We start from the raw sequence: 111,031 nt of genomic DNA, 5'->3' as shown, positions 1-111,031 counted from the left end.
ACCTAGAATCTCATAGCAAACAATTTTCACCATGAAAATGATGTAGTTAGCGGTTCTTCTTTCCTATTAAACCATTTATTTTTTGGATAACCAATGATAGTTCTATCAAAACACCGCATATCGCAACTCACTGAGAAGCCTACAAAAACATTTGCCCTTCTCTTTTAATTCATATCCTACGTCATAAAATGCCTTCTAACGCCATGAAGCCAGTACGTACGTGAAACTTGTATTGCTTTCCTCGACAAGTACATTCGATTTCCAGTGAAAAAGGCGCCGGCGCGAGCATTGTCAAAATATCCATAGACAACCACGGAAAGTATATAAATCCAGTCTTAAAATGGTGGATTTAACAACGATCCGTGCTTGTTGAAGGATAAATCTGACAAAAAATTCAGCTTGGGCAAAGTGATTTTTTAAAAAAATGCAATGTCATATAAACCAAAAAAATTCATGATATTTGGGGGAAAAACAATGGAAAAAACAAATAGGAATAAAGAACAAAAATAACAAAAGAAATAATAGAAAGCGTCAAAAGATTATAACGTAGAATAGATATACACGTATACAAGTATAATCACGTCGCATCAGCATTATAATCATCAAAAAAATAGACGCAAGAAAATAAAAGAATTGAATAATTTTTCTCTTTCAGATAAATCTTGTGAATAATAATAATATCAAGAATAAGAAGAGTAAGAACAAAAAAGGGGAGTGAGTGCCCGAAAACTCTCGAAGGTCGTGTTTACATAATTTTTCATGTTTTGTTCGCTACTGTATTCGCTTGTGATCATAAACCCAAAAGGTTAAGAATACTACAATGTCCAGCGATAGGTATTTTACCACAAGTTTTTGGTACTCCCGTAGTATGTGAACCAAGATGCCGGACACCGGAACGTAGTATGTGTACCAGGTTAGGGTTAGGCTATAATCTCCTAACTCGTAATAGAACTAAAATAAGGAAAATTGGAATAAAATTATGGCCTAACCCTAACCTGGTACACATACTATGTTCCGTTGTCCGCCATCTTGGTGCACATACTTGGAGCGCCAGTTTTTGTGCTGCTAAATTAGGATATTGTTTAAGAATGATATCGAATGCCCAAATACGATTTTGTCAGGCGCAAGTTCAATGCGTTTTCAATATAATCGTGTTGAACAGTTGCATAAAAAAACATTATAATCGCTATCTACCGGTTGAGGTAGACAGGTTGTATTGTACATACATTGATAATATTAACTATTTAACTGAACATAACAGAGACCGGTAAAACAACTTTTTGGGTTATCAAATATTTTTGTTATCTGGCTGGTATACGTAGATACATAAAGATAAACAAGGAAATAATAATGCTGTTGAGAGGCATGGGAAATATCAGGAAACTTGATATTATTGTAACATTGGATTAGAAAAGTTTTTCCCAAAAAAGAATGCATTTTTCTATCTATCCATTTATCTTAATATGAACGAGAGCAGAGAATGATTTCAAAATATATAAACAAGATGTTCGTGCCTAATATTAATTGAAATTACGGTACTCCCGTAGTGTGTGTACCAGGTTGGGATTGGGCCATAATTTTATTCCGATTTTCCTTATTATTTTAGTTCTATTACGAGTTCGGGAACGATAGCCAAGTGAATATACATACCCCTTGCCCACAGGTTTCAGTCTCTGTACACAACTTGACAAAAAGTAGGAGAACAAAATTAGACACCTCCATTTTAGTACACACACTTCAGGAGCACCAAAATTACAATCAGAAATTGGACAAAATAGGATTTCATTCTAAATCAATTCAATTTGCGACAGCAGTAGTTAGTAGTGGGTTTGTGGGACAGGATTGTGTGAGTAGATTATGGCTAGATTATTAAGAATTTGTTCGACTGCAGTATTTGATTATATTTGAAACATGCCAAAAAGATATGCAGCCATAACGAATCAAATGATAGTGAACAAAAAACTATATACCAATGGTATGGTGCAAAAGATTTTCAGTTAAAAGAATCCATTTCATATATAGTACGTAAAACAATACTCTTGACGCCACAAGCATTTCATATATTAAACGTGCACAGAGACAATAAATGGGAAACTGTCATTGGAAATCAGATTGCATTTGGTATTTTCAATTACACAGGAAAATGGATTCAACGTTTTTGTTTCTAGTAATGCAATCTTCATCCCCAATGGCAGTTTCCAATAAATTACTCCACCTCTCGTTCGAAAAATATAACGTAAAAAGTGAAAAATTATTGCAACCATCCATTTTCAAGATTTCAGAACATTATTCTACTGATACCATTTTGACTAAGGATAAGACAAGACATTTGATTTTGATTAAGAAAGACTGTTGTTATTTTCAAACTCACTGGATCGTGGTTGATTCATTTCATTATTTATGAAATTTAAAGTACCTTGGAACATATGAATACCTTTATTAATAGCCTACATCGAAAAATATATCACACTATAAAAAATGTATGATCGTGTGTGGTCTGATGCTAATGTAAACGTTTTATGGAATCAGAGAGAAAACAAGTTCCCTGTAATGTGAGTTAAGACATTCCATAACTTTCTAATCTATAATCTTATGTAAATGTACTTTATCTTGACCTTACCTTCATAAGTAATTTTACTGAGAATTGAAGTAAAATTCGTTTTCATTGTACTGCAAATATGAAAATTGAATTGTGTTATACAAATTTGAATCAAAACTTTTTTAATCTATTCCAAAGACTTTCCAAATAGCTGTTAAATTTAAATACTCCAAATGATTCGAGTGTGAATTAAAAATAAAAGCAATGGCCAACCTCAGAACATCGATCTTTCTAAAGTTCCGAATGGTGTAACTAGTCTCAACATTAAAATAGATCCATGAAATGATCGTTCAAAATCATCATATATCCCTTATTAAGAAAAAAATAGAATACCCAATATTTAAAAAAAAAATATCATCTATCATCTCATAGTGTTTCTATTGCATGGCAAAACATAAAATTAACATTTCATTTGAAAATCAACAAGAAAATTTAAACAATTAAATGGATGATCCATTGTCGCTTGGGAACACCCACAACCCCACCCCACGCCATGTAATATAATGATTCATCATCATGCCTCCCTCAACAACAAGACAGAATCTGTATGAAAAACGACATGTATCACAGGTAATGGGAAATTTTGAGGAAAAAGAGATCTCATTATTAGTATAAAAGTTGTTTTGTGATTTGAGAACATGAAACGCAGTACCCCAGTATTTCAGAAAATAAATAGAAAAAATAATGATTATCTTTGCAACTCAAATCTGCATTTACTAGCTCTGTAATGGAACAGTAGTAACTGATGGGTTATCTTTTTGTTTTGCTTTACTGTTCGCTATCAAGTCTTGTGCTTGGTTGTTGAAGAAATGTGGGGAGGAGTTCGAACGACAAGCGTTTGTTTCACCAACTGAAGATGTCGTATCTATGGACTGAGGAGACACACCAGGAGCAGTTTGTGGACTATTAAAACAGTTTAAAGGGTGCGCTTCCCGCATATGATTGCTGGCACCGTGAGATAGCAACGAGTTTGGTGTCATAGTCTGTCGTTGGGATGTAGATTGTAATTGCTTTTGTAAACGATTTGAATCGCCATAATTAGTGGGATTATTTTGGCTATGTGACTCTGTATGGTTAGGAACAGTGTGGCCCCATGGGGACTTGGGCGGGACATCACTCGGCCCAAATGTTTTCGTTTCAAAGTTTTGCTGGGATGCGGGAGAAAAAGGATGATCCCTAGGATATGCTGGAGGAGCACCAACATATCCTTGGTTGTGACCCTGAGGAAATGGTGATGTATCACCAGTACCTTGAGGGCCAAGAAAACCAGGGTTAGGAAACGGGTATGGATAACTCGTAGTGGGAGTCGTGCTTTGTTGCTGACCTGCATCAAGTTTTCCTGGCGGCCTATTTAAAATACTGGGACCGTTCATTGCGATTGAAGTTGGATTGCCTTGATGTATTCCATGATGTTGTCCACTGGGAAACGAGCCTTGATGTCTCTCAACTGACGTCCGCCTGTTTGAGCCTGAATTTGCTACCGGTGTCTCACTTCTGCTTCTAGGCGTCGTACATCCGCTCTTTGGTCTTGGAGTTGTGCTCCTGCTACTCGAATGGGACTGCATTGCTGTCGGAGACCCAAGGGGGTCAAGATGTAATGGAGTGGTTGGGTTAGAATATGAGATGCTTCTTTTGACACTGGCAGGAGAGGGAGTGTGTGAAGGATTCGAACCTGGACTGCTTGAATGACCATCTGTCACAGATCCAGGAGATTTCTTTGACTGACGTGAAATTTTCCGAGTAGTCGCTTCATTTAATGATGGAACAATAGGAAAAGGCTTCAGTGCACTATTGCTAGCAGGTGAGTTACACGGACCCTTGAGAATAACCGACATTTCTCCAGAATCTAGAACACCCATTTTAGGTCTTGAACTCATCGGATAATGTGTGACTGTGGCTTCTGTCATGTTGCCTCCATCAGATTTTGGACAGTGTGGAATATTGCTAGCTGTTGACGAGGGAAGGGTTGGTAAAGACAAGATATTCCCACCACCTGGAGCCTGTGAATGCATATCAGAACCCATATTGTTGCTGTTATTGAAGTTGTTAGGACCAGCCACAGCCATTTGAGCTGTAGAGTTGTAATACATAGCAGGATTGCTAGGATTCTTCATCAATCCATGGCTTGGACTATTGTTTGCTTGAGAATGAAAAAAGCTGCTTGGACTTTGCATGTTGCCACTATCATTCTGTATACTTGCGTCACTGGGTACAACACGTTTTTGATACCCAGAAACTTGCTGTCTCTGTGAAGCGATGGCCTGTTGCAACGCATCTGATCCGTTGATGACAACATTCGGTGGAGGCGTGTCCTGCATAAATTCACTGGATATTGAAGGCGAAGGTGAGGTCATGATATTTGGCTGATTTTGTTTCATTCCCGGTTGATTGTACATCGCTGCTGAATTTGCATGCATGTTAGGAGGTGGGGACTGGAATTGTGGATTATGCTGTTGAAACGGCTGCTGTTGTTGTGACGGAAACTGTTGCGACATTGGGCTTGTTTGCATCCCAGGTGACGGTCCACCCAGCCTCATATTAGGTCCACCTATTCCTCGCTGTTGCATCCCAGGGGGTGACATCAACATACGACCTTGATGATGTTGCATTCCATTCATGCCGCCCGTCATCCGAGGACCATGGTGAACAGTCCCAGATCCGGCGCCCATGAATGCATTTGTACCGCCAGATGACTGAGGCATATGATTGGGTGTGATGTGACCGTGACCCGAAGGACTCTGGCCGGGAGTTGGAGCCCTTGAGTGAGCCATATGAGTTGGAGTTCCAGATGATAGCCTTGAGCCAACATCACTCCTGTTTATAGTTTCGATGTAAGAAGTTTTTTGATCTGGACTGAATACATGGCCAGGTGATGCCTTGTTACCCATAGGATGAAGGCCAGGTGATGGTAAATTGGTTCCATTGGAAAAGTGACCATACATGTTATTAGAAATTTCCGGCATTCCAGCATGCATTTGAGGCACTGATGGTTGGCCATGAGGATGAAAATACTGTCCTGGTCCAGGTGAGTTAACCTGTGGCATCCCGAATTGACCTCCAAACTGTGACTGGGACAACCGTACACCTCCATGTTGAGGTGACATGTGTGGTTGCATCGGTCCTGGAATCATCATGGAATCTGCTGCAGGTGGTGTATAGCTGTTTTTCGAAGTCTTTTTCCGCCTCGGTGGTTTCTTCCTTTTAGGTTTAGGTTGTTCTCCAACGGCAAGATGTGTTGGAGTCGCCACACCGGCGATGGTACTCGTCCCTGTAGTGGTAACACCAGATGTTGTTTGCAATAAATTAACGAGAAGAGGACTTGTCATTGACATGCCTTTGCTGTCGACAGGTCCTGGTGGCTGACCTTGCATGCCAGGATAATACTGCGGTGCACCAGATGAACCGGGATAACCTCTCTTGATAGCTCCAGAGGGCTGATTAAACCCACCAGTGGACGATATTTGTATATTCATGCCAGGTTTCGGAGAGGTCATACCCGGAGAGTGGTGCATAGTGGTGTGCTGTGGGTGCTGAGATGAAATTGATCCAGGCGGAATCTTCCAGTTACTAACAGGCTGTTGCATCATTGGTTGAATGGGCTGCCTGTTTTGCAGGCCGATCATTCCAGGATTCCCCGTTCGCATGTTTGGAGCGAATCCCATGAAACTCTGCATGGTATCTTTTTCCATTACTTGATTTGGGAACATTTTACCTGAAAAACAAAATGGAATATTAAATTTTACTTGCATTTACAAAAAATTTAATAAAGAACGAATAGAATAAATGTGACATCAATCCTTCCATAGAAAAGGATCCCAAAAGTGTTTTTTGTGTGATCTTTTGTCACACAAGAATGAATAACTTTTTGAACCAAAAAATTTCTTGCGTCGGTTAAAAGCAACCTGGATTACTGGAGAAATATTAAAATGACATAAAAATATAAATACTTGTTGTTTAACAAAGCTGTTTCATTTTGTAATGACTGCATTTTTTTTATTCATTGCACTTAAATATGCTAAAATTAGCCCCAGCATGAACTTTATACTGCCTTGTACGATAGCATTTTGTTAGCATTGGAGTTAAAATTATTGTCAAGAAGTCTTGTATGGTTCAGAGTCAAGTAAAGGATAAACTCCACGGGCCTTATTTTTTAACAAGAAAACTGGTAATCCAATTATAATAAGACAAAATATTGCTCTTCCACAGAAATTCGATTTAGATTCTATAATTCTAAAAAAGGTTGCCAAAAATCTAAGCATGTTCGCTTCCAGTAATATTACAGAATTGGATAAGAATTGGAATCTAATTTAATTTTCAATGGATTTATTTTTCCTACAAAAAGTCCAATAAAATTTACCATAATATATTAATATTTGATATATTATATCAAAAGTTCTTATATATGATTAATAGAGTATGAAAATTGTATATTACATGAAGAAAATACATCTCTTTATATGGAATTGATTGACCATTAGAGTCTATTTATAACACCTAAAAACTAAATATACTAAACCGTGATAAAAATAAATCAGAAAAAATCGTCACTCCTATAAAAAATGGTTTTCAATAGACTGAATGATGTGAATAAGTATTATCACATTCAGATATAATGGCATCAAAAAATAAGTCCTTTTTATTCTACAAACATGGCCATGATGAGAGGCACCTAAAAATATTTTATTTCCAAAGAAAAATGCAATGGCTAGATAAATAAGTTTAAATTTTTCAATTGGTTTATAATATCTTTTGAATAAAAATTTTCCTTCAGCCACGAGTGATACAATGCTTAAATAAACTGTACTTTAATTTGGATGAATTAAAAAATATGCATTCAGAGGTATCAAATTCAGCTGTTATGAAACGTCTATTTTTACATTCGATAGATTAGATGAATTTATGTATTTTATCATGTTATATCATATTTTCAATTGTTATAAAAACATAACGGTACTGTAAAGGTAAATATAAATAAGTTTACAGTGCATGATTACTGCTACAATATTTTTTCAAATCAAATCTTCCACAACATGATTCTTAAAACTATTTTGCGACATAAGAAACATAAAAAACAATTTTTTTTAGAAAATAAAAGTAAGTAATACAGTAACACTATTACGCATCTATTTAATTCAAGAGTCTTGCTGCAAAACTGACACAAATGTATTTCTGAAACGTTTCGTCTGACCGAGGTCAGACTTCTTCAGACAAGCATTTTACAACTGTGGCAAAAAAACGCAATGGCATGCACATAAATAATAGTATCAAATGTTGGGTCTGTAATTAAATAGAATAGTCATTTTCACTCTTGCTACAGCATCCTTGCGGTACACGCATACGGATCCACCTGCTCATAGGCATAGAGCAAGGAAAGGTAGTTAGTTTCATGTGACCCCAAGTCCCAACTGTTAGTTACTATTACGCATGATTATTATCTCTCACCTACATAAATATTGAATACTATAATTGAAATATTCAAATCCCAAACTAGTATACAAAGTTATTTCTAATCCGAAAACGGGTTACTAAATTAAAATCATATGAACCAATATTTAATATATATTACTCAAAATCTAATTATGCCGGTTTGAATTCTTTATTTTTCTCATTTGAAATTCCAAAAAGGAAATGAGTTGCCGGTACTCAGCAATGTACTTTGCCCCAATATGCTCTTGTCTATATTATATTGAACAAGCAATCAAGCTCATTAAATTTTGGAGCAGTGCTACCCAATCCATAGAATACTTATGGCAATAATATTACATGTTTTGTGTTGATCATAAAAAGTAGGGAACATGTAAACGGAAACTTATGGTAATTACACACTACAAGAATATGCATGCATATTGACCAGTTATTTAAACTGGATTATGTGCTTGTTTAGCAATGGCTGTACTTCAAATGATATTAGCAAAAATATGGTTTAATAAACTTTATTATAAATTGATACAATATTCAATTATGTCAAACAAAATTTTATTTTTATCCAATCTCTTTACCTCTTCAAGTATTCAGTCTCGAATTTATTGAAAATAAAACAATTTTATATCGTTTATAAGGTAGTCAATCCAATCCTCACTATGACAAGGGGACAACATTTGATCACATAAGACCAATTTATATACTTTATACACTATAACACATCACTGCTATGGATGAAGCTGAAGCGTTTGACTGCTGGCTACACAATGAGGCATAATGTATACTTTATTATAATATTATTGTCACCATTGTATAAAGAAAACCTCATCAATGCCACAAGCCATGATCTTGATGTACCGGTAACTTCATATTTTTTACATAAAAACCAGAGAAATATTCAAAATAACATTACTGATGGTATTCAGTCAGAGGTCGAAGTTTCAAGATCCATAGTAGGCTATATATAAACACACTTTTAGACTGTTGTGAAACTATTGTCAATACGGGAAATTTCAGGTTTCCAAGAATTTTCATTTTGAAGGATGTTAGCTGGCAGAGGTGAGACTCAAAATAAATTTGTGTACTTTTTAATAATGATAACAAAATGGAATAGGCCCCAATGAATGAATGAAAATTTAAATTTGTGAGAAAAAAAAAGGCTAAATAGGTATGCACAATGCAACTTCAATACATATCAAAAGCATTAGCATTAACAATCCAACATCTATGAACATAAAGTATTATAACCGCAATCATAAAAGTAAATAATTTTCGAATATCGCATCCAATACATCTTGGTATCATTATGAAGACTTTTTTATATAGTTAAATATTCCACTTTAGAAGAAAGGTTTGAAATGCCATGAAAAAGTACGTCATCATACGTGACATGAAATGTAGATATTCACTAATCAATGATTTGGCATTAACACAATACAAAAGGATTATGGACAAAGTTAGACATCCTTTACATTTCGTACAACCATTATTTTGGCTGTAGCGTCAGACTGCACCCATAATTAATCAAGTTTTAATCTTCGAATTTGGCAGATAAATGTGATGTCGACACAAATTTTAAAGAAACTTAATTTGTAAGCTTGCTTTTTATTGATCGCTCGGGAACATTCTAATAAAAGTGACCAATATTCTGCCAAGATTTGAGTGAGGTCAGGTAACAATTATATATAGAAGAAATAAGTTATTAATTAAAAAGTGAAATCATAGGCCGGAACAGCCAGAATCCTAAACTTCCAATATCCATCAGAGTAACAAATTCATTAAAATTCCTTATTTCTATATTCTGCATGCAATCTATTTTTCCAAGAATTTTTTTTTTTCACTTTTTTCACTGATAGTTTCTGCCATACTTTTCCGCAACAATTTCCATAAATTTTTTTTTAATATGAATTATTGAATATATTATAAATTGGGCCATGTTCTGTAGAGGTCGATGATTATTCAATGAATTTGAAAATACAGGAAAGTTGAAATAAACACCAATTTGATGGGCCCCCATCCATAGTACAAATTAAATAAAGAGCTTTTTCTCCATACTGGAAGACTTCAATTACTTAAAATGATAATTTTTCAAATAGAACTATTCCGAAAACAAGAATTTAAAATATCAGATATAATAAAATCCAAATCAATTTGTTTTGGACATTCCTGAATTCATTTTAAACAAACATGTCCAATTTTGAAATTTTATTAAAGACAATAAAAACAGAGCATGATGCGAAACGCATACTATTTAGAAGGTAAGTAGTTTCCTATAAGTTGTCGCATGGTGATTACATTATACAGGAAACTTGACTAAGCGAGTGTGTGTAGGTGGAAGCATCATTATTCCACTTTATACCATGATGTATGATTTCATACCTGCTTGAAATTGAAATCTAATGCAATCCGTTAGCTAAGACCAGATATAATACGGATGTTTAGAGCATTGAGTTGAAATTGAATACAAAAACTGCATTTGTTATTAATAATATAGATGCAACATGCAAGTGCTTATTAATTGAAATCTTTTTTCTGTAAAAAATTTTCACAGCCAACAAATCATTTAGAGCTCTTAATTTTGTTGAAACTGATACCTTTAGAATATTTAGAATAAAAAATCATGATACTAAGAAAATATTTAAACATCTAGCCATATGCTTATGGACGTCGAGTGCTAATATACTCAAAACTTTGATTCATTAATTGAATTAATATCTATGTCAAAAATGATAGCGGATTCCTGAAAACTCTCATTTTGGAGCACTTGTTGTAATATATCTATATAAATTTCAGATTAAATTCATATTAATAAATGTTATCAAAAAGTTTGACTATAGGCAACAGTTTATTACTTATGCTATATATATGTATATAGTTAGATGCATCCCCTGTCAATCTTAGATGGAATTTGAAACTGATGTTTTTATTTTTATTTTTGAAATGCAACAAATATTATTTGAACTTGAACATAGTGCCTAGCAAACATCGGTGGAGAACCTTGAAGGCACACTATTACAACGGAACAAAGTGTTTCCATGAAATAAAATAATAAATGATAAAATTTTGGGTGAAATATTGGGTCCCAAAGAGATTTTAAAAAATAAAAATAATAGCCTTATAGCATCTTCAAACCACCTCGAGTTGAAATACTGAAAACTCAATATTGATTGGTTGGTTCATTGGTAGCTGAGAAAAACCTTTCTCCTAACAACACCAACAAGAAAAACCCCAACAAGGAACAAGCAAAGTGAACCCTAGGTCCATCTCATTTGATGTTTCTTTGTTCACAAAATTAATAAATGAAATTCATTCAAACCTGTCATGTCAGGTTGGTGACCAATCATATTTCCTTTTTGGTTTCCTGGGTGCATCATCCCCGGCACTTGTGAATTCGAGTCTGCACCCACACCTGGGTTTTGCATGATATGCTGGGTATGGTGTGGAGAAGAAAGTCCCGTGTTGATCGGCCCAACACTCTGCCTCCCAGTTGCAGCAGTGAACATACCCTGAGTAAACACAGAGACGAGATAAAACTATAATTTGCATAACGGTAACAAATAGTGGTAATAGTATATGTACCAGGTTAGGGTTAGGCCATGATTTTAGTCTGATTTTCCTTATTTTAGATCTATTACGAGTTCGGGGAATGTCTGAGTTAGCCAAGTGAATATACCCCCTGCCCATAGGTTTCAGTCTCTTCACACAACTTGATGTAAAATAGGTGAACAAAATTAGTTACCTCCATATTGGTACACATACTATAAAGCCAAGAAATGGCATTTTAATTTCGAATAGATTATATTTTCATCAAGACTATCAATATTCATACTCAGAAGATGTTGACTCAAAATACTGAGAGCAAGCCATGAAAATAAATCAATTGATAAACACCAATACCAAAGTGCAATTCTGCTTTATTAAGAGTGAAACTATTTTCATTTTTTCTCAGATTTTCTGACAAATTTGACAGATAAACCGGCATTAGAATTACTGTAGTTCAGTGTTCTTCAAACTTTTTCATCACGACCCACTTGGCACTGCCAAATTTTTTGTGAAAAAGATTTTTCACAGAGATAAGGCAAAGTCAAAAAGAGTAAGTATGGCTAGTTCTGACAATAATTGGAACCCCCCCCCCCCCCTCCGAGGGTCGGTAACCCCAGTATGAGCCCTGATGTAGGTAATACAAAGTTTCATATTATTATTAAAAACTTAATACACATAACTGATGTTTAAAAAAAAATCAGATGAACTATATCGATACTATACCTGTGAATTATGTCCCGGCATTGAGCCTTGTTTTGAAGAATACTGCGGGAAACTCATTTGCCTTTGTATTGCATGGGAAGTGATAGGAGAGGGTCCACTAACATTTGTGAAACTGTGATCTTGGCTGTACGATGACAAATCTGAAATCAATGAGTATAATAAGTAAGTATTGATCAACGATGTCAAAAACAAGACAGACATTTTGACAACTTTCACTAATGGAAAAACAGGTACGCTAAATAAAACAGATATTTATATATCTCAGTGCAGTACGATTTCTATAGCACTAAAATATTAAAATCAAATTGATTACAAAATTGAACAAATCACTCTAAAAATCTATCAGAAATGATAATTACCTCCTATGCTTGGAGTTAAGTGACTGGTCGACTGATCATCTTCCGTTTCAAAGCTGTGGAGTTGGAGATTAAATAAATCATCTACTTCATTTGCGTTTTGATCTGAGGTATTCGTAAGAGAATGGGGTGTGCTATTCATACCAGGTCCCTCCAAATGAGATTGAACTTGACTAGAGTTAAGAGAAGACGGCGACATGCCCAGCGTTGGATTTTGTGGTTGGGGCATACTGTCCATGTGTAATAAATCATTTACCATCTCGAGATCTAATGGTGCCGAAGTACCATCTGCCCCTATTAAGTCATGGAAATCGAGATTCGGCATGTCGCTCAAACCTAGAGTGTCTGTAGCAGCTTGTTCACTGGACATTCCCATCCTGCCAGCCAGTATGTCGTGGGTGTTCGTGTTTAAATTTGCTGGTCCGTTAGACGTCACACTTATAAGAGCATTGACATTAGTTTTCGATGGATTCTTTTCCTTAGGCTTTCGAGTGGTTCTCTTTTTTGTTGTTGGTTGAGGCACTACGAAGACATTCTGGTCTGGGTTACCATATCCTGATGTACTAGATTGTATGTGGCTGGCTGTTAACTGGTTCAAAATATTATCAAATTCGTGTGGCCCATTTCCTGTTATGAAGAAAACAAAACATGAATATAATCAATGAGGCATTCTATTAATAACTATCAGTAACGTATTCCACAATTTAGTCACAGATAATGCATTGAGACTCATATTTATTACATATTGAAATAATAAAAAATATGCCTTTACCTGAGCAATCACACCATCTTGGTATCAAAACAGATTATGTTACATTTTTCGCCAAAGACTATTTCTGATCCTTTATAATACATAAGCATTGTGGCTATTTTAAGTTACAAACCAAATATATCAAAGACCAATTATATAGTTTTGCATTAATCAATCAGTTGTTATAAACAATCACTTACCATGTGTAATCTCATTAGGATTGTGAGCTAAGGCACTCGTATTAACAGCCGAAGGTAGAGATTGTTGATGAACTACAACTTGTTGTATATTTCCTTCTCTACTTGTGATTGATAATCTAACGATATCATCTCCTACAGAAGAATAAATATAAATTATAAATGGGATGAGAACGCTCGCAAATAGAAAACAAATTCATTTGTACAGCAACGGTTTGCGTTCTCCTTCTGAGCAAGGCTGTAAACAAGCAAGTATTAGCGTCTACTAGATTCTTGATTGGGATTATCCTACAGAGTGAGGTTTGATTATTTGGTGCATGGACAGGTCATTGGATTGGAAAAGTGTGTAAAAAAGGGGGACTTTTAACTTAGGGCACTTCAAACTGGGGTCCAGGCCCCCAGGTTGGGTGAGAAAGGTCTAAATGGGGGCTTACAGTAATCTTTACTTTACTTATTCTTTGTATAATCAAATTTTACTTCATTTTTATTTTAGTTCTTGTAGGTCGCGAAAAATTTGGCTCTGCCGAGTGGGTTGTGATGGAAAAAGTTTGAACAACACTGCTCTAATATATGCTAAGACACCCAACACAGAAACAACGTCAAATTTATGTTCTTATGATTATTCACAATAATTTGTGGTCAACCAGTTTCTATGGTTCGCATGTAGTAAATGGATCAAATTAAAATTGACCAATTTAACATTTATTTGAGACTAAATATTAACCGTACAAACCACTGACAACAATCTATTAATACCAATATGAATTAAGATGACTGTAATTTATTATTTTGAAAGTACTTGAACCCCACTAGGTGACTTTACTGTAAAATTACTGATTAAGAAATAACACAAAAACATAAAGTAACATGATCCCTTGCATAGCGTCACCCTATATACAAGAACTTTAGTGATAATTCATGTTAATGTTTTACATTGCTATCATTTTCCACGTTTGCAAACATTTCTTAATTAAACTTGATGTGATAAGACCAATACTACCCTGAATGTTCAGAAACGCGCTAATCGTACAGGTTCCTTTCTAACCACGGAGGTGAAGGCTATGAAGTGTATTACCATTGTTCGAGTCTATGTGGACATAGGTATTTATTTTCAACTTGAACTTCACAATTAAAATCCTATCAAAACGTAAAGGTAGCTGTCAACTGACTAAAATAGAGCATAAAGCACTATTGTTTACACTGTAAACACCTCAAATCACCACCGATCAATTGAGTACTGCAAAGACATAATACCAGTCTGATAAATTAACTGACAAGGACTTACTTGAATTAGTCTCTATCAAACCGCATAATATGCTTCTCAAAGCAAACGTAACACGTACTTTTGCAGTTCGATTAATCACATAGTGAAAAGGCAAAGCAATCTAATCAATAACTTTGACGCGAACTACGAGAGAGAGTAAGTATATCATCGTCAGTCGGTGCGCGGTTGACCGTTTACAAACTAAAGAACATAGAGACAATTCATCATATGGCAATACTGTGACTCCCGTGTTTATTGCACTATTGATTTGATCGTTCCAAATATATATTGACCTAGGATTTGTATAGTTACCAATTGTTAGGTAACAAATATACGTATTATACGCAAAAAGTATCAACTTGTTGCAGTTTCGCGAGAGTAAAAAGGGTTTCGTGACTAAAAACAGCATATGACATTAAACGCTTTTCAGATTTCTTTTTTCTTAAAACATACTTGAAAACGGTTTATTTTAAAATGATGTTCTCGTAAATTTCTGGTGCGCTGACCCGATGATCAATATTAAAACCTTTTCTAACCGTATCCCAAACTGTACAGGACGCACAATGCTTTCCTGTCTAATACAGAAGAGCTACGAACAAATTAAAATCATCATTATCATCCTCTTTTTATGTGGTCACACATGCTACTTCGTCGCTACTCATTTTAAGCGTTGTGTATGTGCGAGCGTGATTTAAAATCGTCATCATAATACAAATGTTTTGGCGAGAACGCAATCCCGCGTGGCCCGGCCTGCAATTCGAGAAAATAATAGACATAGGAGAGCAAGAATGGAGAAAAAGGCAATCGAGAGCGCGAATTATAACAGTGACAATCCTACATAAAAAGATGGCCCAGACCGTGCAAAACGAAAGAACAATTTAGCCAATGCATAGGCCTACACACAAATCTATAACCTTTACATTCGACTAAGTCAAAATTACCACCGCAATATGTGTGTTTAACTAATGACCATTGATGGCGAAGCGTAATTCAACGCTTGTTCAGAAGATCAATACAAACTTCCTGCGCGCACAATATCACGAGGAAACACTTGCGCGTGACGTCATTTCCGTTGTCAGCCCTTATACGGAGAGCGGCCAGGACAGAATTCGTGACGCTTTTCTTTAAATTAGGTGAATAAAACGTTAAAAATAATTGTCCTGTTATGAAACATGACGAACAGGAAAAGTGACGTGAAGTATCCGAATAAAAGTAAAATATTCTTCCAAGCCTTAGAAATTACACGGATTTAACGTTATCAAAATATGAGATGATCTATTTGGCATACAACAACGAAACACATACCTACACAATGAAGCTATAGCCTATAATAAAAAAGTAATTTTCAAATTTAGAATATAATCCGAATTACCGAATCATTATCATCTGATCAATTCAAATTTCGTTTCAATAAAAAATAAAATTGTGGCTATAATGAAATCGAATTCAAATTCAGCGTAACAAATGGTATACAATATTATTCCCGTATGCCCAATCATCTACCTATTGTACTAATTTAAATTAATTCAGTTGTACAGTAAATGATTAAACGTAGAATATTATGACGTGTAACGGACGACACTTCATCTTCTTGACGTGACGCATACTTGCGCGAAAATGGCGTAATCAAGGAGCTACGATGTTTCGATCACGTTATAACTCAGCATATAACTTTATTCGTCCGCCGCATTAGAAAAGCCCAAGTCATTGTTTGTCAGACGATGCGGGCGTGAGGTGAAAATCAAGTGTGTGGCCACGAGAAAAATAACCTAACATTGTACGTCATTGCTGCATGCTTCTAGGCAAAAATAACATGCAGGGCACAAACCGACTTAATTTAAATTAAATTTAGGATTTGTGGCAAATCGCCAGTAAATTAAAGCTCATACATTTTTCATTATAAGAAAAGGATCTGATCGCGTAAAAAGGAAAAAACAAAATATTTTAGGGTAATAGTGGAATAAACAATTTCTGGCTGCTTTCGCGACACAAAAGCACTTTCAAGGTACCGATAACAATGAACGCGATTTACCATTATTTACAAGGTCAGATGGTGTCAGAAATTGACTGTATATACTCCAACAGAACTTAAAGTATCGACTAAATATAAACAATTCTCAACAGGTAGCCTACTTTCGATAAAATGTGGTAAAAAACTGAAATATCCAATAATAAGCGCGGATTAATTCGTATTTACACATGTTTCTATGTATAGAACGGAATGTAAAGAATGGTCTGCACGAGCGCGGTTTCCATTACAAGAGTTCAATCTGGCGGCGTTCTATGACGTAAAATTATGTTTCGATGTGAACAAAGGTATTTGTCTACTCGTGCGCGTCCGCCGCCTGTGTTTACAAACGTACAGAGTGCAATCTAGCGCCACCTAGGAATTAGTATTTTGATTTTTGTCGCAAACTTGAACAATCCTATCCTCATCAAAACATAATGCTAAACGGGGTCAAAGCCGCGTAACTCAGATAACAACCTCCTGGCACAAGAACTACACTGCCTCAGGCAAAATATCTCTAATCCTGATCCCATTTACTTGCTTACTCACTGATGCCATCTGGCGTCTGGTATTGCCACAAGGTTAAATATTGTCGAAACGCGCGTTTTCTCTGCGAGTGTGAAGAATTGAACCTCTTATAAGGCATATTGCAAAGTTATAAATGAAAACATTTCTATTGATAACAAAATATAAGAGTGGATGATACGCATATCAAAAATAAAAATGAAAGGTGACGTGCACCGGAAAAGGCGTTTCTTGTTTTTCAGTTTGCGGCGGATGTGATGTCATCGTAAACGCCATATCCGCGTAATTTGACCCAAGTGTGCTGTGCCACAACAACCGATATCGCATTCGTGCATCGGGTAGGCGAACCGAAGGATCGGAAATTATGTGGAAACTTGAGTGGGTGGGTCATCTCACAGATTTCATAAAACTCGTTGTTTTTGCAACTTTATCATATGTGTGCTGCATTTATCAATGTACAGGTTTCACAATATTCCCAAACTGGTGAATGTAGTGGTACAGTGGGTGCCTAACTAACATTGCACATCCTGTCATTATCTGGGTATTAGAGATTCTAAAAAATCTTGATTGAACCAGTAGTACGTCATTTGCAAAATTTGTCGAAGAATGATAAAAATATTGTCAATATTTTGCTAAAAGTGATAATTACTGTTTCAACAAATTTTACCTCACTAAGAATATTATTTTACAAATTTACAAAAAAGTTTTTTTTCATTTTGGGGCCAAAGAGTGAGGAAAGCCGTTAGGACAGCTTAGTCTTATGACAAACCACGGTCTCACATATCTAGTTAGTAATTACTGGTCCAATTCCATCCAATTAAATATTTCAGATACATTCTCAGTGATGGAGCCGAAAGCCATAATTGATCATTTAATTGGCCAATACATGCTTCATGTATGCATTATGCAAAATGAGAAAAACAATTTAAAGATTGTGTACTTAAATAATAACATCTAAACATATTTTAACCAGCATAATTGTCATACAAAAATGACAAAAATACATACGTTTTCACCTAAAAGCAACTTCAACTAGTTGATCTAAGAGTAAGACCTTCCGCAATGTTTGTGACTTACAGTCACAATTACTATTTAAAAATCTTCATATCTTCAAAAACTTCATATCTGTTGAATATATTTGCTAATTGAATTGCCTTCATTGAAGTCACCTATCAGCTACTGGACTTTCCCATTTGGGATCCACTAGTGGTTTTCAACCTTTTTGGTGGAGTGGAAAGAACCTCAATGAAACATTCCGAAGAGGAACCCATATGCAATAGATTGATTGGCTTTTATCGTCTAAATTATATAAACTATAAATATATATATTAAAGAGTGTAGCAAGATTAATAATAATGGCAAACTTGAGGTATTTGAATATATTTAATTTATGAGCGATATATGACTCTCAGATTCGAATAAAAACCTGCAGAAACCCCCTGTACTGGCGTAATCTTTGGGTTCTGCGGGACCCCGGTTGAAGACCACTAGGTTAGACTATTATGAACCACTATTATGTTCATGAGATAGAGATGTAAGTTTCAGAATTTTGAAAATAAAATAGAATATCCGAAGCCTGCAACTCAACAACATGAACTTGCTGTCTGAACTAAAAGCCTGTCTTCAAAATAACAGTATTTTATATTTCAGTTTTAGATTAAAGATTCTTTATGATGGATAAAATAAGGAATGTTTGGTTTTTAGAGAATAAGGTGGCTGATGATTTTCTGCTGGAAAAATGTTGTGAAATTAAAAAAAATCAATCCAAAATGTTGCTTCAAAACCAAATCATTTGAGGTAATTTTGACTCCGCTGGAGAATCGATATGGACCATACTGGTTTACTTAGATACAAAAGTGTGACACGAAATCCCTGTGAAATACATTATACGTGCGATCATAAAATAACTAAAATTGTTCGAAGGCACAATTACAGCTACAATTATACACAAGTTTTGGAGACTAACAAAAAATCACACCAAATTAAAATCAACACATGCTTGAAATTCTGTAGGCAAAAAATAGACTGGTGAAATTTTGAATGTTGTGTCACAGAGAACTGTATTCTCATTTTCCAGCAAGTGAATTTCTGCTCAAGAAACATTCATTTTAAGGAAATTTTGTAAGTATTGTGGGACTTTTTGTGAGATATTGTAGCAACAAACAACTAGAAACATGCTATAGCACATCAACATAATTACCGGTGAGTGAAATGACAGATTTGTGGAACTGTAGAAAAGTGGCATTTCAACAATATATAGCTGGCCAAAGTTTCAGTAAATACTGCACATACTTTAACATGATGAACACCGAATACTGGTATTTTTCTTGATCTCAACATGACCAATGGAACTCTCACAGGACTTGAGCCGGGCAACTTTCTCTGGCATAAGTTTGCAATTAAACATGAGCCTCAGGAATAGTAAAGCTTTTTGAAATAGACAACAGTTATTGATAAATCCCAGACAAAAAAATAAATGAAATTTTAAAAGGACAATTCACAAAAAAAAGATTGAAGACCAATGATTCCAGAAGACAAGTGAAGACAGATGCACAAACAGCATTTTCCTAAAAGCACGAGTTTTTGCCATTCTTTGAATTGGAGCACTTGGAATGATATATTTAAAATTTTCCAACCCTGGCTATAGAAGTCTCGTTTGCTTGGGAGTTGAAGTGATCGTAAATTGTAACCCAAGGTCTTGACTAAAACGATGTATATTTTGATATAACTCAGGGTGGTTCAAACTGCGGCCAGCGGAACAATTTTAGCGTACACTACTTTAACCACTGGCAAATATTTGTTTTTATCAGCAAAACAATTTTCATTTATTTTTATTAAACTATTCCAACTGGAAATAGTCCTTTTCTTAATCCCGATGTCGGGATAAATGTTTGTTAAAATCCTCATTGCTGTATCTATAAACGTCAAGACGGTCCCTATATAGGAATGATGTCCTGTGATCGGTGAAAGGAGAATGAATCGTCTTGTGCAGACAGGACCAAGCCGATAAGATGATCTAGTGTAAAGTAACTCCTCATTTGAAGAGACGTTTTATTCCTTTATTTTAGTCAAAACACTCCTCTATTTTTAATCGATGGCCATGTGACAGCAGTGACGAACCGCAGAGTTGCGCCGCGCAATCAACTTTTTTTTTTATCTGGGTCCGAGGTCACTAGGCCTGCTCACGCCACAAGTAACAAATTCATCACACAATGAGTGTATGAAATATGTGACCAAAGTTAACTGAGAGTAAAAGTATTTCCTTACCCACAACAACGTTAAACCACAGTGTCTGGTGTTTTCAAGTAATATCTGTCACGAAAGAATATAATTCTAAGCAACATTACAAATCCAAACGAGAAGAGATACCCAAAATACCACGATATTCCTCGGGAAGCAATTTTGAAATAAATAAAGTTTTTTTTATATGATTTCATTAAAAAACTGATTAGAACAATAAACTCTCATTTCTAAGTGAAGTAAATAAACTCGCCATTCACTTTGGGGTTTCTCCGACTGCGGCCAGCGAGACCTCCTCAAAAGTTCTTGCGGCCTTTCAACCTCGCAACCTTGGATCACCCTGATATAACTTGTTCTTGGTTTAAGTTAGAAGATACTTTTTCTGCAGTGTATTTTGCACAAGCAAGGTACACTAGCAGCTGTGCGAAGATATCTCACACTTTCAATGCATTAAATATTGCCTCTCAATAACAACAGAAATGATAATAATTAGTCTGGTTTAGAGAAGCAACCTAATGCAGTATACACTTTCTTTCTTGATTTCCACTACAATGTATAATAGCTGTCTTCAAGATCGCATTAGCCTAAATTGCTTCAAGTCTCATTACTATCGGTATTTAGCAACGTGCAAAACGACGCTATAATTTTTTATAGTCATAGTAGCTATATGCTTGCTATATGCAAATTTTCTCGTATAAAATCTCATGGTAAATTAAAATGTTTGTTTTCCTAAACTTTAGAATACATAATCACTTACAAACGCGTTGTTAATCTTGCTATGCTATTTATTCACTACATAGACAGTTAGGGTATAGAAAATGTAAAAAATTATAGTAAGAAACCAGACTTGAAGATGGCAATACAAAACCTAATTCACTCCCCTATTAAATCTTGATGTCAGCATGCTGAATGACATCACAGACCATTCTAAAATGATCAGTGAAATTAGATGTATTCTGGCTCATCTAGATAGCATATTTCTCTTGGCCAATTGCCAATTCAATTATTTTATTAATACAGCTAAATAAAAAGCATCTCCACAAGTTAGATGAGGTCAGCAATATTTTAAAAAACTTTACTACTGAAAACACAGGTAACAGATAAAAGAGTCTCATACCAGACTAACACAATTATATATCACTCCTCAGCTGAGACAATATCTTAATTTAGAACCGCAAAGTATTGTGATGATACTGGATGACCACATTTTATCAAATGATTAGACTGTTTTTTTTGGCTGCAGTCTGCAGATCTAACTGAAACCAGTGTATATCAACCAGCTATTGAAGAGAGAGTCAGGATATCTCTCATCTCTTCCTGATTTCTACACATGTAATTATTTTTGAAATTCTTCCTATGGGATTCTCTACTATCCACTGCTTTCATCTGGGAAATCAAATTCCAGTTCACAAAACTTAATTAATGTCATATTCTCACTGATTACTCTTTTACTGTACAATCTACAATCCCAACACTCTCAATGAAATTAAATGTGAGTTGCACTCATATAAACTCATTTTTCTTCAACCAATTAGGGGTATGTAATAAATACCAACAGCATAGAATTTATTTCTGTGAATTCAGCACCTATACACTGCAGCATCCTGGCAAATTGAGAAAACTTTCCATACTCCAATACAGTGGTTTTCAAACTTTTTGATGGAGCGGCACACCAATGAAACACTCCAGAGGCTCTAGGAACCTCTGTGCAATAGTGTAGCTGTGTTTCATTGTCAGAACTGTATAATAAACTATGATTATATATAATAACAAACATAATTCTGGCAAAACTAAATGATTTTGAAAGCGAGGCAAGTTTAATAATAATGGCAAACGTAGTGGGTATTTGATCATAATTGAACAGTATACATACGGTATATTAATAATATGGTCTTTCGGATTTGTATAGTAACTTGTGGAACCCCTGCTAAAAACCACTGCCTCAAATCAACAACTGACTCTGCTAAAAGATACTGGTAAAATAATTTAACTACAAATTCTGATATTGTATTATTTGTATACTTGATCAGAAACATTTTCTCGTTTATTTTTCATCGTTCTTAATCACTATACTTGTCCCCTTGAATTAAAAATTAAATTGGCATTTGATACAGTGAAGCTGGATAATGGATTGTCCTCCTCAGGTGCAAGAAACCTCTTAGAATGCTTTATTTATATGATTCTAATCAACACTATCTATTTCTCAAAGAGAGTCAACTATAGGTATAGCTGAAAGTAATAAATAAAAAACTTGAAAAATTGGTGAATCTTTACTTAACTGGAACACAATAGAACACGATGCCACTGCTAAATAAATAATAATATTTTTTTAACTAATAATGTGGCAGAAATGAACTACTGACAAATGCATATTTTCTAATAGCATCAAACTTGGAAGGCCGACTGTCCCACACCATCTGTCTTGCGCTTTTCACCTTTACTTCAATTTGGGTCGTATTTTAATTCCTATACTTTTAATAATACCACCACGACTAACTTGGCTGTTTTCAGAATTTTAATAACAAAACATAACACAGATGTTGGCACATCTATCAAACTTTTTCATCAATTCAGATACGTTCGAAATCATTCAACGAACGAGTCATTACCTAAAGCATTGAACTAGATTGCCCTAAATTCAAAGTTACTGCCTATATGAAGCCATTCCACCACCAGCATTGTGTTAGGCATAGATGTGCTGTCACTCCCTCTCATTACCCTGCGCAGGTTTGAATCCTGTGGAAGATAATTATGTATGAAAGGTATATGCTGGACTCTTCACAGTCCTATGGTGTTTAATTAACCTACGGCTTCCGCTGTCATCAAGTCCATGCATCTAAAACCAATACCTGATTAAATTTCCCGGTGTTTGCCATAATTATGATTGAGCTGTTCTTTCAGCGTTCCTAATCCTTGGAATAAATATCAAAATCCTATTCTATATATCCAACCCTATTCCAACCAAATATTGAAAAACTTCATAACAAAACCATCTAACGACATGTAATGGAAGAAGCTTTGTGCTGAATTTATTCTGTTCTACAAATACCTGTTTCATTCATAAATTTTATTCACTACCGGTATACCATTCTATGTAGCACAACGTTGATCTTGGTGTCATATCCTGCACTATGCTTGCCACAATATCCCTCTCTGTTTTTTTGTTAATAGATCGGTACAGGCCTAGGTTTTAAAAAATATCTAAAATGTACCTAAGTAGACTATTAAATAGAATTTTTACTCGTAGCAGGAAAGGTAAAGTAATTCTTGTCTGTTTCAAACATTCAAATCTTTTTTTGAAAAAACAAATCATAATTGAAATCAAACATATTATTCATGTGATTGAATTTGATAATCAAAAAAGTTATATAATCATCGTTTTGACTGATTTTCTATATTCTGCGGTCAAATGAAGAATCTATTAGTCAAACTGTCAGATGTGAATGATAATCTTTGAGATGAAAATATTCGAAAATAAAATATTTTGCCAATTTAGTTTAAACAAACTTTTTTAAATATCTGTTTTTTCCAGCTCTTTATATTAAATCATGATAAACAGAAAACTCAGAATATCAGAAAACTCACATTAATATAGAAAGAGATTTTACTGTGAATATGCAAATGCTATACATAAGCATACATAATGTCCCTCTGGTTGGCAAGTTTGAGTTTGCTATGTTGGTGTGGGACGTAATAGCTTAGGTTGAAACCCCATGCCAAAATAACTTTAAAATTGACTTAAAATTTAGCAAAAATAATTTCTCAAGGAACGGTCTTGTGACTATGAATCTGTGTTACTTGTTTCATAAATATAAACCTTGCAACAACTTGTGTGTTGGAATATTAATTTCACCATTATAAAAATTCAATAGGCCTATCTTCATAAGCTAGTAAGGCAATTAAAAATGAACTCACAAAACACAGAACTAAATAATATTTACTTTAAATTCCCATAGAAACATCAATGCAACAGTTAATTTTGGTTTTCACAGCAATGTTACCATAATCATAATCAGTCTTTCTGAAACAGTTTCTCATAAGAATTTCCCCATCATTAAATTATTTTCTGAAATATCCCATAAGCAGACTTTAATGCATTCTCCCCTTTTCTAACTTACATCTACAATATGCTGGTTTAAAACATGATATCTAAACTAACCTCCAGCTGCTCCACAAATTTTCCACAGGCACCATTAAGGCTAAGGCTTTCTAATTGAGCGACATTCTAATTTCATTTGAATGCAGTTAATTCAGTTATGTGCAATGCAAAACACTATCAAAATAATGCATTTTCAATCACAATGCCATTCATTGAGTCAGAAGGTTGTAAGAGTAAAGCTGACAAACTATTGCTACGAAACCCTAAAAGACTAAACAAACATCTTAGCTATTTTAGTCAACAGAATATTCATGATATTGCATCAAAAACTACATCAGAAAACTAACTGTACAACACAAGGATATGATACCTTATACTTGAAGATGAAGTATTATTTTCACAACCATTTTCTGTTGTGACCTCTACAATGAGTTCATACATTTTCCAGCAAAATTCACAAATAATAAACATGTTATGGATGTTTTGACAATAAAAAGTAATAGCATTCACAATACAGACATTAAATTTGGATCAAAACAGTTCACAACCAAGCAGTTAGGATTGGCCACATAGTACCTAATTACCCGGTATGCAGTTCTGAGTTTCGAAAAAAAATGACAGCCCTAACTAATCTACGATTACTGCAACGTGCATTTGTGGGACAGCTAGTATATGACATAAACATTGAAATAAATTTTGAAACACTGTACAAAAATACCCTGCCCTTATAAACACACCAATCGAAGTCCATACAATCACAATGCAGCATAAATTTTTGGGGAGTCAAATGATCGCCTGGAAATAATATAAGGAGCCTTCATGCAAAGGGAGTCAACTCCACAATAACAATATTAGTTCGATTGTGCTTATTAATTGTGCTGTTACAAACATGATCTGTATGATATTCGAGAAACAATATAACAATTTTTCTGTTGTAAAATGAAGATTTTACCTTCTACTTGAACTGAGAGTATACCCAATCGTTTCAGTTGATCACTGTTTTGCTGAGCTAATTGTTTCAGTCTGTTCGCTGCCTCCTTCGGTATGCTGAAGGTGACACGAACGCTGTTCCAAGGCTCAACTTTTTTCATGATACATTCTGCCAAAAATAATACAATGGGTTAATCAATGACTATCTGAAGCGAAAACAATGCATAAATGGCAATCGACACTTCAATTCACTTGGTATTTGAGGGAATTTAGAGCAACAGTACCTCTTCTTTTTTAGAATTGAAAAAGTTTAAACAACAACCCATAGACAAACTGCTTAACATTGGAAAAACATGAATGTGTGTGTCAACATTTTCATAACAAACCAAATATCATCAGACCAAGATTCTACATGACAGACAATCATTATAGTGATGTCTTCCACACCCCAATGGCTTATGTTTTGAGGCATACTAAAGCTTACAAGTCCGAATAATGAAAAGGTTTAAATGATATACCTACATAAGACTATACAAAATATAAAATTCAATTCCGGCATTATATCCTATAAAAAACGTCAAACACTGCTAGAGCACATAAGGCTGCCAAAATTCTTGCCATCAAGAAAACTATCCATTCTTCATGTTTAGAAAAAGCTGGAACATATTTTGACAATTTAACCTCTGCATACTATTCAATATGCAAAAAATTCACAAAGTAAACAACAGGCTATATCAAAATTCAGTAGCTATATGATTATCAGCATTATAAATGAAATTTAGTCCTATTTTGCAAATATCATTTCCTAGTGCAAAGAATGCATTCATGTTTACCGGTACCGGTACCTAAAATATGAAAATAAAACAATATTTCCGACCTATTTTTCAGAAAACAAACAAATTGAATACATAGTTGTACAAAGTTTTATTACATAAATTCGTGATTTCCCACAACTTGTACATTCGTGAGATTATTTCATTTCAAGATACAATTCTCAAAACAATTCCTTAGCGTTAATAAAAAAAAGTGTCTAAAAAGTCATTTTCATCTAAACAACACAAGTTGAAAGGCATATTACCTTTCCTCATAACTAAAAGTTATGATAATACCACATTTAAAGTACCATGAATTAGGGAATTACAAAATATAACAGTGATGTTTTAATAAATATCCAAATTATTATTCAAAAATTATTTTCATATTCAACAAAAACAAACCACTGGGAATTTTTAATAACTTTGAATATTATTTGAATAATTTTAAAAAAACAAGTCATATTTTTGAATACTTGATGATAAATAGCAAACAAAAATAAAAAGTAGGATGACACATTCTACCATAATATTGATAACATAAGAAGGGTATGAGACTGACCATTTCATGTAGAGTGTTTTGAAGGAAAAATCCGTCTGTATTAAGAAATGAACAGTTAGGTTCCTTCTTATTCAAAAAACTATGTAAGTCCTTTCTCCGTTACTGGATCCGCTTGTCATAACAAGAAGATTCATTAATTCCCGTACAAATTGATAAGTTTAAACATAATCCTTTTGAATATTCCTGCAGAGCTGATACACAGCCAAAATTCCTATTTTCTATTTTTAAAAAGCTGTGCATAAACATAAATGTAAATAAAAAATTGTTAGAGCACAATGACAACAGAAATATGAAATTATTCAACACTGAAGACTTATGAACTCTTTTATATCCAGGATTGTAAAAAAATTGTCAATCAGGACACAAGAAGTTATAAATCTTTGATTCAAAGAGGTGGAATATTCAGTATTAAAGTTTAGAAGTCGGTTGCGAAAAGTTCATAGTATTATTTAGCTTCCTGAATTCCTAATAAATTTTACACAATAGGCAAATCACATTTTGCCTTACAACTGGCTTATCTGGTCTAATGTAAGAAGATTTGATTCCATCCAAATTCAGTGAAATCTAATTACAAATTTTGCCATTTTTGTTACAATAGCTAATTTTACCTCTAACATTCTGCATAAACTATGCACTAATGAATAATGTCCCTCTTATACAAGGCAATGTCTCTAGTTTTAGTTTAGCGATAACATATTTTCAGATAGATATTCAGATTTTAACAATACTACATTGCAAGTGATATACTGACATTCTAGCTTAACGACACCATATTTTTACAAATAAAAAATGAAATCGAAATCTGATTCTGAAAAGTTTCATGCCCACTTTCGTTAATTTCACATAAATATGTTACTTCTAGTACTCTACCTGGAAATTCACTGTTTTATTAAACCATAACTATTTATGACTGTATTTTTTTCATATTTAGGTGAAACACAACTATAGATACGCAGAAAGGTAATTGAATCTGAAGATTTTTTTCTGTGTCTTGTTTCATATTATATGTGCAATTGACGAACACCCCCGTAAAATGTGACAGAATTGCTGATATCTGCCTATTCAAGATGATAAATTTTTTCCTACAAAAGTATGAATCTGTTTTTATGCAATGAACATGATTATTATGCTCATGCACTTCTATGTACGTTTTGTAGAATTTTCACATCAGGTTTAAGATGCAACACACCCTTTATGTGGATTGATAAGAAAAAAAAATTGACTACCAACTATAGAATTATAAACAAGTACAAATAAGCTTGCTTATATAAAAATATAACATTTCAAAGATAAAAGTAGTCTACGTTAAAACCCAGAAACCAATGGAATAAATAGGTTCTAAACTCTGAAAACCCCATTAACTCAATAAAACATTTGAAAATAATAATACACATTGAAAATTGATAAGATTTTCAAAAAATCTTGATTCAAAAGTTTGCAATTTTCCTGTTAAATGTATATTCAGCTAATTTCTCAATATCTATTCGAAGAAAAAGAATGAAAAAAATAAAAATAGCTTCGATACATTGCTTCACCATTTTCAGAATAATTACAAACATTTATTTGATTCAGTGTATTGTTTTGTGAGATTTATAAAGTTAAGCATAGTGCGGTAGTCATTAGTTACCATTAATAAAAAACATGATCAGAGAATCCCTTTATAAGTTATTTTGACCAATAACTGAATATTTGAAATAATCATCATTCAATATCACATTCAGACATTGTACAATTTTAACAGGTTTCTTTTCGAAATTAATACCTTTAGGACTTTGTGTAATGCGTAAGTGAATTTATCAACATCAATAGCCTATCTGCTGATCTGAAAAATGTTGGGCTGTTGAAAAGGCATTTTCAGATTTTTAACCTGTTCGATGATGCTTTGCAAACAAACAATATCATAATTGTTTATATTCTATGCACATCTGTACACTCCAGCATTTAGAATTTATTGACATACAATCTACAAGTAAAATAGAACTAGGCTAGATAGTCAGATAGCAGGATAGTCTACATCTTTGTCACGCCTTTAGTACAGAAAATTGCAACAAATGAAAGTGCTTGCGAGAATTGTGGGTGAAAGAATTTTTACGTTAACTAAATTTCTAGACTAAATGCAGAAATGTGTTTAGATTCTCTCAAATCAAAGACATTCTTCTCTTGGGCACGGTACCGGTACAATAAATTGGCAATATTAGGCTATAAAATAAGTTGATAGTGTTGTTCCTGCAGTAACTGATATCTAAAAACCTGAAACATACAGTAACAAGTGAAGCTTTTGCGACTGACAGAAAACTCCGAAACTGATGCATCGCCGAAACTTTTGAACTCACCGTACCTCCCACTGGTATTGTAGCCCACTAAGCTCGGACTTGATTAAAAAAAACTCTGCTCAGTGAACATCATAATAAAAATAATAAGGAATAGAGATAGTGAGAACGCCCAATAGAGCAATGGCGACCGGCTGGGAACCCGCTCATAAAAGTTGGCGTAGGGCAGCGTAAAAGTCAACATAAAGAGTAAAGAAAGTAAAACGCCTGGCGCCATTGTCGACCAAAGTAGGTGAAAACGGCCATCTAGTGGGCAGCGAGTAACCACAATCGTGGCAGAATCAGGCCCTACGAAAAGCCAATGAGCATGTATTTATGCTCATTAGAAAAGCGCATGCACTATATTTATTCTATCTCTGTTAATTTATACATTACTTTTTTGGAGTTTGTTATTTCATGTTTGACTGTTGAATATGGGCCAAATTCTAATTTGACACATAAAGCAATTTTAATAGCAGTGGGACAAAGACGAGGTATCAACTGTGTATTGTGAGTTGCAAAATTTTTTATTCCCAAATGTAAATATATATTATGGGTGACATGATAAAAATAGTGATCTATTGTGAAAAAATTATAGTGGCTAAAAAGTACAAACTACCAGCTCAGATGATGAGGTATCTAAGACTCGTTTTCAAAATGCAAATATATTTGTGTATTCAATTTATGTATCCAATATGTTCAAAAACAAGTAAAAATAACAAAACATGATCAAAGGAGCTATATATACAAATTATGAGAAGTTTCTTTGACGATATTTGATAAAACAAAATAAATAAAAACTGATTACAAAATCAGGAGACTACACTTTTGGACTATAACAACATGTTATGGTTTATGCTTTGAATCTGTTTGCTGAATACTCAATGTTCAAGAATAGTGATTTTTAGTTCAGAGGATACGAGTCGACTAGCTAGGTTCCCAAACTGGGGTACGTGGACCTTTTGAGGTCCGTTAAGCTCTTTTGGATGGTCCGCGAAACAAATCTGTAATATGGCTAATAACTTGATAATACAAGAATCAAGTGCTTAATCTTGCAAATACACATTTGTCGCTTTTTTCTGCTTTGCAATCACCGCTGGAGACACTGATTCTTCACTTTCTGTTCCAATCACACGCTTCCCCATTGTGATGTCGCAGAGCTGTGGGCTTGTGATATCACAAAGAGCCACAAATTTACTAACAGCAGAGCCGTGTCTGACGTTGCCCTTTTGCACGTTTACCAAATATCGAAACAGGCTGAATGTCACACATGGCATGAGAGTTGCGTTTTTTATTCTTTTGTTCGTTTCACTCAACGAGTTTCACTATACGGCGCATTGGTTTTTTGTTGTGATCTTTTAATATTTTGTTTTAGTGCACAAGACCTGGGATCATTGAATAAATTGTCTGTCATAGAATTTGTTTCAAAAAGCTTGGGAACCCTTGAGCTGGACGTTAGCGATTAGCCCAGGGTTGTGCAACCTGCGGCCCGCGGGCCAAATTCGGCCCACAGACAAAAATTGTGCGGCCCGCAGAGAAGTGTCAATTTGAATAGTGTGCGGCCCGCGAAACGAGTTCTAAATTAGTTTAATCTGGCGTGCGAGTACTTTCAATCTCTTTGCGCAATCTCAAATCCTATTCTTGGGTCCAATTTATTATCTATGCCTATGACGTTAAAATACCCTAACAGCTAGCATGTGCGAAGCGTACAACGCATGTCATACGATCAATAACCAACATTTATGTGCCTAAAACTACTAGAAAGCTGTTTAAATAAAGTGCGGCCCGCGGTTCCATTCAGTTATTTGTATCTGGCCATCCTGTATTAAAGGTTGCACACCTCTGGATTAGCCTCTATGTAAGGAACGCACTGCTGCCATTGCGAGCTTTGTTACTCTCCGTTGTTGCACTTTATCGAGCCCTGTGGAGCAGGAGTTTGCGCAAGATGATTAAAAGCTTATTGTTTGATAACATGGTAACCTGAAGAAATTGTAAATTTAATTCATGATGTACAAAATCATTAGATTAAAACACAAGAGTTTTTAGCTGTATATACGAAACAACAGAACTATGCTCAAATATATGGACACGTAGCGCCACCTAGTGGCGGGTGTCGATGATGTTATGGCAAACAAAAAACGAATCCCATACAGCTCACCGGAATATTTGAAATGAATAAAAGTAATCACCTTCTAGCAAAAAATGTAATCTTTGAGCACTGAAAATTCCAAAGCGATTAATCAAGTAATTAAAGAGAAAAGCGAACAGTGCCATAATAAAATACAAAACGATCGTTTTGTCCACTAACGTGTCCAAAAATTGAAAATTTTATAAATGTATATAAGAGTTCATAGGTTGCAAAGTCATGCTTGTAGAATAAAAGTTGTATATGCAATTTGTGAATATTTCTTGATAACTTTTATTCAGAATTGTTCATGAGTTAAAATGGTAATGATAACCCATTTAACTTTATCTTATAAGTTTGCCCTTTCCCGAAGTTCCGAAGTTTTTCTGAACGAAATCACGGCTGTTGCAATGCGAATGAATGTCGAAGTCCTTCACTTTAGGTTACATCAGAAAGCTTGTCTCATGGCTGAAAAAAGGCGATTAAAAAGAAACAAGATTATTGTGTAGAAGTGGGAGAAAAAATAATTTATCTCCATGTAATTTTTTGTAGTTTCATGTGAATTTTGCATTTCCCTGTTTTAACTTCCACTATTAATTTATAGAATTTGTAATTTTTGTTTGAATTATTTTATTACAATATCTCTGTTTTTGCGCAGTCCCTGATTGCCGTTTTTGTTAACAAGCTCGCAAAATCATCTCCCTTCTCCATTTATTTATTATCTTATTAAATGTTTTTATTGAACCGTATAAGCGTACGACACCTAGTGCGTAATAAAGGTGCGTTTTGACCTACACACGCTGGACGTTGGTCCCAAAGAGGTTCTACATTTTTCAATATATATTGAAATGCTGGTCAAAGTTTTTATTCCATCTCGGCATTTGTTGTATTTTTTGCATTCAATTTCTTTATATTTTTCAATATTTATTCAATTAGATTGCGATGGATTAGATTAACAATTTGTTACCACCATACCTTAATAATCAAATGGTGCAGCAATATAATCCTTGACAACAATTTGTATAACATGGGCAAAGACTAGGAATTGCGTGAAACGAATGTTAACCTGTGGGATGGGTGGAATACGCATTGTTCTGAATCCACCTGTTTTATGTTATCGTGTATCTATACAGAGTGACCAAAATCAACAACCAGATTATTTGGAACATATTCAGACAGAACATAACTAGCGTCCTAGATTACTGATACTTCTGGATACAGTCCTACACAAACAGAAACTCAAATGTCTGGGTATTGAAAGAATTTTTTATTTTATTTTTATTTTCGTAGAAGTAATTAGGAAATTTACGAGTTCTGTTTTTGGGTCACTCAGTATATATTAAACTTTTTATATATCTATATTCGATGACGTTTGCTTCTCAGTTCAAGCTTTAATGCATTTGGCTCAATTTTAAACGAAAATGTAGTAGGTTTATTCACTTCTGTACTCTTTTATGAGACATACTATTGGTTGTGATCATATTGTAACATCTGGCGTCAGAAATGTTGTCATTCTTCTATAGAGAAGTTGATTTGTCAACTTATATCATATTCTTCTTCGTTTTTTTTTAGAAAGTAAGACGATGCAAAGTTTGTTGCCTACTATCTGAATATAAAAATGCCCGCTAGGTCAGATCTGCTTTAAACAAAACTACTTTTTAAACCAGATTACAGCTGACCTATACCGCAGATAACCCTGTATCTAGCATTAATTTCACTGCCAATATTTAAATATAATATGCTAACACAGTCAACTGCTAATTGTTCTGAATGTGATTTCTATTTTCTAATGAGAAATGTTCTTATGCTTGAAAACATCTTGTATAAATGAAATTGAAATATATACTTATGAGACTGGACATTGAAATAAACAGACAGACTCTCAGAATAAACGATGGAATGAAAGTTGTATCACTAGATAACACAAATATATATACAACTGGCTGTTTGAAGCGGAGCCCTACAAAAACGAAACTAAGAAAGAGACATATCAAATGTTTTATCAGTTCCATTTAATGGATAAAAATGCATTAAACATAATAGCATACTATGCACTATTATTTCCCCAGCAATATGCAAATAAATAAAGAATTGTACACTCATTTCACTGAATACATTCTATATTGAAGTATTAACAAAATATAAAGATTTCTATAGAACCTTTTCTTATTTTTTGCTCAAACTCATAGCAAAGTCCTAATCATTGAAACTTTTGAACCAAATCAAGTTTTCTTTGTACTTCTCAATAATAAAACGTTTTTGTGTTATTGATCTTTTCATGACATCCAAATTGTATGTCAAATATTTTCTATTAGCAAATTTTTTGAAATTATAAATAAAAATATATCATAGTTTCTATTAGTAAAAATGTTCAGCACAGCATCGATTGAAATTGCATGTCAAATTGAATACAAAAGGATAACTTGCAACCGACAACAAAAGACTGCAGCAGTATTGCACAATTTTTTCACAACTTTTATAAATATCATGACAGGCTATGAATTAATTTCGTTTTTTTTTTCGGTCGATAAACATTTATTGAGTATTTGTTTGCAAGAAATATGTGCTCTGCTATCTTCTAGATGTGAGAGAAAGAAATTCTTCACGAGTTTTCGGATCGTCACGAAACATTCCTAGCATGCAGCTTGTTGAAGTTGTTGCTGATGTCTTTTCCACTCCTCTCATCATCATGCACATATGCCTGTCATAGGTTGTCAATTTCATTAAAACGCAATAAATTTGTACTATAGAAACATTTTTTGTAACGTTATATTTATCAAACAAATAATTGGATAACAGTTGAAGAAGGAACAAGACTTTACACATATCACTGCACTTGATTGGCAGCACACGACTTTCTGTCTATTTGGCACCGTCATGCATATAAATCAATGTTTAAAACAAGAGAGCAACTTTCAAATATATATATAGACACAAAGGTCGAATGCTTACGTCAAAGAACCTAATTTTGGATGGAAAACCTCTGTTTTCAACGATACCTTGACCATTCATTGTCCATGTCACGACAAATTGACTTAATGAGATAACAACTTTAGCTAGTAGATAGGTGGTGGAGTGTGAATATTTTTCGTCGCCCAACTAAATCTGTAATATTCTTTACGAACTATATCAATATTACTGTTCAGGTGCTTGCATGATGTTGTATGCCTACATTACAGAATTGAAGTAACCGGTAACGGCTGTATGATAATTATCCAAATGTAATTGAGTTTCATTTTGTTAGGTTTATAATCGTCTGCGATAGGGTAAGATTTTTACTAGTAAATGAGCAGGGTGTTATGTAATTCTTACAGTGTTTGGGTGCGGTTGTCTAGTTATGGCGAATAATTTATACCTTCGTAGCCATTTCGCCAAGTGACTGCAATAAACATCTTAATGCATTGGATCTATGAGGACTTCTGGACTTAAATGTGATTGTATTAAACATCAAATTCAGGGGGTTATCCCAAATAAACTAAAATTCCTAAATTTAAAAATTGACAAAATATTATCAGTGTTCACGTTAATAAAATAAAAACAGCACAACAGCACTTCCGTCCTATAAGTACAGAACAATTTGGATTTGATTGGTCACATGGTTATAGAAAAACATTTTTGCCGCACCCAAAAGTTGCTCAACAACAACACGATAAGCAAGCAACACCAACAGCAACGACGGTCCAGCAAAATGTATCAGATATATCAGGGGTGGCCAACACGTCGACCGGTCGGTCGAGCGCCACGTCTCGAGTAGTCGATAGACTATAAAGCATAATATTACGAAACAAATGCAAGTTTCACCGCTGCTAAGGTCTATCTGAAATGAACAGGCCGAATATAATGTACCTTGACTGACAAACGACTCCACAATACCTACCGCAGTAGGTAAGTCTTACTCCAAGGTAACCCTGGCGTATGCATACCAACCCAAGTATGCATACCAAGATGGCGGATATATATATATATGTGTACCAGATTAGGGTCAGGTCATAATTTCATTTCAGTTTTCCGTATTTCAGTTCTATTACGAGTTCGGGGATCAGCCAAGTGACTCCCGTAGTATTTGTACCTAAATTTATGGCCTAACCCTAACCTGGTACACATAACCTACTACGTTCCGGTGTCCGCCATCTCGGTACGCATACTTCAGGAGTACCAAGAGTAGTGTGATAAATTTCATTCACAACGGTTGCAGTGGCATAAGAGTGCTCAATTTTTTTAAATTCTAAGCGAGCTAAAAATCGGACTCGGAGGAAATTGTGAATTGGATAATGAAGTTTGAGCAGTTATGCAACATTTATGATTACATAAAAGATACAAATTTTTCATTGAGAATGAACCACAGAGCCAAGCTTATTGACAGCTATTCAAGTTTTTGTATGCGTGTGTTCAGTCGATCGCGGTCGAAAGAAGGTTGGCCACCCCTGATATATATGACCAGTTCGTGACCAATAATAACAACGATTTAGCAAAACAATCTATATTCGTGTCTAATTCGTGCTGTGTTTCTGTTTGGCAACTTTGAAAGAAACCCTGTCGGCTATAGAAATAGTTAAAGTAAAAAGCAAAACGATATAATACTCCAGGGACTATTTGAATTTTTTCCGTCAGCACAGTCAAACCTTTCAGAAAGTTATTAAAAATACTTACTGTGCTTCCACTATTACACCGACTCCTGTAGGATTTATAGCATCTGCAATAGCCGTGGCAATTTGCTTTGTCAGTCGCTCTTGAACTTGCAATCGTCTACTATACATGTCCACAATTCTGAGAAATATATATCAAAGAAATTCTGTACAATACAATTATTATAGTCTATTTCATGAACGAAAAACTATATTAGTACCCTCAGTACGAGAGGTCAGGATACTAAAGAATAGATTTTGTTTCATTAGGTGAAGTAAAAACTGATTTATTCAAAAACTCACCTGGCCAACTTACTCAGTCCGAGAACTTTTTTATTAGGCAAATAACCGATGGAAACCTGGAAATTGTTATAATTACTTTTAAAAACAAGATCGTAATGTAATTTTTATAGGCTAATACTGTGGGAAATGTTTAAGAAAGAATGATTGAGTAACTTGTAATGGATGATATCGTTTGATAAAATATTTTCAATTTCTTGGCGCAAAACATCATGAGGAATTATGGACTAAGACGTTAAATGTGAATCTATTTCGGTTCAGAACAATAAATAATTAGAAGGAAGAATTTTGGCGAAAGTGAAACTCTGAGTTGTAAATTACCGCCTTCGCAATGGCAAAATTGATTACACAGCTCTCCTCATATATATTCAGTGTTATGCACATTCATAAACCAATAGCAATGACTTTCAAATTTATTAAAAAAAATGACAACTACCTTTCCGACGAAAGGAACGAGGTGGTGTTCACAGAGTGAAAACATATCAATATCTTTAACAATCACCAGCTCATCATGATCTTCGTCAAATATCGCATCGTTTACTAAATCTGTTGAAATATCGAAAATATTTATTCCACGGCGGCATCGATGTCTTGAAAATGTCGTGTTCCACTTGCCCCACGTGTCTCAAGTGGGACATTTTCAACATTTTTGAGACACGTAGACCCGTATCGTATAACACGAGTGCCGTGCATTTACATTTGTTCTCCATTCTACGGAACTTATCAGAATGATAACCTTTTTGGCAATGAGTTTTTACTTCGGGTTTTCTTAATCCGTTACGATTTTGAGCCTACTATGTCTAGATATTAGTAAAAGATCACGTGTTTTTTACCAAATCGTACCTGCTATATTTTGCTCGTATCCTTGAGTAAAAAATAAAATTGCTTTAGCAGCTCTTTGCGGCGTTTTCACCACACCTTGTCGACTTGGATCTTCTCCCACTTTTTCTATGACTGCTTTAAAAGCTTCTTCAAGAGCTGGCAACGCATTTTTTCGCGTTTCCGTGACTGAAATGAATAGAAGGCATTATTAGGGTTAAAAAGTTAGGAAATTTCATTTTGAAATTTGATTATATGACGAGGAATAAATAGGTTGGTAGTTTTCGCACAGTTCCCGAGTGACAATCAAGACCGCATAAAAATCGCTACCTTCCTCACACAGTGTGCAGAAAAACCAATGAAATTTTATTTTCTGCTTTTGTTATCGGGAAGTGAGAGTGTCTCTCTTTTTACGCATGGGTGCTCTTTCTTGACCTTTGTCAAGTTTCTCAGACGCAACATTCATGTCTGGATTTATATTGATTTTGAGCTTTCCTTCTTTACTTTAGGATCATGGGTGGGCTATTGTGCGTTCACAGATAACATTCTCAAACTGCAACAATCCTCCCAAATTTTACGCGCATATATTTGTTTTCTTGTATACAAAAGTTTTTGTATTAACCTGAATATCACTCATATTAAATAGTATTGTTAATAAAATGTTTATCTACCATTGTCTATCATTTTCAAAATTGTTTGAAAAGCTGCCACAAGCGACTTACAAATGATAATTTTGTCTCTCGCTTTGCAAGAATGGACTGTAATATAAAGACCTGTTTGAATCAAATCAGACTTACTTGATTTCTGATCCTCGCTTTCTGTTGTTCCGCCGCTTCCATGCATAGTGATTTCGTATGTAGGTTTTATAGGCTAAAGCTAGAGACAGTGACAAGAACTACTCTATATACACAACAGAACAGAGTGAATGGTTAAGCTATACAAGCAACGCAGCTAATTCCGAGACAATGTTATACCGTGTCTATCACGTGATGTGTTAAATAAACAATGCACTGAAAGATCAATGTTGATCCGACCTCTCCATATTATATTAATTTTATTTTAATGTGATTCAAATATTTTCCCAGCGATGTTATTTCGCAAGTTGCAAGTCGCCTCTGAGCTAATACAAAGGTAATCCGTAGATTAATTTCGAAAGTTATTTCAAACAGTAAGTTAACTTCGGACTAAAAGCACCCCACTGAGAACAATATTTCAAGTAATATCATTCGGATTATCTTCAAAAACCTAATCTGAGTTTTCACTAATTATTTATGGCACGTGCTTGTTGGTAGATTCTGAGTAAATATTAAGTATTGAATACAACACTAGTGAATTTATATTTTAATTTTCTTCACATATATATGTATAAAGAGGAGAAGCTTTTCTACCTAAACTCAATGCCAACGATGACCCTGACATATACGTAAATTTAGACTAATGTACACATTAATGTATTACCATAAATTTTCATTCTTACAATTTGTTAATGCCGATTCGTGTCTTTGTGAGATTTTAAATATAGAATACAAACTAATCGATTGAAATCTTTAATCAAACCTGTTGTACAATCCAGTTGACAAATTTTTCACTCAAGTGACTCATGTATATATTTAGGTCTAGCCTTTAGTTTATATTTCTCCCCGAAAATGGATGCCATTTTCTCCAATTTGTTTTATATGTTGGACTTGAACTAATTAATAAAAAGTACCGCAGTTAATATACCAATTAGGAATAAACCAGCGGGAAGCAGTATGAAACAAGACAAAGTGGTACTTTGAATTTTAATATGTTTCTGTGTTTTGTTAACCAGTGCAAAATAATTTGTGAAATGGCAATATGGTAATTTACATTTTTGAGTATCTAGGTTACAAGCATTCTAGTATAAATAGTCACGTTAGCAACGATGCGTTACTTCTATATGACTTTCTGCATATTTACCACAATAAATTAACCCCAGAATTTCTCTCTATTCCGTCAGTCGACAGATCTTATGACAATCAAACTCACTGAAGTTATAATGTTCCTATTTATTTGCCATAACTTTTCTCGGAATATTTCTGCTGTGTTTACCAACCTCGCAAATCGGGCTTCACCTTTATATGTCTCAGTGAGCCGAATACTTTGTCCTAAAAAAACTTGATCTTTAAGTCTGTGAGTAGAAAGCGTTAAACGCATTTTTCTTCTCCTGAACAACCCCCAAATTGACGCACGCACGTCTGCTCGCCAGCTGCCACGGAAACGTCAGAAGCACGAAGGGTAAAATATTTGTTTAGTGTTGGTATTAAAATGCTTTAGCCTTTCTCAATAGAATATTGATCCTGAACACGCGTTACGGCGAAACGTTCGGCAATTAAGAACGTTCAAAATGGTATACGTGTCTATAATAATGCTGGTAGATATCGATATTCCGTCGCGTCCCTGTCCTGAGATCGAAGCGTTTATATATATATTCACCAAAAGAGGCATCAAAACTATGATGGTATTCGTTGTTTACCAACGTAAATATCGAATTGATGGAAAGAACAAATTGTTTTTAACATAACTGTCGTTCATTTGAAAAATCTATTTTAAAATTTTACTAGTTTAGTTATGTTTAGAACCAATCTTTTATATATATTTATTTTATTATTAAAGGGCTTCTAAACACAACCAGACGCAGGTGAAAATTATGACGTCATTCGTTCTTTCATACCACCAACATTTCGATTACTCATCTGATTAATTTTGGCGGAAGAATATGCCATTCATTTTGTGATTGATACCATAACATTCCAACTGTTTACAGATTCACCAATTAATTAGATTTACGACATGCCGTTTTGTTTTTGTTGATCGATTGACAGTAATTGGCACAAATAATAATATTTGGTCGAAGGCCTCATACTTTCACCTGGCCTCACTATTTGTCATTTTCATGATATCACAACACAGACATGCCGTGTCTCTGATATCACATTTTTCTGATAATTACTACTTTATACTTGTTTTGTCTCTGAAAGCGAAAAACACTACCACAATTACCCAATATTGTTCTAATTGAAAACCAGAGAAAAATGAAACCAAACTGATAACAACATGACTTTTTCGAAATAGTCATATGCAGTCGATAAAATAAGGCGCGGGCTATTGTCAGTTCACGCATGAATGAATTGCGAAGCGATAGATTGTAAAGTCGAAATTTGGCGTTTTTTGATGTTGAAATTGGAGACGAAATGGTGTTTATTTGGCATCGAATTAGTGAACTCTCTGTAATTGGTGTCGGAATATCAACACTTTCATAGACGGCACGGTTCAAATGAAACTGTTTGCAAAGGCTTAAGTTTATGAGTCGAAATTTTGTTATTACGAAGTCAGTGGTCTTACTGTTGTCGCAGTCTTGGATTGGAATATAACTTTTATATTAATTTACAGCTTTACAGAATTGCATACACTCCACCGAGACCGGAACTGCTACATTAAAAATGTGGTATTTGGGACGTGTCTCGCTATCTATTGAACCCCAAATGGCATAGCAACAGCACTTTGAGATACCACATCATTTGTCTGATTAGATATAGTCTGTCTATTCCATCGCTACATGCGATTGTCAAGCTGAACTCGAAAACATGTTCTCGTGCTATAATGCTGAGGCTGGCATTGAGAACCCCATAATTGAATCTGCACTATATTCAATAATTAAAACAAAACATAACAGATACTTCAAAAACGTGACATTGTGGCTATATCGCACGACTTCCTTTGACACAATATAATACTTATGTATCACTCACTGCGTTCGTCACTTTCATTAAATTCACCTGCCTCAGTCATAGCCGTGATTGACCTTCTACTTTCTATCAGCCAATTTTATAACTGCTTAGAGATTTATTAGAGAACGCATTTACGTATATGGAATAATAAAAATTTAATGCAATAACTGGAGTGACTTGTTATTAGTTATTTTGAAGCATTTGTGTCAGTGTGCTACCACTTGTTCTATTGCGTGTGCAATTACTCACCAAGTGACTCAGTCATATGCATGAGACATCGCTATTTAATAATAATTGTAAATGTGTTTTATTATACTAGTATAGTAGCAACGCTGTACAGATACTTAAAGCAAATAATATGATATGTTAGACGGTAACCATATACATCGTAAAAGGCTCGTTTCGTTAAGTTAAAATGAACGGATGGTATGGACATGAAGATATTACCAGTTACCACCACGCTATCTAAAAGAAGTGAAACTCACCCCTCAAGCATCAAACTGTTGAAGCGATTACATTTATAAATAGTGTGTTCTAGTGATATGGCTTCAAGAATTGTAAACAAAATTTTGCTTTTCACCTCTCATTTCTGTCAACTCAATAGACATCAAGTAAGCTGTTTTAACTAAATTTTCTCTATTTTACTAGCTTCTCAGATGTTGACTACATTGGCGTACAAAAAGGAGTTATAGAAACTAAGAGTAATCAGAAACCGAGAATTTTGATCGACAGAGAATTACATAGAAAACATGCTCGATACTTCAACAACTCACACCAAAGTGAAGTTTTTAAATTTCTTTCTCACAAACAACACAAATATTATTCAGTCCAGCTACTAAAACAATATAGCCTAATAGTAGCTTGTAAATATTGCGTCATTCGCGCCGCAGGGAAATTGACGTAATCAGTAAGTAGGCAACTATCAAATAAAGGAAGTTATAGAATAATCGTTCTATAACAATTCTAATACAATCGAGGCAACTACAATTTCTAGAAGTCGCTGCACATTAATCTGTAAACCTGTTTAAAGTATTTTGATTTTAATGCAATAGGAGCTTGAAATATAGATATTTTGACTAAATATATATCGCATACTTCAATAATGAGGACGGAAATTCTTTTGCTTAATAAATTTCTCGGCAAAAACATAGATTTGTTTCGTGCAGAGTGAAATTTTTATTTGTAGCAGGAGTACTCAGCAGTAAATACGTTAAAATAATAATTTGGCATTGCTGGGTTCCTCGAATAAAGCACTCACATGGAACTCTTCTCCGAATCAACATTTATGTGCTTTGACCAAATTTGTATATTCGCACGCAAATTTATATGTTGGTTTCATGCTCCTTGTTATGCAATGCTGGCTTTTACGACACAAAGGGTATTTGTGGGTCATTTTTCTGTGTAATTTTTGCGCATATGGCGCCATCATGCGGCATATCGCCTGACTGATCTGTCAGCTTTTTCGATAAACTCAGTTAGATGGTAGTTGCGATTTGCTTTTGTATTGGGTCTTGGTTTGAGGCATTTCAATACTTCAAGCATGTTGATCTACTGTGGTTTGTCAATTGACATCCGTCGATCTACCAATTTCGCTTTGGAAATTGTGACACCAGTTATATTTTTTTCAATTTCTTCGGCGCAACATCATAACCTTACATAAATTTCCTAAATCAGATTCGACTCAAAAAATAATTCAGAAGAGTTGGCTGATTTGATCAAATTATCGACAATCGCTCATGAGCGAAATAATGATGTACACAAGGCGTTTAGTTCTCCATAATTTAGTCATGTATGTTAATTAAACAACAAATATATATAGAAATTTGCAATGGAAATATATATATATATACATAATATATTCATTTTTAAATCGTGTTTTTTGAGTGACAGCTAACCAAAAACCAGAAGTTTATAACCTTCGCAAGGTATAATCTTTATTTCAAACTGTAATTCCAATATTATTTCATTCAAACTCTACAGTCCAGTGGTTCATAGACTTTGCTAGCCTGTCGAACCCCTGTGCTATTCCACAAACCCCCGTCGAACCCCATCGTATTGAACGATTTAAAGCGTAATCAGAACTATATGAGGAGAAGCTAACTGTGCACAAGAATATAGAAAGGATAATTGTGGTGTAATTTTAAAACATTAGTTCAACCTTTTTAAGCGACTCAAATTTGGAGGAAAATGAATTCCTAGCAGCTCGCAGCCAATTAAATGCAGAAAACCCAAAGAGCATGCAGAAAACCCAAAATGGCGCTATAATAGAAAGCAGGCTACACCAAGTCGTACGACATCTGTGACGATATGTGTTTTCGATGAATTGCAATTGGTATCTAATGTGTAACAGTCAGTTAGAAGTTCACTAAAGCTACACACAATATTATGAGTTTTTAAACATGTAAGTTTGAATATCTGAGGTGAACTATAGCTAAGTTTCCATAATTAGTCTGCTGGATAATAGGATATTAAGAAGGTTTCATAATATTACAAATCTTCCAGAGTACTTTCGTCAAACCCCTGGTACGGCTTCATCGAACCCCAGGTGTTCGATCGAACCCAGGTTAAGAAGCATTGCTCTACACAATGAAAGCCTAAAATATGAACGTCATGAGAATTGGTCATGGCGATCCATTTACATACATACAAGTTCGACCTCCACACTTGGCAAAATCAATTGACAAGAGAGAAATGCACAAATATATAGGCAAATAACGGGCGACGAAGGTTAAGTGGTCATTTTGCAAATGGCCGGTATGATTACCGCAATGGTAACTAAAATCGAGACAAATGTTAATAGAATTGCACGGAGAGTCATATGAAGATGAGTTCGTGAAATATACCGATATCAGTGAAGAACGAAGTCGTGACGAGCGTATTAATGAACATGCGAGTTCAACTTCTACATGTGCAAAAATTATTGAAATACGAAAGCAATTATCAAATATATATATATATATATATATATGAATACAAGGTCACACACAAAGGTCAAATGGTCAATATGGCCACCTCAATTTCAACGGAAATCCAAAGTTAAATGAATTATACTAAGTATCACTGAAAGATGTGTTCGTGAATTACAAAAAGCAGCAACATTTAGAGTGAAATGTCGGTAGTTGAAAAAAAAATGCGAAAAAAATTTCTTTCATTCAATTCATTCTTCGTGGTCAGTCTGCACTTTGATAAATATGACGTCATCACGAACATAGTCACGTGTCTCCAATAAATCCAGCGGTGCAAATGACTGCGCTCCAAAACTTGGATTTGCGTTGACATTAGGTCGTCCTAGAAAAGCCAGATTTTCCTGCAAAAATAGCATAACTTGGAGCAAGAACGGTATACTGTAAAGAAAGACATTTAGAGTGTAAGAAAAGGTAAAAGACTTTCCTGGAATACATGTCATACTTCATTATTTAGATATCCCACTCTTTATTGCTCGCATTTGACCATGTAAACTCAGCAGAGCACGAAATTTAAAAATCAAAATCATTTTTATTCGTTTTTTTTTGAATATGAATATAATATTATACATTTTGAAAAATGAAAACAAAAGAGGGGAATGTCATTTCAAGAAACATCCTAAAAAACAAAACAAAAATTTTTCACGGATCAGATTACGATCTGCTTAGGATCAATATTCATAATATGAACATGTCATATCTGAATCGTAATGCCGCTTCAAGTAAGCACTTTGTTGGCTTTTTCCAATAACCTTATCAGTTTTCGATAGCCTGAAGCTACCTCAGCGAAACCCATATCACATTTCCGTTGGGGTAATATGGGTTTCGCTGAGGCGGGAAGGTAATTGTGCGGCAAGGACGATATTAGGATATTTCGGATATTGCTTTCCCAGTTTGGAAGGAGATTAAAACGAAGATTAGGAGATACGAAACCACATTGCATACAATGTTCATATTTGGCATCAAACTAAGTATCTACTTCAGACACTAACATCTATAGAAATAGTGATTGACGAATCAGAATGACACGTTCAAATATAGATAAAACCGAATATAACTGAATTTCGATGTTCCTGATAACAGTAATTTAATTCATAGTTACAAATAGTTTACCTTGCATGGATTAGGTCTCAACACATACACATGATCCAGTTTTGCTCTAGGATCCTGACATTGATCAACCAGCGTGAACGTTATTGTCATATTGAAAGGCCAGGATGCCAAGGCATCGTATTCCCCTTTTACCAAGCACACATATAGAGACAAGCAGTTGCCTTTAGCTGTTCGGAAGAGAGAGAGCCATGTGTTAGCCGAACCAACAATATTCTAAAGTAGTAAAGTTGAATTGCAAATCTTACCTTTTCCATCTCCATTGGGCATCAATGTAAGAGCCAGTTTGTACCCATATTTTCCCGTATAAAATGGCGGACTTCGTAAAATAGTTTTCTTCCCCGAATTTGCTTCCACTACTCTTTGAGCCCAATTATCAACTTTCCATAAAAGTTGGCAACCTTGTGTTCTCAGTACATTCGAAATCTGAAATTAATTTTTCGTTAAATAGTCTTATGTTGTTCCGATAAAGAAATAGTCTGCATCGTATAACCCTTGTGAAGCGTTGACACTTAGGGCTGGGCATTTCGAATCGAATATTCAAAACGAATCAGTTCAGACGAGAATTTCGAATCGTCGCAATTTTGCTTTTTTTGTCCGACATAGGTCAAGGTGAATTCTTCATTTTTTTTACTGAAGCCATATTTTTAAAGTGCATTACTGCCATATGACTCTTTCTTTTCTGGTAAGTTATTGATGAAAAAAGGTTCTCAGTGTGTGCAAATACTCAGCGTGGGTGATAGATTGTATGTTTCCAGTAATTTGTGTGTCTGGAGCACCCATTAAAGTAAGAAAATCACATAAAATTACATATCTTCCAAGTAATCGAGATTCGATCATAAAAAATATTCACTTCGATACTAAAATTATGAGGTATTCGAAAATGCCCAGCCCTATTGAGAATGGGATGTGAAAAATACCGAGTCATATTACTGTACTATCCTATTGAAAAAAAAACTTTTCAGGGTAGACTGCAGTTTATCAATCTTTCACCACGTACCTGTAAAGTGGTATCTTGGATTTTAGTTTCGTGGCTTGTGATAGCCTTGCCATGCTCATCCAACAAATCCGTTGCTTCGTTCAAACCTCGACACAACATTTCCATATGATTTGCAAGGTCATCGGAGATATGACGACGAACAAAATCTCTCGTGCCCTGGTAGATAAATATAAAGTTATGCCACATGAACTGGTCAGCTGTAGAAGTGCACTATGCAAGTACTTTGAACCATTTCCTATGTCCCCCATTTCGAAAGAGCAAACATACAGAAAGTTGTTGTCAAAGAGTGTTTTCTATTTATAGGATAAAATGCGACATCTTTGCGCAAAACATACGTTGTGGCATTATACTCAAAAATCTGCGTATAATACAACATACAGGGTAGCCTACGTGTAGAATTCTTGTATCTGAGTCAGGCTCAGTTTAAACATTATACAGAAAATTCTCAAATAAATCGAAAGAATGATAATTTCCTTCTCACCGCCACATAGCATCCCAATCTGTTAAAAGGACATTTGATTTCTCCAAACGGACATTCTTCTTCAATATGGCGAGCTAGTTCTTCTCTCGGAATTTGCTTAAAAAAAACGTGAGTAAGATTTTCAGCAAAAATTGTAGTGGGGTGATTTATGAAAAAAAATATGAGAAATAGGATAAAGAAGAGAGAAGCAAGGAAGTCAGGAATGAGTGAGGAAAGTAAGGGTGATGGGCGAAGGATAACATGACGTGTAAAATGAAGTAATAAATGAGAACCTACCTTCTTTCCACAAGTATTAGAGCAGCTTATTGGAAATCTCGGACACTGTTTCAAATGATCAATCTCTTTCTCCGCTCTCACAGCTCTTGTGCAGAATTCGCAAGTCACCATTCGAAGAGAGCATTCATTCATCAAATGATTATCCATGTGTCGTTTTTCACTGCGGAATCCACATCCGTTTGTACAATTTTCGTCAGCGTGCTCGCATGAACTATAATGTTCCTGAGATATTGAAAATTAGCTGTTCAACCTCATAAATAATAGCTGTGACAAATTACACAAGAGACACTAGATGGTAATTGTGAGTTTGCCGTATGCAGGATTCTGAAATTGCGTCATAGTATTTTTGATTCCTCCCTTTTTAAAGATGATGGCTCTTGGACTTTACGTGCACAAGCACTGGTAAAGTGGCCACTATGTAAACGTTTTGCTTTCATTGTTCTTAAAGTAAAATACCCCTTTCCTGGGTAAATACTGAACAAATCGCTTTCAAGTTTATACAAAATAGTATCCTTATAGAGCATAGGCTAATAATTTTATATATATATATCCCTTGTTCAATCTGGCATTAAACTTTACAAACGATTGCTACCTGATATTCTTCCAGAGCGCGTATATGTTGAACACTTCGTGGTAATCCCTTTTTTTATTCAAAGGGATAATGTGGTCCCAGCAATTTTTAACTAAATAGTTTAACCCTGTAAGTTACCTTGAAATTTTCATACGTTCCAGTCCAGGAGCATCCTAGATCATTTTGAGGACAACATAGTTTTTTGGAGTTCAATTCCCGGCTGAAATCTCGTCGCACAATAACCTGAAATTTTAAGATAAAATTTCATTCAAATTAAAACTACTTTCTTTCGTCAGTTAAAATTGATAGAAAATGTCTGCAGGAGTAGTTTATTTAAAAATAATGATACCTGTGATCGATCTATATGTTTTTTGTCTATTGGGCAGCATCTCACTCCACGCATAATATCTGAGAGACAGGAACTACATACTTGATGGTCGCAGTTCGACAGCTGGACAGGGTAATATAAAACATTCGTGCAAGCAGGACAGAGATACCTTGTAAGAATAAACAATAAATATTTTATTAAAGAATTGATTTAGTATCACAAGAAATCATTCACACTAAAATTGAAATGCGATAAATGCTAGATTTTTGTACATGTAATTCTATCATTTTTATTGGACTCGACATCCATTTTAAACATGTGAAGTACCGAGCATGAGAGCATGATATGAGCATATAAAAGCTCATAATCGCGATGAGTGATGCTTAGGGCCTAGGGGAAAGAAATTATTAGCTTGAAATGATGGGATTGCGATTTTAATTTTAGGTCAACTATTTGTTGGAGTTCTTACTTTTCGCTCAAGTGAGGCGTGAAACAATGCGGCCGCAATTTAGCCCTCCATTGAGTATCCTCCTCCGGTGAAACATCCAAGTTTGACATCGACAACCTCGATCCCATGGATCCAGTGCTCGATCCGGAATTGGACTTGGTGCTTGATTTTCGCGATTCTGAGGTTGTTGGACGAGAACCAGCGGTTGGTGGTCTTTGAGACGCGGCTCGTGACGCAGATTTTGGCAGTTGAAAGAGTGAATCAGCAAACGATCGCAGAGATACAGAAGATTTTGTATTTGGTGGACGGGGACTTGCTGACTGAGAATCGGTGACATGCGGAGAAGAAGACGAAGACGAAGAAGACCCGCTTGACGCTGCTGTCATTGGTCGCAAAAATTGAGAGGATTTTACTGATTTAGAAATCTGGCTGCTTGGCGGCCTCGAAGCAGCTGCAGACATCGGGGTTGTTGACCTAGGGAACTTCGGAATCGATTTGTTTGACATAGAAGATGGCAGCGGCGTAGATCTTGGTGACATATTGTTCGATGGATGTGAAGATTTTCCTGTGGAAGGTCGTGATCCAGACGGTAATGAAGGAATTGATACAGACGAGTGTGAACTCGGTGGTCGATTAATTTCATCATCCAGTTCCTGCGGAAACATAGGTTAATATACTATAATTGATCTCTTCGCGTCGATGGGAATTAAACTATTGATAGCGAAAGTGTTTTGTTATTAGCAACTCCGTGGCATAACTGTGTGGGGTACAAATAAGTCCTTTTTAATTCACGAAGGCAGGAGTTCTGTCAAGATTGAGATTCACTCCTAGTTCGGTATTTAAAATTAATCAGTATCTTCATTATCCCGATAATAAGAAATAAAGACACTTTCGCGGAGTGTAGAAATTTATTTTGTTTCATATCTGTAGGATGTGTTTATCAACATGAACAAATTTGTATACCTAAATCTTTCATTAAGTTATGAATATTATAATAATTTTCTGAAAATGCCCCTCAAAACATATACAAACTACTGTTGGTTGTAAAATGCGACAAGTGCGCTTTCCAGTCACGTTCAACTAGAACTGGCCAGCTAAACATAAACTTAGTCGTGGTTTGAGTGTGACGTCATATCAGCTTACCTATCTTGAGATAAATTTCATACTCTTCTATAACAATATAATAGTTAATAGACGAGGTTCAACCATTCTTCCTGTACCTAGTCCCATTCTAGGATTATTAGACAAACCAGAATGATCCAACCGATAGCCGATGAACATATTGTTAAAAAATTAATTGTTAAAAAGAAAGAATCAGCGATATCACAAAAAAAAATACCTGTAATTCGTCATCCATATCTATGGCAACAGGCGTCCCAGGCAAATGCATATCCATCATCTTGGAATGGAGAAAAACAAAAACTCAGTGGAAGGCTTCTTTTGAGAAATTGTTCTTCCAATATTTGGTATATTTAAATAGCTTAATTTCTATTGGGTATTGTTTTTGTAAATCTTTCCTTTGTTGTTCACATTTCGTGAGAATATTTTTAGTGAATCATTGCTCCTTTAATTAAGAAAAAAACTTACAACATTACTTGTTAGCTGCAAAATGATTTGACGCGGTATTTCGTATCCGAACAAATATTACCCTTCTTACGGAAATTTGAAGTTCAAAGAAAGGTAAGGTTATGTAAAGACAGAGTTTCAAGCATCAGTAAATAAGCAACTCCTCAGTATTAATTTTGTAATTAAATGATCTTTCACTTTTTGGCAAATACTAAACTTTGCATTTGATCTTGGCTCACTCACATTAGAAAGGCATCAGGGGCAACCGCCACTGGAATCTAGAATTTTCTTTAATACTTGAGCTTGACGAATTCACTTGTGTTCTGTTTGATCTGCTTGCCAATTTATAATTGTTTAATCTCCAGTCAACTGAAAATTATTCCAATAGTATAGAACACCTGTACTTTAACCTGTATTATACGGATAAAAATATACTTGAAATCTAACCGTGAATAGTCAAAAATTCTATTTTATTCCCAGTAATGAGGCTGCTTCGAAAAACGCATGTAGCTAAGTGTTTTTTATCATGGCTCTGCGATACAACTAATGTGACCTGATAGAAATACCCTTTCTGGGAACTTATTAATAAGTTTAGATAATATATTGTAGTGCCAGAATTCATTAATTTTTTTTACGCTATATGGTTTGTTGGATATGTAACGTGGAGTTGGTTAAAGTTTATCGAAGTCATTATCGTCACCATAACTATTAGCAAAATTGTCTTCATAATTATGGGCATTCTGATCATACAAACTATTGTCCTTTTTATGAGGACATACTAAATTTGTAGATCGTTATAAATTATTCATAAGCGCATAATTCATATTCATACCTATTACTATTCTTAAATAAATAAATGTAACATCGCGTGCGTAGTTTATTATATGTACCCACCTTCAAGTGGCATTATTAATTTTTTTCTAGTTTATACGTTATAAAATAAGACCACACGCCATTGAAGAAATCATAACAATTTTGGTGATTAAAGCAGGCCATGAGAAATGACATGGGAGGACTCGTATTGATATTTTCAAATGATCATGAGTGCTTCTTAACGCCTCCAATACCACCTTTCCACACATAGTTTTGTAGGTAAAGCTCGTTGCAGGTGAGACGGAACTTTGTAAAAGTAAAATTTTATATATTGATACACATGCAACACATAAACAAAGTTACAGTTGTTTCCTTGCACTATCTTTTAAATATACTGGAACGCGACGACTCCATGAATAAATGCCATGTTTTGAGTTCACCCACTGTTCCTTCTTTTAATTATTATTTAATGGGTATAATATGTGATTCAAGATAGTCACGGGAGTAGTTTGTCACACCATATAAGAATCCGTGATAGAATATTTGCGACGAGAATTCATTCCCGAAGCCGCCACCTAGAGTAGCAATCTATTGCAGTCATCAATCCATATTCAACCTCCCAGCCAACGCTACCCGTTACGACTGTCGACATCCAAAGTCAGAAAATGCTAAAGTATTCACTATTTGTTGCAAAACTCGTGACGAAGTTGAAGTTTCTTGTATTATATTATTTTTGATTATATTACTTTTGTTCGACAATCGATTTGGTCAACTAGCGACATAACTTGAAATGCAACGGTAAATGGCATCCTTGCACTATTACAATAACTAAAACTATCCGGCGTATATCCTTCTTACACTCAGCAATTGCTGACTTCCCTTTTCTGCCAATGAACTCGTCTACGTGACCTTTAATTTATTCATTTATTATGTATAAGAACATCTAGAATTTGTTTATCCCCCGAATTACCTTTGAAGTGAGGAATAGGGGCATCATTATCAGAATCTCGCCACACAACACAACAGAAAAGTTTAGCTCGCCCCTGATCATACCTTACTCAAATCCCATACAAAGCAGAAGAATATATCAAATATCATTTTCGTTCACATTTTAATGTAACTTAAGGTCTTCTAATTACCCGAAGGATCATTAGGATTGTATGACTGCCCCACATCTGTGTCTTCATCTGTTACAGCTGCTTGTCTTTTTCTGCGGCTCTCACGTGACCTATTTATCGTTACACATTTTTATAATTTCAATCTGGAAATTACTAGAAATAAAGCATACGGACAATGCAAAATTATGAAGTAACAAGAGAGCGATGCTCAAATATATTGACAGGGAGGCCGAAACTAAGTAGTATCAAATCTTTTATCGTACTGGTAGTCTGACCATCACTGATGATAACTGACATGTGGTCACGAAACCAAGACACGCTGCGCAACTTTAATAACGTCATCGCATACCACAGAAAGTTCCGGAGGAAGTTAGTAGTTGAGGAGGAAACGATTTTTGCATCAAAAATACCAACAACACGAACAACAACATAATAACAAAGCGATCGATATGTACTCATTCGTGCTCAACGAAGGAATGGCGAACTCACTTTATTGAATTGACGTGTCTCATGAAATCAAGCGTTGCATCCTTCGACTTATAATTCAAACTTCTTTTCAGGCGGTCCAGAAACGAGGCTCTCGAATTACCCTGAATTTGAAATTGAAAGTGATTATTCCTATTGGTTGAACAGAAAGCGTTTTTTTCATTCAGTTAAACCAATGTATTGGTGTACAACCAGTTGTGCAATAAGGAAAATGTTATGATATCGGGTTACTAATATTAACATTGTTAACACTGTTTTAATTTACAGTGCAATGTTGCACATATTCTTTTTAAATGTGAATATTTTTAGATATAACTTCTCGGACGTTGGGTTCTTGAGAGAATTTTTCTCTATCACTATAAAATACAAACCACTTATTTGTTACCAACAGCAGGTTTTGGTCAAATGAAAATGAAAAAATAAAATGAAAAAAATAAAGTGATGCCCCAGAAGGTTTCGTTTTACGGGCTTTTGTTCTGCTTTTATTTTTTTATGAATTCGCTAAAAAAAAACTTCCCACACATATCCTTCGAGAAGCATAATTAAATCATGACTGTGACACTTGTGATTTTCTATATTCGCTCTAAGACCCGAAATGAGAGTAAAATGAAATACACAATCAATAAATTTTAATTCAAATACTCACTTGTCCGTGCGGTTCTGCAATATTTGTGAAATATGCAATAAGAAGCATACTGATCAACACAATTGCTTTCATCTTGTCGAAATTGATTTGTGAAAACAAGCTTTCGTGATAGAATATGTTTTACTATTGGTAGAAACTGATATGGAATTTGTTTTGTCTACCAGCAGAAATACTTTGGATTAATTACTTAATATAATTGAATCATTTGTATAATTATTTTTTTGTAAATATTGTATAATATGTTAGTATGGGATTTTTTCGAATTGATCAATAGCGCAAAAGACCACTGATGTTATAATCGCCATAAAATGTATACGAACAATAACAAATTTTCTCAGTATTCAGATAAGCAAAAAATATGATATTTCTTTGTTAAAAATCTGTTTGCAAAATTTGGTCTATACACTTCACTCTTTTGAAACTGTTTCTAACATCTCACACGCGTTTTAAATGTCCATATTTGTGCGGTAACTTCTGTTATAGAAATTATATACAGTACGGTATTCTAATGTAATCTTTTCTCAGCATTTTCTTATCTTTGATTTATTAACTGCGAGGTCATCAAGTTTACTCTGCTCTCAAATTTACAAATTATTCCAAACATATATATGTTGTTTTTTATAGCCTTGGGCGCATGTAACAATCACCTGCACAAAACCAAAATTATTGAACTCGGACATTTTTGGCTCTGACTAACTATAATAAAGTAACTATAATTACCGGTAAATTTTAACAAATTCTACAACTTAACTTTCGTGTCTCAGATAGTATCATACTCAGGCTGATGCTCAGTAAAATCTATATTCGATATTGGGAATTGGAAGACTTGTATTAGATTACACATTTGGTATAATAAAAAGTATTACCAATCCTAATAGAAAAAATTATAGATAGAAACGATACGCGATACGATTTATTGCAACTCCTAATATATGAGGAACAAATAAGAAATAAAATGAATCGATAAAGAATAAAACACCCTGAACCTTTTTTGATCAATTATTGGACACGAAATGTACATATGAATTGTTTTGTAGTTATGTTGTTGTTGCTGCTGTTGGAATTTTATTGTCATGAGAAAAATCGCTCTCATTAACTACTGAACCAATTGCTTTTCAGCGGTTCAAATATTTTATTTTTCGTCAGAAGGCTATTACTTTGTGCGATGACGTCATCCAAATTGCGCACTTTTTGACGGTACTGAGTTCGTGTTACTCGTAAAACTGCCGTACCGATAGCCTACTGGGACAGATTGCATACTCGTACTGTTTCGTTTTAGTTTTCGTGTCCATATACTTGAGAATCGCTCTCTCGTTCCAAAAATATTACTCATTAGACTTTGTTTTCTTAAATTTAATTTCTCTACTGCTGTTTTTATTTCTAATTTAGTAACTTAACACACGAAAGCTAGTTACCTATGATGATTATTTAATTATGAATTCGACAGGCGTTAGCTTTAGTATAAAATATTTGAAACTTTGTTGACTCGCAAAAAAAAAACTGATTCTGATATATTATAATCATAAGATCAAATAAACCACAACAACTCATGCAAAGATAACATGATTCAAATGCAGTCATGTGTGTAGATTAATAGAAGTAATTTATCGTTTGAACAAATTTATATATTCAAGAATTAAGACAAACCAGATATACGATATCATATTTCATCATGTATTTTAGATTTGAAATGAAAGATATTAAACTTTGAAACCTCTTGCAAGACTGGTCTGATCTACTGAATATTTCGTATCTGCATTTGGCGTTAAATGATATGATTCGAATGGACAAATACTAAAATATATTAAAACATTCTTTTAAATCTGTCGCTGGTCATAAAAAAAAGATTGGAAATATTGAAAGTTTCCAATATTTAAACTGTAATTATCTTCACACTATTTTAGAGGTGTTGACATTTGGAATGTAATTAATGACAAGCAATGCAAAATACTCGCTGATATCCGTCTGACTGGTGAATTCATGCCTCCTTCTTTGGCGACATCTTGCGTTCAAGGTTACCGAGAGCAACAGCTAGATTATTGTCAAATCCCATTCCTTTATATTCGTTGGTTAGTTTGTCCGTATAAGATCTTGCGTTGCTCCTATATTGGCTAGATGTTAGTAAAATTCTTTTCATCGCACTTTTCAACTTGTCATTCTCCATTTCGTTATCTTTTTCATCATTGCTACCCTGATGCATACCATATAACTTTCTCAAATCTCTAATAAGCAATAGAGCGTCCTTTCTGTATGGATCGTTTACGTCGCGTTCCTTACGATCTTCATTGTCTATTCTGTTTCAAATTTAATATAAAGTTTAGCTGATCTGTATTTTAGAATGTCGCTGTTTTATATAAAACACTTTTTTATTAAATAATGAATGTAGCCTTCATTAAATGAATCTCCAATAATTTACCAGTTTAGGAAATGTAGTTAATCATACGTTACAGAAAAACAAGACAAATGTAAAATTGAAAATTTCCAAGTTCACATAAACTGGAAGTATTCCATTTTTTTAATCGATGGAAATATATGACGCATATATATACTGTAAATACATTCGGTGCCACTTCAGTATGCGATATCACTTGCTTAACGCGATCTCAATCTCATAAGGAGATTATCATAGAATTCAGTTCTTAACCTTAACTAAAATCACTGACATCACAAACCGCTGAGACCGCTGACCAAAGTAGCATCATATATTTTTTGGCGGTGACCGTACATTTGAACCCACGTACATTTGAACCCATGCGTATATCCACGGGTTCAATCTATATGCGGGTGCTAAAACCCATGGGTTAAGGTTAGTATGGGTTTAACTATCCGTGAAACAAAAAAAATTCCATAGGTGCAATAGCATACAGGTGCAATTGTCATGGGTTCAAATGTACGTGGGTTCAAATGTAATGGAACCATTTTTTGGCTATTCCTGTTGAACGTTCCTAATCAAAATATGTTATAATATTTATCTATTTCAAACAATCACAGTTTACTCACTCATTTGAGTCGTCTAGGTCTGTGTTCTTTTTTATTCCGGTATCACGATTTCCAAACTTTCTTTTGACTCTACTTAGTAAATATGGTGAATCGTGGAGAGCCTATTTAAGTAAATTATGAGTTTCAATTACGTGAAAGTTTATTTGTATTGTAAATACGAAGAAAACAAAATAACTATCGATAGATGTAAAATATATAATTGCCACTGACATATAAAGAATGAAATATATAAAGTAACTTACCGGTATTTATTTTATATTAAAAATATACCAGAAAAGTCTTGCAAAACCAGCTTGCTTGAGTAAAGTTGCAAATTAAAACGAAACAAGAAAATTGAGTTAGCATGTATTTGATACTTGCATTTTAAATTTTCAAATTCGGGGTTATTGCGCTATGGTAACTCCTTGCGTATCAGGAATATTTTATGCATAGCCTTCTTGATGAAGAAGTTATGAAACGCCTCATTAGATCATCGTTAATGATACTTCATCCTATTCGATTATTTATTATATTGTGTATACTATAACAGAGCTATGTTTTCGGAATTTGTTGATTTTGTTCCACACAAAATGTTTTATTCATTTCATTTTTTGGTCTTCAAAAAGGTAGTCCGTTCAAGGTTGGAATTTGAAAGTATTGAACGAACTTTTTTTTAGTAAACTACTGCTCAAGAACATGCTTTGGGAAATAGGCCGTTGTAAATTATTGATGTATTTTTAAAAGATTAGTGTAAAAAAGTTAATTTTTGAAGCTCACAAACTCTGTTAACATACAGTGTTGTATAAAATATTCTTACCTGCTTATTTGATAATGTAAAACTCTCTACTTCCCATTCAGCAATGATTAATAATATGACTGTTAGTAATACTATTTTCATCGTTTTGTTCCAGAAGTTTCTACGTAAGAGGTTTTCTGAACTGAATGATGAGTTAGTAAGTTTTCGTTTTTTTAAGCGTAATCAAAATCTCGGAAACACCTGAAACTACAGTATATATCACAAAGCCATTTTCCTCAAAATGTCGATGAGAATGTACCAAGTAAAAATTCATTTTCTAATCAACGAACGACTCTGTCCGGGAATAGAGCCAAACAAATTGAAATTCCTCATAACTTGATCTAGTCTTAGACATGCAAAACGTGGAAAGTTAGTTAAAGCCACTATTTTCAAGCGAAGTTTTTAGATAAAGTTTCCAAGTTAAAAAAAAAACATAAGCGAGTGATAGCCTACGACAAAAACTATTTTATCTGTTGGAACACTCGCTGAGTATAAAATAATGGTACTACCGTACTGTGTGTATCGGGTTAGAGTTAGGCCGTAATTTTATTCAGATTTTCCTTATTTTAGTTCTATTACGAGTTCGGGGACTGTCTGTGTTAGCCGAATGAATATATTCCTACCCATAGGTTCCAGTCCCTTTACACAACTTGATGTAAAGTAGACGAACAATATTAGTTACCTCTATATGAGTACACACATTTCTGGAGGCCCAAATATTCATTAAATTTACTGCACTTCTGGTGAGCAATTTTGAAACTATATTTTACTTTTACTTTCAGAGCTCAACGATGCAACATCAGTTTTAGAATAACCTCTCTTCTGGTATTTTAATTGGCGACTGAAATAATTCCTATTGCTGCCTATATCGTAATGATACTTTTAGAGCTCAATCTCGTCTGCATGAATACATAATGATTTGGCAACGTGATGCTTCGTATGATACAACCTTAGATGCACCATGACAACCCTAGTTTAATCTGTGGCCCACATATTGTGTCGAGCAATATTTCTAAGTAAGTGAGTTGAATTTAATTGAACCAGCATGTAAAATTCAGACGTTCACGAAAGCAATAAAGAATCACGATATTCGTGTCAGAAAAGTAACGTCATACCGCAGGTTTTAAATCAGATATATCACGTAGTCAGGTATTTGAAATCTAGATACATTCTACTAATCAATATTAATACTTGCTAATTTAATAAGATATGCTATTTTATGAAAACCTCTTTCAGTATATAACGTATAAATAGATTCCAAGTCTAAGATACTCCGTTTTTGGCTTGTAATAATAATATCTCGCTCGCGACTGTGAGATTTTCGTTGATATATATTGAATTTCAGTCTGGTTTTTAGTATAACGAATGAAATTTAAATCCCATTTCAGTACTAAACAATGCGCCTCTACTGTATTTTGTAATATAGGCTGCATGACCCAAAAAGCATATTGACCACACGAAGTGGAAACAAGGCTTTGTATAATTTAAGTGACCACCTTTTGGTTTATTTGAAAATACGTAGAATCTCGATGGATTTATTTCTAATCTTATACCATGAGTAAGTTGAGTGTGTGGTTAACATTGAAAGAATGGCCAAATCATATACATTTTTTATTTTATTCATTAGCCATATATATATGTTATTTAATAAGTATTCGCAGAGTTCAATGTGAAAGTACGTTTTTGTAAAGTCAATTCTCCACGTAGTATATTATAATTACGCCTTGAAATTCAAAAATCTGTAGTGCCATCACGTAGAATTGACATCTGTTAAGTGCACAAATGTTCTGTGTAAGTTGGTTCAAATGACTCATATCAGGTGCGCGTAGGCTACATGCAGTTGTATTTATGAAAGAATAGTAAAGAAAGCCAATATTGCAAGGAGTTTGAATCGCTGCAATTGACATAATTTCAGTAATTTGTGTCATCATATGTCGATCCACTTGCTCAATGTATGACATTGACTCATTTAATTATATACTTTTGCAAAAGCAGGTAGGTAGCTGTAAGTGCGCACACTTCCGAAGGCACGAATTTACCGAATTTAACAATCTCGAATCCCAAATTGCAACTCGAAACTTTGGCCTGAGAGTTGACACAGTGTTATCAAGCGAACAATGTTGATCGCCTTTGACAGTGTATGATATGCGCTGATCTACAAGAATGAATAAATTGGAACGCTCCAAATTCTTGTTGTATCCAACTGAAAGGATTTTATCTGAAAATCAAAATTTCAGCCTTAAATCTGGCATGATAGAAGATATAAAAAGGGCGTGAGAAATCAAACAATTTTGATCACTCTAGACACCGTAGGACTTCACTGAAGATAAAAACTTTGTAGGTAAAAATCTTTGTTATAACGAACTAAGAAAACATTCCACTATTGATTGTTTATGTGCGACTGAGCGCGGGAAAAAGCCACTTTGCTATAGAATGTGCGTATAATTTTGTATTACATAGAAAATTGAAATAAAAAATTTACATAATTTTGAACGTTGTCGTATTCATTCTTGTTTTACTTGTTTTAAGCCAGGCGATATGCCCTTTAGTAATACACTCTATCTTTGCTTGCATTCAGTCAATATCTTTGTATCTGCTTTTTTGTCAGCTTCATGAACCATTTTTCCTTTAATTTCAACATTTCAAAGCAATGAGAGCAATACTGGGTGGTTCAGAAGTTGGTTTTAATTTTCTAAATGAATTATAAAAATAAATTGGATTTATAACTAGCCTGTCATGAATTTTCTTTTCTTTTGTGCCAAACGTCGATTAAAAGTACTACATAATTACACATGCTTACCATTCAATTAATTTATAATTCTATATTCATAATCATATGCCATGTAAAAAAATCGCTCGAAATAAACTTCCTTTTCCTTATTAAATGTTATTTTAAAACCGGGTACTCAATTATCTAAATTAGATTTAAAGCGTAATCGTAATTGATTATATTCAGAGAAACTCTTCGTATTGGCTAGTCTTTATAGCACCTGTGGTATAGATGCGCCGAAAAACAAGGAAGGCCAAACCGAAGTAGTACGGGTATGCAATCTGTCACAGAAGACTACCGGTACCATAGTCTTCACAATTTCGCCTGACCCCTAATGCGAAGGCGGAACCGCCACAAGGTGCGCAAATTTTTAATTTTGATGACGTAATCGCACACAAAAAGCAAATCCCATACAGCCCACAGAAAGTTATGAAATGAACAAAAGTAATAGCCTTCTTACGAAAAATACAATCTTCAACCACTTTCAAAGCAAAGCATTTGGTTTGGGGGTTAATGAGAAAAGCGGTTCTTTCATAACAATAAGAAAAATAGCATTCTAGTAAGTAACTGTGATATACATATATTGAAAACACATTCGGAAGACAAAAACTACCGTGGTACCTAACCCATTAATCTGTCATAAGCAATCAGAGGCTTGGTTATTCAGAAACAACCGTAAAATGGTAGATGGAATCTTCTATCGTACATTCAATATTATAACTTGTTGAAACAATAGCTGAGCTACAAGTCTGTATAATGCAATAAAATGATTCGTTATCAATAATTGTATGGGACCTTCTCGTTACCAGGTATCTAATTAATGTATGTTAGCGTTAGAGATTTCGTCTAATTTGAAAAGACTAATTAGTGGGATTAATTCATTCTTTTCAGATATTGTTATTATGATGTGTTGAATAATTATGATATTGGATCGCAGAACATATTGAATTCGAATGCTGTATTTTACCATATATATTGATTTTCGCTCCAGGCAATTCTCAGAAACTTTGGAATGATCTAGAATCTAGATAAAGACCATGGGTGGATCATAGATAAATGGTATTTTGATTGTAGAGTACATGTATACCCCATGAGAGGTAAATAATAAGCATTACACCAAAGACCATATGAGGTAAAAGCGATATGCGGACTACTTTATCATCTTTGACGCCTCCATTTGCGTCAGACATCGGTGTTTTCTTCGCGTAATCGGAGAGAGGAAAGTTCCATCGTTAAACGTCACAAAATTGTAGCTCAGTGTCTTGGTTATAAAAAACGACGCGTTTCAGAAGTTTCCACCATTAAGTTGAAATATTGTGAAGCAAAAGAGTCGCTAACATCAGTAACCAAATTTGAAAATAAAAAAGTAACAGATAAAAATGAAGATTAGTATTATAGTATTTGTGAGTTGTTTGGCTTATTCGAGTGCATATCCATATCAGGTAAAGTTGTACGTTTTGATTTTCTTTAAAGGCCTTAATTTTATATGGTAAAAGTAGATAAATAAATTTGTTTTATTGTTTATTATTTAGACATTTCATCATCAAAGTTGTTTTTATGTTTGAACTAATCTGATTGGTGTATTTGGTTTATGTATTTGTTGCCGATACAATCGCGATTTCCTGCGTTTACAATCCTTCGAGATTATGTAGCATTGTTGCTAAAACAAAATTTATAACGTCGTATGTTATTAAATTATATTAATGTTTTATTCATATTATAAAAATTTATATATACATTTAGGCGATGGAAAAATTCAAAATATTTTCTCGACAAATCGATTAATTAAATTTGTCGTTTTTTTTTTCGTTTTTTTTTAGCATATTGAAGCAAATTTTGAAGACCTTACTTTCAATGATAAAGGAAAAGATTTTCATGAATTTCATCAATCAGATGATAAGTTTGCAACTACAGATTCACTTCCATATATGACAACTGGCATTTCTGAAGAAACTACCGAGGTGTGTGATTAGTATATAAATAGAGATGATCATAGAATTACTTATGACTTGTGACGACTGACAATTGTAATTGGAGGTTTGCTTCGGCTTCTGAAAACTCTTTTCTTTGAAGAATTGTGGCGGGTAGAATTTTTACAGAAGGATCCGCATTGATCTTGAGTTAGAATCGCCAATAAATCTAAAAAAAAAAAAATTCACAATTATGTGACGGCTAATTGGTGCGTTTTACTTTTAAATATTTCTGGTAAACGATAGTTCACGTAACAATTATTCAATGGATGTTATCGAAACCGTTTGCAATTTTATCAATTTTGTAAAAAAATCTTTTTTTGATAAAGTATCGCAATTCGTGCTTAAAATATATTTTTACTGATCAGCCTACTACGGTAAGTTTAGAATTCATAAAGAGGTGTTGGAAGTGTGGATAAATCATGTCAATTACGTAGGCTCGCGATATTTCCTTTGATGATTATTTTAAGCAGTGCTTAAATATACCTCTTGTCGCAAATTAAATCCCATTTGAGGTTCAAATTGGTTTAAAGTGACGCGTGAGATACGCCCATTCCCATTCTTTTTATTGTACTTGAATTATAAATGTACTGCCGGAGGGATATATACAGGGAAAATGTCGATTTTATCGTAGCGAATGTGTTAACAAATAATCAGAAATATACGCTTCTGATGTATGCTGGCTTGAAGAGTTGTGGCGCCTTGTACCAGTAGTTATCTCAAAAATCAAACTAACACAAAACAATTTTCCGCTTTCCTTTGTTTCCTTTTATTTTTCATTTTTTAAACAAAAATGTATCATCGCGATGAAATAATAAATTCTATGAATATGCCAACTTATGATTTATTGAATATGATATGGATCAGGTATTTTCTGAAATACAATAACGGCATTCTATCGTTCGAAAATTTCGCTTTCGATCTAAATCGCAATTTCCAAGAAATAAAAAGACATGTATAAAATATATTTATATTTTATCTCACCAAAAATCTTAGCAATCAAGTAAGGTGATTCAACGCAGGCAGCAGTTAGCTCTCTTGTTAGAACAAAGGTGAAATCGCAACTTAAACAAATTCGAAAGCAATATCAATATCAATCTTCCTGCCTACCGGATATTTTGAAACTCAAATTGAATCAAACTCAATTCGATTCAGTTTCAATGCAGCGTGTGGTATAGCAACACTTGTTTACTAATGTCATCCAGATTTATAGTATATTCCATAATATAATAGAAAGACGTATAACAACATCGACCCCCAACATTGACTTTATTGCATGCGTATGTCATCATCAAATTATATCCACTAAAATGTAATTGTATAAACCATGTTTTAAAATAAAATTTTGAACGTAGATGGGCACTGATGAACCTACGACGTCAGATACGTCAGATTCTACAACGACGTCAGATTCTGTAACAACTGGAGAAGTAACAACAAATGAATACACAACAGGCACAGAAGATGTTACGGAATACACAACTGAGTTTACAACAGGAGGTAAATATTAGTTACGGCTCATTTGGTGTGATAATTTCTTTTGTGATGAAACAAGCGCTTTATGCTTGATTTAAGGCCTATATGCTAATCATACTATCATATCATTTTATCTTGTATATCATATCCATTTCATATCAGGAAGATTTACCAAAATTTTTGTTTATATCTAATTTTTTTCTGTTATTTTGCTAAAGATTTTATACCGGGTACCTTTGTAATATAAGAGTACATTTCCAGTACGAAAGTCGGCCGCAAAATATGAGTTCTGTGTAAACTGTCCCATTATATAAAAGGTTTTTTAAATATAATCTCTTTACTACAGAAACATTCACGACGGAAGCAGAAGCTACTACAGATTCAGATTATATATACAGCTTTGAAACCACAGGAGTACCGGAGAATGATGGAATATTAGCTTTGTAAATCACCAAATAATGTGAAGCCAGTTTGATTTATTGTTTTGTGTTATTTATTTCAATCATTCTCACGAAATGGTGTAATTGAAACATTATACAGAACATTAAATACGTACGGCGTGATCTAAAATTATCTTTATTTTACTTTTGATCTTCTATATTGCAATCGGGTTTCTCTTTTTTTTCATCGTTTTTATAAATGTAAACGTGTACCAAAGGATTGTCAGTTGTTCATTGATAACTGATGGAAATAAACTTTTTTCTCTGGAGGCGTATCGTTGAAAAATCGATTTTAACAATTTTGTATATTGAAATTGATGGACAGGAATACAGGTTGATAGAAAAACAAAACATTTCGTAATCATTCCAAGGCATTTATTTATTAACCCGCTTGAGAATCGCTCCGTTATTTGCGCATATGCTTTCATTGATCTCTATTATTCAACACCGTAAGATTGTAACGACGAAAAAATGGAGATACTAGCAAAACCACCACATAGGAATGTTGTTATGTAAATGATTTGAAAATTATTAAAAAATATCTGAACAAATTAAAGCACACAATACATTCACAGGTCCAATAGATTCAACTATATTAAAAAAGTGTGTTAATTTATAAATTCCAGAGAATTGAGGACAAATTTGAAAGATTTTATATAAATTCATAAATATGCATTTATATTAGGCAATGCTGTATTATATTATTACAGTCCCACTAAGCTGCGAAAACACTTGCATCTCAAATACCCGGAAGACAATGTTGACCCGAATCGAATCATAAAACAATAAACATTTTTGAGTCGGCAAAATACTTTAGCACGAACTCATACTTCACAACATTTTTGACATAACATTTAACACCCGCATCAAGATATAAATCAGTATTATATGAAATGAATATATATATATATCTAATACGGTAGTTAAGTAGACATACCGTGCTAAAAAAGCGACAGTTATGTAGACGGAAAAATTGGGTAGACATTTTCCTGTCCGCTTAATTATTCCACGTTCCATAATTAAAACGTTTTGCGATTTTTTGCTGAAATCTCTTTTTCTCTGATAAAACAGTATCAAAAATAATATGTTCTTTCAATATTTTTAAAATATCTGCATATTTTCGCCAACTTTAAGGGGACAGTAGTTCTGCTGGTTTATAATCAACGGATATAATTTTCGTACACTAAGCGGACATTTTGTTTATGCGAAAATCTTTTAATTTTTCGGTATATGTCTTTACGATTTTTGGAGAGTAGGACTGATAATTTTGATACAATAACCAGGCAGAACATGAAGATCGTTCGTTCTGTTTTTTGCAATATAAGCTCAATAAACTGAAAAGGACCTCAATTCACAACTCCGTACTAAAGAGGCTTTGTGTCGCAATAGTAAAACTGTCGGGTTTGCTGAGAACTTTACCTACCACGTTTGCCGTTTTGTTCGCGAGTAACCTGGACGCCGTAAGGGAATCGGGATCTTCATGAGTGCGTGATTGCAGAAATTTAGATAAAATAGAACAGTTGTGTTTGGAGAAGCGATCCAAGTCTTTTGTGTCAGGTGTTATCAATTACCCAGTGAGTTGAAGTCGAGTCATAATAACTTGAAACAAGGTTTTCAACGTCACCGAGGAATGCTGCTGGAAATCATCACTCATCGGATGAGGTGATTAGTCATAACGATTTTTAATATTAGGGCTACTATATTTTTGTTCTAAGTGATTCAAGAGTCTTGCTGCACACTAACACAATTACATTTACTATGTATGTCTGAAGAAGTCTGACTTTGGTCAGACGAAACGTTACAGAAATATAATTGTGTTAGTGTGCAGCAAGACTCTTGAATCACTTAGGATAGTTATCTTTACTCTTGCTACAGCATCCTTGCACTATATGCATACGGATCCGCCGACACAAAAGCATAGAAGAAGGATAAGTAGTTAGTCTTGCAGAAACCAAATCATTAGCATATATTTTTGTTGTTGAGATTTTTCACTTATTCCTGACCATCAAAATATTGCTACGACTGGGTTTGCGTTTGTAAGAGTGTGTAATTCAGAAGGATTTCTAAATCCAGATGACAATACAAACGAAGATTGTGAAAATTCAATGAATTCAATTTTTTCTCGAAACAGAAGGAGATACGAGAAGCGAGTGGTTGACGCCACTTTATATAGTATAGCTTTGTATAAATAAAAATATCTAATACACCGCTTCATATTAGATTAGAATATTTTATCTTCGGAAAACAGTTTTAAAGAATTGCATTGCTAGCAATTTTGTTTTGTGATTTTGCACATATCCCTGGTTGTATTTTACCATCCTCATCTAGTTATTTACTGGGCTGTATTTTTTGTTCACATGTAAGTGACTCTCCAACGAGATGGCCTACGTTTCAGAACTTGGCAGACGGAAATGCGGGTAGAGATTCGGAGAACGCTGTGCCAGGAGGTGATTAAATTAGTTTGCTATGCTTGTTTTTAATTAAATACGGCATCTCAAATTGATACCAATGAATGGTAATAAACCAAATCATAATATCAATTGTAGCCCATCACAAATAGCGCAGCTATCTACGAATAATTGTAGTGCACCGTTTAACACTGTTTTATTTGAGTAATAATGCAATTCCCCATTTCAGACACTTCGTTTGTTCGGTCAATCAAGAGTACCGTAATTCTGAATTGGACTAGAACACTGTGATGATGTTTTGTGACTTATGCATGTATTTTTGACCAAAGTTTCAGATTAGTCAACAGACTATACCGCACCATCTTCAGAATCACTTTCAATAAGCAATGTAAGTGACTTAAAAGAAAATCATATATACGGAAAAGAAAAGGGCTGTAAATCAATTCCAAAAAAGCTTCTAAATAAACGTGAACCAGAAAAGAAACGACGAAAAGAAAAATAATTGCACGGATTTGTATATTTTGCGAGAAGTTTATTGTAAAGCTTTAAGACATCTCTGTATAATTCATAAAGATGAACCGGCAGTGAGCACATAATTTTGTCTCTCCTCAACAACTTAATCTAGTGGGCATATCCACATTCGTATACATACTTGGCATACATTTTTACTATTTAATTATAAATTCAAAATAACAATCATGTTTTTGTATTCCGAAATTTTAAATAAATTGTGCAAAGATTCTAAATTGATATTGGGGTTCAATAATTTCATGTTGATCGCTTGTATAGTTGACTGTATAATCACTGCTATACTTAGGCGCGCCTTGATAGGTAGACATTTGAGTTATAATTGGTGTAATGTTTCTCATTTTAGTTGACATGGCAAAATTTCATTTCGCATTTAAAGGCCCCACTGAAAACGTCACTTAATTGAACATTTGAGATATGTTGTGTGTAATGGTTCTCGATATTTTTTTTAGAGAATTTCGTGTTTTAATTACATACCTTCTGAAATGGTCGGATGGTTGAAATTCTTTTTGAATGCTTCCTAATATTATTGTCATTCCAAAATATCATTTTGCATTTACATGACACACTTACGTAGCTGAGTAGATGACGATTTGTGATATATTTTTTGTATTGTTCCTCAATATGGTTTCAAAATTTTGATTTATAATATTTGTCACTCTCAAGTTATCGGATAGGTGAACATTTGAGATAAATTTTGAGCAATTTTCCACAACATCAAAATATGATTAGTATTCGAAATTTCGTATTTTAGTTATATTTCACACACTAAAGCGGTTGAATAAGTTGACATTTGAGATATATTTTGTGTAAGATTTCTCAATATGTTTTCAGGAATTGGTTTCAATAGTTGTATGCCACACTTAGGTAGTCGGGTATTCGGACATTTGAGATATATATTTTGTGTAATGTTCCTCAATATCATTTCAGAATTTTCATTGTGATCGTTTTATGCCACACTTAGGTGGCCGGATAGGTGGACATTTGAGATACACTTTGTGTAATGTTTCTCAATATGATTTCAGAATTTTCATTGTGATTGTTTTATGCCACACTTAGGTGGCCGGATAGGTGAACATTTGAGATATACTTTGTGTAATGTTTCTCAATATGATTTCAGATTTTTATTTCAATTCTTGTATGCCACACCTAGGTGGCCGGATAGGTGGACATTTGAGATATACTTTGTGTAATGTTTCTCAATATGATTTCAGAATTTTCATTTCAATTCTTGTATGCCACACTTAGGTGGCCGGATAGGTGGACATTTGAGATATACTTTGTGTAATGTTTCTCAATATGATTTCAGAATTTTCATTGTGACTGTTTCATGCCACACTTAGGTGGCCGGATAGATGAACATTTGAGATATACTTTGTGTAATGTTTCTCAATATGATTTCAGATTTTTATTTCAATTCTTGTATGCCACACTTAGGTGGCCGGATAGGTTGACATTTGAGATATACTTTGTGTAATGTTTCTCAATATGATTTCAGAATTTCCATTTCAATTCTTGTATGCCACACTTAGGTGGCCGGATAGGTGGACATTTGAGATATACTTTGTGTAATGTTTCTCAATATGATTTCAGAATTTTCATTTCAATTCTTGTATGCCACACTTAGGTGGCCGGATAGGTGGACATTTGAGATATACTTTGTGTAATATTTCTCAATATGATTTAAGAATTTTCATTTCAATTCTTGTATGCCACACTTAGGTGGCCGGATAGGTGGACATTTGATTTATACTTCGCATAATGTTTCTCATTACGATTTCGGAATTTTCATTTTAATGTTTTATGCCACACTTAGGTGGCCGGATAGCTGGACATTTGAGATATACTTTGTGTAATGTTTCTCAATATGATTCCAGAATTTTCATTTTATTGTTTTATGTCTCACTTAGGTGGCCGGATAGGTGGACATTTGAGATATACTTCGTGTAATGTTTCTCAATATGATTCCAGAATTTTCATTTTAATGCTTTATGCCACACTTAGGTGGCCGGATAGGTGGACATTTGAGATAAAGTTTGTGATATTTCTCAATATGATTTCAGAATTTTCATTTCAATTCTTGTATGCCACACTTAGGTGGCCGGATAGGTGGACATTCAAAATATATTTTGTGTAATATTTCTCAATAGGATTTCAGAATTTTCATTTTAATGCTTTATGCCACACTTAAGTGGCCGGATAGGTGGACAATTCAGATATACTTTGTGTAATATTTCTCAATATGATTTCAGAGTTTTCATTTTAATGCTTTATGCCACACTTATGTGGCCGGATAGGTGGACATTTGAGATATACTTTGTGTGATATTTCTCAATATGATTTCGGAATTTTCATTTTAATTCTTGTATGCCACACTTAGGTGGCCGGATAGGTGGACATATGAGATATACTTTGTGTAATATTTCTCAATATGATTTCAGAGTTTTCATTTCAATTCTTGTATGCCACACTTAGGTGGCCGGATAGGTGGACATTTGAGATATACTTTGTGTAATATTTCTCAATATGATTTCAGATTTTTATTTTAATTGTTATATGCCACACTTAAATGCCGGATAAGTGGACATTTGAGATATATTTTGTGTAATGTTTCTCAATAGGGCTGGTGTTCATTTTTCAATTACGTGCCACATTTGAGTGACCGAATAGATGAACATTTGAAATCGAATTTGTGTGATTTTTGTCTTCATTAATGACATACCAGAATTCCCATTTACAATTATTTGTATAACCTAAAAGGCCGGATAGGTGGACATTTGAGATAAAGTTTGTGATATTTTTTCAATATTATTGGCATTTCCGAATTTCATTCTGCGGTTTCCTTCTGCGTATATATAATTTTCTTTTATTGTTTCTCAATAATATTAGCACTTTCATTTTTTATTTTACTCTTATATACCACACTTCCTTTTTAAAATAATATTTCACACTTTAGCAATCAAATTGGTGATACATTTGAAATATATTTTGTGTATTGTTTCTCAATATGTATGGCATTTCAAAATTTTGTTTTTCAATTATATGTCACGCTTAATAACTAGCCATATAGATATGCGGATTTTTGAGATATATTTTGCGCAATGTTTATCAATATTATTTGAATGCATTAATTTTGACTTGGTATTGATATCTTGACACTCACAACATAGCATTTGTTTAATCTATATGTTACACCATAGGGTTGGATTAGGCGAACATTTGTGATATGCTCTGTGTATTTCTCAGTTTCAAATATATATTACGTTTGAATCAATTTGTTTCGATTTGTCTACCTTCACGTTGCATTTTGAGTATTTTTTGATATAGAAGAATATTTCCAAAACCAAACACAGTGCATCTCCCTTGCACGAAAGACGGAACATTGAAAAAGAAATGCTATTTTTTGTGATAAATATTGCTAAATCGTTCGAATCCATCGGAAATTGAAGCGAGGTCATACGCTTTAAAATGCGTATTAAAATAAAAGCAACATCATTTATGTAGACATCCAGAGCGACATATAGGAGGGGTCCGGCTTAGTGCCGAAATAGGCTAAAACATTTGGTGGTCTGAATTAAGTGGACGAATTAAGCGGACAAAAATTTTATATCTGTTGTCGAGAGGATTATGTTGACTCTTTTTCTCCGTAGTTGTCAACGGCTCTCGCGCTCTCCAAGCACGTATTTAAAAACATTGATACGGACACAGGAACGACGTCCGCTTAAGTACTGCAATTATGGCAGGTCCGTTTAACTACCGTAATAGAGTTATATATATATATATATATATATATACCACAATGCATGATGAACAATGCATGCTTCAGGGCAAATGTGGTAATATTTAAGGTTCCATTACATTTGAACCCACGTACATTTGAACCCATGACAATTGCACCTGCATACTATTGCACCTATGGAAATTTTTTTGTTGTACGGATAGTTGAACCCATCCTAACCCTAACCCATGGGTTTCAGCACCCGCATATTGATTGAACCCGCGGATATAGACATGGGTTCAAATGTACGTGGGTTCAAATGTACGGTCACCAATATTTAACAATGAGTTTGAATGTTTACGGCAACATTGATTCATATTTCGATGAATATATTAGAATTGAATGTTTAAAAATAAACAAAAATTCGAATAAAACGAATTGAGGACAAATTTGAAAGATTTTATATAAATTCATAAATATGCATTTATATTAGGCAATGCTGTATTATATTATTACAGTTCCACTAAGCTGCGAAAACACTTGCATCTCAAATACCCCGAAGACAATGTTCACCCAAATCGAATCATAAAACAATAAACATTTTTGAGTCGACAAAATACTTTAGCACGAACTCATACTTCACAACATTTTTGACATAACATTTAACACCCGCATCAAGATATAAATCAGTATTATATGAAATGAATATATATATATATATACCACAATGCATGATGAACAATGCATGCTTCAGGGCGAATGTAGTAATATTTCACAATGAGTTTGAATGTTTACGGCAACATTGATTCATATTTCGATGAATATATCAGAATTGAATGTTTAAAAATGAACAATATATGATAATATATATGATAAAATATGTGATATGATATGATATATGAATAATATAGATAACATATGTATATATATTGATTCAACGCAAGCTTAAGCTACCTGGACAGCGAGGCGGGTGCAAAAGTCCCAAACTAGAATTTTTCTTTAAGTTAAAATTTTTTTTATATTGACCTGCGCAGTATTAAATGTAGAAGTAGTAGACATAGGATAGGCTGGACCAGTGTTTTCAACCGCGGCACCCTATGGTTCCGCCAGTAAAGTCCAGGAAGTCCGCATGTTTCCATTCAAATTCGAGAGTCAATATTACTAGGTGTTTTATTGAACTTACCATATCAAAGATATTTTCATTTTCCAGTACAAGGTTTGCTTTTATATTCATTTATAGATTATACAATTCAGACAATACAAAACAATCGAACTATGAAATGTTCTATTGGGGATCCGCTCCACCAAATAGTTGAAAACCACTATGCTAATCAATATCACAGAATATATAGACGTTTAATTTTTGTTATTGACCTCATATACACGTATTTAATAGTTAATCAAATCTAATGGAAATCGGGTGGAAGCAAATCCAATGACTTTATATATATATATATATAAGAACATGTCTCATTCCATGTCATGTTAACCCAAATTCAAATGTACTTTCTACTATGACCTTTGTTAAATTTTTCAGTATTTGTTGAAGATAGGCTGATATGATCTTGAAAAATTTGGGAAGACCATATTAGAAATCAATGCTGCTAGATCATTCGGTGTGGGTTGTTGCAGAGGTCCAAATAATATTTTTGAAAGATAAGTTAGATGGATAAAATTCCTTGGTTTGTTCATAATACCTTTCACAACTACTTGACATTATTATTACTTGTTATCTATAAAAGTATAAGCCTCAAAAACCATATACCGCGGTGGCGTTGCGAAATACGATCACTTCAACATCACGATAACACACAAGCAAACTAATTCATAGTTCGTTTATTAATCTTCTTGAAATTTGAACATAAATTGGTTATCCGTGAAGGAAGTTCCTTAATTTAGATCGAATGCAGCTCATTCACAAATACTTTCTAATATTTAGGTCATACAAAATTAAATTAAAATTGAAAAATAAAGCGTCAGCTTGTTGATTGGGGGTACCGATTGCAATAAATCATGAAACAACGACAAGAACATCCTAGTTAATTAATGACGGAGAACTCAATATTACCACATTGCCATTGAAATTTGAAAAAAAAAAAACATGCTAACCTCATTACATTACTATTATTGGGAGTTAAGGATGAGCTCTAGCAGTTTTAACGATGTAAAGTAATTTGTTGTAAGCGTATTAGTCTATGTACTGGTTTGATAGAACATGTATCGTCATTACCAGCCATGATAACTCATTCTTTTACTCTGTCCGATTAATCACCCTTATATAGTGCGTAAAACAACTGGTTAACGTAATATGACTACAAGTAACTGAATGAAATTTTAATACTTCTATTTCCAATATATAATTTTATGAACAACAAAACATGCATATATAATTGTATTTTTCGAAAACGAACACAAAAAATTAATATACAACCCACAATACCTTTTTTAAATAACTCAAAAAACCTATATATATAGGAACTTGGGTAGGTTAATTTTTATATCATTGAGCCCTAAAAAAGATAAATAAACATAAATAAGAGAGGGTCGCTAAGTAAGCAATAAATTAAAGATATACATGGTTAAATATAATACTTTCTAAATCTAAATAATGTGGTAAGCATTGCTAAACAATGTCCCCAAATAAGCATAATATCCACAATATGTTTACAAGCAAGTTAAATTTGTTCTGATTGTATTTCAAAATAATTATTGATTTTATATATGTGTATTAAATAACTATCATAACCAAGTACAAGTTAAGAACAGAGATTTTATCAGTCCGATTCTCATATTCAGATCTCCATTACAATTCGACAATCATATATTTTTTAGGAGTTCTGCGATACTTTCTGCTATATTTTTCGTAGCAGAAGAGACCAAGCCCATATTCGTTGACCACTTTTGAAGCAAATATTGGAGCTGAAGGATTTCCGCTGTTGAAAGTTTGTCGATATCCGTATTAGAAAGCAATGTTTCAATATCTTCTGTGCCTTGTTGAAGTGATGCAATAATATCGTCGGGAATATTCCTAAAATCAAATTAGGAAATAAATACATACAATACAATTTCTTTAGTTTATGCATCAATTTCATCAGGAAAACTCCAAACATTTACATGGTTTCAACATATTGCTTACTATTTTTGAACACATCATAAACATGAATAAATTGCAGAACCTTTGTGACTAGGTATATAGGTTTCTTTGCGGCTTTAGACAACCTATGAATTGCTACTTAATTTTGATTGACATCAAAAGGAATTGTTTTTCCTCCAAAATATTTGGGGAAATGGTCTGAAACCTAATTTGAGACAATTATGCTTTGCTTCAAAGCAATGCTACATGAAAACACTATGTTAATGAAGTTCTACCAACCATTTTTGCCAGGATTTATTACACAAATAAATACATGTAACGTAAAGACTTACGCAGTTTTATTTTTTTGTTCTGGTTCTGTTACTACAATACCCTCGCCGGCCATCAGTTCTATTCGTATGTCTTTCTAAATTATGAAAGATATAAAAATTACACATTAATCATGATACCACAATTCCATAAACTGCTAACAAAAATAAAGTTTTTGTCAGTGTCTGGACGTTCCATAACTATCGCCGTGAACATCATATAAACCTTATCAACAAAGCACATCAAATGAAAATTAATAAATCACCTGGAGTGGAATGGAAGCAGCGTAGACTGCACATGTAACAACTGCAGCAATAGCAAATTTCACAATCAAGAAATTCATTGTTATTTTTACTCGTCTCACCGTTAGATATAATGTATTGTTATTTTTTCTGCAAAAAAAAAATTCTTGTTTTAAAACTGGAAAATTGAATAGAGCTCATAAAAACACTATGGAATGCATATAACTTCCGCCAACAAATATAGCAAACTGCCTAAATTACTTGGTGAGCTCCCAAAGTGTTTCACAGAGCAATTAGACGGAAAATCTATGCTGCATCTGAATCATTCATTTCAACTGCTTCGTTCAAGTGTAGTTAATGAACAAATTTTAGCTCTTTTTAAATGCTTCTGAACAAAACAGGGTAGGGAAATTGCCAATGGCAAGGGGTTCTACGGCCGTACGTAGATTTTATACAGCATAGACAAACGTCACTTGTGAAGATTCATGTTTAAGTTTCATGGCGTCGGCCCAAGTTCATATGATGACGCAGTTTGGATTACGAAAAAAAAATAAAGCTATTAAATTCTGTGACTCAGTCTAGCTATAGTAAAGAGAAATAGTGATTCACAAGAAAATTGCCAAAGGCTATGTATAAATATATCAGTACAAACTTGGCCCAACATACTCAGAAATTTGTTCGAAACTCTTGATTGCGTCATCGATGCAGATTTTCATCATGCTCGTATGTTTCGAAAATTGAGGAGTGACTGTGCAACAGCCTTCAATCGTAACAACAAAATGGCATAACAAGTTGAATAATATGTCACAAATAATATGCTCATTTAGGAAAATATAAACGATGCCATAGTTAATCAGCATTTTCCATGTCCATATAGGGAAGTAATCGGTCAAGCACCATCGGAAAAACTGTTTCATTAAAATAATATATTATTTAAAGCAGAATATCATATGTGATATCGCGTCTCATAGGAGTAATGCCCTCCAAACAACTTCATATATGTTTTTATCTTTGTATTACTTGAGATAAATTTAGTAACAATTAGTCAATACTCATTGAATTGCTGTGTATACTTTCGTAACATAAACTAATTTATTCTGCAAATACTCGAGCACATGTACATCTTCCAAAAGCTCTTGTTCAGACCTGTACTTGTCCTAAGTTAGATAACCCTGTATTACTTGAAGGTAAATAACTGAAACAAAAACGCAAATAACACCAGGACCCTAAATGTTGCTTCTTTTAATAGGGGTTGATCGAGACTCGTGCTTTTCATTTTCACAGCTGTCACAACAAATCATACTCAGGAAACACATAACGTGATAATAAACGGAAATTTTTGAAGCAGTTCCTAGAATCTCAGTCTAGTATGTGTACTGCAGACCCGAGGCCTCGACAAGGTACAGAAACTAAGCACATGGTAATTTCATTCTGCAATTACCACTTTGCTACTACTTTGCTATATATGGGCACAAAGACCAACGCAAAGCAGTAGTCTAACTTAGCTTTTACAATACCAGTACCATAAAAAACTTCAGGCTTTTGCAATAGCAAAAAAGTAGCACGAAGGAGGTCGAAGAAATCGATACAAATATTTTTTATTAATTTTCTAGAATGCATCACAACTATTTCGAGGCTAAAAAAGTCCATAGAGCCCACAGAAAGTTTTGAAATGAATAAATGTAATAGCGGTCTAGCAGGAAACACAATCTTTGAACACAATAACGATCCATATGTCCATTTTGTGTCCAATAATAATAATCTTGCTGAAACGAGTTAGCGATATTATTAATATTCAGATATGTATACCTTTTTAGGGTTCAGGAAATGACCGGTTGAATATGGACTGAATTATTGTGCTGAACATGTACTGACCATATTCATTTCGGAATGAACTAATATCGTTTTAGCACCGGGTGAAATGGACGACATATCTTCTGAGTTTTCAAATGTTTTGAAGTACTGGCAGATCTGGATTAACCATTGAACAATATAAGCACGTGCTTCGGGGCACCACAGAAATTTTTATAGCAGAATTTAATAGTTCACCATGCGACTCAAACTTCAAAATGTTCGCTTATTTTTTGTCTTCAAGTATCATATTATCCTTCTTTATCGAAAATAAACACTGAAACTTATTTATTGGACACGAAATGGGCCTATGAGTCGTATTGTAAAATTGTTGTTGTTGTTTTTTTCTACTATTCTCATTGTTGCTGCATTTTCTTTTCTCTTCAACAATTGGACCAATGAACTTTTTGCACTATGTGGCGGTTGCACGATCGCATTTTAACGATCTAGTGGTCAGCGAAGTGGAGAGTTTTTGATAAGGTGGACCAGGGTGGTCCAAACCCTGTCATGCTGATACATTCCGTGCGGCCCACAGAACAATTTTAGCGTATATTTGTATCTAATAGCAGAGCGTTTTTGCGTTTTTTTTTCAGGTATTCAACTGGGGTCGGAATCCCGAGATTCAAACCCCTTTTTCTAACGCTTTGTGCCTCTATTTTTGTAAAAACACCTCTCTGTTTTCAAGCGTGGGCCATGTGACAGTAGTGACGAAACGCAGACCCGACTTAACGCCGCGCAATCCAGTTTTTTTTTTTCAGCAAGGTCCCGAAATACCAACTTAGACGGACTTGTTGGTTATTTGACGATGGCACTAAGCTTGATCACGCTGCAAGTTTTTAAATTACTCAAATATGACAATTCGTAATAAAATGATTGCCACGAGAAAAGTGACATAAGGAAAACACGGCGGAAACGTATTTCCTTGCCCACCACACAGTGTCTGGTTTGATTTCAAGTAATATCTGTCACGAAAGAATATAATTTGAAGCCACATCAAACACGAGATGCAGAAAATACAGCGTTAATTTTAGGGAATTATTTTTTAAATAACTGAAGGCTTTATTATCTTCTTTGAAGAAACGCCACCCATGCAACATAATAATGGTCTGATTAGAACGGTAAACTCTCGTTATTTATTAAATTGAAAATAAGTAGACTCGTGATATTTCGATCACTCTTGGGTTTTCTTCGACTTGCGGCCCGCGAGAACTTCTCACAAGTTTTTGCGGTCCTTCAACCTAGCAACCTTGAACCACCCTGAGGTAGACTACTAGGTACCGGTAAAATTGCAAACTACAGTTGTGACTTGTATCCTTTGGTATTTTGATTCACGTTGAGACTGGAAGCATGAATCTTTATTGTCACACTCCTCCAGGATTAGAGCTCAAACGTTATATCGGCCGGATGTTGTGTGTTTGCCGATATATCATATCGGCAGTAAACGGCCGATATATATATCGGCTCTATATAACAGTTAAAAAATCTAAAAATGTTCATAAAATTTATTTTATTTACTGTTGGTTGTGATTATTTTTAATGGATAATACACTTATGTGGTTTATTGTTTTTTATAATTAAATTACACATAGGGGGGAACCAAAGTCTTCAGTGCTTAGGGCACCAAAGGGGCATAATCCGCCCCTGGGTACTGGCAGTAAAATAATTTGCTCTGAATGCGAAATCAACATCGATCTTTATACTCTTGTTCTTATTTCCACGGCTCAACTCGAGCACTTTTATTGTTCATGCTATTAATCAATCCCCTTGCGATAAAAGTCGCTTGCACTTTGCTCATTTATGCTAGCAAAAAATTCTACTACCACTATATTGTTGAAAATACATTATTGTAAAGAAAAATAAATATGTATATGTCTTTGTGAAAGTAACAAACCTAGCAACCACTTGACAAATTCGATTAAAATTTGAAATAAAATAGGTTTCTGAACACGAATTGATGGTCTAAAACTAAAATGGAACAATTCGGCCTTGCATCATGGGCCATGCCAAATAAAAACACTTTGGCAAAAAAGTGACATTTTGTTCCACATTGTGACATTATATAATAATACATGTAAAGTATGACTTAAGCTGCTTCTTCTGCTGCCGCGCCTTTTTCGGAATTTTTCACTAAAATGTAAAATTATGAAAATGACATTTAATTGTGAAAGACTAATTACAAAACTAAAATTTGTTCTAAAAACTAAAAATGCATGTTCACGCTTATAAACGGTGTTCTATTGAAACTCTAAACATTTTTCAAAACTTTATAAACAAAACAAAATAAACAAAAAAAAATATGTAATTACCTGCTGAAGGAGCAGCGTTAATTGCAAATGTAGCGACCGCAGCAATAAAAAATGTCACAATCAATAAATTTATTATGATTTTTTTTACTCTTTTGACCATTAATTTCAAAGTTGTATATTGTATTAAAAAGATTTTATAGTGCCTATAAGATATTGTTAAAAACATATATAGAAAAAAATGCCATTCATATTTCAAAAAACTACCAAAATAAATGATGGGTTATTGTACATTGAAGAGGAGAGAACACACATGAAGAGGAGAAGGAAATGTACGGCACCTGAACGTTATTTAAATCAAGTGAAGTTGACACACAAAGGTTAGCTCTATTTAAATGCTTCTAGGTGAAACAAGATTAGAATATTGATAACAAGGAGATTAACTGTCGTGCGTACATTTTGCAGTGTTGACAAATTTCAACTGTGAAAGTTTTTATGGATTTTCTAGATATGAGTAAGATAATAAACATAAGAATTTCAGCAACACATCCAACCTTGTAACGAAGAAGTGATGATGGTGCAATGCTTCTAAATAAAACAATATTATAAAATTGCTGACTATACAAAAAGATCGACTGTCGCGCGCACATTTTGCAGTATCAGCAAATTTCAATCGACTTTCTGGATATAAATAACAAAATATACATAAGTTTCACCTTGTTTATAAATAAATATGAATGCCGGAGAAAATTTGCCGGAAGCAATATATATATTTACCACCCATGCTGTAGTTAAAGACAGTTACATGGTAACTTCTCGATGTTCAAAAAATAGCATATGAGTATGATCAAAATCCTCCTGTAGACTGCGTTACCTGATCTGGTAATATAGAAGTGACTCGGATCCGTTGGTATTTCAATTCACATTTAAACTGATGCATGAAGAATGAATCATCGTAACGGGTCCTGTAAAAGCTAGGACAGTCCCTGTACCGTTACCGGTACCGTAGCATAGCTCTCTTGTTATTATTATATTGCTGTCGCAATTGATTCACCATAATAAATCTTACTCAGGAAAAGATAACATAATAATAGATGGCAATTTTTAAAACAATTTGAGCCCAGGACATGTAGTGCAGACTCGAGTCCTTCACGAATTAAAGCAATCGTAGTAATTTCAGAGTAAAATCTCAATTTATCAGACTAAAATAGCTCTCAACCACGACAACATAAGTTGAATAAAATGTCATTCACAATAGGCATATTTAGTAGAGTATAAACGATGCTATATTTACCCCCCCCCCCCCTCGTTTACTCGCTGTTTCAAAAGAATCATAAATATGTACCATGCCACCTCAAACAATATCAATCGTCATAGTCCAAAGCAAGAACTTCAGAAATCAAATTTCATTCTTTTTCGACGTACATTTATTCTCCTCATTATTTATCTACATAGCATATTTAATCAAAAACTTCTCCGGGCTCACAGACGAGAGGATAGAGCGGGAGGTCACGGGCATGTGTTCTTCAAAACAGAAATAAGCAAATGGTAATTAAAAAAATATATTTGTTAAGCCGCTGATATTATTTGGTCATCTTGGATTGATCTAGTTTGCTCTGCTGATGCACTGCTGCCTGAAATATTTGAAGGCTGGTTTGTCCTTGTCCACTTCAATTGTTGCTGAATCGATGCCGGATGAATCTGTCAAAATGTCAATTTTTTAACTTTTATAACATTAACTCCTGCCATTTATATATCTTTTTAATATATATATATATATACATAAAATTTGCAGGCTTGAATTTTTCGATGTTGATAAATACATCTAAATATATATATAAATATCAGATGCCAACAAATATAATGGCTCAAGGTTGTTGTTTATCGAATCATGGTTACTTGTATTGTATCAAGTATTAGATATTTGTTTACTTTTTAATTTTTATTCTCTGTGAAATTGCATCCGATAAATATAGAATCGCGTATGGAAAATAAATCAAGTGAGTTTTAAATTGTCCGATTTAACAACTTTCAATATAAACGAAACCTTTTTGTCAAAAAAATCAAATAATTTCGAATATCTTTAATGCTGCAATGTTTCACATTCTCACAATACCTCATCATTTAGTTTGTTTTTCCTTTGATTTACCTTAGACTTCTTTCCAATCTCTTGTTCTCCTTTCACTTCGAAAACACCGGCTATGATGAAAACGGCGCAAGATATCCAGCATAGATAGAACCCCCAGTTAAAGTCACGAGCTGATGGTTTTCCATCCTGATATCTATCAAGTGTAATCGTCAGTCCAGTGTATGCACTACAGGCAGAAAGGATGATGATTCCTAAAAACAAACGTATCAGAGGAAATCCATGCTGATCTATGCTGTCTATATGAACACATTTTCGAAGAAATAAAAATCGTATAGCATGCAAGAAAAAATAGAATATATAAATGTCGTTACTGGCAGAGTAGTCACAATCAAACGAGTTATTCTTAGCACTAACTAGCAGAGAAAGTGTGTTATCAGTTGGAATTTAGTTGTAACTCTCGATTAGTTCACTGAGAACGTTATACTGATCGACAACCTTCAGTTTATGGATAATGCTTAGCAACTGATAAAAGAATGGGAGTATTAGTTGAACCCACATAACCAAATAACCCGATTTTTTTATTATGAATTCAGAGTTAACGTACCAATAACAATGTCCATTGCGCCCTTTGTTACTATGTCAGCGTGTCCACACAAAGCTATTACGCCAATGATGAGACTGATGATGATAAGAACACATGCAACCAAAAGAAGAACACGTGTGGTTGTTAAAGTTGCTCCTGCATTTGTTAACCATCCTGAAAAGTGATAAGCACGTTTCATTTCTGTGTGCAAAACCCTTAACTAGCATTTATTCACAAATTTGAATAAGTAATTTTAATTCACTTTCCCATAATCCCATAGAATACGAATTCTGCCAAGTATGAAAAGATTCAAACGTACTTAGCATCAATACTGACAATGAGCTGAAGTTTCACCGCAGCCCAACAAGGTTTTTAGACCTAAAGTGTGTTGTCGAGAGCCAGAGTTCAGCATGTTCTCCTTGGAGCCGGAGTCGTATTTTCAAGCTTCTCGCAGTCTTTTTATATACAGTATTTCTATAATCGATAAGCATACAATGAAGCGGAAGATATTGTACCAGAACTTACCGATATTGGTGCATGACTCGACAGTACAGGTAACAAATAGTCCGGTATTTACTTCAGTTTCATCAGATATCCGGTCCGATTCAAACTTCGGAGATCTCCAATAAATCGTTGACATGCTCAGAGCCAACAGAACAGTTCCACAAAGAGCAACGACAAATCCCGCTATCCCAGCATAGTTTACCTTATTTGCCATATTTGGTTTTGCCTAATGAACTTTGATACTGAAATTTTACTTTTTCTAAAATAAAAGGTAATGAACAGTTGACCGAAAGATGTAGAAAATGCACAGTAATGTTTCCAAAATCATAAATATTCGCAGATGTGCATAACATTTAAACCATCATACTATCAAAACAATATCTTTCGACATTCAAATCGAAATAGGCAACATTCTCAAGGCACAAAATGCTACAACTAATTTGCCGAAATCGTCTTTTGTTTGTGATTGATTCCAGGTATGCCTCAGAGAAACAATAAACAAACGTTTTCCACACAAAACGAAATTTGAGAGCCTAATCAGCTATGTAGAAAGGCTTCCACTTCTTAAACCACTTTTGTTATTGTTAAAGCAATCATTCTTTACTTCTCAATTGCAGGTATCTAACCTTTTTAACTTAATCAGACATTTGCTGATTTTCCAAATCGATCACATCTTTTGTATTTTGATATTTTTAAATATTAAGCAAAAATTCTTGATTGAACATACTTACTACTACTTTGTAGCAGATATATGATGTTTGGTGCCAGGTGTGACTTAACCCAATTGTACAACTATATCTTCCAAGCATGACTTATTTAATACGGTATTATTAGATTACATCTTTCTAATTGTTCTATTGACGAAAAATCTGGTATCCCTAAAACTATTAAACATGACCTATGGTTGGAAGGAATCTAGCGTGTTTGTTTTATCTGTGTACCAAGTTTGATGAGCACAAGATGAAGAAAAGGTAGGATGTCCGACAGAAAGATACCCAAACAAAGCGTTTAGAGTCACGTTACATACTATATCGACAGCTCAATAAAAGAAAATTAATCTGTCATCATTCATATTGACAGAACTCCTTCTGTTTTAAATGCTTGCCTAATTCAAAGCTTCAATTACGCGTCACAAATATTGGCAGCATTAGTTAATCCTAGACATAAGCAAGGCTTAATTATTATAATCCCAATCATCAAGACAAACTAGAACGAGTAAATAAAAAAAATAGCTGAACATACTTCATCCTAGATCCGAAGGCGCCGATGAAAGTTGGATCGTTTGGCCGTGATCGTTGATATTTGTGCTGGTAGTCTATTTGCATTGCGCAATAATGAAAAAAGGCCCACTCTACGAGGTATCTGTTCCGTAAATTATAATATCGGTTTTAATTCGTCATCATTGTCGACTTGAAACGATCCTCTGAGGTCTTTAGATATTGCGTGCTCATCAGTGAGACTGTTGGATGCTGTGGTGTCGTATAGATAGATTATAGAAAATTAACTTCGAATCCAAACTAAAAACATCTGCATCTAGAAATCAGAGATTGACAGCATCCGACTATTCCGACAAACTTGAGTGAAATGAAAATGGAGTAAACAAAAATTAAATAAATATTTGAAATCGTGATGTCAGAATTGTTAAAAGATTAGAAGCTGAATACAAAACGTCATCATGCAAATTATAGACAAGCCATTTTTTTTCGTTTCGTTTGTTTTTCGTACTCGATATTAGTGTCCTTAAATAGTTTGAAGTTGATGGTATTCAAAATCAGTCTCTCCTCCGCTTATTCTTGTGTCTAAATGATACGACGGGTGGTGGATCCAATCCTCAATTTCCTAGAAAAAATAAAACATATATTTCGAGAGATCATACAAATAGTGTTGAGTGTGTAAATGTTTGTGGGTCCCATATTCTATGTGAGATCCTCGTGTATATTGCGCTAGTTCAGATTTTTAGGAGTATTGGTCATAAATTCGTGGAAGCTTTCCTCGGATTCACACGAACGAAAATATTAACGTATTCGAACATTCGATGTTTAACTCTTTCCCACCTGTCTTTGTTGAGAAGCTTCACGTTCCCCGCATACTTCGAAAGATTCAGCAATAAGGAAGACAGTGCCTGATGTATGTATATCCTGTATATATGTATATAAGTATCTTATTTAACGAGACAATAATAAACACTAATTAATAAAATACGGATATTATTTTTGAACACGAGGTAGACATACAAATCGTTTTCTTATTATGCTGTTGTTATTGTTGTTTTTGTTAGAATTCTTGTTGTTATTGCTGGTGGAAAAAAATTCTCTTTTTTTTCTTTTTCGTCTCTCTTCAACTACTTGACCAATTGCTTCGAAATTACCAGTTGTTAAAGTTTGTTTTTGTCGCTAGAAAGCTTTATTTATTTTAAAAATAGATTCTATTTCCATCTCGAAATTTTGTTTAATGAAGTAAATAAAATTATAATTGCGTGCCGTGGTTCCTTGATCACATCTGGGTGATCGGGTGGGCACCAGTACTGTAAGAGATTTCATACTATTTCGTTCCAGCCCACTTAGTGCCCATATATTCCAGCAGTGCCATTTTGTCAGTATATGGGATGGTTAATGTGAGATCTAATTACAATTCCCCGAAGAACCACAACAGTAAACACATATTGAAATGGTACGATATTAGGTAACAGAATATCTCAATAATGATTTGGCGATCAAAGAGACGTAACTGAGAAAAAAGCTGAAATAAGTAACGATACTTACCAACATTCGTGCATTCGTGCAAGTTTGAAACAATCCTGCATTCACTATAGTGTGGTCAGTTTTATTGAACGAGAGGGGAAATACAGGGGATTTCCAATAAACAGCTGCCATACCTGCTGCCAACATTCCAGTAGCCAAAATCGAAATGGGATTCCGAAAATTCCTGCTGGATTTATTGTACTGCCCATTATATTCCGATTCTAAATCTAACCAAAGTATTTAAAACCTATAAAGTACATTGATATAAATTAATTCCTATTCGAACTGAAATTTATTTACTTTATAACCAGATTTCAGACACATTTGAGTTTATATTAGATAGTGCTACGAGTCATTATTCAAATTGATTCAAGATTCTTGTTGCACACTAACGCAATACGCTATCGTGTTACTGTGCAGCAAGACTCTTGAATCACTATGAACAGTCATCTTTACTCTTGCCACAGCACCCTTGTACAATATGCATACGGATTCAACGTTGCAAAAGCATCGAAGACGGATAAGTAGTTGACCAATAGTTGTCTTATCAGAAAGCACAAATAATCTTGCACGTTCTACATTAAAATTAATACAAATACAAACTAATACTAGATTTACAGGCATGGCCAAAATCTACCGTTGAATATCATGATCTTAGACAAATGTATCTCGAAAACAGTAACCGATAACGCAGATGATAGATTCTCGTCAACACTTTCGTCGGATTCGCCGGAAGTCGGATTCTCGTCGGAACTTTAATAATAATAACGCTTCAGGACCACTTCTTCAACCAAAATGTAACTTATGACGCTACCAGATTTTAAATTCCGTGTTGTGGTGCGAAAGGTGATGGATATATATAATTAGGTGACCGTACATTTGAACCCATGTCTATATCCGCGGGTTCAATCAATATGCGGGTGCTGAAACCCATGGGTTAGGGTTAGTATGGGTTCAACTATCCGTACAACAAAAAAATTCCCATAGGTGCAATAGTATGCAGGTGCAATAGCCATGGGTTCAAATGTACGTGGGTTCAAATGTAATGGAACCATATAATTACTTCAACGAAACTGGACAATGATTTCAAAATAGTTCAAGAATGTTCCTTACAATAGGCTACGGTAATTCGACATGACATCCTAGTATAAGTCAGTCTTTTGAATATTGGTGCAATCCGATTGTAATTGCAAAAATTTTTTGAGTCGGTTATATGGAGCCGTGCCTATGAACTGTTGATTGTATTATTTGTCTTGAATATGAGAAAACCATGATTGAAGGTTATGTACAAAAATCAATATCTTATGATGATACTCGGAATGTTTAGTTGATCTTACTTCTCTTTTATATCAGGTTACGCAATATTTAATCATATTTAATTGAAAACATTTCAAGATTATATACAACCATGATCAATATATAATGCGAGAATGAGTTGACAATTTCTTTACAGTTTTACTTGCTTGATAATCCCAACGTGATATAACAAATAGTACGACTGAGGTACAACAAAAGTGTTGGAGTCGAATTTCATGTTGTATTGGCTACGTGCTACATATGTACATATCGAAATAAAGGCTTCAGACTGAAACAATAAAATAGAAAATGAATTGAATGTTCGATATGACCCCTGCAGCGAGAAAAAAAAAACCTAGGATGTTCAATAAGAACAAAGAAACCGAGTTTTAAAAAGTAAGTGCTTAAAGAAGAGTTACTATCATACACACTCACCCCTAATTCTTTTCAAACGCATTCACGAATATTTTCTATCATTTGAAAATGATATTGTTTTCACTTCTATTCACGTCAGATTTTAATCACTCGTTTATTGAGTCACATTTAAGTATCAACCAAGTGAGAATATCGTAAAAAACATGTTCCACAGCCACATTCATAACGTAGACTCATTCTATGTTGACTAGCTCCGACATGTTGTTTTATAACAAACGCAATACATATAGGTGCGGCGAGAGGGCATTTTGGAGCTATCTGCAAAAACACTCCCAATACGTAGTATTGATATGTACAATTTTCCTTTATTAACAAATAATATAATAAAGTAAAGTAAAAAAAATAAAAGAAAAATATTCAACTCAAACTAATATAGGATATTAGTGAAATACAAAAACATATTCCGTAAGTTTAAATGAACGTTTGAAAAAACGCGGAGAAACTTCATAAGAACTGTATAAACAAACATAATAAAATAATCATAGCAATTTAAATTATATCAGATCTTTAAATTAACGCCACAAAGTGCACAATTTTGAATTTTTATGACGCCATCGTACATTCAAAACGAACCCAGAGAGCCCACAGAAATTTTTGAAAAAATTAAAGTTATAGCCTTCTAGCAGAAAATACAATCTTTCACCGCTGTAAATTCCAAAGCAAAAGAATTCTAACAACATAATAACAAAGCGATCCTTAGGTCCATTTTGTGTCCAATAAGCAATTTACACAACTGTTTTAAAAAGAATTAATACCTTGCAGTTCACATTTACCTTTGATTAGGTATATTGTTGTGGAGAGCTCGGCATCATCTTGAGTAGTTAAACGTCATCAGATAAATATACCGCCTTTAGACCGTTAGTTGACACCGTTATTACCATTTTATGAAAATGAAAGTATCGATCATCAAACTTTCATCTGAAATATCGATATCTACACAGAAAAAAGCTCAGGCTAATTGTTTGTAACTATGGTGTTAAATAGTATTGGCTTATTGAAATATCACTTCACAATGAAATGAATCTTTCAAGACATGTATGCGGTCGTCAACTGTTATTGAAGTTGGACTACTTGGTGCCTGGGAACTTGTTGAACAACTGTACCGTTACGGTGCTGCATATTCGTTGCCCATATCATTTGTTGTTGCATGTCCGCTGCTGGATGAATCTAAAATAAAAAATTACGTGAAATGTTAGACATTATTAGCAAAATATTTCATTGAGGTTCGTCGGGAGTTTTTCTTCTTCGCTCATATATTATTTTATTGACAAATTTATCAGAAGCAAATTATAAACAATACACTTAGGTTACGAATTCAATTTTTTTAATGTGCGCTCGTCAAACTTAGAAATACGAAAATCCAAATTCGGGAACAACAACGTGTATGATAATTTGCAATCTCCAGCGGATTTTCTGGTTGTGATGCAATAAATCATATTACAGTTGCTTTAAATACTGTAAAGTCAAATACGTAATATTGAAATAATAGAATGAGACACTGATAAAATTTATGGTTATAATATGGGCGCTTTATATTTTCAGGATGAGATAGACTCAATTGACAAAACTTTTGTTTACTGAATGAAATAAGAATATATATAAAAGAACGTAAGATTAAAATGTCAAAATGTTTATTATTGTTCAACCAAGTGGTGTGCAGTTTTTAAATACTATTTGTACCTGTCTTTGTCCAGTTGCTTTTTGCTTCCCGTTCACTTCAAAGGCCCCGGCAATAATGAAAACTGCAGATGCTGCCCAACATAAATAAAAACTCCAGCCGAAATCGTTGAATCCTACGTCTCCGAGAAGGTATTCATCAAACCCAATCGTCAATCCGGTGTATGCCCCACACGCAGCAAGAATAAACAAACCTGGCAACAAGACAGAACAAATAACCTATTTGTCGTTAACATAACTGTCGTACAAACTGAATCCCTTAGAACTCTACGACAAATTAAATCGTTAGATTGAAGCAAACGCAAATTTTATTGAAGGAGAATTGGAGAATAGACTTTAGGTTTCGAAGAGAATAAATACCCAGGCGGTGTTTTTGTTCAGAAATGTGAGTATTTTTATAACTCTGTTTCGTGTGATGGTTGGTGCTGTGGGTTTCCTATTATGTTTGCTTGAGAGAATATATTTTGGAGTTGAATAATGGTATTGCTACTCTTACCTGAAACAATATCCAAAGCTCCTTTAGAGGTAATATCGGTTTTCCCGCATATTGCTACGATACCGATAATCAATCCAATTGCAATCAGCAAGCATGCAATCAACAGGATAGACCTCGTCACAAGCAATGTTAAACCAGAATCTGTACTCCAACCTGAAAATATATGAATGCCAATTTCAATTTCGTCAATAGTGAGGCTCCGCTCATGTTGTCAACCAAGTACTCGTGAATATATACTTACTTATGTCCGTGCATCCAAGAACCGTACACGTTTGAAATAAGCCAGAGTTCACTTCTACGACAGTGGCTAGTATCTGTCCCGTAAGAAATTCTGGAGTTCGCCAATACATTGTTGCTATACTTGTTCCGAGAATTCCGCTACCACAGAGGGCAATAATAAATCCGACAGTTCCCGCTGCATTTATAGTATTTGCCATTTTTTGTTATGTTAATAAATTTTTCGATAAAAACTGAAATATATATTTTTTATTCTGATGTTATAAATCTTGACAGAGTAAGTATTCCCAATTCCATTTGAGCGATATGGTAGTACTATTGGGTTCACCGTAATAGTTATAGTGCAAATACTGACTCGGGTGAGTAAAGAAATATATATATACATTTTTCACAGGTTTTTTCTCATCAATCTCAGTTCTTTACTCAAAAGAAAAGTGTAAATTATGATACATACATTCAAAGACAGCGCATTGAGTGTTTGATACACGCTATAACATTTGCCGAATCCGGTAACAGGTGCGTAAATCGACTAGGAATTGGATTCAAAATATGCTACCACTTTTCTTCAATTAAAAAGGATAGAGTTAAAAAAAAATACTATTGTCTAGCAATGTGAGTACGGCGCACGGGCCAACTTGCTTGCACTAACACTACTAAAATAGGATCATTAGTTTACTACTTAGCAATAATTCAACCTGGGGCTTAATCAAGTCTTCTACTTCCTACCGCCATAAACCCACCCACCCTTTCCTCTGCTACGCAAACCATTCTGTCATAAATAAAATATAATGAAAATGAACAAAGGATAACACAGGGTGATTGGAAAAAATCATTGAAGAAGAATATCTATAAATACCATGACATACCAAAGAACAAAGATGAAATGGAAGAGTGAAGACAATAAAACTTTATCAAAAGTTTTGTCTTGTGTTGACTACGTGTCATTTATCTATTGAAACCTGAAAGACAATACACTTCCGAAGAACAGCATAAAAGACCGAATTACCTGAAACATAGGCAATGAGAAATAAACTATGTACATTGTTTTATTTTTATTACATCGTATTGCAACACAAATGTCAACCGCTAGAGCTGCACACGGCTCTATGAGCCATTTGGATCATCTTGCGCCAATACGCTATCTATGAGTTCAATTTTTCTAGTCCAACATAAATGATCCGATAACTGTTACTGCAACTCTGTTGCAACGTTTTATGAAACAAGAGATGACGTCATCACACAAAACTTCAAATTGAAAAACTAATCCTATAGAGCCCTCATGAAATTTTTGAAATATATTATATAAAGTAATACCTTTCGAGCGACAACTACAATCTTTAACCACTGGAAATTTCAGAGTAGAGAAAAGCGGCCGACAATTTTTTTCGGCACTGTGAGACAAAATTTTTTGAATCGTTTTGCAAAATTGAAGCTATTGCCTTCGTTGGCGCAATTGTTTGTGTTATAAAAATATTCGTGTTGCTTTGCTATAGCCATCTATCTATATCAAATTTTGAGTAAATACGGACGGAAGATGTCGCTAGAGGGTATTTATTTTTCAAATTTTGCATTAATTCTACGCCAGCTTATATATCTTCGTCTTATACATCTTCATATGACATTTGTTACTTATTTTAACATTTGGCTGCAATTTTACGGGCATTGTGGTAGCCTTTTGACCTTCGTTTCTAAATAATTGAGCTCATGTTATTTTATTTTAAAATTAAAAACACCGATTTATACTCTGAAACATTTTTGGTTTTAAGTTTGCCATGCTTCATTTTCGCACTCAATTTGTATTATGAATATCAAAAGAAAGGCCATTGCTATGACAATATACTCAAGTTAATTTTCAATTCAGTCGGCCAGTTTCTTCAAACCAATGATTAAACGCGACAACAATATTTAGGAAGTAATATTTCTAATCACGGGATTTCCATTTTTATATGTCTTATAAGAACGAAATTACGTTAGTCACACACAAAAGATCACAGACAATAAAAAATTTGGAAACTACCAAATGTAAGAAAGTTTTTGTTATATATTTACCTTTTACATTAAGTAGGACGAAATGGGTTGATGAATTCGGTATAACACCAATTAATGACTAAGAATAATATACAGACACCAAAATACGAATATGACCGCCGCAATATCCGCAAACTCTTGCCAAATATGAACGAAATGTAATGAAAGCTGTATTGAGGTGTGCTCGTGGATTATAAAAATAGTATATTGTAATACCAATCTGTGCTCAAGAGCAATATATGGAACCGGAAGTCAATTGACGAATATGATATCCGTCACAATATCAGCAAATTACATCCAGATCTTAAAATAAACTGTACCGAATGCCACCCTAAGGTGTGCCCCTGAAATAAAACACGACAGAATTCAGGATGAAGTATATATATATGACTCACAGAAATTTGAAAATGAAAGTAATAGTCTTCTAGCTTTAATTAAGTATTGGAAATTTAAAATTGATTGGATTGGTTGATTACTCATATATAGTAATGTGATTTTTCGCGACAATTAAGAAAAAATTACAACAATCCAACAACTCAACCAATATGTCCATTTCTTGTACAATAAAGTATACAAATTACAATAACTTTTATCATTTGATAATTTTGTTTTTCTGTTGGCAATTCTTTGAATATATAAGAATCATCATCGAAGAATGTTGATCATGATGACTGAACTGTGATTTTTTATCCCGCGGCGTTTAGGCTCCAAACGGAAACCAATTAAATTAATTTAGTACTTTGGAGCGTGTCATCGATGTAAAATTGGCATTTCATCAAGCAAAGATAAAATGTAATCAGGATCATAGAATGTTTTTCAAGTTCCTAATTTCTACAATTAGCAAGGTCTAATTGACGATATGAGTGCAATAGCGGAAAATTCCCCAAAATTATTACATTTTACCACCGTTTTATTTTCATGAAAAATGAACAATATTCAATTGAGATAATTTATGTTGTAAATTAAATAAGCTACATGAACAACAACAACTACTAACTTTTCAGTAGTTTCACTAAATTTTAGTTCATGGTCTTGCATGGCGTCAACTTGATGGCGTTATTTAAAAGTGTCTACGTGCTTATTCAACGAGAGATGTAACAACACGAAATATTTAACAATTCGAAGCAAGCTACCATTTATGGTCTACATTCGGCACTGCATATCAAGGCGACAAAAAATTCTCGTGTTAAGAAAAATAGAATGATGTGTAGAAAATAAACATGCGTATTCATCACGATTATTTCAAGTATTCAGTTTATGAAAAAATATATATATACTTCATAACATAATGCTTAATATGCTTTTGCTATCTATGGAGTACTTTTGGCACTGCATATCAAGGTGAGAAAAAATTCTTGTGTTAAGAAAAAATAATGTGTGGAAAGAGTATTCATCACAATCATTCGAAATAAATAATTGATGAAAAATGAAATAATATATATACTTTATAACGTAATGCTTAATATGCTTTTGCTTGATGAAGTGGTATAAAGAATTGTTAGTTTTCTTCAACTTTTTCCCGAATGAAACCATATCGCACTGATGTACCTTTGAGATAAATTTAACGATTACGTAATCAATTACGTTGTACAAATGACGCGTTTCTATTTTAGAGTTCATTTAATTATAAACTAACTTGCTTGTTCGAGTAAATTTAGCATGTTTGAAATTTCTGAAGATTGAGCGTAAATTGTTATTTACGTTCAGTAACGAAATCTATTTTAGTCCCAGCACCTTGTTCCATTTGTCTTTTTGTTTAAATTATATTCAACTTGCAGTTACACTATTCAAATTCAAAGTTGTCTATATTATAATGGCTAATTGTCAAACCCATTTCAAGTGCCTGTGAGTAAATGATTCAACTTTTACACGCAAAAACGGAGGAGGCGAGATATGCTGTCATAAACACATGACCAGCCCGGGGCGTTTAATTACATAGAATTTGAAATCTTTTCCGTGGGATTTATTGGACTTCATATAGCAAAAACGTGTGGAATTCTGGTCTAAAATTACTCCTCCAGGATGAAAAATCCCATGACCACTTTTCTTCTTCTTTTCCTGTTTTTGTTATTGATCTTAAGACGATGACGCGCATGATTTTCGTCACATGGAAAGAAACTTTGAGAATATAAGATAAGTTTATTACTTGTATATATAGAGATTAAAGTAATTTTGCTCTAGAAATATTCGAACAGCTGAAATTGAAGAAATGTCGTGAAATAATTAAGTGAAGAATAAGCCAACAGAAACAATCAAAAACTGATGTGAAAGAGTGTTTTATTGATGGAGATAGTGATAAGATAGTGATGAAGCAATCACTAAATTTTCAATAAATCCGTCACAGATTTGTGTGTCCGTCCAACTATATTTGGGCTTAGATTTTATTTCATCAAATAACTTTTGTCATGCCGTTATCTATCAGCTTTGTAAAGTGACACACCGCAAAGATATTAAACGCAAGGTATAGATTAGGTTACTTCAACGTTCAGGCGGCCGGCTTCATAATTTCGAATAATACGGGATTTAAAATGCAAATAATACTTTGACGAATTTTAACATGCTTTGAAAAACAAAAAACTTTTATAATAATTTGAGAGTCTAGTTACCAATTTAAAAATAAGTTTGAAAGAACATCAAGATTATTTTTTCTTACATATATATGACGTGATATCGCCAACGATCGCCCACGCATGTAATAAAAATATGATATTTCATCATTTTTTCTCGGGTCATACGATTTTTAGGGTGGTAGAAAGATGCAGCGTTTGGGTTATTCACAGTGTGGCGACATTGTTCAAGAGAGTTCCACGGGCAAGAAATATGATTCAGTCGTTTTAGTTTTGAATTTCCACAGAGGAACGATTGGTTTCTTAATCTTAATTTTTCTTTAACAATATTTGTTATGATTTCAGACGTTGAAAAGAATATAAAAACTATATTTAGTTAAACAAATATTGTGTTTTTTCAAAAAAGAAATAAAAAATCTTACAAGTAAACATGAAGACCTTCATCATCGTTGCTCTATGCATTGCCACTGTCTACGGAAAAGCAATACGATTTCTCGAAGGGGTAAGTTTTGAACTACAATTTTCAGATTACATCCACGGTCAACATCTTTTGTTCATAATGAATGTTATGTGCTTATGATTTTTCATTAATAATTTACTTTAATATGTAAACACCGCGATAGTTCCAATTATGTTATATTCTGAGTGAATTGTATTAAGGACTTCAAGTATATTGTTATTGTTAAATTTTTTGCTTAGTGTTGCAGATGAATGAATCATATTCTTGCTTCTTTTCCTCTAGAATGAGGCCGCGGTTTTCAAAGCTTTTGAAGAACAATATGGAACTGCGGCGTTTGAAGTAAGCTAAAATTTCTAGGTTTAGTAATTGAAATTAATTAAGGTTTTAATTATGTTTCGGTATTTAAATTGCTGTGATACTGAATTCGTATCGTTAATATATAAAATCCTCGCATGGGGAATATTTGAATTAAATTGGTTAATATTTGAATTAGTTTTTGTGAAATTATTTTAATTTCCTTCGTTTACTTTAGTATTTAGAGATTCCTGGTATATTCTCTTTGATGTTTTCCATCTGTAATAAAGTTTGAATGTGCGTTGGATTTGCAATTAGAGCAAACCGCATTTTCAATATGAAGTCATCGTATAGATATCTTTATAAATGTCTATCAATAAATACAATCAAATCAAAACACCAAGAAAACTTTCTCTAGAAAAGATGATAACACTGCTGTCTATTTCCTCTGACGCATATCACACAATCAGCACAAAAATACCAATAATACGCCCCAGGGCATCGCCAAGATTGCGAGTAAGAACGCCAACACTAAGTTTACGATATTTTGGCAATAACAGTCTGATAGTTTTCAATTTGAGTTTGTTATTCAATTAACTATAACTCAATTTACTATAAACAAGTCAAACACTGAATCATATTTACGCTGCCATTTTGTTATAATAAGTTTCCGCCCATTGCTATTTCAACCAAACAATAAATTTGCTTGGCCATCAGCCCAGCTATTTTAAACGCTGGAACGATTCAATCTGTAATTTAAACATTTCTGTAAGCTATGCTGAAACATATTATTGCGCATGCGTAAAACTATTTATTTGAGGTAATTCAAATTGAAATCGCAATCCCAAATAGCCTTAATAAATATTTAAAGGTTTAGGTTTCACTCTCATCAAATTCTCATCGATGACTATGCTTTACAAGACATAATAAAGATTCCTAATGGTGGACATTGATTCAAACGTTCAAAATTGCGAAACTATACGGCAAATACCTACTTAAGTGATGAATGACATAAAATATACATTTCAGAACCTGAAAGCTACATTGGAAGAATTTCTCGATGAAGTGAGCAGCAGCAAAACCGATGGATATGAGGAAGAAGAAGTAACGACACAAAGCGAAGAGACCACGGCAATGGACTTCACTACAGAGTCTACTGCAACAGAAGACACGACTTTTGTAGATGATGAAACTACGACATCTGAGGGAGTTGAAGGTGGCGAGACCACCACTTCTACAGAGGAATGGGTGGAGGCCACTACTTTATCAGAAGAAACCACCGGCGGTACAACAGAAGCGGAAGCAACTACATCAGTTGACGAAGATTTCACCACTGCAGATGCCACAACGGATGTCTCCGAGGCAGAAGAATCCACAACCACGGCAACAGAATCGATTGTAAAAGATGCGGAAAACGAGGGCTTCCAAAATGGCTACGACATGCCTGATATTTAAATACCTTTGGCAATGTCACCAGACATTCAAGGCATATTCGTTTCACGCTCATGAATAGGAATTTTAACCCTTTTATGCATGATTGCGTGTAAACTAATGTTCCTTGAAAGCCCGGTATCTGTGTAAATAAAGTGCCAATGCGTTTTCTTTTTAGATTACATATGTTTCCCTAATTTAGTTCGACAAGATTGCAATGTTTTTTGGTTTTGATTGAAAATAAACTAGATATATGTCGAAATCACAAATTGAAAGAAAATTTTTGTGATTGCGGTGAATAACATAGTAAGTGCAGCAGAGCTTATTACAAACCGCAAAAAAACGCAACCTTAAGCAGCACACATCTACCGAATACTGACAGATGTTGGATTTTAAAATCAATAGAAAATAGCACAAGAAGAATACAAAAGATCAATGCTCAAATATAAGGACACGAAAGCCAAAACAAGGTAGTATCAAATCTGTTCCAGTCCTACCACCAGATCACTAAGATGTGATCACGGAACCACGACACGCTATTTTTAATTCTGATGTCACCACACACATTATCATAATGGATTAGGTTAGAAGTAGCTCCATAGGTCCATTTCGTGTCCAATAAATCGTATTCAAATACAGCACAACGATAATATTCGAGACATATACACTATTTGTCTCATGTTTAAATTACGATGTCTAACAAACTTCAGATGCTGAAAGCGCTTTCCAGATAAAACGAAGTCTTTCAAATTTCCGAACAATTTTCCATGCGACAGTAGAGGTAATAGATTAGAAGATTAAGTAAAGAAAAGTTTATGCTTAGCAGTCCGTCTGTGATAAATGTCATCATTACCATTTAGTAATATTTAAAATTAATACACGTCTGGCTTTTATAGCTCAACAGTATATGTTTCAGCTCCAATTAATTATAAAAATACAACTACACACAGTGGGATATTGCGATGTGATATTTGTGTAAAAATTTAGTGACATTTATTTATTGTTATCGAACCATGAATACCAAAATTCAGAATGAGAGTAGTTTGAAGTTTAAGATTCTTGGAAAAATAGTTGCTACATAACGTATTTTGGATTGAAGTATCATTCATGATCTTTGGATATTTCTAATTCCAGTAGCATAGGTGGATTCGATGAGTTGAAAAGCCCCACTTATCGAAATTCAATAAAGAAATACGTAAACATTCCCGAGTAGTATCTGCTTATATATTAATGAAATATTTAGTGTAGGTGTAAATTTACTTATTGTGGTCCAAGTAAACGGATCAGAAACGAACCAGTCCGGTCATTGTTCTTACTCAAGTATGATTGATTCCGACTGCATCCCGTCGGGCAGCAAATCGACGTTGATGAAAAATGTTCAAATTCATAATATTTTGTTAGATCCTAATTCGCTTTTTAGTTTATAATAAACATTGCTCACATAAACATTCACCTTTCAGTTAAACTGGTCCCCTTCTGCTGCTTTCTGTTACATCCTCTACTTTATGGGCCACCATCAGATTCGCGTATTATAGTCACTATTTTGAACCGGTTGTGGTCCTGTACAAAAACTTGGCACAAAAAATAAACTGTAGTGGTTCTAGTACTGACATGGGCAAACTACGGCCCGCGGGCCAAATCAGGCCCGTTGGGCAATTCAATTTGGCCCGCCTGATGCTGCCACAACCAAATTTGAAAAATAGCTCAAGGAATATGTTAGGATTGCGATTACATTTAGTTTTGGCACGAGGTTCATTGTTTTCTACTTTTTCTTTTGTGACACTGTAAATATTGTTCATAAAATGTCACACTTACATGGTCCGCCAATCTACTTGGCGACCGTGGTCTAAAAACCTTGCTCACCCCTGCAATATAGCACCATAATGTGAGTTTTATTAACTTTATTCACAAATCAGATTTACCCACAAATTAAAAATGAAAGTTTAAATAACATTTGTTCATTTACTACGGGGTGATGCTATTAATCTCACCAAAATGTTGGAAATTTTTCATACATATCAGTGACTGATTCTACCAACCCTTTACAGACACCAAGAGGCCCAAGTTTGTATGTATAATACCCTAATGTTATGGATCCAGCGATTATAGCTATTGAAGAAAAAAGTAATTCCCTTTGCATGCGCAAAAAAATTTCGTTTGTTTCCAAAACCTCGCCGACAATATTCCCTGCTTTATTTTTGTGTGGGAATGGTTCTTTTGGAACTGGAACACCAAGAAATTTACACAGAGGCTCCCAGCCTTCGGAACACTTGTAAACTAGTAGTTTATCCTTCGGCGCTCTCTAAAATACAGACAGATACACCATTGTCATTGAAAATCAAACAGTCAGGGCATGGAGATAACATTGGGGCATTTACAGATTATACCTAATGCCTGATTCGAAATAATTCCCTAAAATTGAGTTTACAAACATGCATTGTAATTCAGAAGTCAAAAATAAATACGTTTGTGGCATTTTGGTATTTAGATTGAAATTAGGAAACAATGATTCAAATTTGCTCCAACATTGGCTGGTAAACGTACCGGCATAGATCGGGGGTGGGCAATTACCTTCCTAAGTGGGCCACTCACAAATAATAATATTGGTTACTGGGCTGGTCGTTCAAAACTCAAGATGCATGAAAAACGGTTTATTTGCAAGTAACTAACATGAATAAACAATTGCCTGCATGTTGGTTTCACTGATGTAATGAAATAGTTACATGTCGCAGGAGATGTATTGAATAGCATTGAAAATTTAGCAAGTGTCGTGAGTATAGACAGAATAATTGGATGAAAGTGAAATTAATGAACTGGCAGAAAGAAAGAAATGAGCTGCAGCCTTCGCGGCCACACAAAATAAGTCTTTGAAGGTCCTAAATAAACATAAATACGTAATTTCAGCAGGCACAAGTGGGCCGGATGAAACACCTCGGCGACCCGAATCTGGCCCGCTGGCCGTAATTTGCCCACCCCTAGACTAGACGGATTCACTTGGTCTGAAATGATCATTTAGTAGTATCGACGTGCCCAGTTTATTACATACCCCAGTCCACACAGGTATAGAAAATGAGTACGTATTAAATGATGACTTAATTACTCTATTCCAAGTCCTATAAATGTTATTTGGTCTTGAATGTACTTTTAGCAAAATCATACCAATGTAAAATATGAAATAAATTTGCAGCAAATGTCAATACAAAAAGGGCACGGGAAAACGAGAATTATTATTGTAAGAAATTGTGCTATAAACAAAATAATTATATAGCACCAACCTGAAGTACGGATGAATTATGGTTCCGGTACTTTAATTTCAACATGGATCCATTTAAATGAGCTTTTCGTCTCAAACTTGACTGATTCTGAATTCCCATTATTGTAGGACCTTTACGATAAAGAATGAAACTGATAGTGCATTTTCACTGCAGATTGATTTTGAATTGTCTTCTTTGTCATTAAAAGCATGGGTATGGGGGGGGGGGATTTATTCCTATAGTTTGATGATAAAAAAAAACTTTAAGAGTATTTTGACAAACTCGCTCAACTGTAGTTGATTTCAGCTAGATCCCGTTATGTTAAGCAATATATAATGAATTACTATCTCCTGGTAGGTCATCAACAGATGTTTTTGAATAGTGAATATTACTCTCTTTAATGATAGTTGGGAATCAATTATATCAACTGAAACCTGCGAATCTCTGAATATAATGCAATGAAAACTTAATAATAAAGAATCAAACTTGCCCATATAATTGGTAACATCTCTCATTGTCTTTCTTTGTGTGGGAGACAAAATCTCAAGTGCTCTGAGTGCAATATTAGATTCCCCAACGTCAACGAGATTCTTCATGCTTTGAAACCATTCTTCCTCGCTGTCTCTCAGGGTCAGGATTATCTAAACAAGTATTGAAAGCATAAATACATTTGGAAAATGATTAATTTTGGTATGCAAAGCCAACGTTCGGACTTTCACAGCCGTTGACTAAATGGAAAATCGATTTGGATAAAGGCCGCAGCTTCAAAGAACAATAAAATTAGCCAGACGAATTATCAATAAACGTTTACCTGAGCATCTACTCTCTTGCTTAATTCACTGTTGACAAGGACGCAACGACTGAAAATTTAGCAGTCGCTCAGACACTGTTCACTTAGACAGGTTTTCACTTTTCAGCCATGCAGGTGTGCAGAGAATCAGCTCGTTTTCGTTGTTTGCTAGCTATTTATCAGTTTTTAATTTCGAAATTTAGGTATGAATCGAATAGGTCAGTTGCCAATTTTGATTTCCAGGAGTTCAAAAATTAGTTTAAAAAATTGCATTCAATAAATCGAATCGCCAGGCCTACCTTTGCGTCGGGAAAAGCTTTATGAATTTCTTCCCAAAAATAGAACGCTGGTATATCAACGACTGCGTCAACATTTTCGTACATTCTTCGGAAATCCTCCGTCGTCCAGCCTTGTGTAAATATCTTTTTGTATTCCTTCTGCAGCAAGTACACGTTCTCGGGATAATCATAGACTTTGTAACCCAATCTGGTGAGAGCCCAGTTCATAGATTTTGTTCCCGTTTTGGGGTAACCAGCCACAATCACCTTCATGTTGCAGCCTGTTAAGTATCAGTTTATCAGCGACCAAAAGATGTCTGTCAAATCACTTCAACAGCGGACTAAATTAGTCAGGTCTGAGTATAACCCCGACGAGGTATTGCGACATATACCTAGCAATAGTCGTACAGCGTGTTGCCGATTACTTCACTTGACGAACAACAGTGTATGAGCAGCGTGGTGTTTCGCGTAAAGCGCACAGTCAACAATCTGTATTTACAATTAATGTGCCTGTTAACCTCTTTCTTTAGTTTCTGCAGAATATACAAGGGAAGATAAACATGACAAATAGTATAGTAAAAGATACGTTGCGACAGATATAGGTAGCCGTGCGCAAAAATACACGCATAACATAGGAGATCCTCAAATGACTAACTAACGTGGCCTACCATTACTGATATAAAGGAATCTGGTGGATACCCTCACAATAAAATAACAAACGGTAATGTTGTGTTCCGAATAACACAGTGGGGCTTATAGAAAATGAAAATGACAAAATGAACTGTAAGAGTTCAACCGCTCAATTTGGACCGACGTTCACTGAAGTAATGTAGCCCACGTTCTCCCGTTTTGTTCATGAAATCTTCGCTAACCTCTAATATGCCGCCGACACAGAACCAGGCTGATTTGGATTTACGTTTTTTGAAGGTTTGGGATATAACTCGGTTGTCTACTCTATACCATTGGTTCCCAACCGCCGGTGCCGGTCCGCGGGAAATTTCGGTGTTTTGTTGTTTTATGCCGTCTAAATCGCTGTACCGAAGGCGAGGTTGCGTTGGTTTATTACGCAATTTCTCTTCCGCCGTCATATTGCGACAACTTGGCGCCGAGTAATCATACTTTTCGCTTTTTCGGCACCGATTCATCTCGAATGCGCCCCGATCTCTTTACCGAAGACGAGGTTGCCTTGGTGTATTACGCAATTTCTCTTCCGCCGTCATATTGCGACGTCTTCCTTGACATCTTGGCGCCGAGAAATCACACTTTTTGATTTTTCGGCTCCGATTAATCGTGAATGCGCTCCATCAATTCTCGCAAGATTCAGAAACCTGAAAATTGGCACGCGTGCTCTTTCTGTTCTGCATGCTTTTCCTGATTAATATGACCATCCAAATAAAACGTTATGCATATTTCTTTGTTCAAACCAGAAAACAGTCAAGAAAAGTATAATACTCCAGTAAAATACGGCAGGTGGTCACGAGGCGCGCAAAAACGCATGAGCCGCTGACATCTTTTCCAGTATCTTGAGCAGACAAAGTAGGATTTTGAGCCTGGTGCCAAGTTACCGACGACTTTTCCATTGTAATGTAAATTCATTTCGTTTGAAGTATCGATCAACTGCAGAGGGATTAATATGATAAACCAGATGAAAAAGAAAAAGCTTGATTCAAATGTGATTCCACTTTACAGTCCAAATTTAAAAAAAGAATCACTGTCACAATTTTGGATATATATCTCTCGATAACAAATACCCATCGCTAAGTAATCGAGCAATCAAACTGTTGTCCGTATTTTCAACGAGTTAATCATATTTTCAATAATTATATATAAAAATATTTTCATCACTGGCTTTAATTAAAGCGAAGCGAGGAAATTGGCTGCCCGCCGCTGCAGAGCTAAACGTGTTGCAGAAACTTCCTTGAGGCATCGTCTGAAATCCTATATTGGAAACTAAATAGAAGCAAAATTCTCACTAGAGTTAATTGCGTTTGTACATGATTTGGCATGTACATGTTTTTTATGTGAGATGTTTTATATATATGTGCCTTTCTTACGCATAATGAGTGCCCATCACTGCATTTCATTACGCAAATATAATATGGTATTATGTTATGTTTCACCCATTTCAATTTTTGGCCGCCACATTTGATAGTTTTTCTTCGTGTGAGCTGTTTTTAAGTGTTAGGTTAAGTTTTTGTCTAGATGCATATTGAGTGCCCGACAATGTATTGTATTACGCAAATATATGTTATTCTTTTCTGTTCCAGTCATTTCAATTTTTTACCGGTCCGCCGATCCGCGAGTACATTTAATTTAGTTTTACCGGTCCGCCGGTGCAGAAAGGTTGGGAACCACTGGTCTATACAGACTCATCGACGATACCAGTAGTGACTTGTTCGTTCATTCATTCATGCGCTCTTATTATATTCAACTTGTTCGTAAGATTGAGCTACGTTTTATTAGTAGGTTATAAATAACATGTCGTTTACGCAAATATTCAGGTTCAAAACCGCGTGGTTTGTAATAACAACCTTAGATATATATTTAGAAGTCAGAAAGCATCTAAAAATGAGGCCATACATCCGAGCGCGTGACGTCTCTCATTGTCCTCTCTATCCCCTATAAAACATTTATCTGCGTAATACTACACATAAATAAGCTATTCTGCGACTGGTCTGAATGTTGAAATCTGCTTTAAATTAGTCATTTTTACATATTTAATTTGCTTGGAAATAGAAATACTTCATAATACACAACAATTTTACAGGACATTCGTCGAACCCCTGGTACAGCCCCACCGAACTTCAGAGGTTCGGTCGAACTCAGATTAAGAAACACTGCTCTAGCAAAAGCTAACTCTATAAAATAATACTCTCGGAAGTCCATCTGCGTAAAATTATCCTTTGGGCAGGGCAACAGGCTGTTTTCGAAAAATGGGGTAATGCCATTTCTGTATTATATACGCCAGGTGGAATTTACGTCAAATACGCTACTTGGTGTTCTCGCAGGACAAATTAGCCAAATATTGCATACAGAGCCGGCCGACCTGGTCATGCGCATCATCAATGCACGGCTATATGCGTATATATACATGAGCGACAGGTCGGGCGGGGTAAAGATCTAATAAGAATATACCTGCACATAACTAAGTATATAAAAGACGAACAATCTCAGAAAGTGCCGAACACTTGATTTTATTGCATGAATATTGTTCCTATATATCGAAAATGATAGTTAATAAAAGCATTATTAAATAACTTCATTTTCAATAAAACTGTTGCTAAAAGATTTTTAGATAACCTGATAAAACAGTAAGTTACCTTAAAACTCACATTTATCATTATTTTCATACAAAATCGCTTTTTTCACTGTGTTAAGCAAAGTTGCAAATGTTATTTTGCTTAATTTGAAACAACAAGGAAGCATAATTGAAAAAAATCAGTTTATAAAAATCGTTTTCCAATGATTTAGTTCAACCATTTCGGAAAATCAAAATTTTTTTATCAGTGCCAATGATATAAAAATCGTCAATGATTAATCATAGGCACATTCAATAGCTATTTTTGTTGGCTAGTTTTTGATTGGAGCATCAAATTCGGGCATTCACAATGAGAGAGTAGGAGAAGCGCAGAAGCTCTAAAAACAGTAGAGCTCGTATGCAAAACTTCATTACAACAAAGTTCAGGAACATTTGGAAAAATAAAAGAAAAAAGTCACCTCAATTTTTTATGATTGGTTTTATTACTTTTATTGGGCAGGATTGTATCGTATGAATGAAGATGAAATGAAAATAAATCAAATTAAGTTCAAATAGGCAGCAAAACATTTACTAGAGGCACTAAAATGGAAAAGCACATGCAGCATAACCATGATGATAGTATAAAATAAATAAAACACATTTATCTGTTAGTAAATAATGAAACTTAGTATTTAAAAAAAAAGAAAACAGAAACGAAACAAAAAAACAATATAGTGTCGCCTGGCGGTGGTCACAACTGCACAAAATAAACAAAACAAAAATAGATCTACCACACCGCGCGACATGTAAAACATTAACTAAACAAAAATAAAGGACGTAAGTTTTAGAAAAAAATAAGGCAATACTGGATATTTACATAATTTTGAGAACATTAGGCAGGGCAGAAATGAAAGAACATAATTAATTGAAATAGGAAACAAATTAATAAATTGAAGTCATGCTCATACTGCGACAAGTCTTTTTACCTAAAAGTCTATTAGTTTTTCCGCCTCGCATACTGCTGAAATTTTTGCGTAATCCAGTTGACATTCCCCTTCGGCCTCCAAATGGAGTTTTGTTAAATTGTGATTCTTGCTGACTTTGTCTTGCTTCCTCCAACTCTCTTGCGAGTATTTCATTTTTGAATTTTTCTTGGTTAAGCTCTTTTCTCAATTGGTCTTTTGATTTTGAAGAACCAGGGCATAGGAGAGGGTGTTGTGTGAGGCTTGCTGCGGTTGGTCTATGAGCAACGATGGGGTGAACCATGCTTTGCAAAAGTTTATTGAACTCATCTGAGCAGTGAGTGAGTGTCTCGAGGCCTTGGTTACGAATTTTGTGCCATGAACTGCCATTTTTGGGAGGCGTTCTTCCACTAGCAAGTTCATGAACAGCAACACCAAGTGCAAAGACATCAGCTTTCTGTAAATGTGAATATTCTTCCTGGAGAACTTCATTAGCCAGGTAACGACAATCGCCTTCTTCAACTTGTGGGTCTTCAATTGAAGTAACATGACCAAGATCTCCGATTTTATAAACAGAGCATTCCTTGGTTGTTGTCACCTTTTCTTCTTCGTCTTCGCTATCTAATTCACTCTGATGAGAGTCCAGTGAAATATTCTGCTTTTCATTACAAATGAAGATATTTCCTGGTTTAATGTCCATATGAACCAAATTTTGTGAATGTATATATTTAAGTCCTTTAGAAACTTGCAGCAAAAGATTTTTTGCTTCTTCTTCAGAGAATTTTTCGCCTTCTTGTTGATTCTTTGCTGCTACATCAGCCAGGCTTCCGCCATTACAATATTCATTTTGAATGAGCATATGATCATTTTCTGCCCAAGCTGAATAATAACGAACAACGTGTCTGTGTTTTCCAAGGACAGCATGAGCGCAGACTTCACGAATAGCATTTGCTCTGCAAGTAAAAAAAACACAAGGTTAGCAATTGCAAAATTAAAAGATCTCAGTGTATGGTATTTGCTCGAGTTAATTCAAATGTTTAATAAAGTAAACCAAAAGATAAACTAATACGATGTTTTAATATCATTGATGAACTTACTCGTCAACAGATCCAGCAAGAGGTTTCTTTGATCTTTTTACTGCGTAAACACACCCATCAAGACGATTGACACATTTAAAAACGGAACCAAACTCGCCATCTCCAATTTTTCCAATTTCGTGAAATTCTTGTTGGTAACGAGAGATGTTGTTTTCACGTAAATGAATTCTCTGAAAATAGAAAAAGTCAATTTAGGAATGGAAAAGTACCAGCAACAATTAGACATAACTATTTAAACTCTGGAGACTCATGATGAATATAAAATACAGAAAAAATGTTCTATTTACCTTGGCAGGCCTCATTTCATCTTCCTCATCTATGTCATCCAAACAAAAAGAATGTTTCCTTTGTTTTCCAGTTCTTGAACGTTTTGAATTTTTTGGTCTGTTATCGGGTGTAAATGGGTTCACATTTACAGATGGAGTAGTGGGTTCTTTGAACTTGTTAAACCTGGGTAAGCTCTTTGAACCCCGAATTATCTCACATTCTTCATCTGTTGTGTCTGTTCCATCTGCGCTTATTCTAAAAGTTCTTGGCATTGAGGGTGTTGAATGTGCGGCATCCATTCGCAACATACGAAGACGACTTCTCGACTTGAAAGCACTGGTTGGACTTGGTGGTGGAACTGGTGTGGGACAGTTTTCAGAATAAGAAAATTCTATTGGTTTAGGTAAAGCTGGTTTTCGGGAACGCATTTTGCGTAAAAGAGTTTTTGGTGTGGAAGGAGAATCAAAGAGTGTGAGCTCTCGAAGTTTTCTTGTGTGTGGTGGAGTGTCTGGAGGTGACCGACCTGGTGAGCAACCAGAAACGCCCGATGATGATGCTGGTGATTGTTTTGGTGATGGAATACATAGCGGCTTGCTGCTGGGTCTGGTTGGAGAAGAGAAACTGCTGTCACTGTTATCATCACCACTACTACAAGAGTTAAATTCTAGAACATTTGATGTGCGAATGCTGGATGAACTCGCTGGTGTATTTTCATCGTATGAAACATTTCCAGAATCTCTACGATCGCAATAACTTGAAAATGGAAGCTTTCTCAAAGCTGGTGAATGAAATTCTTCATCTTCAGAGGCTGATTCCATGGCATTCAAAGCACAAATTTTCCTCAAATCATCTTCATTATTATTGTGTAACATTCTTCGTAAAACTCGAGAATGTGTTGTTGAGCTGATTGGTGTTCCTTCACAACGACTAACTTTAGATTTAGGAGGAGAGAAAAGAGAACGTTTTGCTGGGGAAGGTGAACTGATTCTTGAGCGGCTATTTTTCATTGAGTCAGGTGATGGTGTCAAAGACAATTGCATACCTAATAAAAAAGCGTGGGGTTAGTCAATGAGGTAATATCATATAGCCAATTATTGAAAAGTGGACAGCAGAACTGAGCTGCTGTGACATGAATACCGTACCGTAGGTAATAACGTTAGGCCTAACTAACAAAAAATTCCCAAACAGATCAATGAATTGCTTTTTATGAAATACCTGAATACAGAGTTATTTGCAATAAATCTGGTCTACTAATATGGAAATAGCAAATTACCTGAATCGTCATCCATGAATCCATCATCACTAAAATCCAATGCCATTCTGATACTATTTGATCCAGGTAAATCCTTTGATGGACTGGCACATGGCAGTGCAAAAGACATAACGGCAGTTCTATAAATCCGATGCAAGTAATTCCGATGATATTTGATTCTTTTGCCCTTGTCTCAGAGTGTGTAAAGTTCAAATGTAACGCAAGAGTTGATTTTACTGATATCACGGTAATATAAGATCTAAACAATATAAATAAACATTATTAAACTGAAATATATTGATGTACATTTAGATATCACCTTATTTAAAACTTTATCAAAAGTATATGATAAAGAGATAAGTCCTGAAGTCCGTAAGTCAAAGTTGTACGGTACCGTTACTATAGACACTGGCTACTGGACTATATTTCAGACGATTGTGTTTTCATATTAATACCGCAACCCATTCTCATAAAACTGTAGGCTAGTTTTCACTGAGCCCGTCCTATCTGTACATTTTAATAATCCAGAATGTACGAAAACCTGGCCGTTAGAGTCGACGGTTGTGGTATCTGAAAACTGCTTGATTTGATTTTAAATTATACGCTAGGACTGGTCTTTTTGTCTCATAATTCTAATCTTCATAAACTGTTAGCAACATTCCTCTGATCTAAGTAATGTACAATGTGACACCATACGTCATTTTAGCACGAATGATTGAATCTGACGTCACCAACACGTAATAAACCCATGAAAACATGCCGCTAGTCGACTGGAATAAGCGTGAACACCATTTGAACAATCGCGCCGCGTGCACGGCGTGTAGAATGGCGGGAGTCTAACGCTCTCAACCAATCATATCACTCGTCATATGACGCAAAACGAGAGAAAGAAAAACGCGACGTCATTAATTCTTTCATTAACCATTATATCGATGCTTTTTTCCCTCTGGCGCTTTGTAACTTAGCGTCGCATAATGAGGCAAGGCGAACGTCTGTTCGTTATCGCTACGTTTCCCGCAGCGCGACACTATCTCAATAGTTTTGCTGTGCTTCCTGTATTTTTAAAGCAACATATTTTATTCAATATGTGCCCCTTAATTAACTGAAGACACGAGTCTTTAGCCTTTATTGTTCTTAAATTATGCTTCGATCAGACTTCATGGCTCGTGCACTTGCTAATGAGCAGGTACAATCTATCACTAAATAGATTGTATCATTGTCGGATATGCAACTCTAATTTTGCAAATTTGTGTCATTGTACGCATAAACCAAATTCTTGTAGGAAGTCAAACCTTATCAATTTTCATTATACAAAATTCATATCACTCCTTTGCAATTCTATACAGTATATATCTTTTGCTAATGTAATTATTACTATCTAATATATTCAACGAACTTCCTAACTTAATGAACTCATTACAATTGAGCTATGAGAGGGTATAACTTGTCACTCAACGGACCACAGTGAATATAATTTAACTACATTATACCTGCTAATAAATACTAAAAGGACGATTTCTTAAAATAACATAAGATAACTTGCTACAAGACATATCTCCGTTGGGCCATGCGTACAGGAACAGGTTCTTGATATATTTTTATTGGTCTGGCCGATAGGGTGCATGCGCAAACAAACCCTGTTTACCGATCGGTGATGTTATCTTTAATGTGCTTTCAATGAAGGTCCGGGATTACATTGATGTAACTAATAGCGATATTATCAAAAGATATTTCGGTACTATAGTTGGAATAAGTGCGGAAATAACCTTTCGATTGATGTTCCAAATTGAAATAATCAAACTTTTAGGTTTCCGTAACCTTGTATGACAGAGTTAATTCGAGGGCTCTTGAGCATGGCTAGTAAAATTCCCTACCCTGGAATAATATATTTCGCGAAACTCGAATAGTCCATGCTTAAAGTTTTTATCTCGGTAGGCAAGCAAGTTGAGAATAACACAAAACTGGGAACACCCGGTATGAACCTTACTACGCGGGTGGAATATTCAATGACGTAATTACAACGTGATTTCCATAAAAGGAAAATTTAACACTCAAATAAAAACGATGATTCATTTTCGCAGCCAGACGGGTGTAATTGGCGGATTTGTGGATATAGCAATGTGACATTTCATAAAATTCATCTGTTCATACCTGACGGTTTCTGTACCTTTACCGCGGTGTTAAAATTCCGACCGCGGGATTATAGCACGTCGCTACCCAAGGGTGGAGACTAAACGTTCCACTGCAGTGGAGACTAATCCATGAACCGCGGTACGATCAAATGGCGGTAATATCGCAACAATATCGTTTAATGCAAATCGCATATTGCAGCGGAAGCAAGCGGACAAGGTGGACCAATTTCCGGAGTATAAGCATGAATATGCCATCCACATGCAATCTGATGCTGAGATTATCGTATATTCATTCGCCTTTAATGTTGCAATCAAAGGAAATGGGCGATATGTCATGCGCAACATCAAGGTCGTTTAATATGCAATACAATAATCACAATAACCTATCTGTAAAGATAATTGACCGGTGTTATAATCCCACCGGAGCAGAAATCGACCAACTCATTTTACTCCAACGCCCCTTTATTCACATAAAATTAAAAAGAAGTAATCCTTGCTTATTACAACATATAGTAATTCTGAAACAATTACAGTACTTAGAAAAGCAGGGTAATTCCAAAATCCCACTTGAAACAGAATACGTAATTTCTTACAGGTAATATTCCCATTCCCTATCGTCAACGTAAATTACCTTAGAGTTGAACAAGTTTGGGCGATAGATGAGAATGTGGCGCCGGTAACCATTTTGGTTAATACGCCGTGGCCAGTCATGATTTCGTCTTAACTTAATTGACTATATTAGAAATTGAAAAGTAAATTCTGGTCCTCCAAATACATTATTGTTAATTGTCCGAAGAGGTAAATCGATAGCAAATTTAATCCAGAAAGCGCGCTAATTTGGTAAAATGACACCTTTCGTATTATCGCCCTCATTTCTGTGAGAAAACAAACACCTCTTATATTGTTTATAAAGTGCTAATCAAAGTTTAGCGACTGTTATATTTTAACATGTCGCTGATATATTTACTAAATTGTACTTCCAATTTTCAAATTAAACTGGCCATGTGTGTGCCCCTGTTTCTTATCAAACATAAGAACATGCCATATATGTTTCAGGCTTGTTGTGTAAGGCTATCAATATGATTAAAATATTCTATGATATCAACAAATAATTAAATAAATGAGAAACAACCTCGTAAAATTATTTGAACAATATTTCACACATAGGTGCTATTTACATTAATGGTTAAAAATATCGCTCACGTAAAATCGCATCTAATCATAAACTGATATTGAAATATTTTAATTAGGATGTTTGAGATAGGGTATCTAATGCTAGGCATGTCATTATACGTTATCATGTAATGTTATACAGTTGATTGCCGCTTTCCTTCCAGTTAAAGTTAATTTAGATAAAAAAAGATTCGATGTTAGTATGATAAGATAGTTCAGCGGACGTCTATTGATTAGTAAATCATAGCACAGAATTAGTAACAATTTACTCAAATTTGAGCAAATGGAAAACAAAAATTGTCAACAAAGCGTGGAGTTATAATTGTATTTCAAGCGAACCTATTCAAGTAAAACAAAAGCTATTGACAATAAATAGTAAAATGCACCGAATTTCATCTCTAGCTAATACTGTTTGCTCGAAGCAATTCAACGTACCTGGGTAAATTCAAAAATTAATTATACACAAGTGGTCTGAATGCATTTCGGTTGTATATCCCAATATCTCTCGAGTCGTAAGTCGAAATCCAAATACTAATATATATTACATTTGATTAAATACAGGTCAGTACCTAATTTACCTAGACTACAACTCAAATAGTATAAGAACTAAATCAAACTTTTCTGCGTATTAATCTGCTTTATTATAATTGGCTTTAGCTTAGGCCTTGACTGACCTACTTTAAACTGGTAATAACAAATATGACATTAGCACATTATATCATATTATATTATATTATTTTTCGATCTGTAGCAAGGTGCAGTCAACATGTCCGCGTATTTACATTTATATCTATAAATAAATAAATATCGACTCGTGACTGTACAGAAATCGTTTATTTGTTTTTGTGAGCCGTTTGTTCAACTACTAAAACACTTTTGTTTGGTTACAGGTCTACGGCAAAACAGGTCTCCCGCATAGATAAACAATGGACTATGTTTATTCGGGTTTTCAGACGTAAACTCTGCTGAACCTGCCATTGTAACCAAGTCTGTGTTTAAATTTGCTTTTACCTTAAGTTTACAAACATAGTCTGGTGTTGTACAGGTACGCAGTAATTTTTAAAACATAGAAAAAATGAGAAAACCTTCCAATAACAAATGCGTATTTGTGAATAAGATAAAATTAAGCAATTTCAAAGATTTTGTCATTAGTTTTAGCTGATAGATACTACAACCAGTTAGACAATGCCGAAAGTGTGTTCTACAATTATTAAAGTAAAAGATGGATGTTCTAGAATCTAGATTTAGAAAGATTGTATGTAGGCCTACGTGAAATATAAGAGACGCAGTAACATTATAACTAGGTCTAGCTGTTATTACAATATGATCCCCTAATTTGGAAGGTTTATAAACAGTTGTCCAATAGCTACTTTTTTAAAGAACTTAAACCAGTGTTTTAGCGAATCAGTACAGTGGAATATTTAAAGTTAAATAATTCCATAGTTTTGAAGTGTTTCTCATAAATTGATATATACATTACATACTATTAGGATAGTACTAGTAAGCAACATATAGTTGAAGGAGGTCCTATAGCCACCGACTAGTTTAGAGCCAGAGAGTTAGTTGCCGTTCTGTGACACGTCTAAGGTGTTAAATGTGGAGGAATGGTAATTATGAAGGATCCAATTAGAGGCAGAAATTGGCACAAAACGTACAGGGCCGACATTCTGCGAGTATTTAACTTTCGTACTACATCCTATTTAGTTAGAGAATTTAGTATTATTGTGAATCGATTTTTGTGTACGAAAACCACATTACTATTATGTATAATACGTAGCTCAATTTTGTATTATGCAATCCGTGGTACAATCTTTATTTTCCATGAAAGGCATTCTATTTAATTTCACCGTATCTGCAGTTGACATATTGAGTATACATATTCAGACCAGCTGTTGGAAATGCAAGAGAAATGCTGGGGTAATTTTATTGAACACATTTACTGTCATTTTCAGATATATATAATAAATGCGAATGGATGCCCTATCAACTGAGAGAACAAATTACACATAGATTAATTCATGTGATATTTCTGAAATATGTGATTATTTTGAGTTGCATAAAAGCATTTGACATGTGGACGGTAACTTTTCGTGGGGTACATAATAGAATTCAATGTAAATATATGAGTTTTGCGTTATTTTGCCCGATTTTGAGTGATTTATT

The 111,031-nt window shown here is 34.4% G+C and overlaps 11 protein-coding genes across 14 annotated transcripts; 2 read left to right on the top strand and 9 right to left on the bottom strand.

Moving 5' to 3' along the window:
* Positions 1-213: 213 nt before the first annotated feature.
* Positions 214-27,274, bottom strand: LOC120331974 (uncharacterized). Its single transcript, XM_039399171.2, has 7 exons — positions 27,031-27,274; positions 25,679-25,825; positions 13,594-13,725; positions 12,646-13,269; positions 12,287-12,426; positions 11,337-11,526; positions 214-6,311 (listed from the first exon to the last, which is right to left on the bottom strand). The coding sequence occupies exons 2-7, from the start codon at positions 25,815-25,817 to the stop codon at positions 3,316-3,318; spliced, it is 4,221 nt and encodes a 1,406-aa protein (XP_039255105.2). The 5' UTR covers positions 25,818-25,825; positions 27,031-27,274; the 3' UTR covers positions 214-3,315.
* A 6,180-nt stretch (positions 27,275-33,454) lies between these two features.
* On the bottom strand, positions 33,455-38,269 carry LOC120330738 (GTP cyclohydrolase 1-like). The gene is made up of 6 exons (XM_039397645.2): positions 38,006-38,269; positions 37,233-37,397; positions 36,826-36,935; positions 36,393-36,448; positions 36,115-36,231; positions 33,455-34,165 (listed from the first exon to the last, which is right to left on the bottom strand). Exons 1-6 carry the CDS (start codon positions 38,049-38,051, stop codon positions 34,036-34,038), a joined length of 624 nt encoding a protein of 207 aa, XP_039253579.2. The 5' UTR covers positions 38,052-38,269; the 3' UTR covers positions 33,455-34,035.
* A 3,559-nt stretch (positions 38,270-41,828) lies between these two features.
* LOC120330737 (TNF receptor-associated factor 4-like) lies at positions 41,829-50,026 on the bottom strand. Of its 2 annotated transcripts, none has more exons than XM_078113616.1 (10): positions 49,474-50,026; positions 48,156-48,787; positions 47,708-47,855; positions 47,497-47,601; positions 46,788-47,009; positions 46,512-46,607; positions 46,031-46,186; positions 45,279-45,456; positions 45,034-45,200; positions 41,829-44,301 (listed from the first exon to the last, which is right to left on the bottom strand). In XM_078113616.1, exons 1-10 carry the CDS (start codon positions 49,531-49,533, stop codon positions 44,236-44,238), a joined length of 1,830 nt encoding a protein of 609 aa, XP_077969742.1. In that variant the 5' UTR covers positions 49,534-50,026; the 3' UTR covers positions 41,829-44,235. The 2 variants fall into 2 exon arrangements, with proteins under 2 accessions (XP_077969742.1, XP_077969741.1); XM_078113615.1 differs by having other exon boundaries at positions 41,833-44,264.
* A 1,581-nt stretch (positions 50,027-51,607) lies between these two features.
* Positions 51,608-58,685, bottom strand: LOC120330740 (uncharacterized). 3 transcript variants are annotated; one of them, XM_078114085.1, is made up of 6 exons: positions 58,578-58,685; positions 56,560-56,680; positions 55,764-55,864; positions 52,764-55,057; positions 52,121-52,221; positions 51,608-51,741 (listed from the first exon to the last, which is right to left on the bottom strand). In XM_078114085.1, the coding sequence occupies exons 2-4, from the start codon at positions 56,638-56,640 to the stop codon at positions 54,742-54,744; spliced, it is 498 nt and encodes a 165-aa protein (XP_077970211.1). In that variant the 5' UTR covers positions 56,641-56,680; positions 58,578-58,685; the 3' UTR covers positions 51,608-51,741; positions 52,121-52,221; positions 52,764-54,741. The 3 variants fall into 3 exon arrangements, with proteins under 3 accessions (XP_077970211.1, XP_077970212.1, XP_039253580.2); XM_078114086.1 differs by having other exon boundaries at positions 56,560-56,675; positions 58,578-58,669; XM_039397646.2 differs by lacking the exon at positions 58,578-58,685 and adding an exon at positions 57,221-57,437.
* A 1,740-nt stretch (positions 58,686-60,425) lies between these two features.
* LOC120331864 (uncharacterized) lies at positions 60,426-63,480 on the top strand. The gene is made up of 4 exons (XM_039399029.2): positions 60,426-60,750; positions 61,129-61,269; positions 62,634-62,778; positions 63,101-63,480. The coding sequence occupies exons 1-4, from the start codon at positions 60,688-60,690 to the stop codon at positions 63,199-63,201; spliced, it is 450 nt and encodes a 149-aa protein (XP_039254963.2). The 5' UTR covers positions 60,426-60,687; the 3' UTR covers positions 63,202-63,480.
* Positions 63,481-72,340: 8,860 nt separating this feature from the next.
* On the bottom strand, positions 72,341-73,819 carry LOC120331410 (uncharacterized). The gene is made up of 3 exons (XM_039398481.2): positions 73,517-73,819; positions 73,275-73,348; positions 72,341-72,876 (listed from the first exon to the last, which is right to left on the bottom strand). The coding sequence occupies exons 1-3, from the start codon at positions 73,592-73,594 to the stop codon at positions 72,666-72,668; spliced, it is 363 nt and encodes a 120-aa protein (XP_039254415.2). The 5' UTR covers positions 73,595-73,819; the 3' UTR covers positions 72,341-72,665.
* A 5,083-nt stretch (positions 73,820-78,902) lies between these two features.
* On the bottom strand, positions 78,903-81,044 carry LOC120331909 (uncharacterized). The gene is made up of 4 exons (XM_039399088.2): positions 80,785-81,044; positions 80,281-80,433; positions 79,737-79,927; positions 78,903-79,288 (listed from the first exon to the last, which is right to left on the bottom strand). The coding sequence occupies exons 1-4, from the start codon at positions 80,975-80,977 to the stop codon at positions 79,157-79,159; spliced, it is 669 nt and encodes a 222-aa protein (XP_039255022.2). The 5' UTR covers positions 80,978-81,044; the 3' UTR covers positions 78,903-79,156.
* A 4,516-nt stretch (positions 81,045-85,560) lies between these two features.
* On the bottom strand, positions 85,561-87,913 carry LOC120331896 (lens fiber membrane intrinsic protein-like). Its single transcript, XM_039399065.2, has 4 exons — positions 87,650-87,913; positions 87,409-87,561; positions 86,916-87,106; positions 85,561-86,402 (listed from the first exon to the last, which is right to left on the bottom strand). Exons 1-4 carry the CDS (start codon positions 87,843-87,845, stop codon positions 86,289-86,291), a joined length of 654 nt encoding a protein of 217 aa, XP_039254999.1. The 5' UTR covers positions 87,846-87,913; the 3' UTR covers positions 85,561-86,288.
* A 4,673-nt stretch (positions 87,914-92,586) lies between these two features.
* LOC120331786 (uncharacterized) lies at positions 92,587-94,690 on the top strand. Its single transcript, XM_039398937.2, has 3 exons — positions 92,587-92,742; positions 92,983-93,039; positions 94,024-94,690. Exons 1-3 carry the CDS (start codon positions 92,671-92,673, stop codon positions 94,447-94,449), a joined length of 555 nt encoding a protein of 184 aa, XP_039254871.2. The 5' UTR covers positions 92,587-92,670; the 3' UTR covers positions 94,450-94,690.
* A 1,627-nt stretch (positions 94,691-96,317) lies between these two features.
* LOC120331409 (uncharacterized) lies at positions 96,318-99,269 on the bottom strand. Its single transcript, XM_039398480.2, has 4 exons — positions 98,769-99,269; positions 98,170-98,320; positions 97,701-97,810; positions 96,318-96,727 (listed from the first exon to the last, which is right to left on the bottom strand). Exons 1-4 carry the CDS (start codon positions 99,018-99,020, stop codon positions 96,413-96,415), a joined length of 828 nt encoding a protein of 275 aa, XP_039254414.2. The 5' UTR covers positions 99,021-99,269; the 3' UTR covers positions 96,318-96,412.
* Positions 99,270-101,915: 2,646 nt separating this feature from the next.
* LOC120331784 (wee1-like protein kinase 1-A) lies at positions 101,916-105,872 on the bottom strand. Its single transcript, XM_039398934.2, has 4 exons — positions 105,585-105,872; positions 104,332-105,353; positions 104,045-104,214; positions 101,916-103,900 (listed from the first exon to the last, which is right to left on the bottom strand). The coding sequence occupies exons 1-4, from the start codon at positions 105,691-105,693 to the stop codon at positions 102,928-102,930; spliced, it is 2,274 nt and encodes a 757-aa protein (XP_039254868.2). The 5' UTR covers positions 105,694-105,872; the 3' UTR covers positions 101,916-102,927.
* Positions 105,873-111,031: the final 5,159 nt, after the last annotated feature.

The sequence above is a fragment of the Styela clava genome, chromosome 6 (assembly GCF_964204865.1).
Source record: "Styela clava chromosome 6, kaStyClav1.hap1.2, whole genome shotgun sequence".
Taxonomy (NCBI): Eukaryota; Metazoa; Chordata; class Ascidiacea; order Stolidobranchia; family Styelidae; genus Styela; species Styela clava.
The sequence above is the reverse complement of the archived record's forward strand: the minus strand, read 5'-3'. Positions and strand labels throughout refer to the sequence as shown.

Excerpts from the sequence above, each read along its gene's own strand:
- LOC120331409 (XM_039398480.2), bottom strand. The coding sequence starts at position 99,020 with ATGAAGGTGATTGTGGCTGGTTACCCCAAAACGGGAACAAAATCTATG. Across the intron at positions 97,811-98,169 it reads AGATGTTACCAATTATATGG|GTCCTACAATAATGGGAATT; the intron begins GCAAGTTTGATT and ends TTTATCGTAAAG. Across the intron at positions 96,728-97,700 it reads ATAATTCATCCGTACTTCAG|AGAGCGCCGAAGGATAAACT; the intron begins GTTGGTGCTATA and ends TCTGTATTTTAG.
- LOC120331974 (XM_039399171.2), bottom strand. The coding sequence starts at position 25,817 with ATGAAAAAAGTTGAGCCTTGGAACAGCGTTCGTGTCACCTTCAGCATA. Across the intron at positions 13,270-13,593 it reads TCCTAATGAGATTACACATG|GAAATGGGCCACACGAATTT; the intron begins GTAAGTGATTGT and ends TCTTCATAACAG. Across the intron at positions 11,527-12,286 it reads TGCCGGGACATAATTCACAG|GGTATGTTCACTGCTGCAAC; the intron begins GTATAGTATCGA and ends GTGTTTACTCAG.
- LOC120331909 (XM_039399088.2), bottom strand. The coding sequence starts at position 80,977 with ATGGCAAATAAGGTAAACTATGCTGGGATAGCGGGATTTGTCGTTGCT. Across the intron at positions 80,434-80,784 it reads CGAGTCATGCACCAATATCG|GATGGTTAACAAATGCAGGA; the intron begins GTAAGTTCTGGT and ends ATCACTTTTCAG. Across the intron at positions 79,928-80,280 it reads CGCAATGGACATTGTTATTG|GAATCATCATCCTTTCTGCC; the intron begins GTACGTTAACTC and ends GTTTGTTTTTAG.
- LOC120330738 (XM_039397645.2), bottom strand. The coding sequence starts at position 38,051 with ATGCATGGAAGCGGCGGAACAACAGAAAGCGAGGATCAGAAATCAA. Across the intron at positions 36,936-37,232 it reads ATACGAGCAAAATATAGCAG|ATTTAGTAAACGATGCGATA; the intron begins GTACGATTTGGT and ends ATATTTCAACAG. Across the intron at positions 36,232-36,392 it reads GGACTGAGTAAGTTGGCCAG|AATTGTGGACATGTATAGTA; the intron begins GTGAGTTTTTGA and ends TATATTTCTCAG.
- LOC120330737 (XM_078113615.1), bottom strand. The coding sequence starts at position 49,533 with ATGATGGATATGCATTTGCCTGGGACGCCTGTTGCCATAGATATGGAT. Across the intron at positions 47,602-47,707 it reads AACATATAGATCGATCACAG|GTTATTGTGCGACGAGATTT; the intron begins GTATCATTATTT and ends TTAAAATTTCAG. Across the intron at positions 45,457-46,030 it reads TCCAAGATACCACTTTACAG|ATTTCGAATGTACTGAGAAC; the intron begins GTACGTGGTGAA and ends AATTAATTTCAG.
- LOC120331784 (XM_039398934.2), bottom strand. The coding sequence starts at position 105,693 with ATGTCTTTTGCACTGCCATGTGCCAGTCCATCAAAGGATTTACCTGGA. Across the intron at positions 104,215-104,331 it reads ATGAAATGAGGCCTGCCAAG|AGAATTCATTTACGTGAAAA; the intron begins GTAAATAGAACA and ends TTCTATTTTCAG. Across the intron at positions 103,901-104,044 it reads CTTGCTGGATCTGTTGACGA|AGCAAATGCTATTCGTGAAG; the intron begins GTAAGTTCATCA and ends TTTTACTTGCAG.
- LOC120331786 (XM_039398937.2), top strand. The coding sequence starts at position 92,671 with ATGAAGACCTTCATCATCGTTGCTCTATGCATTGCCACTGTCTACGGA. Across the intron at positions 92,743-92,982 it reads CAATACGATTTCTCGAAGGG|AATGAGGCCGCGGTTTTCAA; the intron begins GTAAGTTTTGAA and ends CTTTTCCTCTAG. Across the intron at positions 93,040-94,023 it reads ATGGAACTGCGGCGTTTGAA|AACCTGAAAGCTACATTGGA; the intron begins GTAAGCTAAAAT and ends TATACATTTCAG.
- LOC120331864 (XM_039399029.2), top strand. The coding sequence starts at position 60,688 with ATGAAGATTAGTATTATAGTATTTGTGAGTTGTTTGGCTTATTCGAGT. Across the intron at positions 60,751-61,128 it reads CGAGTGCATATCCATATCAG|CATATTGAAGCAAATTTTGA; the intron begins GTAAAGTTGTAC and ends GTTTTTTTTTAG. Across the intron at positions 61,270-62,633 it reads TTTCTGAAGAAACTACCGAG|ATGGGCACTGATGAACCTAC; the intron begins GTGTGTGATTAG and ends TTTTGAACGTAG.
- LOC120331410 (XM_039398481.2), bottom strand. The coding sequence starts at position 73,594 with ATGAATTTCTTGATTGTGAAATTTGCTATTGCTGCAGTTGTTACATGT. Across the intron at positions 73,349-73,516 it reads CTGCTTCCATTCCACTCCAG|AAAGACATACGAATAGAACT; the intron begins GTGATTTATTAA and ends TTCATAATTTAG. Across the intron at positions 72,877-73,274 it reads GAACAAAAAAATAAAACTGC|GAATATTCCCGACGATATTA; the intron begins GTAAGTCTTTAC and ends ATTTGATTTTAG.
- LOC120330740 (XM_078114085.1), bottom strand. The coding sequence starts at position 56,640 with ATGAAAATAGTATTACTAACAGTCATATTATTAATCATTGCTGAATGG. Across the intron at positions 55,865-56,559 it reads TTACATTATCAAATAAGCAG|GCTCTCCACGATTCACCATA; the intron begins GTAAGAATATTT and ends TTACTTAAATAG. Across the intron at positions 55,058-55,763 it reads GACCTAGACGACTCAAATGA|AATAGACAATGAAGATCGTA; the intron begins GTGAGTAAACTG and ends AATTTGAAACAG.
- LOC120331896 (XM_039399065.2), bottom strand. The coding sequence starts at position 87,845 with ATGGCAAATACTATAAATGCAGCGGGAACTGTCGGATTTATTATTGCC. Across the intron at positions 87,562-87,649 it reads TCTTGGATGCACGGACATAA|GTTGGAGTACAGATTCTGGT; the intron begins GTAAGTATATAT and ends ATATATTTTCAG. Across the intron at positions 86,403-86,915 it reads AAGCAACTGGACAAAGACAG|ATTCATCCAGCAGCGGACAT; the intron begins GTACAAATAGTA and ends TTTTTATTTTAG.